The sequence below is a fragment of the Ranitomeya variabilis genome, chromosome 2 (genome assembly GCF_051348905.1).
Source record: "Ranitomeya variabilis isolate aRanVar5 chromosome 2, aRanVar5.hap1, whole genome shotgun sequence".
Classification (NCBI taxonomy): Eukaryota; Metazoa; Chordata; class Amphibia; order Anura; family Dendrobatidae; genus Ranitomeya; species Ranitomeya variabilis.
This window is the reverse complement of record NC_135233.1, coordinates 639,405,376-639,549,554: the sequence shown is the minus strand read 5'-3', so window position 1 is coordinate 639,549,554 and position 144,179 is coordinate 639,405,376. Positions and strand designations below refer to the sequence as shown.

General features: G+C 44.7%; 1 protein-coding gene across 2 annotated transcripts; it reads right to left on the bottom strand.

Annotated features, from left to right (window-relative positions):
• Positions 1-44,335: 44,335 nt before the first annotated feature.
• Positions 44,336-140,067, bottom strand: LOC143807495 (adenylosuccinate synthetase isozyme 2). 2 transcript variants are annotated; one of them, XM_077289108.1, is made up of 14 exons: positions 139,941-140,067; positions 139,676-139,863; positions 134,540-134,642; positions 128,056-128,124; positions 120,834-120,884; positions 117,715-117,781; positions 99,412-99,519; positions 96,890-96,971; positions 92,653-92,779; positions 67,409-67,563; positions 67,133-67,257; positions 66,948-67,045; positions 50,840-50,989; positions 44,336-44,821 (listed from the first exon to the last, which is right to left on the bottom strand). In XM_077289108.1, exons 2-14 carry the CDS (start codon positions 139,856-139,858, stop codon positions 44,769-44,771), a joined length of 1,371 nt encoding a protein of 456 aa, XP_077145223.1. In that variant the 5' UTR covers positions 139,859-139,863; positions 139,941-140,067; the 3' UTR covers positions 44,336-44,768. The 2 variants fall into 2 exon arrangements, with proteins under 2 accessions (XP_077145223.1, XP_077145224.1); XM_077289109.1 differs by having other exon boundaries at positions 139,945-139,966.
• Between the last annotated feature and the right edge of the window lie 4,112 nt (positions 140,068-144,179).

Sequence of the window (144,179 nt, the reverse complement as noted above, 5' to 3'; positions counted from 1 at the left end):
CAGATTGAACATTCAAAAGATCCTTTAAAGAGGATCTGAGTATGTTGAGCTCCGTTTGGGCCTTGGCTAGTTGTGATTTTTTATGAAGCTTTTCTACAGAGTTTATCTGATGGAGAATAGAAAGAACCTCCTTCGATCTCTGCTTCTTCAAATACGAACCCAGGGCTATGAATTCTCCTCTTAAGACAGTTTTGTGGGCCTCCCAGACCATTGGTATGGAAGGGCCAGAAGGTGAATTTTCTTTGAAATAAAGGCCAAGGATGGTTGTGAATCTGGACAGATGTGAGACGGAATCTAGAAGTGTTTCATTCAGTGTCCAAGTGAAAGAAGGCTTTGGCAGGGAACTAACAAAAATTTCCAGGAAAATCGGGGCGTGGTCAGATAAGGAAATAACATCTATGTCTGCTGATTTTACTGATTGTAGGTGAGAGGACTGGAGCAGCAAGTAATCTATTCTGTGATAGCTATTGTGAGGTGGCGAAAAGAAAGTGTAATCTTTTGATGTTGGAAATAGAGTTCTCCATGGATCAGTCAAATTTAAGGATTGGAGGCCCAGATGGAGGTTTCTCGAAGCTTTTTGTGAAATTGAAGATCTGCCCGATGAAGTATCCAATAAGGGGTCAAGTGAGACATTGAGGTCTCCCCCCACTATCAAGAGGCCCTCCTTAAACAGTCTGAGAGTATCTAATACCCTGCAGATCCATTTAATTTGATTATTATTAGGGGCATAAAGATTACAAAAGGTAACTTGTGTGTTGGCTAGAAGTCCTTTGACCATAATGTATCTCCCCTCTGGATCAGAAAGGGTTTCTTGAGGGCTAAACGGAACATTTTTATGTATTGCAATACTCACGCCCTTAGATGCTGAAATCCCTGTGGAATGGTACCAAGCAGGGAAGAGCGACCGCGACATGTCTGGGGTACGGCCCGTTTTAAAGTGGGTTTCCTGTAAAAATATAATATTAGAGTTTTTAGAGTGTAGGAATCTTATGATTTGGCTACGTTTATTTGGAGAACGTATGCCTTTAACGTTGTACGAAGCTACTTTTAAAGCAGCTAATTGTGGATCCTTACCCGCCATAGCTTGACAATGAAATAATTAGAGAGATAACAACACGTGTGTACCAAATTGGGGAATTCAACATAGGAACAGATATAACGATTAAACCAGTAAAGGTAAATAGGGGGAAAAAGGTTAATATATTAACAAAACTAATCCCATCCACTGCAGGGGCACGTAGCATCCTCCAAAGCAGATGGAACAGTCCCTTGTAGGCGCGCCGGTGAAGAGAAAAACAAAACAAAAAAAAAACAACATATCGTATATATGGAACCAGCAAGCCTTATTAAGGTGTATATGGAGATAGGTGTATACAATGAAGAGTAGCTTAACAATAGACTCATAGCTATAGGGGAAAACAAGAGAACAATGGCATGTGACTTGTAAAGTTCGCAAAAAGCGAGGATGCGAAGGACAAGATCAGGGTGGAGGCTTCCTCTTGTTTCCAGACTTCCCCTGTTTAGGTGACAGGGATCTCTTAGTCGGAGACCAGTCCCCTTGGTCTTTCAACGGAGGAAGCTTGGGAGGGGTGTACAAAAAGGTATCAAGGGGCAGCCAAGAAGGGACTTCAACTGCCGCGATTTGGAAAGTATCCCAGACTTTGGTAAGGTCATCAGGGTGGCGTACTGTGACTTGCTTTCCTCCACCCTGGATGGACAGTCCAAATGGGAATAACCACTTGTAAAGAATTTTATTAGATCGCAGGACCTCCAATAAAGGCTTCAGGATTCTCCTTTTTATGAGGGTGGAGGGAGCTAAGTCTTGATAAAGCTGTATAGGGGAGCCTTCATAGGATAGGGTTTTCTTTGCATCTCTGGCGGCGTTCAGGATTGCTGAAGAATCCAAGTAGCTCAGGAGGCCGCAAATCACGTCTCTCGGAGGATCTGAGGATCTGGGTTTGGGTTGGAGTGAGCGGTGCACTCTTTCTATTATCATCTGATCGCATCTTTCTTGCGGGAGTAACATAGCGAAGATTTCCCTAGTTGATTTTTCCAAAATTTCACCAGAGACGCTTTCCGGAATGCCTTTCATTCTAACATTTTTTCTGCGGCTCCGGTTTTCTTGGTCCTCCAGAAGTAATGAAGCGGAGTTTAATTGAGACCTGTGGAACTCCAAATGGTCTTTGACCACGTTAGAGTGGGTTATTATGGAGGATTGTGTGGTTTCTAGGGTCTCTACTCTATTGCCAATTTGCTGTATATCCATTCTAAGGCCCAAGACCTCTGCTATTAATGGCTTCATTGCCATGGATAGTGCTTTTTTGAGGAATGATTTTGATATTCCTCCAGAAGCAGATTGTGGAGCATCGCTCTCCGGTGCGCTATCACTAGAGTCAGAGTCATCTATGTGGTCCTCCATTGCGCTGTTAGAGTGAGAATTTTTATTAGCTGAACGAGCTGAAAGGGGTTTATGTTTCAGGAACACCTCCATTTTGTTTTGTTTGTCTTGCTGTGAGATATTAGTAGAGATTTTGCAGCGCTCTTTATTAGTTTTGACCATTATATCTGCTTTAAGCTCCTCTTATAAAAAATATCACCTGCGCGCCAGGTTGAGATTTAACTCATAATGTTTGTTAGGAGGCTCATCACAGCTTCATAGTGTATGGAGCATGAAAGAATGTCTGTATGCCGTCCGTGGCAGAGACTTCTGCTTATGGAGCAGATTTTGATAGCTGGATGCAGGACTGCAGGGAGTGTCAGGACACAGGTCAGGCTAATGGGTGAGCAAAAAGGCCGCGGGCTCTGAGGCCTCAGAAATAGTCTGCTTGTAGGTGATCTTCTCTGTTGTTTGTGTAACAGGCAGGGGGGGAGAGGGGGCAGTGGGGTTCTGGCAAGGGCAAGGGGAAATGGCCTCAGTCACAGGTGATCTCTTCTCTGAGGCACGGCAGCCTCACTTCTGCCCAGCGGTGTGCAGCGGGCCTCCCGTCTATCCACCCCCTCCGCCGACCAGACCCCCAAGATTCCACGCTCTCACCTTGATAACCGGCACACGTGTGGTGAGAATAGCGGTAGTCGGCAGCAGCTGCCGAGAGAATCCCAGTAACCGGTGAACCTTCCCTCTGCTGCGCTATAGCGGTCGCGGCCCTCTCTCACTTCCCGCGTTCACCGCGTTCTTGTATGGTCCGTAGTGCTGAGCGCGCTGCAAGATGGCGGCCGCTCCTGCAGGCTGGAGCTCCACCGCCGTTTCCACTGACCTCCAGGCTCTGCAAATCTTCTGCGGACGCCTCAGTCCCTTCTCCCGGCACTCCTGTGCCTGTTCTGGTCTAAGGGAAAGCAATTAGAAGGCGCTAGCCGTGTATTTTGTGGCCTGATTGCGGGAGCCGCTCCACAACACGTCTTCCCCACTCAGTGTTCAGGCCACCCGTTATTGCATTTTAATGCAGTGTCGCAGCGACCAAAAAAAACTTAATTCTGGCGTTTCAAATTTTCTCGCTACGCTGTTTAGCAATCAGGTTAATGCTTTTTTTTAATTGATAGATTGGGCGATTCTGAACGCGGCGATACCAAATATGTGTAGGTTTGATTTTTTTCTATTTTATTTAGGAAGGGGGCAAAAGGGAGGTGATTTTAAACTTTTATATTTTTTTTTTATTTTTGTCATATTTTTAAAAACATTTTTTTAACTTGTGCCATGCTTCAATAGCCTCCATGGGAGGCTAGAAGCTGGCACCACTGGATTGGCTCTGATACATAGCAGCGATCATCAGATCGCTGCTATGTAGCTGAAATGCAGGTTTGCTATGAGCGCCGACCACAGGGTGGCGCTCACAGCAGGCCGGCATCAGTAACCATAGAGATCTCAAGGACCTCTATGGTTACTGTCCTGACACATTGCCTACCTCTGATCATGTGACGGGGGTCGGCGATGCTCTCATTTCCGGCCACGAGGCTGGAAGCGGCATTTAACAGGTTAATAGTGGCGGGTGAATCGTGATTTCACCTGCCGCTATTGCGCACACATGTCAGCTATACAAAACAGCTGACATGTCGTGACTTTGATGTGGGCTCACCGCCGGAGCCCACATCAAAGGGGGAGACAAGACATGCGCAGTACTAGTACGGCGCATGTCGTGAAGGGGTTAAACTGTCCGATGGGGGCTAGTGATTGCCAGAAAAAAATACTAGAACCTAAACTTAAAAAAATACAAAAACCTGTGTAAAAAAAAAACTATTGTAGTTAAAATAACAAAGATAATGAGACAATAGTGTTGTAATTTGAGATCTTATGGAATTAATATTACCGTATTAGATCTTTTCTAATATTTAACCCATGCAGCACATGAGTCCCCAAAGCAAAGATCCACTTAGATTCTCTATTTAGAAGTTTCCTCTTATAATCCCGACCTCATTGGTTTGTAAACTTGTTCTATTCCTGGGAAACGGAAAGCTCTAAGTCTACGTTCACATTTGCGGTCATCGCCGCAGCGTCGGGCGCCGCAGCGTCGCCGCATGCATCATGCGCCCCTATATTTAACATAGGGGCGCATGGACATGTGTCGCACTTGCGTTTTGCGCCGCATGCGTCACTGCGGCGCCCGCGTCCGGGCGCAGAGGACGCAACAAGTTGCATTTTTGCTGCGTCCAAAATCAATGAAAAAAAGGACGCATGCGGCGCAAAACGTAGCGTTGTGCATGCGTTCACATTTGCGTTGTGCGTTGCGTCGCCAACGCTGCGGCGCACAACGCAAATGTGAACGTAGCCTAACATCTCCTTTATGAATATCGGAAAAATGTATTGATACAGTAGAGGTACCTATATCTGGGGGTTTCGTGCATGTGAAAGGTGTCTCTGATGCATTCCCTCAAAAGGACCGACATTTTTACAAATAGTCCACTCTCTCAAAAAAATAGCATAAGGCGTGACAATGAAATCTGTTATTTCAAAGATTAAGCCAGTTTTTGTGGAATGAAAATGTCTATATGAAGAGATCATGTCCACATTTATATGAAACATGATAGCCAAAAGCCATGAATTTTTTGAGTATTATGGTTATGTTTCTTTCACTATCACATGGACTGGGAAATATAATGGAATCTATAGTAGGTGCCTTTTGGGCAAAATGGATCATGAGTCAAATATTTTTTCATTATTTTTATGATGTCAATATACTGGTGATTCTATGTAGTTGAGAAAGTAATTGGATAATTGTTTGTTTATTTTTTTTGAGTTTTTTTTTCTATCTGTCCTGGAGAGTGTAATATACACTTGGCTCTGTTCAGTGACCATTTGGGATATTCTGTCTTGCAGTATGGAGGAAACTTCTTTTATGTTTAGATAAAATATTATCTGAACAGTTATGTTTTGATATTTCTTTTTATATGGTGGGGATGACAGGGATTCTGTCTTGGGTATGGAGTTACATGTCAACTCTGTGTTATTTAATATTACCAATTAAATTGTAGAATAAATTAATTAGATTATGATGAAACTGACCTGTGAATTTTACATTGAAAGGGTTGTTAGTCGGCTTCCTCCGACATCTGTCCCCATCCCAGTAACAAGTCTATACAACGACCATAAGATCTTATGTGAGGAGCTAATAGATTGTCCAAGAATAAGAATAACTCTTCCCATCTAGCCATGACCGTAATGGCAAATTAAGAATTTAGCTCCCATACAAAGTTCCTGTTTCTGTAAGAAAAAGCATTTGGTAAAGGAAAAATAGTTATGGTTTAGAAGACCTTCTACAGCCATTTCCACAACGTCCTTAGTTTTAATGTTATGTGGGCTGTATGTATATAAATGATGACAGACCTTGTAAGGCTACATAGTGTGATATGGAGGGATATAGCTCCACCACAACACATACTAGCCAACTGGACTACTGGGGCCGTTTAAAATATTCAAATATAGAGATCCCAAATTTTGTATCTCATAAAACTGGACAAATCCTGCATTAGCTGAAGGTAGTGGTCACCCTACCCTCCAAGGCTCTAGCTCAAGGAGCCTATGCCTACTACTATCGGTCTGAGAGTAGGTGGAAATATATTCTTATGAATCTATGAAAGCAAAATATATATTGGCATTATGTAATAGTCAACATATAGGTAATATGCTATAGTCTTATTGATGGCATCCATTGAAGACCCTCTTCTATTAAACTGGATAATTCACTTTGGAATAGTATAGTGGGATCATTGGATAATTCTGTGTACATAATAATGTTTTTATTTCTATAGCGCCAACTTATTCTGCAGCACTTTACAATTCATATGGGATATGTACAGATAATTTTAGACATTGCAGAGTAAAATAATTCAACGTATAGCAATAGGAATATGAGCCCTGCTCCCAAGCTTACAATCTATGTACAGTTATATGAAAAAGTTTGGGCACCCCTATTCATCTTAAGCTTAATGTTTTATAAAAATTGTTTTTTTTGCAACAGCTATTTGAGTTTCATATATCTAATAACTGTTGGACACAGTAATGTTTCTGCCTTGAAATGAGGTTTATTGTACTAACAGAAAATGTGCAATCTGCATTCAAACAGACAGGTGCATAAGTATGGGCACCTCACCAGAAAAGTGACATTAATATTTAGTAGATCCTCCTTTTGCAAAAATAACAGCCTCTAGTCTCTTCCTGTAGCTTTTAATGAGTTCCTGGATCCTGGATGAAGGTATTTTTGACCATTCCTCTTTACAAAACAATTCCAGTTCAGTTAAGTTTGATGGTCGCTGAGCTTGGACAGCCCTCTTCAAATGATCCCACAGATGTTCAATGATATTCATGTCTGGGGACTGGGATGGCTATTCCAGAACAGTGTAATTGTTCCTCTGCATGAATGCCTGAGTAGATTTGGAGCGGTGTTTTGGATCATTGTCTTGCTGAAAGATCCATCCCCTGCGTAATTTCAACTTTGTCACTGATTCATGAACATTATTGTCAAGAATCTGCTGATACTGAGAGGAATCCATGCGTCGCTCAACTTTAACAAGATTCCCGGTGCCGGCATTGGCCACACAGCCCCAAAGCATGATGGAACCGCCACCAAATTTTACTGTGGGTAGCAAGTGTTTTTCTTGGAATGCTGTGTTTTTTTGCTGCCATGCATAACGCCTTTTTGTATGACCAAACAACTCAATCTTTGTTTCATCAGTCCACAGGACCTTCTTCCAAAAAGAAATTGGCTTCTCCAAATGTGCTTTTGCATACCTCAGCCGACTCTGTTTGTGGCGTGCTTGCAGAAACGGCTTCTTTTGCATCACTCTCCCATACAGCTTCTCCTTGTGCAAAGTGCGTTGTATAGTTGACCGATGCACAGTGACACCATCTGCAGCAAGTTGATGCTGCAGCTCTCTGGAGGTGTTCTGAGGATTGTCCTTGACTGATCTCACCATTCTTCTTCTCTGCCTTTCTGATGTTTTTCTTGGCCTGCCTCTTCTGGCCTTAACAAGAACTGTACCTGTGTTCTTCCATTTCCTTACTATGTTCCTCACAGTGGAAATTGACAGATTAAATCTCTGAGACAGCTTTTTGTATCCTTCCCCTGAACAACTATGTTGAATAATCTTTGTTTTCAGATCATTTGACAGTTGTTTTGAGGAGCCCATGATGCCACTCTTCAGAGGAGATTCAAACAGGAGACCAACTTGCAAGTGGCCACTTTAAGTAGCTTTTCTCATGATTGCATACATCTGGCTATGAAGTTCAAAGCTCAATGAGGTTACAAAACCAAAAAAAGTGCTTTAGTAAGTCAGTAAAAAGTAGGTAGGAGTATTTAAAACAAGAAAATGATAAGGGTGCCCATACTTATGCACCTGTCAAATTTTGTTTGAATGCAGATTGCACATTTTCTGTTAGTACAATAAACCTCATTTCAAGGCAGAAACATTACTGTGTCCAACAGTTATTAGATATATGAAACTGAAATAGCTGTTGCAAAAAAAACTATTTTTATAAAACATTAAGCTTAAGATTAATGGGGGTGCCCAAACTTTTTCATATAACTGTATATGGCTGTATTTTACAAATGGAGTAGATTGATTTTATGGTATAGTCCAGATTTTAATGTCTCCTTTATCTGCTGGATGTATCAACAGATCAGGGTTGTTTTGTAGCTCCCTTAGATAAATTATAAAGTTACATGTCCGCTTGTTGACTTCCAATATGGTTTTGAAAACATTTATTTGTGGGAGAAAAGTCCAACCCTCAGGAAATAATTTGGGCCTAAGGAAAAATATAGCTGGATACGTAATTAGGTCTTTTGTCTTGTTTAGTTACTAGGAAAGACCTAAGAAATGTAGCACAAAGCTTAAAATGAGTGTGCGCTGTGCAGGGATACTTTACCCAGCTCCTTGCAGAAGAAACTCTGTTTAGCATGTATGCAAAAGCCTAAAGAGATGAACTGAAATGTGTTGGTATGCATGCAATATGTAGGCACATGTTCACACTGGCCACCAAACAGACAAAACCGAAGATAAAAATACAATGAGCAAATGAATAGCAATAGTTCATGAAAATAACATAGGGTACTTAGTTAACAATTTTGATTAAAAAAAAATGTAAACACCATCCCAGCACGTCAAGGTGACCCTGTTCGGGACGGTCCTGACCTCTAGTATTTAAAACCTTAACACATGTCACATGAAGTAGTTGTGGAGAAGGACCGAGACCCCGAATAATAGACACTCAGCCATGGGGCTCTATGTAAACGTTATGTCCAGCTCAAGGAAAAGGGAGGCCACACACTTAATTGCACAGTGTGCAAAAACGTAAAGAGATGAACTGGAATACAAGTTGGTATGCATGCAACGTGTTGGCGCATGCTTGGAAGGAAAACAAAGTCATTCTTCGGTGATAACTAATACTCTGTTATGGTGGCTAAGCGTAGAGAATCTATCAGTAGGGGTCCCTTAGGTATATCAGATTATGGGTGTTATAACTAAAGATGCAAGCACAAGTGGATGGGGAGTGCATCTGAGAGACTGTGTTGTCCAAGGTGTTTGGCCAGAACACGAGAAGAGAAATTTATCCTACATGAAAGAACTTCTGCGAAATTTCACACATAAGATCTCCAATTACAACACTATTGTATGATTATGTTTGTTCTTTTAACTGCAATACAGTTTTTACACAGATTTTTTTGTTACATTTAGTTGCCAGAAAAAATAATGGCAATCACTACTCCTGATTGGACAGCTTAACATGCCCACTAAATCCAGTGATGTCATTTAGATAAGTTAATATAAACATTACACTTAAACCATGAATATGGCTACACACCAAAACCCGTAGGTTTATTTAACCCTTTCGCAACTGTCGCCATACTAGTAGTAGTCTGCAGGAGGTGCGTTCGTGCCCAGAGCAGTACTAGTACGGCACCGTGATCGCGTGGACTCGCGCTTAGCACTGCTGCAATCATGTGCGAGTGTTAGCTGTATGTGACAGCTGTACCCTGCAGCCCCCACGATCAGTGCAAGCACCGATCGTGGGCATTTAACCCCTCTGATGCCGTTGTCTGTAGTGACAGTGGCATAGAGAAGGATCACAGGGAGGGGGCTCCCAGCGCACTTCCAACAGGACATTGCATCGCGATGTCCTGATGGTCTCCATGGAGACCCCTGGCACAAGATGGCTGTGGTGTCCTTCCCTGTCCTGTAGGTAAGGTGACTTGTGAGCTCCTGCCGGCATGCCTCCTTCCCTGCCTGTCAGATCCTGATCTGATACTCTGATGTCCCGAAGAATACAGCTGCCATACCAATTACCGCGGAACGGTATATTAAAAAAAGCGCAAAACTCGCTAGTGTGACGCCGGCCTCAGGCGCACATTTATCCATCGGAGTTTCCGTGTAAATCTCTGAAATACATGATTCAGGCTGAAGATTCCATCTAATGAGGCAGATGGAGGCACTGTGGACGCCATCTGACCTGTGATCCGGCAGTGTCCGTCTTTTTAGGATTGCATAAAAGTGCCGTCGGCCACAGTTTTGTTCACTTCTGAAAAGAAGGACACTGTGGAACAGAGGCCAGACAGAGTCCAGAGTAACTCTGCTGCTTCACTATAGTGAATGGAACCATCGGGGTGTCATCTGACTCACGTCACTCAGATTTAGATGGAAACCCCAATATAAGTGGTCAGCCTAGAGCGTCGGATAACTGATCCTAAATGTTTTTTACCCATTTCCCAGAGTGAAAATGTAAAACTTGGGGCTAATGCACAATCTCGGTTGTAAAAATGTAAATTATTTTTTCTTCACTGCCCAATGGTATAAAAGTTTGTGACACATGTGGTGTCAGTATAATCACTGCACCCCAGATGAATTCATTGAGAGGTTTAATTGGTAAAATGGGGTCACTTATGGGGGGTTCTGCTGTTCTGGCACCTCAGGGGATCTGCGAATGTAACATGGCACCCTCAACCAAATGCAGCAAAATCTGCACTGTTATATGGCGCTGCCTCCCTTCTGAGCTTTGCACTGTGCCTCAAAAGTAGTTTTCGACCACATATGAGGTATCGGTGAACTCAGGAGAAATTGCACAACAAAATTTGGGGTCCATTTTCTCCTTTTAGCCTTGTGAAAATACAAAACTTGTAGTGGGAAAAATGTGAATTTTTTTTTTTTATTATTATTTTCACGGCTTAACGCTATAAACTTCTGTGAAGCACCTGGGAGTTTAAGGTGCTCAATACACATCTAAATAAGGTGCCAAAGCGGTCTAGTTTTCAAAATGGTGTAATTTGTGGGGGGTTTCCACTGTTTAAACACATCAGGGGCTATTCAAACGCGACATGGCATCCGCTAATTATTCCATCAAATTTTGCATTCAAAAACTCAAATGGCTCCTTCCCTTCCAAGCGCTGCCGTGCACCCAAACTGTAGTATTCCCACACATATGGGGTATCGGCATACTCCGTGCACAACAAACTGTATGGAGAAACTTCTCCTGTTATCCTTATGAAAATGCAAAATATGGAGCTAAAAAGATTTATTTGGGAAAAATTTTATTTTTTTTTATTTATTTTTTTTATTTTCACAGCTTAACATTATAAATTTCTGTAAAGCACCTGTAGGTTCAAGGTGCTTAATACACATCTAGATAAGTTCCTTTGGGGGTCTAGTTTCCAAAATGGTGTCAATTGTGGGGGGTTTCTACTGTTTAGACTCATCAGGGGCTCTTCAGACATGACATGGCGTCCCTAATTCCATCAAATTTTGCATTCAAAAAGACAAATGGCGCTCCTTCCTTTCCAATCCCTGCCGTGCGCCCAAACGGTTGTTTTCTTCCACATATTGGGTAACCGCATACGCATGACAAATTGCACAACAAAATGTATGGTCTATTTTCTCCTGTTAACCTTGCAAAAGTTAAAAAAAAACTTAATTCTAAAGGAAAATTTTTGTGAAAGAATAGTAAATGTTTATTTTTTCCTTCTTGAATGGTTTTGAGTACCTGGAGGGGTGAAGATTTTAGAAAAATATGGTTTTGTAAAATTTGTGATGTAAAGTAGATATGTGGGAAATGTTATTTAATAACTATTTTGTGTGATATGACTCTCTGATTTAACCCCTTCCCGACATGCGCCGTACTAGTACTGCTCTGCGAGAACTGAGTTCCCGCAAACTGCAGTACTAGTATGGCGGCACGATCGCGCGGTCTCACAGTGAGCACCGCGGCGATCGAGTGCATGGCGGCACAATCGCGCGGTCTCACAGTGAGCACCGCGGCGATCGCGTGCGGGTGTCAGCTGTATGTGACAGCTGACACCCCGCAGCAATGCCCACGATCGGCGCTAGTGCCGATCGTGGCCATTTAACCCCTCTGATGCCGCTGTTAGTAGTGACAGCGACATAGGGGGCATCGCGCAGGGACGAGGGCTCCCTGCGCTCTCTCACCGGAACAACGCGATGTTCCGGTGTTCTGGAAGGAGTCCCCGGATCCAAAATGGCCACGGGGCTCTTTCCGGGTCATTCACTGAGGTGGCTTGCCGGCGCCTGCTCTGAGCGGGCGTCGGAAAGCCTCCTGCACTGCCTGTCAGATCGCTGATCTGACACAGTTCTATGCAAAGTGTCAGATCAGCGATCTGATGAAATATAGTGATGTCCCACCCTGGGACAATGTTATAAAGTAAAAAAAAAAATAGAATGTATAAAGAAAATCCCCAAATAAAGAAAAGAAAAATATTTTCCAATAAATCCATTTATTTATGTAAATAAAAAAAAAACAATAAAACATATCTGGTATTGCCGCGTCCGTAACGACCCGCTCTATAAAACAATCCCACTAGGTAACCCCTTCAGTGAACACTGCAAAAAAATAAATAAACGAGGCAAAAAACAATGCTTTATCATCATACTGCCGAACAAAAAGTGCAATAAAATGTGATCAAAAAGACGGATATAAATAACCATGGTACCTCTGAAAACGTCATCTTGTCCCGCAAAAAAAAGCCGCCATACAGCATCATCAGCAGAAAAATGAAAAAGTTATAGCTCTCAGAATAAAGCAATGCAAAAACAATTTTTTATATAAAATAGTTTTTATTGTGTAAAAGTGCCAAAACATAAAAAAATGATATAAATGAGGTATCGCTGTAATCGTACTAACCAGAAGAATAAAGCTGCTTTATCAATTTTACCACAGGTGGAACGGTATAAACGCCCCCCCCCTAAAAGAAATTCAGGAATTGCTGGTTTTTGTTCATTCTGCCTCCCAAAAATCGGAGTAAAAAGCGATAAAAAAAATGTCATGTGCCCGAAAATGGTACCAATAAAAAGTCAACTCGTTCCGCAAAAAACAAGACCTCACATGACTCTGTGGGCCAAAATACGGATAAATTATAGCTCTCAAAATGTGGTGATGCAAAAACTATTTTTTGCAATAAAAAGGGTCTTTTAGTGTGTGACGGCTGCCAATCATAAAAATCCGCCAAAAAAAGCTATAAAAGTAAATCAAATCCCCCTTCATCACCCGCTTAGTTAGGGAAAAATAATAAAATTTTAAAAAATGTATTTATTTCCTTTTTGCCATTAGGGTTAGGGTTAGGGCTAGGGTTAGGGTTGGGGCTAAAGTTAGAGTTTGGATTACATTTACGGTTGGGATTAGGGTTATGGTTGGGATTAGGGTTAGGGGTGTGTTTGGGTTAGGGTTTCAGTTAGAATTGGGGGGTTTACACTGTTTAGGCACATCAGGGGCTCTCCAAACGCGACATGGCGTCCGATCTCAATTCCAGCCAATTCCACGTTGAAAAAGTAAAACAGTGCTCCTTCCCTTCTGAGCTCTCCCGTGCGCCCAAACAGGGATTTACCCCAACATATGGGGTATCAGCGTACTCAGGACAAATTGGACAACAACTTTTGGGGTCCAATTTCTCCTGTTACCCTTGGGAAAATACAAAACCGGGGGCTAAAAAATAATTTTTGTGTAAAAAAAATAAAAATAAAATTATTTCCACAGTTCTGTGTTATAAACTGTAGTGAAACACTTGGGGGTTCAAAGTTCTCACAACACATCTAGATAAGTTCTTTGGGGGGTCTAGTTTCCAATATGAGGTCACTTGGTGGGTTTCTACTGTTTAGGTACATCAGGGGCTCTGCAAATGCAACGTGACGCCTGTAGACCAATGCATCTAAGTCTGCATTCCAAACGGCACTCTTTCCCTTCCGAGCTCTGCTATTCGCCCAAACAATGGTTTACCCCCACATATGGGGTATCAGCGTACTGAGGACAAATTGCACAACAACTTTTCGGGTCCAATTTCCCCTGTAACCTTTACAAAACTGGGGGCTAAAAAATCATTTTTGTGGAAAAAAAAAAGATTTTTTATTTTCATGGCTCTACGATATAAACTGTAGTGAAACATTTGGGGGTTCAAAGTTCTCACAACACATCTAGATAAGTTCCTTAGGGGGTCTACTTTCCAAAATGGTGTCACTTGTGGGGGGTTTCCACTGTTTAGGCACATTAGGGGCTCTCCATACGCAATATGGCGTCCTATCTCAATTCCATTTAATTTTGCATTGAAAAGTCAAACGGCGCTCTTTCCCTTCCGAGCTCTTCCATTCGCCCAAACAATGGTTTACCCCCACATATGGGGTATAAGCGTACTCAGGACAAATTGGACAACAACTTTTGGGGTCCAATTTCTCCTGTTACCCTTGGAAAAATACAAAACTGGGGGCTAAAAAATCATTTTTGTGGAAAAAATAGATTTTTTATTTTCAGGGCTCTGTTATAAACTGTAGTGAAACACTTGGGGGTTCAAAGTTCTCACAACACATCTAGAAAACTTCCTTAGGGGGTCTACTTTCCAAAATGGTGTCACTCGTAGGGGGTTTCCACTGTTTAGGCACATTAGGGGCTCTCCAAACACGACATGGCGCCCGATCTCAATTCCAGTCAATTTTGCATTGAAAAGTCAAACGGTGCTCTTTCCCTTCCAAGCTCTGCCATTCGCCCAAAGAATGGTTTACCCACACATATGGGGTATCAGCGTACTCAGGACAAATTGCACAACAACTTTTGGGGTCCAATTTCTCCTGTTACCCTCGGTAAAATAAAACAAATTGGAGCTGAAGTAAGTTTTTTGTGAAAAAAAATGTTAAATGTCCAATTTTTTTAAACATTCCAAAAATTCCTGTGAAACACCTAAAGGGTTAATAAACTTCTTGAATGTGGTTTTGAGCACCTTGAGGGGTGCAGTTTTTAGAATCACCATTTTTGGGGTATTTTCTATCATATAGACCCCTTAAAGTGACCTCAAATATGATGTGGTCCCTTAAAAAAAAATGGTGTTGTAAAGATGAGAAATTGCTGGCCAACTTTTAACCCTTATATATACCTAACAAAAAAAAGTTTTGGTTCCAAAATTGTGCTGATGTAAAGTAGACATGTGGGAATTGTTACTTATTAAGTATTTTGTATGACATATCTCTGTGATTTAAGGGCATAAAAATTCAAAGTTGGAAAATTGCAAAATTTTCCAAATTTTCACTAAATTTCCATTTTTTCACAAATGAACACAGGGTAATATCAAATAAATTTTACCACTATCATGAAGTACAATATGTCACGAGAAAACAGTGTCAGAATCATCAGGATGTCAGAATCATCAGGATCCGTTGAAGCGTTCCAGAGTTATAACCTCATAAAGGGACAGTGGTCAGAATTGTAAAAATTGGCCCCGGTCATTAACGTGTAAACCACCCTTTGGGGGTTAAGGGGTTAAAGGGCCGGGAGTGGTTTGTGGTCACCGGCATTTAGTGCCGGTTGTCAGCTGTTAAAATCAGCTGACACCCGGCGGCGATTGCACGCACACCACCCATGTATGTGGGAGATCGAAATTATGTAATAATCCACTCTTTGTCAAATTGGCCCAGGGCACATCTACGGATTATTAATCCATATGTCAGAAAGGGGTTAATGAGAAAAGACTGCCATCAGCTGGCCAGCCGAAATCAAGTGGAACCAAAGTGTGCTAGATGTTTTCCAGGGGGAAGTCCTTTGTGTGTTGAACCGAATCATGTGGCGCTCAGTAAGGACTTCCCTGATATAAAAGCCCTGCGTGCCCAACCATGAGGACATTTGGCGCCAAGGAAGAGATGGGGGTAGATGTGCTCCAGAGACACTGCTGAGACCAGCGTGACAGCATGACCAGCATAAGTATTAGGATAGGTGCTATCTTTTAAAATATACACTGCTCAAAAAAATAAAGGTAACACTAAAATCCCACATCCTAGATATGACTGAATGAAATATTCCAGCTGAAAATATTTATTCATTACATAGTGGAATGTGTTGAGAAGAATAAAACATAAAAACGATCAATGTAAATCAAAATTGATATCCCATGGAAGTCTGAATTTGGATACTCAAAATCAAAGTGTAAAATCAAATTACAGGCAGATCCAATTTCAGTGGAAATGCCTCAAGACAAGCAAGGAAATGATGCCCAGTAGTGATTATGGCCACCAAGTGCCTGTATGACTTCCCTACAATGCCTGGGCATGCTCCTGATGAGGCGGCGGATAGTCTCCTGAGGAACTCCTCCCAGACCTGGACTAAAAGCATTCGCCAACTCCTGGACAGTCTGTGGTGCAACATGATGTTGATGGATGGTGCGAGACATGATGTCCCAGATGTATTCAATCGGATTCAGGTCTGGGGAACAGGCGGGCCAGTCCATAGCTTCAATGCCTTCATCTTGCAGGAACTGCTGACACACTCCAGCCACATGAGGTCTGGCATTGTCCTGCATTAGGAGGAACCCAGGGCCAACCGCACCAGCATATGGTCTCACAAGAGGTCTGAGGATCTCATATTGGTACCTAATGGCAGTCAGGCTACCTCTGGCTAGCACATGGCTGTGCGGCCCTCCAAAGAAATGCCACCCCACACCATTACTGACCAACTACCAAACTGGTCATGCTGAAGGATGTAGCAGGCAGCAGATCGCTCTCCATGGCATCTCCAGACTCTGTCACGTCTGTCACATGTGCTCAGTGTGAACCTGCTTTCATCTGTGAAGAGCACAGGGTGCCCGGAGTGAATTTTCCAGTCCTGTTCTGTGGCAAATGCCAAGCATCCTGTTTCTAACCGTTTGTGCAGATACATGCACATTTGTGGCCTATGGCCCCCTCCACATCTCCTGGTGTACTGGCCTGTCTACTGGTAGCGCCTCCAGCCTCTGGACACTACGCTGACAGACACAGTAAACCTTCTTGCCACAGCTCGCATTGATGTGCCATCCTGGATGAGCTGCACTAACTAATCCACTTGTGTGGGTTATAGCGTCCATCTCATGCTACCACAAGTGTGAAAGCACAACCAACATTCAAAAGTGACCAAAGCATCAGCCAGAAAGCATTGGTACTGAGATGTGGTCTGTGGTCCCTACCTACAGAACCACTCCTTTATTGAGTGTGTCTTGATAATTACCAATAATTTCCATCTGTTGTCTATTCCATTTGCACAACAGCATGTGAAATTGATTGCCAGTGTTGCTTCCTAAGTGGACAGTTTGATTCCACAGAAGTTTGATTTACTTGGAGTATATTCTGTTGTTTGTGTTCCCTTTATTTTTTTTTTTATATTTGCAGCATTGCGAGTAAATAAAAATTGAAGACCTGGCCTCAGAAGAAGCTGGCTGCAAAATGCACTTCAGGGTGAGAGGACGCCGAGGTGACCTCCACCAGCAGAGCTTCTATTTGCCTTTTCACATACAGGTAGTGAAACAGCACAAAGCACTTTGTCACGGATAATATTAACCTGTCTCCTTCATGACAGAATACTGACACACATAAATTTTGTATGTATGTGTAATGAGCATATCGGCCAAGTCATTTTTTATTTACTCGCACTGCTGCAATTATATATTTTAAATGATAGCACCTATCCTAATACTTATGCTATAGCACCATTTTGAGACTTTTTTATTGCCTAAGTTACTATAATTATAATAAATTTAACACTCTAGTGTACATTTGTATATTATCCTTATCATCTAAATAACCTGCTGTTCTCTAAGGAATTGGAATTTAATATATACTTGTTAAATCATGCATATTCCATCCTATGCACTTTGAGTGAAATCTCTGAGTCCCCTATTGTGACATTTCTGCTTATTTTAAAAATTGGATTTTAATTGTTTAAATACAAAATATATTTTTATCATGGCTCTCTTCTCTATTCGACCTGTTATTTAGTTTGAATCTCGTTATACCTGCATTACAGTAGCCTGCTAACCAGGAAAAATGCATGGGGTTTATAGAGCCAGTTATTGGAGATACCAATCTTAAAACTTAATATTGACCTTTCAAAGGCAGGACAGAGAATGTAAAGCCAAACCATAATCTTCTCCAGAATAATAAAGGTACCTTCACACTAAACGATATCGCTAGCGATCCGTGACGTTGCAGCGTCCTGGATAGCGATATCGTTGTGTTTGACACGCAGCAGCGATCAGGATCCTGCTGTGCCATATTTGGTCGGAGAAGAAAGGCCAGAACTTTATTTCGTCGCTGGATCTTCCGTAGACATCGCTGGATCGGTGTGTGTGACATCCTGTGTAAGTGTCGGCCGTAAAGCAGAGAGGTGACGTCACCGCTCTGCTCTGTGGGAGATGCCGGAGATATTCGGCGCTGACACAGGATGCAGGAGGAGTGCAGGGAAGCGGACGCCGGGCACCGGAATGTGAGTATGTGTTTTTTTTTTTACGTTTACGCTGGTAACCAGGGTAAACATCGGGTTACTAAGCGTGGCCCTGTGCTTAGTAACCCCATGTTTACCCTGGTTACCAGGGGACCTCGGCATCGTTGGTCGCTGGAGAGCCGTCTGTGTGACAGCTCTCCAGCGACCACACAGCGACGCTGCAGCGATCGGCATCGTTGTCTATATCGCTGCAGCGTCGCTTAGTGTGAAGGTACCTTAAGACCTCCATTTCAAGACAGCTATTTCAAGGGTAAAGGGGCCATTCATGGGACAGGACTGGAAGCTTAGGTCAAAGGATATGTCTGAGCAGAACTCGGTGCTATTCCTCTAAGGCTGCCGTCACACTATCAGTATTTGGTCAGTATTTTACATCAGTATTTGTAAGCCAAAACCAGGAGTGGGTGATAAATGCAGAAGTGGTGCATATGTTTCTATTATACTTTTCCTCTATTTGTTCCACTCCTGGTTTTGGCTACAAATACTGATGTAAAATACTGAGCAAATACTGCTAGTGTGACGGCAGCCTAAAAGTGTATTCTCCAGCCAGGGCCGCAAATGCTCACATACTGCACCTTCACACTGAAACATTTCGGTTGTACTTATTTTTGCTGATTTCAGGCCGCTAAATGAATGTGATCAACAATATTGAAGTAATTCGATGCTTATTTCCTGACTGAGGAACAATAATGGGGACAAGAACAATCACTAGTAGATCAATTTGTCCCCATACAGTATCATGTTATGAGCAGCATATCTGCAGGTCACTTCGGGAGATATGCTGTTGAGAACAATGATTTCTGTTCTTGCATAAACAACCCAATCACTTGATGAAAAATCAGCATTTTGCTTGTTTAGTATAAGACACCCTATAGTCCTTCATACAGTATAATACACACCGTATAATGCTCCATACAGTAAAATGCACCCCATTGTCTTTCACATAGTATAATGTACATCCTATAAGTCACTCTATACAGTATAATACACACCGCATAGTGCTCCACATAGTATAATACACCCCATAGCCCTCCACATAGTATAATACACACTCCATAGTGCTCCATACAGTATAATACACCCACCCACCACATAGTATAATACACCCCATTATCCTCCATAAATCGTGCACCACAGTCCTCCATATTAAAATTTGCACACCCCATGGTCCTCCATATAGTATAATGTGCCCCAAAGTCCTCCATGTAGTATAATGTGCCCCATAGTCCTCCATATAGTATAATGCATTCCCCATAGTCCTCCATGTAGTATAATGCACCCCATAGTTCTTCATATAGTATAATGCATTCCCCATAGTCTTCGATACAGTATAATGCAGGTCCCATATAGTATAATGCACTGCCCATAGTCCGATAGAGTATGATGCACCCCAAAATAGTAGAATGCACCCTATAGTCCTTGATAGAGTATAATGCAGCCCCCCATAGATAATTCAGCCCCATATAGTATAATGCAAACCCCCATAGAATATAATGCAGCACTCATATAGTATAATGCAGCCCATAGAATATAATGCAGCCACCTCATAGAATATAACGCAGCCTCCAAAGAGTATAATGCAACCCCCATAGAATGTAATGCAACCCCCCATAGAATATAATGCTGCCCCACTAAAATATAATACAGCCCCCATAGAATATACTGCAGCCCCCCCATAGATCATAATGCACACAGGCTGCATCAGAGGAAGAGGGGGAGTGATGGGAGAGGGAGCATCATCTGACGCTCTCTCCTCCATTAATGCTTTCAACTGTATCGCCATTTATGATGCTGATACAGTTGAATGCGGGGGGCGGTGCCGGGGCCCCTGACTCACGGGCCCCATAGCAACCAGGTGGTGTGCTGCTATTAGCAGCCACCCACTGGCTGGGGACCCTTGGGGGAGTGGGGGGCACTAGGCAGCTTCCTAGTCTACATGTCCCTAACACCGGCCCAGCACCCAGCTCAAAGACACCAATACTGAATGAATGGTCATGATATTTCAATTGTCCTTCTAAAGATGGATGGGGATGCATCAACCCCTCTCTAACTAACCTATGGTGTTATTATGGACCTCACCTAATAATACGAGTGAAGGTCCTATTGGATGCCCTACCTCCTTACGAGGAACCATTGCTACAGCCTGTAGCCTCACCCTTATCTGTGCCCTTTATATGGTCCCCCACAAAGTCCTGTGGACTGAATTTTCCAAATTGCAGGGAGAGTGGCTGTGAGACTCACCCTGGTTCCCACATTGGGGCAAGCACAGCCTGTGCCACTTTAGGCTGACGTCTTGAGATGTGGACCATCCGGGCACCAGCCTTACACTTCATATCACCCCTAAATTGATAGGACACAGGTTCTTACCTTACACTTCAAGGAAGCATGGGTTCTGTCCCTGGGCAAACAGTAAGATCCATTTTCTGAACTTGAGCTGCGCGCTTCTTTGCCATTCTAGTTGGCATAGTTCTCTGCTGCCACTTAGTGGTGATTCAAAATAATTACAACTGGATAATTTTCTGACTAGAGACTTTTATCATGAATCTTTGGTGCTGCAGAGCCTCATAGCATACATATCAGCTGCTGTAGAACCTCATGATAAACACTTCAGCTGCAGCACAACCTCATACTAAACACATAAGGTGATGGAGAACCTTATAATACATTTAAACTGATGCAGAACTTCATAATACATAACTCATCTGCTGCAAAACCTCATGGTACCCACATCAGCTGCTGTAGAACCTCATAATACACATCAGTTGCTGGAGATCTTCAAAATACACGCTTCAGCGGCTGCAGATGTGTATTATGATCTTCTGCAGCAGCTGAAGTATGTAGTATGATGTTTTACAGCAACTGAGATGTATATTATGAGGTGTATAAAGAAGTTCTGTAGCAGCTGAGTTGTATTATGAGTTTCTACAGCAGCTGAGGTGCATTATGAGGTTCTGCAGCAGCTGAGGTGTATTATGAGGTTGTTCAGCAGCTGATGTGGGCATTATGAGGTTCTGAAGCAGCTGAGTTGTATTATAAGGTTCTGCAGCAGAGGTGTTTTATGATGTTCTGGAGCAGCTGAGATCGCTATTATGAGATTTGGCTGCAGCTGAGATCTGTATTATGAGGTTCTACAGCAGATGAAATGTATTATGAGGTTCTACAGCAGCCAAGTGGTACTATGAGGTTCTGCAGCTGCTGAGATCAGTTTCATGAGGTTCTGCAGCAGCTGACGTAGTAATTGTGGTGTTTCCAAACAGCTGAGGTGGGTAGCATGAGTTTCTGCAGCAGCTTGTATGCTATGAGTGTCAACAGTAGCTGATGTGTGTACTATCAGGTTCTGCAGCAGCTGTGGTGTATTATGATGTTCTGTATCATGTGATCATTGATGCAGGTCATGTGAATTTGTATCGCTGACTGTGTATGTCCTCCAAATTTCTTATGTGAACAAAAGAATCACAGTTTGTGGATCTTGAGTTTTCTCATTTCTACATTTTCTATGCCTTAACAAGGCGATTCCAGGCTAAGAACACTCTCAAGATGCAATTATTTTATTTTTATTATGAGGTTCTGCAGCAGCTCATGTGTGTCATGAGGTGCTGCAGCAGATAAGGTGTGTATTATGAATTTCTATACCATCTGATGTGGATACTATGATACCTCGTAAATACGAGGTTCTGCTGCAGAGGAGGTGTATTATGAGGTTCTGCAGTAGCTGAGCTATGTGTTGTGATGTTCTGCTGAGGCTGACATGTTTTATAAGGTCCTGCAGCAACTGGAGTGTGTATTATGAGGTTCTGTTGTAGCTGAGATTTATTATGAGCTTATACATCAGCCAAAGTGGATTATGAGGTTCTGCCATAGCTGAGGTAGGAATAATGAGGTTCTGCAGCAGCTGAGCTGTGTATCTTGAGGTTCTGCAGCAGCTGAGCTGAGCATCATGAGGTTCTGCAACAGCTGAGGTATATTTTACAATGTCCCACAGCAGATGAGGTGTGTAACAAGAGGTGCCGCAGATGTGGATTCCATGAGGTTCTGCAGCAGTTGATGTGGGTATTATAAGGTTTGCAGCACCTGAGTTGTATTTTGATGTTCTGCAGCAGCTGAGGTGTGTATTATGAGGTTCTGCAGAAGCTGAGGTGTATTAAGAGGTTGTGTGGTAGCTGGGCTGTGTATTTTGAGGTTCTGCTGAAGTTGACATGTTTTATGAGGTTTTGCAGCAGCTGAGATTTATTATGAGGTTATACAGTAGACAAAGTGGATTATGAGGTTCTGCCATAGTGGAGGTAGGAATGAGGTTAGGCAGCAGCTGCAGTGGGTATTACGAGGTTCTGCAGCAGCTGAGGTGTAGTACGAGGTTGTGCAGCCGCTGAGATGTATTTTGAGGTTCTGCAGCAGCTGCGGTGTGTATTCAGAGTCTGCAGCTGCTGAGGTGTATTTTGAAGTTCTGCAGCAGCTGAGGTGTATTATGAGATTCAGCAGCATGAGGTGTGTATTATGAGGCTCTGCAGCAGCTGAGATGTGTTTTATGAGGTTATACAACAGCCAAAGTGGATTATGAGGTTCTGCTGTAGCGGAGACAGGAATCATGAGATTTGGCAGCAGCTGAAGTATTGTGAGGTTCTGCAGCAGCTTAGGTGCAATAAGAGGTTCTGCAGCAGCAGCTGAGGTTTATTATGAGGTTCTATAGGAGCCAAAATGTATTATGAGGTTCTGCAGCAGCCGCGATGTATTTTGAGGTTCTGCAGCAGCTGAGGTGTGTATTATAAGGTTCTGCAGCAGCTGAGTAATAAAAGGTTATGCAGCAGCTTTGTTTTATTATGAGGTTCTGCAGAAGCAGAGGTGTATTATGAGGTCCTGCAGCAACTGAAGTATTATGAGGTTCTGCAGCAGCCGAGATGTATTTTTAGGTTCTGCAGCAGCTGAGGTGTGTATTATAAGGTTCTGCAGCAGCTGAGTATTAAAAGGTTATGCAGCAGCTTTGTTTTATTATGAGGTTCTGCAGAAGCAGAGGTGTATTATGAGGTCCTGCAGCAGCTGAGGTGTGTATTATAAGGTTCTGCAGCAGCTAAGGAGTATTAAAAGGTTATGCAGCAGCTTTGTTTTATTCTGAGGTTCTGCAGAAGCAGAGGTGTATTATGAGGTCCTGCAGCAACTAAGGTATTATGAGGTTCTGCAGCAACTGTGGTAGGAATTATGAGGTTTGGCAGTGCTGAGGTCTAGTATGAGGTTGTGCAACAGCTGAGATGTATTTTGAGGTTCTGCAGCAGCTGCTGAGGTGCATTTTGTGGTTTTGCAGCAGCTGAGGTGTATTATGAGATTTTGCAGCATGAGGTATGTATTATGAGGCTCTGCAGCAGCTGAGATGTGTATTATGAGGTTCTGAAGCAGCTGAGATGTGTATTATGAGGTTCTGCAGCTGCTGAGATTTATTATGAGGTTATACAGCAGCCAAAGTGAATTATGAGGTTCTGCCGTAGTGGAGGTAGGAATCATGAGATTTGGCAGCAGCTGAAGTGGGTATTATGAGGTTCTGCAGTAGCTGAGGTGTATTATGAGGTTCTGCAGATGCTGAGATAGGAATTATTAAATTTGGCAGCAGCTGAGGTGTGTATCATGAGGTACTACAGAAGCTGAGGTTTCTATTATGAGGTTGTAAAGCAAGTGAGGTGTATTATGAGGTTCTACAGCATCTGATCTGGATACTATGAGGTTCCGAAGCAGCTAAGGTGTGTGTTATGAGGTTCTGCAGCAGGTGAAGTGTATATTATGAGATTCTGCAGCAACTGAGGTAGGAATTATGAGGATTGTCAGCAGCTGAGGTGTATTTTGAGGATCTGCAGCAGTTAAAGAAGTTGTCCACTACAATATATATATTTTTTTCATAAATCTTGCTATTATGTGCCACTGAAAACATCCACTGTCTTTATTTTAGCAATATTACCTTTTATCATGCTGTAGCAGCACGTCTTCAGTGCTGGATCCAGCTCTCATGGGGTTAATCAACAACTTCCTTTCTCCTGAGTTATTGTGCTCTAATACTACAAGTCCCATGATGCATTGCACTGCCACTAAGCCCGAACTTACCACACCCACTCCAAAACACACCCAAACCCCTCCCTCCCCTCTATCTTCAGAAAGATTTGTGATGTCATTCTGTCCAACCTCCTTTTACATTTGTCCAACCCACACTCCATTACACACAGATAGATGGATAGATAGGCAGACAGATAGATAGACAGATATATTTTTGCTAGGTTCACTAAATGCTAAGGCTGTGTGCACACGTGGCGGATTTGATTGCAGATCCGCAGGGTTTTTTGCTGCACAGAATTGCATCAAATCCGCATTGTAGTGTTCAACCAATGTAAGTCTATGGGAGCCGCAGACTTGTTGTGCACATGCTGCAGAAAAAGCCGCACCAAAACGCAGCTTTTTTTTTCCGCTGCATGTCACTTCTTTTGTGCCGAACTGCAGCGTTCCTGCACCCTTAGACTTTCATTGAGTCGGGCACATCCGCAGCAAAACCGCAGATGTAAAAAAGATCTGCAGTTTAGATGCGGATGTGGGTCCGAGAAACGCTGCAGTTCGGGAGGAGGGAAGTGTGTGGGCGGTGACAGTGTGCATGTATGTGTGTGCGGGCGGGGGTCTGCGGGCTGTTCGGATGTGTGCAGAGCTGTTCGGATGTGTGCGGCGCTGTGCGGGACTGTTCAGGTGTGTGCGGGGTCTGCGGGCTGTTCGGATGTGTGCGGGACTGTTTGGATGTGTGCGGCGCTGTGCGGGACTGTTCGGGTGTGTGCGGGACTGTTCAGGTGTGTGCGGGGCTGTGCGGGGGGTCTTTTGGGGTGTGTGTGTGTGCAGGCATCATCCGATGGGACTACAAGTACGCAGCATCCAATCTGCAGCTAATTTGGATGTAATCCGGACAGTGGACACGCACCCTACACTATCCATACATCTATCAACAGATATATCTATCCACATATATCTATAGATATAGGAATAGATAGATGTATGCATCTATAGATCTATCTATATGTAGCTCTGTCTATCCATTTCATCTATCATCTATATGTCTATCTATCTGTGTAATTGAGTGTGGGTTGGACGAATGTAAAAGAGGAGGTTGGACAATAATGACATCACAAATCTTTTTTTTTGTTCAATAATACATCCTTATTTAGCTTTCAAAAACGCATACAAAAACGCACAAAAAATACGCAAAAACCGCACCAAAAAAATTAAAAAATGCATCAAAAGCGCCAAAAACTGCATCAAAACAGCAGCAAAAGCTGCATCAAAAACGCATCAAAGCCGCACAAAAAACTGCATCAAAAGCGCACCAACAACAGCATCAAAACCGCACCAAAAACTGCATCAAACCCGCACCAAAAACAACATCAAAACTGCACCAAAACTGCATCAAAACCGCACCAAAAACTGCATCAAAACCGCACCAAAACCGCACCAACAACAGCATCAGAACCGCACCAAAAACTGCATCAACACCACACTAAAAACTGCATCATAACCACACCAAAAATTGCATCAAAACCGCACCAAATACTGCATCATAACTGCACCAAAAACTGCATCAAAACCGCACCAAATACTGCATCAAAACTGCACCAAAAACTGCATAAAAAAGCATCAAAAACCTGAATCAAAACCACGCAAAAAACCACACCAAATACTGCAGCAAAAACTGAATCAAAACCGTGCAAAAACCGCACCAAGAACTGCATCAAAACCGCACCAAAAACTGCATCATAACCGCACCAAAAACTGCAGCAAAACCACACCAAATACTGCATCAAAACTTCACCAAAAACTGCATAAAAAAGTATCAAAAACCTGAATCAAAACCACGCAAAAAACGCACCAAATACTGCAGCAAAAACTGAATCAAAACCACGCAAAAACTGCACCAAATACCGCACCAAGAACTGCATCAAAACCGCACCAAAAACTGCATCAAAACTGCTCCAAATATTGCATCAAAAATGCAACAAAAACGCATAAAAATTGCATCAAAACCGCACCAAGAACTGCATCAAAACTGCAGCAAAAACTGCATCAAAACTGCACCAAAAACTGCATCATAACCGCACCAAAAACTGCATCATAACCGCACCAAAAACTGCATCAAATCCACACCAAATACAGCATCAAAACTGCACCAAAAACTGCATCAAAACTTCACCAAAAACTGCATAAAAAAGCATCAAAAACCTGAATCAAAACCATGCAAAAAACGCACCAAATACTGCAGCAAAAACTGAATCAAAACCGCGCAAAAACCGCACCAAGAACTGCATCAAAACCACACAAAAAACCTGCATCAAAACCACACAAAAAACATGAAAAAAATGCTTCAAAAACAGCTGCATTTTCTGCAAGGAGATGCAGATTTTGTGCAGAAAATTCTGCACCCAAATCTGCAACGTGTGCACACAGCATAAAACTGACCGGCCATTATGATTCTCCAGGTCTTTACGAGTTCATATGAGAAAATTAAGTCCCGGCACTCAAAAATGGTACTATTAAGACAAAAGTATCTTTATTGTAGAAATACGTTCCAAGAATTTTTTGCTGTAACGTTTCGGTCTTTACATTGACCTTCGTCAGACAGGGAACTACAAAGCGTATAAGCTCATATATGAAGTCCTATGATTAATTATGGGCAAGGAGAGGCCATCCATATTAAGGTCTGCTAATGAACATAATAATGGGATCCGACGCTTCCGCGTGCAGGGTGCAAAAAAATGGTGGATGGACGCCACCTAAATGGTAAAAAAAATTCAAAACTTTGCTAAAAAGAAATAAAATAATTGCGCCATTTTCCGATACCCGTAGCGTCTATAATTTCTGAGATATCGGGTCGGGTGACGGCTAATTTTTTGCGAGCCGAGCTGACGTTTTTAATGATACCACTTTTGTGCAGATACGTTCTTTTGATCGCCCATTATTGCATTTTAATGCAATGTCGCGGCGACCAAAAAAACAATTTTGGCTTTTGATTTTTTTCTCTCGCTATGCCGTTTAGCGATCATGTACATTTTTTGTTGTTGTATTGAAAACAGCTGACATGTTGCGGCTTTGAAGTGGGCTCACCGCCGAAGCCCACCTCAAAGCGGGGGATACTGCCATCTGACGTACTATTCAGTCAGCTGGCAGAAAGGGGTTAATGAACAATATGTTTCAGTTAAAAAAAACTAAAAAAGAAAAATGACGTGGGCTCTCGCGAAATTTTCTGCGCCAGAGGGGGAAAGCCTGCTATGAATATCAGCCCACAGCTGTCTGCGTAGCCTTTACTAGCTATTAAAATAGGGGGACCCCCCAAAAAATGACGTGTAGTCCCCCTATATTTCATAGCCAGAAAGGCTACAGACAGCTGCGGGCTGATATTCATAGCCTAGAGAGGGGCCATGGATATTGCTCCCCCTCCCGGCTACAAATACCAGTCTGCAGCCGCCCCAGAAATGGCCAGCACTTAGCCCCTCTCTTCCCACTCCCATGTAGCGGTGGGATATGGGGTAATAAGGGGTTAATGTCACCTTGCTCTTGTAAGGTGACATTAAGCCGGGTTAATAACGGAGAAGCGTCAATAGGACGCCTATGCATTATTAATCCAACACTAGTAAAGGGTTAATTAAACACACACATTAGGAAAAAAGTATTTTAATATTCTTCATTTCACCATACTTACCATACTTCAGCGCCTGCAAAAAATGTAAAATAATAAACCGTATACTACCTGTCAGCCGTAGTCCAATTAATAACGAGTGCCCCACGACGATCTCCCCTATAGAACAGTGACATCGGGTGATGTCACTGCTCTATAGGACCCTCAGTGACACACTGACAGGAGACAATGGCTCCTGCAGTGCATCACTGAGGTTACTATAGTTCACTGGTCTCACTTTATGGCAAAAAGCTGCATGGGAACTTTCTCACACAACAATGCCAAAAGTGAGACTAGGGACTATTTTCTCACAGGGGCGTAGGAATACATTGTGGGGAATACATTGTGGAAGGATACCTTCCATCATTGTATTCCTGGAGCCCCTGGAGAGCGGTCGCATCAGCTGATGCTCCTGCTCTCCACGGGAGATCATCGAGGGACACTCGTTTTAATTGGATTTCGGCGGATCAGAGTATATTGTTTATTATTTTAGTATTTTTTACAGGTGACACTGCTTCGGGGAATAACGTGACAAGTGATGGTGAGTATGTAATCTATGTTATATGTACTGTATGTCTATATGTATGTTGTATGTACTGTATGTATGTACTGTATGTGGCATGTCGCATGCTGCATGTCATCGCATGGTGCATGTTGTCACATGTTGCATGTTGTCGCATGTTGCATGTCGCCGCATGCTGCATGTCATCGCATGCTGCATGTCATAGCATGTTGCATGTTGTCACATGTAGCATGTTGCATGTCTCATGTCATCACATGATGCATGCTGCATGTCGCATGTTCTGTATGTGTGTTCTATGTTGTATGTATGTTCTGTGTTGTTTTTTTTTACATTCAACACATTAGCCGGATGATGGGACTACTACTGCCCCATCATTGGCTAATGTGTCACTCACTGTCACTGTAGCAGGCAGAGCCCGATGGGACTTGTAATCCCATCGGACGATGCCTGCACAGAGACACACACCAATGACCCCACCGCACAGCCCCGCAGACCCCCCCCCCCCCCGCACACTCCAGCTCCTTCGGCAGATTCACCGTGCAGACCCCTGCCATCGCCGCACCGGCCACCACCACACCAGCCGCCACAGCACCGGCCGCCGCCACTGCACCGGCCGCAGCTGCCACCGCACCGGCCTCACATCTCGGCACATGAGCGCGGCCGGCCAGCAGACCCCAGCAAACACCAGCACAGCCCCGCCCACCCCCAGCACAGCCCCGCCCACCCCCAGCACAGCCCCGCAGCCCAGTCACTCTTGAGTGACTGCTGTCTGTGGAGGCTGGGTCACGCCTGTTGCTGACGTCACATCAATTTCCAGTCTGAAAATTGACGTGACGTCGGCGGAAATTAGCGGTGGCTGCAGCCTGGGGGTCACGTGATCTGGACTCAGCCGCTGCCATAGCGCCGTTCACAGGCGAAAATGGCAACAGAAGGTATTTACACAATTCATAGGGGCCCCAGGGGGATACATTGGGGGGTTAACTGAAAGTAGTGGACAACCCCTTTAAGATGGATTTTGCAATTCTGCAGCAGCTGAGGTGTATAATGAGGTTCTGCAGGACCCTAGAGGTATGCATCATGATGTTCTGCAGCAACTGAGGTACGTGTTATGAGGTTCTGCAGCAGCTGAGGTGTATTATGACATTCTGCAGCAGCTGAAATGCATTTTGAGGTTCTGCAGCACCTGAGTTGTGTATTATGAGGTTTTGCAATAGCTGGTGTGTATTATGGGGTTCGGCAGCAGCTGAGGTATGTGTTATGAGGTTCTGAAGCTGCAGAGGTGTATTATGAGGTTCTGCGGCAGAGGAGGCGAGATATGCCTCCTTATCACAGTCCCCTGAGGAAGCCCACGTGGAACGCACGTTGGGGCTGCCAGCACAGACCATGGGTGGATACTATTGGTAAGACCTGTATTGCAACGTCTGTATCACAAACACTGATTACCGGTGTTCGCTCTACCCGTGACTCCTAATGGTAGCCTCAGAATTACTACTTATGTCCCATGAATGAGACATTTTACAGTCTCCTGTACATTTTACATGCTGCATTGCAGTCTCTCATATTGTTTATTGTTGGTATGTGTTCCTGTGTTTTGCATAGCTGAAATCCTCCCTTTCCATGAAGTTTGTGCCTTCTGTCTCCCTCTGCTGGGTGTCATGTCACTTCTTTCTTCTTCTCCCTGTGTCTCAGTCTCCATCTTGGCTTCATTAGAGGCACATGTGCTTTCAGCTTGTCTGAAGAAAGTCTTTTTAACCTGCTGCTGTTTGTATGCATTCAACAAGAATTCTTAAAGAAATCAAAGTCTCTTATGGATTCTTCATAACATGTGTGCCTGCAGCTGAGTTAAGCTATCTGTGACTGTCGCCAATTGTAAGTAAGGTGAAGAGATCCAGCATCTCACAGAGCCATATTTGCAGCCACAGGCCCCAGGGACAGAATACTACTACTGAGTTTGGACTTGCACATTGCCAGTTGTGGTTTTGGATATTTGAGGCACACTGTGTATGTACACCAGGATTGGGTAGGAATGATATGAAACACTAGCACTTTACATGTAATGCTGCTACCTTCACTGGTCTCCCGTCCATTTTTATACCTGTGGGTGTGTGCTTTTTGCACCTTTGTTCCACACTATCCATTTTTGTCATTTTCATTGTACTTGTGTTTATACACTGTTTTAAATTATGGGTTTAATAAAATTGGTTACTTTTTAGTCTGGACTTTCTCCTTTCTTTTTTGTGCTTATGTTATATATAGGAGAGTGTCCTACGGTATTTAGATCCTTTGCACCACTTGGTATATATAATACTGTTTTCTGTTCTATGGATCTTGTTTTCGAGTTATGAAATTCCACAGCAGATGAAATGTATTTTGAGGTTCTTCAGCAGCCGAGTTGTGTATTATGAGGTTTTGCAACAGCTGACGTGTGTTATGAGGTTCTGCAGCAGTTGATATACAGTGCCTACAAGTAGTATTCAACCCCCTGCAGATTTAGCAGGTTTACACATTTGGAATTAACTTGGCATTGTGACATTTGGACTGTAGATCAGCCTGGAAGTGTGAAATGCACTGCAGCAAAAAAGAATGTTATTTCTTTGTTTATTTTTTTTTTTAAATTGTGAAAAGTTTTTTCCGAGGGTCATTTATTATTCAACCCCTCAACCCACCAGAATTCTGTTTGGTTCCTCTAAAGTATTAAGAAGTAGTTCAGGCACAAAGAACAATGAGCTTCACATGTTTGGATTAATTATCTCTTTTTCCAGCCTTTTCTATTTAAGACCCTCCCGAAACTTGTGAACAGCACTCATACATGGTCAACATGGGAAAGACAAAGGAGCATTACAAGGCCATCAGAGACAAGATCGTGGAGGGTCACAAGGCTGGCAAGGGGTACAAAACCCTTTCCAAGGAGTTGGGCCTACCTGTCTCCACTGTTTGGAGCATCATCCGGAAGTGGAAGGCTTATGGAACTACTGTTAGCCTTCCACGGCCTGGACAGCCTTTGAAAGTTTCCTCCCGTGCTGAGGCCAGGCTTGTCCGAAGAGTCAAGGCTAACCCAAGGACAACAAGGAAGGAGCTCCGGGAAGATTCCATGGCAGTGGGGACATTGGTTTCAGTCAATACCATAAGTAACGTACTCCACCGCAATGGTCTCCGTTCCAGACGAGCCCGTAAGGTACCTTTACTTTCAAAGCGTCATGTCAAGGCTCGTCTACAGTTTGCTCATGATCACTTGGAGGACTCTGAGACTGACTGGTTCAAGGTTCTCTGGTCTGATGAGACCAAGATCGAGATCTTTGGTGCCAACCACACACGTGACGTTTGGAGACTGGATGGCACTGCATACGACCCCAAGAATACCATCCCTACAGTCAAGCATGGTGGTGGCAGCATCATGCTGTGGGGCTGTTTCTCAGCCAAGGGGCCTGGCCATCTGGTCCGCATCCATGGGAAGATGGATAGCACGGCCTACCTGGAGATTTTGGCCAAGAACCTCCGCTCCTCCATCAAGGATCTTAAGATGGGTCGTCATTTCATCTTCCAACAAGACAACGACCCAAAGCACACAGCCAAGGCCTGGTTTAAGAGGCAAAAAATCAAGGTGTTGCAGTGACCTAGTCAGTCTCCTGACCTTAACCCAATTGAAAACTTGTGGAAGGAGCTCAAGATTAAAGTCCACATGAGACACCCAAAGAACCTAGATAACTTGGAGAAGATCTGCATGGAGGAGTGGGCCAAGATAACTCCAGAGACCTGTGCCGGCCTGATCAGGTCTTATAAAAGACGATTATTAGCTGTAATTGCAAACAAAGGTTATTCCACAAAATATTAAACCTAGGGGTTGAATAATAATTGACCCACACTTTTATGTTTAAAATTTATAAAAATTTAACTGAGCAACAAAACTTTTTGGTTTGTAAGATTTATGCATCTGTTAATAAATCCTGCTCTAGTTTGAAGTCTCTAACTTATTTGCATCTTATTAAACCTGCAGGGGGTTGAATACTACTTGTAGGCACTGTATGTATTATGAGGTTATGAACAAATACAAAATAAGAGTATTGCCGCGCTAGAAGGCAGGTTGCAGCGTGGCTGCTGGAAAACAGACTAATGGGTCCTGAGCCCTGAAAGCCAGTCTATACCAATCTGGCGCAGCACTGAATGACGGACAGGTGACGTCACCGTTCAGCCAAGCCCCCCGCTCACCACGCTATTCCACAGGCCGAAGCTATCCGCTGTGCTTTCCAGCGTTTCTACAGGGATTTTTTCGGATTGGGAGGACGCTCCCTACCATCTGACTTCATTGGACATTGTGCTGTAAACGCCACTCCTGACTGATCATCAGCCACATGGTCACATCTTACGCTCTCCAGCCAGTCAATGTAAGTGCCTGCAATAGGAATTTCGTAGTGTTCATTCATTTTTCAGCAATATCGCTGCAAGCCATCATTCAGTGCGGCACCAGATTGGTAGGGACTGGCTTTCAGGGCTCAAGACTAGTGATGAGCGAATATACTCGTCACTCGAGATTTCTCGAGCATGCTCAGGGGTCCTCCGAGTATTTTTTAGTGCTCAGAGTTTGTTTTTAGCGCTGAACTGAAGCTGAATGATTTACATCTGTTAACCAACCTAAGTACATGTGGGGGTTGACAGGGAATCCCCACATGTACTTATGCTGGCTAACAGATGTAAATCATTCAGCTGCAGCGCGAAAAACAAAAACTCCGAGCACTAAAAAATACTCGGATGACCCCCGAGCATGCTTGAGAAATCTCAAGTAACGAGTATATTCGCTCATCACTACTCAAGACCCATTAGTCTTTTTTCTAGCAGCCACACTGCACTCTGCCTTCTAGTGCGGCAATCCACATATTGCAGAATTGCCGCAGAAATTTCCGCGGAAATTCCGCAACTCCTGCCGTGGGTATATCACATGTGGAATTGGTATGCGTATTCCCGCTAAACACTAGCGCTTTGCAAGTGTAATTACAGAATGCTAGCGTTTTCCAAGCGATCTGAAGCATGCTTGGAAAGGTGATTGACAGGTTAGTCACACTTGTCAAACATAGTGTTTGACAAGTGTGACTAACTTTTTACTATTGATGCTGCCTATGCAGCATCAATAGTGAAAGATCTAATGTTAAAAATAATTTAAAAAATGGTTATTCTCACCTTCCGACGGCCCCCGATCTCCTCCGCGGTTGCTTCAGTTCCCAGGGATGCTGTGTGTGCGAAGGACCTGGGATGACGTCACAGTACCGCGACATCATCGCAGGTCCTTCGCACACAGCATCCCTGGGAACGGAAGCTACCGCGTGCACCGCGCAGAGGTGGGAGGACTCCGGGGGCCATCAGAAAATGAGTATATCACTATTTTTTTATTTTAATTCTTTTTTTTTTAACAGTGATATGGTGCCCAGTCCGTGGAGGAGAGTCTCCTCTCCTCCACCCTGGGTAGCAACCGCACATGATCCGCTTAATTCCCGCATGGTGAGCATAGCCCCATGCGGGAAGCGGATCATTGCATTCCTATGTGTGCGGAATCCCCGCGATTCCGCAAATTAATGAACATGCTGCGTTTTTTTCCAGAATGGGTTTCCGCTTAGGAAAAAAACGCAGCATGTGCATGCAAAATGCAGATACCATTCTTTTAATAGGATGCTTAATGTATGCTTTTTTTTTTTTGCAGTTTTATAGCGTTTTTATAGCGAAAAATCCAGAACATGTGCACACAGCCTTATTTTGTATTTGTTCACTGTCTTCTAGGCAGATTCACACACTATCTGCCAGATTGCCTGCTGCTAGAGCTCCAGGCACATTCAGAGTAGCCCCAGTGTGATTCTTTGTTTGCAAAATTTTTATTATGAGGTTCTGCAGCAGCTGAGGTATGTATTGAGGTTCTGCAGCTGCTGAGGTGTATTATGATGTTCTGCAGCAGCCTAAATGTATCATCAGGTTGTGCAGCATCTGAGATTTATGAAGAGGTTCTACAGGAGCCAAAATGTATTATGAAGTTGTGCAGCAACTAAGGTGTATTATGAGTTTAAAAAAAAAAAAAAATTATATCTGGATTTCTAAAATGGGGAAAGGGGGCGATTTAAGTGGGTTATATTTTTTACAACTTCGTTCTAAGTCCTGTTAGAGGACTTAGAAAACCTACAAACATTTGTACACTTATACTATATGCAACACTGTAGTATTGCAGTAGATAATGAAAATCTAGTCTCCTATGGAGCTCAGTTTATGGCTAAGCTTCACAGAAAGACAAAGAGGACAGTGAAATGAATCTTCAGCAGACACCCACCTTTCATTACATACTGTTCCTCTGCAATTGCGTTCAGACTGATCGAAGCCAGTGTGCAGATGCCGGCTATGTAATATTATAACAAGCAAGATGTATCAGGTCCAGACACTTCAGAATCAATCTCTAGTAAGAATTATATATATATAGCCAAGAGAATCCTTTATAAAGTAATTTAAAACATAACCTTTAATACTACTATTATAAAAACATTTTATGGACAATAAACGTGATAAAGTGCAAACAGTGCATACCAGTGCTCAATAAAAAAATGGTTTTGTCTCACCAAATTAGTTGTTAGTTCTTGGCAGGAGCCTGTTAATGCTTGAAGGGGGAGAGGGAAGAAAGGTAATCACTATACTACCCCAGTCGCCTTGGCAGGAGCAACACAGGGGCACGACTGGGGTAGTATAGTGATTACCTAAGGCATTTCTCGTTTACCAGTACCTAATAATGCCAATCCTCATTTAGAATAAAGCCTTCATCTGTATGGGAACCTGGGAATCCTCTCTTAGATTAAAATCTATATCCCTGTGGAGGGGGTAGGATCCTGCCTTGATTAAAAACGCCTGTAGCTAAGAGGCGGAGTGCTCAGTCATAAGGCTACTGAATGACTCTAGTTTAGCACCTGTTCACATCTAGTCTAGGTTTGGATGTGATGGTCAGTTTTTGAAATTTGTATTCATTAGCCTTCTGACTAAAAACACCTGTAGCTAAGAGTACTCAATCCAGGCAGGTTCCTACCCCTCCACAGGGATATAGATTTTTGTCTAAGAGAGGGTTCCCATACAGATGAAGACTTTAGTCTACATGAGGATTGGCATTGTTAGGTCCTGGTAAATGAGAAATGCCTTATCGTGGCTACCAGGTACACATGAATCGGCCAATTTATGCGCTAAACTTTCTCAATTTTTCATATTTCTAGTGCAGTAATGCAACTCAATTTTCATATTTCATGTTTGCAAGTTTTGGCGCTATAGAGTGCTGCCTTCTCCATGGTGCTGTCATGGGGGAAGGAGAAACACCAAGGTTACTTACCGGTAGCTGTTTTTTCCGGAACCCATGACGGCACACCTGAGAGAGGGGATCCGCTCAGTCAGGACAGGGAACCCCTACTGAAAATAAAAGGGCGGTACCTCTCTGTCACTTAAGTTGGTTTTCAGAGCATGAGCGGTCGCCCTGGTTAGTACACATGGCAAATCCATCACATCATATAAACTGAAAACACCCAAACTATAGTGCACACCAAAGGGGTGATAAAGGGGGGGAATATACAGGTGCCGTCATGGGTTCCGGAAAAACCAGCTACCGGTAAGTAACCTTGGTGTTTTCCATTCCCCCATGATGGCACACCTGAGACTTTTGAAAAATGAATCCTTAGGGAGTGACCACCGCTTGAAGTACCCTTCTACCAAAGGTTAGTTAGCAGAGGAGGAAAGGTCCAGCCGGTAGTGTTTGAAAAAAGTTGAGGGTGAGGACCAGATAGCGGCCTTGCAAATTTGGTCAATCGATACCTCAGCCTTTTCTGCTCAGGAGGTAGCCACGGCTCTGGTGGAGTGAGCCTTGATGCCATCAGGAACCAGAGTGCCACTAGCAGAGTAGGATAGACTAATGGCCTCCCTGATCCATCTAGCAATGGTAATTTTAGCTACCCCGCACCCATTTTTACTACCCTGAAAGGCTATAAATAGGGTTTGTAGAAACAAAGAGAGAGGGGAGCGCACATGAATGGTATCAGCCGTGAAAAGAATGCAGAAAAGTCATAGACCTACTCACCGCATAGTTATGCTGGACAAGCATAACAATGTGGAATGGCTCAGAAGGATTCCTAGTCCTGTACGGCAGATGAACGGCAGCTCCCAGACCTCAACACGGAAAGCGCAGGGCAATGATGGATGGTTCAAGTCTGGAGATGTGCCGGCGTGCAGGAGACTCAGAGTACTGCGTCCCACGTGATCACTGACATGCCAGTCACGTGGTGGAAGGTCCTGGAGCAGTGAAGGGCAATTTGGCTTGTCAACTGCAGCTCCCACAAGGAGGGAGCAGCAATGCAAATTAAAAAAAATATAGCGGTCTGGATGGAACGCTAATGACAGAGGCCACCAGAGCACAGGTTAAGGGGTTTAAAATCTTTAATCACAACACGTTTCAACAGCCAATCGCTGTCTTCTTCAGGTGGCAGGTGTTTTTTTTTTATTGCCACCTGAAGAAGACAGCGATTGGCTGTTGAAACGCCTTGTGATTAAAGATTTTAAACCCCTTAACCTGTGCTCCGGTGGCCTCTGTCATCAGCGCTCCATCCAGACCGCTATATTTTTTTATTTGCATAAATAGGGTTTGGTCTTTCATCCACTGACTAGTCATGGTCATGTATTGTAACATAGATCTTCTTACATCTAACATATGGAACTTTTGTTCCCCAGGATTTCTAGGATTATTACAAAACGATGGTAATCTCCCAACGGTTCACCCAGGAAGTCAAGAAACTTTTTCCATGTCCTACCGTAGATTCTAGATGGTATAGGCTTTCTGCTTTTCAATAGGGTGGAGACTAACCCTGGTGAGAATCCCTAGCAACTCAGTAATGCCCTCTCAAATTCCAGGCTGCCAGATGGAAGCCCTTCACCGGAGAGTGGGTCACTGGTCCTTGGGTCCGGAACTTCTGGCAGAATCCATGCGTCTGTTAATGACATCTGCCTTAGAAGGGAGAACCATGTTCTTCTTGGCCAGAATGGAGCTATAAGTATTATTTTTGCTTGGTCTTCTCTGATCTTCCAGACTACTGTTGGATTCATCACTATTGGGGGGAGTGCGTAGGCCAGAGAGAACCTCCATGGTATTAGTAGGGCATCTACTGCAAAAGGATGTTCTCTTGGGTTTAGGAAGCAGAATTTTTTGACTTTTTTGTTGTGAGGTGGCAAATAAGTCTATTTCTGGTGTACCCCAGGCTTGTATTATTTGTTGGAACACCTCGGGGTTTAGGGATCATTCCCCCCGTCTCAGACCTCTGCGACTCAGGAAGTCTGCCTGTGTGTTTTCTACACCCCTTATGTGTAGTGCTGTGAGGGACGACAGGTGTTGTTCTGCCAACTGGAAAAGTAGATTTGACACCTCCATGAGGCCCCGGGACCTCGTCCCCCCTTGGTGATTGATATAAGCTACCACTGCTCGATTGTCATGATTCAAGTAGGGCGGCCCTGGAGCAAGGGGAGAAAATGTTTCAAGGCCTTTTCCACTGCCCATAGTTCTTTTTCGTTTGGGCCATGATTCCTTCCTTTCTTGCAAGGACCAGGTTCCTTGTACTGAATGAGACCTCAGATGAGCCCCCCAACCTATACCGCTTGCGTCGGTCGTGATGATGTCTTCGACCAGTTTCTTTCACTGGACCCCCATTGTGAGATGTTCCTTCACAGTCCACGAAATTAGGGAATCTCTTACACCCTAAGGGTACCGTCACATTAAGCGACGCTGCAGCGATAGTGACAACGATGCCGATCACTGCAGCGTCGCTGTTTGATCGCTGGAGAGCTGTCACACAGACCGCTCTCCAGCGACCAACGATGCCGAGGTCCCCGGGTAACCAGGGTACACATCGGGTTGCTAAGCGCAGGGCCGCGCTTAGTAACCCGATGTTTACCCTGGTTACCAGCGTAAAAGTAAAAAAAACAAACAGTACATACTCACCTGCGCGTCTCCCAGCGTCTGCTTCCTGACACTGACTGAGCTCCGGCCCTAACAGCACAGCGGTGACGTCACCGCTGTGCTTTCACTTTCACTTTAGAGCCGGATCTCAGTCAGAGCAGGAAGCAGACGCTGGAGGACGCGCAGGTGAGCATGTACTGTTTGTTTTTTTTACTTTTACGCTGGTAACCAGGGTAAACATCGGGTTACTAAGCGCGGCCCTGCGCTTAGTAACCCGATGTTTACCCTGGTTACCAGTGTAAAACATCGCTGGTATCGTTGCTTTTGGTGTCAAACACAACGATACACGGCGATCGGACGACCAAATAAAGTTCTGGACTTTATTCAGCGACCAGCGACATCACAGCAGGATCCTGATCGCTGCTGCGTGTCAAACTAAACGATATCGCTAGCGATGACGCTGCAACGTCACGGATCACTAGCGATATCGTTTAGTGTGACGGTACCTTAAGACAGATTTCCTTCCAAATGCCCTCTTAACAGTTTCTGAGCTGACAGAACTTCCCACTGCAGTTGTCTCAGGTGAAATTCTACCCATCCTATAGCCGGAATGCATGACGTTAACCCCTTACTGACCTCGGACGTACTATACCGTCCGAGGTCAGCTCCCCTGCTTTGATGCAGGGCTCCGCGGTGAGCCCGCATCAAAGCCGGGACATGTCAGCTGTTTTGAACAGCTGACATGTGCCCGCAATAGGCGCGGGCAGAATCGCGATCTGCCCGCGCCTATTAACTAGTTAAATGCCGCTGTCAAACGCAGACAGCGGCATTTAACTACCGCATCCGGCCGGGCGGCCGGATATGACGTCATCGCCGACCCCCGTCACATGATCGGGGGTCGGCGATGCTTCTGAATGGTAACCATAGAGGTCCTTGAGACCTCTATGGTTACTGATCGCCGGTGGCTGTGAGCGCCACCCTGTGGTCGGCGCTCACAGCACACCTGCAATTCTCCTACATAACAGCGATCTGATGATCGCTGTTATGTAGCAGAGCCGATCGGGCTGTGCCTGCTTCTAGCCTCCCATGGAGGCTATAGAAGCATGGCAAAAGTGAAAAAAAAAAGTTTTTAAAAATGTGAAAAAAATAAAAAAACCATAAAAGTTTAAATCACCCCCCTTTCGCCCTAATCAAAATAAATCAATAAAAAAAAATCAAACCTACACATATTTGGTATCACCGCGTTCAGAATCGCCCGATCTATCAATAAAAAAAAAGCATTAACCTGATCGCTAAATGGCGTAATGAGAAAAAAAAATCGAAACGCCAGAAATACTTTTTTTGGTCGCCGCGACATTGCATTAAAATGCAATAACGGGCGATCAAAAGAACGTATCTGCACCAAAATGCTATAATTAAAAACGCCAGCTCAGCACGCAAAAAATAAGCCCTCACCTGACCCCAGATCACGAAAAATGGAGACGCTACGAGTATCAGAAAATGGCGCAATTTTTTTTTTGCAAAGTTTGGAATTTTTCTTCACCACTTAGGTAAAACATAACCTAGACATGTGAGGTGTCTATGAACTCGTACTGACCTGGAGAATCATAATGGCAGGTCAGTTTTAGCATTTAGTGAACCTAGCAAAGTAGGCAAGCAAAAAACAAGTGTGGGATTGCACTTTTTTTGCAATTTCACTGCACTTGGAATTTTTTTCCCGTTTTCTAGTACACGACATGGTAAAACCAATGATGTCGTTCAAAAGTACAACTCGTCCCGCAAAAAATAAGCCCTCGCATGGCCAAATTGACGGAAAAATAAAAAAGTTATGGCTCTGTGAAGGAGGGGAGCGAAAAACGAAAAATCCCAAGGTCATGAAGGGGTTAATGACCCTAGTAGGGACATTGCTTTTCTCAGGATCATCGCTGACTGATGTATTGCTGTCTGATGTATTGCTGTACTGGTCAAATTCATTATTTTGGCCACTTTGTTCTCCAGAAGGAGGCAGAGCTGACGCTCAGAGTCCAGTATTAATCCTAGGAAGGACTGCACTTTTACTGGAACTAATTTTGATTTGGGGATATTTTGGGGATAACAGCGCTGTCACATCGCCCATAGGACCAGACCAGCGTGAGTGACAGCAGAAAATGGCGACTTTACAAAGGTATTTCAGCAGCATAGGTGGGTATTAAAGGCACACAAAGACACTAATGTAACGCCCAGCTCTGCCCCTATTTAACGCTCTTTTTAGCTCATCTTCAAAAAAACGGGGTGACAGGTTCCCTTTAAGGTCCCAATTTCTCCTATCTCCTGGTGGACGACCTCTGTTAAATCTCTGAAAGAAAGGTTTTTTGGGATCTCTAGAGCAGGGGTCCCCAACTCCAGTCCTCAAGGCCCACCAACAGGTCATGTTTTCAGGATTTCCTTAGTCTTGCCCAGGTGATAATTGCATCACCTGTGCAATACAAAGGAAATCCTGAAAACATGATCTGTTGGTGGGCCTTGAGGACTGGAGTTGGGGAACACTGCTCTAGAGAAACTTAGAAAGGCAGAGGAATTGACCGTCGCATGGCATGGAGCACAGTTTATGCTTAGACGGCAAATCCCCCCGGACAACCTTTAAACCATAGGGCTTGCCGCATTGGACAAGCCCGCTGCTCTAGCTGTTAATCTTGCAGAATCCGCAGAGGAATCTGCAAAAAAAAGCTGCTGCTCCTTGCACTAAGGATATGTTCGCAAGAATATCACTTCTAGGAACGTTATCCCTTAGCTGATCTATCTGCAGTAGCCAGACCATGAGAGCACGGGCCGTACATGTCCCAGCTATTGCTGGTTTCAAGCCTCCAGCCGAAGCTTCCCAGATGTGTCTCAAAAAAAACCTATCTGCTTTTTTGTCAAGCGGATCTTTTAGGACACCTGAATCTTCTAATGGAAGGGACAATTTTTTCAAAAGATTTGGCCACCGGACCGTCAATTTTAGGAATTTTTTCCCAGGATTCGGAGTCTTTTTCCTCAAAAGGATATCTTCTTTTTGATGAAGGCAAGGTACCCATTTTCTCGGGTTTTCTCCACTCTTTTTCGATCAATGCTTTGATTTTTGCATTGACCGGAAACGTAGGTTTCCTTTTTTCTTCTTACCCGCCAAACATGACATCCTCAAGTGACCTAGGTGTCTTCTCTTTAAGACCCATTGCAGACCTGACTGCTTTAACTAGGTTTTCTACATCCTCAGTTGGAAAACATGGTCGACCCCCTGAATCACTCTCTGAGGAATCTGAGGACTGGATAGAGGCGGAGGAGGTAGAGGGAGACCGGGATGATTTATGACTCTCCTGTCTCTGAGAGGAATCCGAATCCGTAGACACCTTGCAGCTTTTCCTCCCTGTTTTTTTAAGGGCCAGTTTTAAGGAGTCTTATCTCTGCCTGAATTATGGCTTTAAGGCTAGTGGCGAAATTAGGGGTCTCTTCCTGTACAGTTTTATTAATGCAGTCAGCGCAGAGGTCCTTCTGCCACTGAACTGCAAGCGGAACTTTACAAAGGGCACATTCTCGATTCTTTGTTTTGCTGCTAGACTTCCCCGACCCCTAGTGATCAAACAGAAAAAATGGACCCTGCTACCATAAGGGTGACATTCACGTAGATCACTCACCACCGCTGACAGTCAAGGGTACCGGTTTCGGAGGCTGGACAGATGCACGTGCAGCGTCCCTTCTGGACGCCGAAGAGTCTTGCCGGACAGGGCAACTGCTGCTCCTACCACTTGAGCGGCTGCTCCTGGTATGCTGGTGGCTCGGTAAGGCATCTGGCAAGAGCTCCTGATGCGGCGGCTGCTGCTGCTGCTCCTGTTGACCCGCTTCCATCATGAAGCTTTTGCGCATGAGCACGTCTTCTGTGGTCATCCCCCCTTTTATGGGGGATCCACTGCACTCCCCGCCTCCTCCGGTGCCCAATGGTGGCCCCTCCCCTCCTGCCGGAGTCTTTCCACCGGCCGGCGTTTTCTTCATCTTGGATCCGGAGACCACCCCCCGACATCACGCGGGCACGCCCATTCCCAGCGTGACATCAGATGGGCAACCCGGAAGCAGCCGCCGCACCTGGATGCCGGCAGAAAGAGGAGGGTGTCGTGGCAGCCACGGAAGGAGCCCGGCCATCCGACCGTGCTACACAGACGCCCGTTCGGACGCAAAGCCCCGTAGGACCCGCGGACGGCGCTTCCAGTACCCGAAGACCGACGCACAGGCTCTGCCTGTTCTTCTACGCCGGGACAGGTAATGGCTAAGTGGAAACTTCTCCGCCGTGTTCAGCACGAGGGTCCCTGTCAGGACAGGAAACCCAACTGAAGCGACAGAGGTACCGCCCTTTTATTTTCAGTAGGGTTTCCTGTCCGGACTGGGCGGATCCCCTCTCTCAGGTTTGTCGTCATGGGGGAAGGGAAAAACAAGCCTACAAATTGCTTAGGTTTCCAAGTGTGTGAAATGTAATGATACAGCAAGCACTAATCTCCTGGTTTAACTTTCTGTATTAGAAAATACTGGGAAATCAGAGCAAACAAATAATAAAAGATCTAAGGGTACCGTCACACATTGAAATTTTCATCGCTGCGACGGCACGATTCGTGACGTCGCAGCGTCGTATAATCATCGCTCCAGCGTCGTAGACTGCGGTCACACGTTGCAATCACGGCGCTGGAGCGATGCCGAAGTCCCCGGGTAACCAGGGTAAACATCGGGTAACTAAGCGCAGGGCCGCGCTTAGTAACCCGATGTTTACCCTGGTTACAAGCGTAAACGTAAAAAAACAAACCGTACATACTCACCCGTTGGTGTCCTTCAGGTCCCTTGCCATCTGCTTCCTGCTCTGAGTGCAGCCGTACAGTGAGAGCAGAGCACTTGTAACCAGGGTAAACATCGGGTTACTAAGCGCGGCCCTGCGCTTAGTTACCCGATGTTTACCCTGGTTACAAGCGAAGACATCGCTGGATCGGTGTCACACACAACGATCCAGCGATGTCAGCGGGTGATCAAGCGACGAAAGAAAGTTCCAAACGATCTGCTACGACGTACGATTCTCAGCTGGGTGTCTGATCGCAGTAGCGTGTCAGACACAGCGATATCGTAACGATATCGCTAGAACGTCACGAATCGTAACGTCGTAGCGATGGAAATTTCAATGTGTGACGGTACCCTTAGGGTGACCCACCTCTGAACAGGCAGTATGGCAGCACAGCAAAGCTGACATTGCTATGAGATGAGGAGAGCCAAGAAGGATTAGTAATGTGACACTCCTAAGCTCAACTGCACTTTCCAATTATGCAGGAAGTTAGACCAGGAGATCAGAGCAGTATCATTACAGCTCACACATTCAGAAACTTAGAATAAGGTGGGAATGAGCTCTTTTTCTGCTGTATTGCTGTCAACTTATGATTGGGCAACTCGTACAGCAGGAAGTACATGCCACAGATGAAAATCTGATAACACCCACTTAGACTTAAAAACTAACTCATTGGGTATCAAATACCTTTACTAATATTTCAGTAATGAAGAGGTGAAAGGAGGAAACAAAAACAAACACTCATATGTTTTATTCCGCTGTGCAGCCGCTGTTACATAATGTGTCTAGCCTGAAATGAAACGTGTGATGAAAAGTCCTCTGATTCACAGTGCGGTTGGGAAAGATAAAGAGTTACCCAAATCAGGAAGACAACATACTTAAGAATAGAACATTTTCATGTAAAAATAACATCATTTGTTACACCTGAATTTTTGAATAAGACAGGTCTAATTTTTAATTGTTTGTTTCGGAGCCCAATGCCATACTCTTGGAGCCAATTTCGTACATTTGGCTTGAGATTATAGCACTCATGTATCATTGAAATGGAGTTTATACAGAGATTGAGAATAAATTTTATCTTAAACTTCCTATTGACATGTTCTAAATCCTCACTGCACACTTGAATGGAACTGTAACAAGAGAAATAAAGAGGAAACAAAAATAAACATTTATTTTCTTTTTTACCCAGAAAGAAAAATGTGTCATGAAAAAACAAAACAAAACAAATCTCTGAATCATTGGTATAAATAGAAGCATTCCAAAAGGTATTAACACAAAGCAACATGTCAAATTAGAAAAATTTAGCCTGATCATAAAGATGAAAACTGAATCTGAAGGAAGGAGTCAGATATCAATAAATCTCTCAGTTTGAAATTTCTTCTTAAACTGAGTAGATAACAAAATTGACAAATTCTTCAGACAATTACAATAATATTTAATATTCCAATTACATTGTTCCAGAAAAAGTAGTAGCTGCTTTCTTTCTCCAACCTATGCCCATTCCTTTAGATCTGCATTGTTCAAGTCAGAATCTGCTATTGTAAAATAAAGACCCATTTAGGTGAAACGTGCATTTTCTTAGAAACATTGAATCATCGATTCTCTAGATTTCCCGACTCCAATCCATTTAACTGCGATTAAAGAAAAGGAAAAATTAAAACCTTCAAAAAAGGGCAAAGAAATATCAGAAGATGACGATTATTTTAGATACATTTTTTGTATACAATCAGTTGATTTGAAAAAAAAAAAATATATATATATATATATATATATATATATATATATATATATATATATATATATATATATATATATATATATATATATATATACACACACACACACACATACATACACACATACATACACACATACATACACACATATATACACACACACACAGTGGGGCAAAAAAGTATTTAGTCAGTCAGCAATAGTGCAAGTTCCACCACTTAAAAAGATGAGAGGCGTCTGTAATTTACATCATAGGTAGACCTCAACTATGGGAGACAAACTGAGAAAAAAAAATCCAGAAAATCACATTTTCTGTTTTTTTATCATTTTATTTGCATATTATGGTGGAAAATAAGTATTTGGTCAGAAAAAAAACAATCAAGATCTCTGGCTCTCACAGACCTGTAACTTCTTCTTTAAGAGTCTCCTCTTTCCTCCACTCATTACCTATAGTAATGGCACCTGTTTAAACTTGTTATCAGTATAAAAAGACACCTGTGCACACCCTCAAACAGTCTGACTCCAAACTCCACTATGGTGAAGACCAAAGAGCTGTCAAAGGACACCAGAAACAAAATTGTAGCCCTGCACCAGGCTGGGAAGACTGAATCTGCAATAGCCAACCAGCTTGGAGTGAAGAAATCAACTGTGGGAGCAATAATTAGAAAATGGAAGACATTCAAGACCACTGATAATCTCCCTCGATCTGGGGCTCCACGCAAAATCCCACCCCGTGGGGTCAGAATGATCACAAGAACGGTGAGCAAAAATCCCAGAACCACACGGGGGGACCTAGTGAATGAACTGCAGAGAGCTGGGACCAATGTAACAAGGCCTACCATAAGTAACACACTACGCCACCATGGACTCAGATCCTGCAGTGCCAGACGTGTCCCACTGCTTAAGCCAGTACATGTCCGGGCCCGTCTGAAGTTTGCTAGAGAGCATTTGGATGATCCAGAGGAGTTTTGGGAGAATGTCCTATGGTCTGATGAAACCAAACTGGAACTGTTTGGTAGAAACACAACTTGTCGTGTTTGGAGGAAAAAGAATACTGAGTTGCATCCATCCAACACCATACCTACTGTAAAGCATGGTGGTGGAAACATCATGCTTTGGGGCTGTTTCTCTGCAAAGGGGCCAGGACGACTGATCCGGGTACATGAAAGAATGAATGGGGCCATGTATCGTGAGATTTTGAGTGCAAACCTCCTTCCATCAGCAAGGGCATTGAAGATGAAACGTGGCTGGGTCTTTCAACATGACAATGATCCAAAGCACACCGCCAGGGCAACGAAGGAGTGGCTTCGTAAGAAGCATTTCAAGGTCCTGGAGTGGCCTAGCCAGTCTCCAGATCTCAACCCTATAGAAAACCTTTGGAGGGAGTTGAAAGTCCGTGTTGCCAAGCGAAAAGCCAAAAACATCACTGCTCTAGAGGAGATCTGCATGGAGGAATGGGCCAACATACCAACAACAGTGTGTGGCAACCTTGTGAAGACTTACAGAAAACGTTTGACCTCTGTCATTGCCAACAAAGGATATATTAAAAAGTATTGAGATGAAATTTTGTTTGACCAAATACTTATTTTCCACCATAATATGCAAATAAAATGATTAAAAAAAAAAACAGAAAATGTGATGTTCTGGATTTTTTTTTCTCAGTCTGTCTCCCATAGTTGAGGTCTACCTATGATGTAAATTACAGACGCCTCTCAACTTTTTAAGTGGTGGAACTTGCACTATTGCTGACTGACTAAATACTTTTTTGCCCCACTAATAAATATATATATATATATATATATATATATATATTACTGAAATCTCATTTTAACAAGGAAAAACAGTTCTAGGAAAAAATTACTGTCATTTGTGCATTTAACAAATTACTAAAACTAACATCATTCAACTTTCCATTGGCTAAATGATAAATGTCAGGACATTCTGGGTCCAGATGCTGTGAAAACTGTATCCAATCTTTGTACAGATGGGTTTGAATGGATTTGCAGTTGACCTTGAGCCCTGCTGCTCCATTCAACTAACAAATGCCCTTGCCTATGTGGAGTATGGGGTCTCCCAGTACCTCAAATGAGATGGCTTTCAGGCAAAGAATAGTTGCAAGCACTTCTATTATTTATTTAGTCAGAATGTGGGTTTTCCTTCTTCTGTGTCTTATCCTATAGAAATGCCATAACTGTGGGAGCAGGAATACTCCCTAAAGCCTTTCCTCCCAGAATAAGTATTTTATGTTTCAGATTTTCTGCACCTGCTAGGTAAATTAGGTGTCCCACTGCTGGAACCTGAACCGATCGGTAGATCAGAGAATTTTTATCATAAATGGAGAACAGTTATTCCACTAACAAACAGCGCAGAAGGTTGGATCCCCGACTGCAGCATCATTCATTCTCTATGGGGCTATTGAGCAGTGTGCGCAGTTTTTTCCGGCAACCCGATAGGAAATAAATGGAGTATAGGTCAGGAATCACACTGCCGATCTATTCTATAACCAGTATAAAAATTTCCCCATACTGCTGATCAGTGAAGATCCCAGCAGTTGGACCCCCAAGATCCAGCTATCACTTATCCTGAAGATAAGCGATAACATGTTTTAATTGATTACCCCTTTAAAAAGGAATCTGTCAGCAGGATCAACCCTCTTATGCCATCTACACTGCTCAAAAAAAATAAAGGGAACACTAAAATCCCACAACCTAGATATCACTGAATGAAATATTCCAGTTGTAAATATTTATTCATTAAATAGTGGAATGTATGGAGAACAATAAAACCTAAAAATTATCAAACGTAAATCCTAATATCCCACGGAGGTCTGGAGTTGGAATGATGCTCAAAATCAAAGTGGAAAATGAAGTTACAGGCTGATCCAACTTCAGTGGAAATGCCTCGATACAAGGAAATGATGCTCAGTAGTGTGTATAGCCTCCAAGTGCCTGTATGACCTCCCTACAACGCCTGGGCATGCTCCCGATGAAGCGGCGGATGGTCTCCTGAGGGATCTCCGGGATCTTCTCCTAGACCTGGACTAAAGCATCCGCCAACTCCTGGACAGTCTGTGGTGCAACGTGAGGTTGGTGGATGGTGCGAAACACGATGTCCCAGATGTGTTCAATGGGATTCAGGTCTGGGGAACGGGCGGGCCAGTCCATAGCTTCAATGCCTTCATCTTGCAGGAACTGCTGACACTCCAGCTACATGAGGTCTGGCATTGTCCTGCATTAGGAGGACCCCAGGGCCAACTGCACCAGCATATGGTCTCAAGGGATCTGAGGATCTCATCTCGGTACATAATGGCAGTCAGGCTACCTCTGGCTAGCACATGGAGGGCTGTGCGGTCCTCCAAAGAAATGCCACCCCACACCATTACTGACCCACTGCCAAATCGGTCATGCTGAAGGATGTTGCAGGCAGATCGCTCTCCACGGCGTCTCCAGACTGTCACGTCTGTCACATGTGCTCAGTGTGAACCTGCTTTCATCTGTGAAGAGCACAGGTAGCCAGTGGCGGATTTGCCAATCCTGGTGTTCTGTGGCAAATGCCAAGTGTCCTGCACGGTGTTGGGCTGTGAGCAAAACCCCCATCTCTGGATGTCGGGCACTCAGATCAACCTTATGAAGTCTGTTTCTAACAGTTTGTGCAGACATGCACATTTGTAGCCTGCTGGAGGTCATTTTGCAGGGCTCCTCCTTGCACAAAGGCTGAGGTAGCGGTCCTGCTGCTGGGTTGTTGCTCTCCTACGGCCCCCTCCACGTCTCTTGGTGTACTGGCCTGTCTCCTGGTAGCACCTCCAGCCTCTGGACACTATGCTGACAGACACAGCAAACATTCTTGCCACTGCTCGCATTGATGTGCCATCCTGGATGAGCTGCACTACCTGAGCCACTTGTGTGGGTTGTAGAGTCCATCTCATGCTATCACAAGCGTGAAAGCACAACCAACATTCAAAAGTGACCAAAACATCAGAAAGAAAGCATTGGTACTGAGATGTGGTCCGTGGTCCCTACCTGCAGAACCACTCCTTTGAGTGTGTCTTGATAATTGCCAATAATTTCCATCTGTTGTCTATTCCATTTGCACAACAGCATGTGAAATTGATTGTCAAACAGTGTTACTTCCTAAGTGGACAGTTTGATTTTGCAGAAGTTTGATTTACTTTGAGTTATATTCTGTTTAAGTGTTCCCTTTATTTTTTTTAGCAGTGTATATAGATATGTAGGTCCTAGGAAGCCGAGTAAAATGAAACCTTGATATCTGCAATCTAATATATTCCACAAAAATAATTTCTCAATATGTAAATGAGCCGTTTAGGACTATAGTCTGGTACTGATCTGCATGAGAAACCGCCTCCAGAGCTTATTTTAATTAAAAGGGAGCTTTAAGAATAATTTTATTCAGCTTTCTAAGACCTACATGCCCATATAGGTGGCTTAGAAGTGTTGATCCTACTGACAGATTCCGTTTAACTTAATTATTGTATAATGGTAATTTGCACAGTACCCACAAAATAAATGCAGTCCCACATATTACTTTATGTTAATAAACAACACTATAAACCTTAGGCTGGTTTCACACTTGCGTTTTGATCTGCAGCGTTTTTACCGAAAAAAAAGCATGCTTTTTTTCCCCTATGTTTAACATTAAAAACGCATGCGTTTTTTTTTTGTACGCGTTTTGCCGTGTTTAACGACGCATGCGGTTTTTTGCTGCATGCGTTCTTTTGCAGAAATGCAACATGTAGTAATTTTCAGAGGCGTTTTTTTGCCGCAAAAAAACGCATGCGTTCATTTGCGGCAAAAAATACATTGATGTCTATGGAAACGCATGCGTTTTTGCATACATGCGTTTGCTTGCGTTTTAAACGCATGCGTTTTTATAGAAAAAAACAAGAATACACCCTGATAAGCCACCCCCCACCATCAGGGTGATAAAGGGATCCTAACCCTTACCCTACCCCTAACCCTAGGGATCCAAACCCTACCCCTAACCCTACCCCTAACAATATGACAGTGAATACTCTCCGAGTTTATATTTTTAGTACTCTATAGCAATACCGTATATCTTGGGGTGTCCACATTGAGCAAAGCTTTTTATTAGAAGAATGTCCTGGTCTCCAGGTCAACATAATAGCCAATCCCTATGGATCCCTAGGGTTAGGGTTTGGATCCCTAGGGTTAGGGTTTGGATCCCTAGGGTTAGGGTTTGGATCCCTAGGGTTAGGGTTTGGATCCCTAGGGTTAGGGTTAAGGTTTGGATCCCTAGGGTTAGGGGTAGGGTTTGGATCCCTAGGGTTAGAATTAGGGTTTGGATCCCTAGGGTTAGGATCCCTTTATCACCTTGATGGTGGGGGGTGGCTTATCAGTGACCTGGTGACCAGGACATTCTTCTAATAAAAAGCTACCCCTAACCCTAGGGATCCAAACCCTAACCCTACCCCTAACACGAACCCTACCCCTAACCCTAAACCTAACCCTAGGGATCCTAACCCTAGCTAATTCTATTAATAGTGGGTTTTCTAGTTGATTTTGATGATTGGCAGCTGTCACACACTTCTCAGCCTGCGTTTCAAAAACGCAAACGCAGGAAAAAATGCATGTAAACGCGTCAAAACGCCGCGTTTTTTTCTGCATGCAAAAACGCATGTGTCTAAAAAACGCAGCGTTTGCACGCGTTTACATGCGTTTTTTCACCACATGCGTTTTTTTTTGTTTTGTTCTTTTACAAACGCTGCAGTTCAAAACGCAAGTGTGAAACCAGCCTTAGATAACAAAAATGTAAAACCAAAAGTTTGGGATTTAATGTACTCAATATGTTAGGTCAACTTCATAATTTACATAAAACCCAAGATGAGTCAACATAAGTTAGGACAACTGAAGCCAAAAAAGGACAAAATGTTAACTTACTTGGAATACCAAGTGATTCTTCTACAAAATGAACATATTTCTTTGCATTTGCAGGCAGGTCGTTGAATGTTCTTGCATTGGAAGTGTCGCTTTTCCATCCGGGAAGTGTTTCGTATTCAACCTCAACTCTATTCAACACTTCTTGATTTGCTGTAAAGTTGTGCACAAAAACCAAAAACATACTTAAGGGTCAATAGTCTGAAAGCCTCTTTTTTCCTAAAGGGAACAGGTCACCTTTTTTTTGCTCCATCAGCTAAAAATATCATTTAATTGCTTGTCAGGTATGCATTTTACATCTACATTTGAAACCCCCTGACACCCCATGCATCACCCATAAAAACTTTTTTTTTTTTTTAATTTGTCCCGTGCTGTATGTTAATCTATTCAGTCCGGTCCGATGGGCGTTGCCTCTGTTCCCTCATTCCACCCCTCCTCAGCTTGCTGTACACATTCTTTGCCGCGAATCTCGCAGAGCGCGTACAGATTTTGCGCGTGCGCATTGCAATGTGACCTCGCGCGTGCGCAGTATGCTTTGCCCAATTGCTGGCAAAGTTGAAAAGCCGTATGGCGCATGCACCAGTACTGCTTTTCGGCTTTGCCCGCAGTTTGGCAAGCATACTATAAAAGGCACATTGCAATGCGCACGTGCAAAATCTGTATGCGCTCTGCGAGATTCATGGCAACGCCCATCGGACCGGACTGAACAGATTAACATACAGCGTGGGACAAATTAAGGTTTTTATGGGTGATGGATGGGGTGTCAGGGGGTTTCAAATGTTGATGTGGAATGCATACCTGACAAGCAATTAAATTATTTTTTTAGCTGAGAGCAAAAAAGTGGTGACAGGTTCCCTTTAATGAAGTGGACCCTAAATAACACAGTAGTGAGACCACTGGGCACGTCTATACTGAGAGATTTTCCATCCAACTTTTGCTATTGTAGTTACATGGCTTGTAAATATAACATATGGCAAGATATTATCTCCCAAGTACATCTCACATTAAGTATATCCTATTCAAATGAGACGTTTCAAAAAGGAAATAAAAGACAAAGGGCATTTAGAAAACAACTGAGGGGTCAGCGCTAAGATTTTAACCCCTTTACTCCCAAGCCTGTTTTCACCTTCCTGACAAGGACAAATTTTAAATTCTGATGCATGTCACTCACTCTGGAACACCAACGAATTTCATCAATTCGGGACAACTCTAGAACGCTTCAAAGGTTCACAGTAATTTTATTAATTTAGAGATTGTTTTTCGGGACACCTTGTTCATGGTAAAATTAGGTCGATATTTTTTGCATTTATTGTTAAAAATAAGTTTTGGTAAAAAGTTTGAGAATGTCGCAATTTAAATTTTTATGCCCTTAACCCCTACACACCCCAAGGCTATTTCTATCTCCATTTGGACCAGTGTCACTATGTACTAGTAGCTCTGGAACACTTCAATGGATCCCACCAGAGACACAAAAATATTATTATATATAAGATTTCAGAATAATGCAATGAATACACAGGATTTTCTGGGTAAAATATATTTATTATCATTAAATTTTATTGCTCATAGAACTTCATACAATTGAATGAAATTATGAATAAAGATCATCAAAATACATAAGCCATTACACGAATATCTAACTGAATTTCAATAAATCATTGATCAAAAGAAGTACATCAACATCAATATATATGTTAACAATATCAACCCAAAATATTTTTGTACACCACATTTTTAGTGAATACCTTTTGACTACCTATAAGCAACTTTCCTTGTAACGGGGTAGGAAGAACTTGCACCTTGACGTTGGATCTCATTTTAACTCTTGAAAATGCAACGTAGAGTTGTCCATGACCAAAAACGGGCTGCGGTAGATATATGCCAACACTTTGTAGAGTTTGACCTTGTGACTTGTTTATTGTCATGGCAAAAGCTGGTTTAACTGGAAACTGTCGACGCCGAAGCCTAAATGGAAGACCGGTGTCTGAAGGACATAAATCAATGCATGGAATGAACACCATCTCCTTTTCCTGATCCAGTGATCACTCTTGCTTGAATGACGTTAGAATGGAGTCCAGTAACAATAAGGCGAGTTCCATTACATAGACCATTTTTTGTATTTAGATTCCACAGCAAGATTATGATTGATCCAACTTGGAGTTGTAGTCTGTGGGATGGCATTCCTGATGGCGTAAGACTATTTAAAAATTCAACTGGATAATGCTCTCGTTCATCTTCATTACCTACTGAATCATCACTTTTGTACAACTTATACTCTCCAGGCATTCTATCCATCACACGGGAATTTAGCAGAGCCACGTCATCATTCTTGGGACAGAGAATTGCATGAGAAGAGGCCCTCAACACTACTTTGGTCGTTCACATCAATTTCTATGCATTGTCCAAAAACATCACTTGGGATGCAGTCAGTGCACAACATGTCTTCTGGTATTTCAATAAGGTCTTCTCCAAGGTTGTATTCGTTGCCAAGTTCACCGTTACCAAGTTTAAGAAGCCAGTTGCTATACTCTGGGTCAGAAGATCGCATGTTGTTAATTAGTTGGCGTTTATTAAACTGTTTCCAAAGGTCAGCCATTTTTAAGCTGGACTCGATAACTTCTGTTTTTGTTCCATTTGGTATGACTGGAAGGCATTGCCTAAAATCTCCGCCAATGACAACAACTTTACCCCCGAACGGAATTTCATTTTTTTCAGCAACATTTTTAGTCATTACTTCACGTAGAAGTCTGTCAATTAAGCTCAAAGCGTAATTGGGTGCCATGGTGCACTCATCAAGTATGAAAAGATTTGCGTTCTTTAACAGTCTTCCTGCAAATGTGTCTTGTTTAATTCTGGAAACAGAGATTTCATTGACTGGAACTGGTATCCCAAAGAGTGAATGGATAGTGCGACCACCTCGTAAAAGGTTTGCTGCAATACCTGTTGTAGCCGATGGCAATACGACTTTTCCCAACCCTCTAACGTGATGCATTAAAACTTCATAGAGGTATGTTTTACCGCTCCCTCCTGGACTGTCAATAAAGAAACATTTTGGCCTTGCATCTCCTTGGTCTTCTATAGCGCTTACAATAGTGTCATATGCAATCCGTTGTTGTTCATTTAAGGAGTTTCTTTGTTGCCAACAATAATTCATAAGCTTCGTCATACTCTGGAACTTGTGGAACTTGAATCGCAGGTTGTGGCAAATTAAAGCCTGAAAACGTTTTTCCATGCAGTAGTAACACCTTTTGGACATCTTGCATGACATAAGATTCACAATTTTGACAATTTCCACTTCTGTTGTGATAATGTAAGCAGTAATCCTCGATTAGATGTTCTTTAAAATTTGCCCAAAGTTGAGCCGGATTTGTAGGTGGTCCAAATACACAGATGTAGGCAAACAATTCACGAAGTTGCTTAGGCATATGTAGGTTAACTGCATCTTCTAAAGTAAGTCTCCACACAGTATCATCCAATAGAAGTCCTAAAGCCAAAGCTGCAGCTTTAAATGTATCCTGCAATACTCCGTTAATGGTTTTCAAATCCTCATAACTTGTAGCTCCTTTGACATGCAGTAGTAACAGCCGAAGGCAATATCTTTATTGATCCTTGACATTAACAGTATACCATGCGTCCAATTTTTCTGCTAACTCCTCGTAGTCTTGAATTCCAAGTTTTATTCCAAACGTAATGCTCTGGAATCTCTCGGTACAAATACTGCCTTGTGTTTTAGTCACGTTGGTTCCGCAAAAACCATTCCATTAATGTTGACGTCGTGCTTAAAGTTTTTGAGACATCTTTTACTTCATATTCAAAGAAATAAAGCTGCTGTTGATTTGGTAAATGAATAGCTAAACATATAATGGCATGGGACTGAATGCATTGGAAACGCAAATATCCTCCAAGCAGCTTCTGGAGCACGGACGTATCTTGAGTCAACAATGATTCATCGTGATTGACTGTTTTCTGTTGTATTTCGATGTTAGCTTTGTAATGCCCCTTGTAGATTTATTTGAAATTATATTTTACACTTTTTATTGAAGCACAGATTTCTACGTTGATGTGACAGTTGTAGCGTTTTGACAAGTATGGGTTGTATGGGACTATCCATGAGATATTTATAATTTTTTTGTTGCAATGTTATCAATGTGTTGTAGCCGGTAGGATGGGTAGCCATCCAAGTCTTTAATAGTGTGCCGTTTCAACTCCTTTGGAAACCCTTTTGTACACTTTCCGTTTTCCATGCATGGACTTTTTGGATTTGCTACACCACATGGGCCATGAACCATATGAGAGACTACATTATACAGTTCAAGATACTTTTCTTGGTTAGGAATTTCAGCCCACACTAATGTCAATTTCTTCCTCCGTACGAAACTTGGAATCTGCGTCTAAGATAATTAGTATATGCGCATGTGGGAGACCTCGTTTCTGAAACTATGACGTGTACCTACGACTGTTCCAAAAAGCCCATTTTTGATGTCTTTCAAAAGGCTGCCGAGTTTCAGTCGAAATACGCGTGCGACTAAGTCCGGACTGTGTTCAACTTTTTGCCAGGGTTCTAGATTTTTAGTAATTTCCGGCCATTTAGGATTACAGGTCATTGTCACAAAAATGTCAGGTCTTCCATACTTCGTTATCAAGATGCAATGGCAATAGTAACACTGTTGCATGTTGCGGGGGCTACCTTCAAACGATGACGGGAGAATTACTGTTTTTCCAATTGGAATTCCTTTTTCAATTGATTGTTTTTGCAAATGTTCTAGAAGAACGCAGTAGTCTTCAACTTTAAGTTGTGTTTGGTTCACTCTTATGAAATTTAGAGGATTAGCTTCAATTTTAACATATGCGTCAACTACGTACTGTTGTGTCAGTTTCCCGTTTAAAATAGGATTGAAGTAATTTCGGACAGACAGAAGAAAACTGTAGTATTGCAGCTGTGTAATTCTTCTTGAAGTTCCTTGCTGGTTAAGGTTTTCATGCCACCATGCAAAATGCTAATTCGTTGTGTCTTAGGAACCAAAGGATTGTTTTTTGTCTGGCTTAAGATGGACTAATATCCCTTTGAAAAGGAGGCTCTCCATCATCGTTTTGAAAAACTGCGACCTCACTTACACGTGGTTTGTTGTAAAGTCGAGGATCCTGTTTAAGTTCTTGTTTAATGACAATAGAAGGCATTTCAGTACAATTTTGTATAGCCCTCTGTTCCTCCTCAGCTTCGACGTCTTTAAGCATGCGATATGTGGCAGCAAATGGGCTTATTTTTTGTAAATGTACAGCAATTTGGTTCATCAGTTCAACATCACACTTTTGGTTTCCTTTCAGGTTCATCCTTTGTTCTGTAACCTCATTTGTATCAATGATGTATAATTGTGCAAATTTTGGTGGTTGTCCTATTTCTGGGTGAAGTGTTCCAGTGCGGTGGTAGATCTGGCCGTGAATTTTAAAATAATATGGTCCAAATCCAGGGGGCGGTGCAATGTTGGCACCAAATGAAGCAAACGCATGAGAACTGTTGATGCTTCTGATATTTTCCATAAATTTTCTACTGTGTTGATGCGTTCCTTTCATCAACTGCTCAAACAGATCTGAGTAGTGAGGTCTCGGGAGCATAACTTTCCCTTTTTTGGCAGCATTGAGTAAACTGATTGTCAGATGGTTTTTCATCAATGAAATTCTGAGAGTCGCATTTAGAGCAAACTGCATTCATATTCCCACAGTAGTGATCAATAATTGTACTTTCATTGGCTGTTACGTAATGTGCAAGATGTTGAATATTGGCCTGAGCTTGCCTTAGTTGGTAGAGCATTCGTTTTTTTATGAATTTGGCGATCATGTTCCTGTCTTACGACGGTTTGTTGTAGTGTCTCCTGTTGGCGACGTTGTCTGAGATTCCACATCCTGGGCTTGTCTGGCGGCAGTTTGTTTTGATGTCTCCTCTCCCCGACATGGTCTGTGAGATTCCGCATCCTGGGCTTGTCTAGCGGCAATTTGTTGAAGTGTCTGTTGCTCTCGATGTTGTCGTTGCCTTGCTGCTGCTTTTCTCTGTCATCCTCATTGGCGTATTTTAGCTTACGACCCATTCTAAAGACAGAAAGCGTAAATCGTGATAGTGTACAGTAAAGAAGTATCTGTTCAGCGCGCTGTGACTGACAAAGTGTTCATTAAACGTGACTGAAATACGTGGTACTATGACTGACAGAAAATCATTAAACGTGACTTAACTACGTGGCACTGGGACTGACAGAAAATGTTCATTAAACGTGACTGAACTGTCACATTGTGACTGACAAAGTGTTCATTAAATTTGACTGAACTACATGGCACTGACTGATCTGACAGAACTTAATCAGTAAATGTGAGTGAACTACACTGTGTTCCAAATTATTATGCAAATAATATTTCCTCATATTTTCTCTAAATTACCTAGCTGAATTGCAGTTATTGTTATTTTCCAGTCATCTACTATTCTAGTATAATTGCAATGTTTTGGAACAAACGGCCTATGAAAACAGGATCTTTTTTAAAAAAAAAATTAAACACAAAATGCATGTTCCAAATTATTATGCACAGCAGAGTTTTCAACCTTTTTTTTTATTTTGAACAAAAAAAATGGTCAATTGTGAAGTTATAAGCACTATCAGCTTATTACAAAATGAAATCAAACAGTTTTCAAGTGAAAACTTTATTCTAGGTGATGTTACATTTGCACATAGGACCCCTTGTTCGAAAGAAGCTTCTAAATTCTCTCGTCCATTGAATTGGTCAGTTTTTGGATGGTTTCTGCTTCAATTGTTTTGCATGTGGACAGAATACCTTCCCAGAGCTGTTGCTTAGATGTGAACTGCCTCCCGCCATCATAGACACTCCTTTTGATGATGCTCCAGAGGTTCTCAATGGGGTTGAGGTCAGGGGAAGATGGTGGCCACACCATAAGTTTGTCCTCTTTTATGCCCATAGCAGCCAGAGATGCAGATGTGTTTTTTGCAGCATGAGACGGTGCATTATGATACATGAAAATGATCTTGCTGCGGAAAGCACGGTTCTTCCTCTTGAACCATGGCAGGAAGTGTTGTTTTAGAAACTCCACATAGATTACGGAGTTCATCTTTACCCCTTCAGGGATCATAAAGGGGCCGACAATCTCTCTCCCCATGATTCCAGCCCAAAACATTACTCCACCTCCTCCTTGTTGGTGCCTTAGCCGTGTTTTCATGGGGTATCCATCAACCAGCCATCCTCCACTCCATCCATCTGGACCATCGAGCGTTGCACGGCACTCATCGGTGAACAAAACAGTTTGGAAGTCAGTCTTCATGTATCGTTTGGCCCACTGGAGCCGTTTCTGCTTGTGTGCAATGGATAGAGGTGGTCGACAGGATGGCTTACGCACAGCTGCAAACCTCTGAAGGACCCTGCATCTTGTTGTTCTGGGGACGTTGGAGGCACCAGCAGCTTCAAAAACTTGTCTGCTGCTATGACAAGGCATTTTTGCAGCTGCTCTTTTAACCTTACGCAATTGCCTGTTGGAAAGAGTCCTCAATTTTTCCTTATCAGCACGCACATGTGTGTGCTGGGTATCAGCTACATACTTCTTGATTGTGCGATGATCACGATGAAGTGTCTTGGCAATGTTGATTGTAGTCATGAATTGACCTAAATACTCCACAATTTGCTGCTTCTCAGCAGTCGCCATCTTTTTTCTTTCCCATTTTGGCAAAAAATGTAGGCTACTTAATAATGTGGAACAGCCTTCTTAAGTAGTCTTGCCTTTATTTGGACACACCTGCCAAACTAATTTGCACAGGTATCTGCAATTGCTTTCAGTGATATAAAGAGCCCTGACACACATCACCATCAATGAGTTTAAATGACAAAAAAATTCTAACCTTATCACTCCTAAACTCTTTGTGCATAATAATTTGGAACACAGTGTAATGTCTCGCTGTGAGTGGGGGTTAAATTGCCGGCAGGCGCGACCAATTAGTGAAGCGTGATTCAAATCCCGCACCAATTCTCGGCTGGACTGGGCCTGTCCCACCTCCGGTGCGAATTGGCGCGGGATTTGAACCATGCTTCGCTGATTGGTCGCCGCCGGCATGCAGCAACCAATCAGACAGGCGCAGTCCAGCCTGAAGCATGGTTCAAATTCTGCGTCAATTCACGGCTGGACTACACCTGTCGCCGATTAGTTGCGGCCGGCCACAACCAATCACCGAAACGGTGTTTAAATCCTGGACCAATCAGCGTCAGGCGCAGACCGGCCGCGAATTGGTGTGGGGATTTGAACCACGCTTCGCTAATTGGTCGTGCCCGGCATGCCACGACCAATGAGAGACAGGCGCAGTCTGGCCTGAAGCGTGGTTCAAATCCCGCGCCTATTCGCGGCCGGACTACGCCTGTCGCTGATTAGTCGCGGCCGGCCGTGACCAATCAGCGAAACGATGTTTAAATCCCACGCCAATGTTGCTGATCGGGCACGACCAATCAGCAAAGCGGCATTTAAATCCCGTACCAATGTCGCTGATTGGGCGCGCGGTGCATTGCGGTCTCGCGAGATGACGCCGTAGTGGTCTCGCGAGACCGCCACGTCATCATCTCACCAGCCCGCAATGCATGGACCTGAGCGTCGCAAGGAGCGGGAAAGGCCTGGGCTGGATCCGGGGGCCGACAGAAGGTGAGTATATAATGATTTATTTTTTTTTATTATTTTTAACAGTTCTTTTTACTATTGATGCTGCATAGGCCATTTAACATTAGTTCTTTTTACTATTGATGCTGCATAGGCCATTTTGCCGCCGAACTGTGCCTGTCGCTGATTGGTCGTGGCTGTTTTACCGCGACTTGGGATTTCCGTGACAGACAGACAGACTGAAAGACGGAAGTGACCCTTAGACAATTATATAGTAGAGAAATATAAATATATATGTATATACATACATACACATACATACTACTGGCACTGTATGTGAAGGGGGATAAGTATCATTAAGATTGCTTTCTTCTGTCATCTAAAAAATGCCCATAATTTTCTCTCCAGCACGCTATGTGCTGAAGGGGTTAATCAACCACGAGAAAGACGGTTTTTAGGTAGATCAGAGATGATCAGGATGTCTACGCACCATATCTCCACCTCAAGGGTGTGGCTGGGAAGTTAACCCCTTAACGTCTGCTGATACAACTTTTAACAGCGGCAGGGGTCTTATAACAACGCTCCTTTTTAACAACGCTAAGAAATAAGTGTATAGGGGGGTAGTCGAGACCCTGGAGAACATGCTTCGCCCCCCAGTTACGTGATAGGGGGTTTATCACAGTGATCAAAATAATAATAATAAAAATAGTTCTATTTTTTTTCCTATCTTTGCGGTTAGGGTTCGTGTTGTGGGGTTGGGATTAAAAGTTAGGGGTGTGTTGGGGGTGGAGTTAGAATTAGGGGTTTTCCACTGTTTAGGCACATCAGGGAGTCTACAAATATGACATGGTGCCCGCCGTCAATTCCAACCAATTTTGCTTTCAAAAAGTCAAACAGTGCTCCCTCCCTTCTGAGTCTTCCATGCATCCAAAGAGTGGCTTTCCCCCACAAATGGGGTATCTGCGTACTCAGGAGAAAATGGTCTACAAAATTTGTTCTGCAATTTCTTGATACCCTTGTGAAAATAAAAAAATTTGGGTCTAAACTAAATTTTTTGTTAAAGTTAAATGTTAATTGTTTCCTTCCACATTGCTTTAGTTCTCGTGAAGCACCTGAATAGTTAATAAACTTCTTGAATGTGGTTTTGTGCACCTTAAGGAGTGCAGATTTTAGAATGGTGTCACTTTTGGGTATTTTCTGTCATAACGACCCCCTAAAGTCACTTCAAATGTGAGGTGGTCCTCAAAAAATGGTTTTGTAAATTTTGTTGGAAAAATGAGAAATCCCTCGAGAACTTTTAACCGTTATAATGTTCTAAAAGAACAGACAACATGCAATGTTGTGGCAACCCTAAAAAAAAAATAATAATTCTGGCGTTCATTCTGGATTCATTCTTTTTATAGCTTTATAGATCAGGTGATTCTAAATGCTGCAATACCAAATGTGTGGGTTTTTTCTTTTTATGGTTTTATTTTGAATGGGGCGAATGGTGATTTGAACAGTTTTTTTTTTGTTTTTTTTAATTTTAAAAAACTTTTTTCTTTTACTTATTGCATGCTTCAATAGTCTCCATGGGAGACTAGAAGCTGCAGTTGTCTGATCTCCTCTAATACAACAGGCGATGATCAGATCGCCTCTGTGTAGCAGAAATGCTGACTTGCCACTGGGTGGCGCTCTCAGCAATCCGGCAATGACAAACACAGGGGTCTCCTGCAGACCCCAGGTTGTCATGCCAACCCATCGGTGACCAACAGTCACGTGACACAGGCGCCGACAGGCGGGATTAGTGACGCTCTTCTGGCGCGATCACAGATGGACAGCGGTATTTAACAGGGGCACATGTCAGCTTTTCAAAACAGCTGACAAGTGCCGGGAAAGATGTGGGCTCCGGCGGTGCCCACATCAAAGGGAGGGACACGACATGCACGGTATATGTACGGCAAATGTCAAGAAGGGGTTAAAAATCACACATTTGATATGACTAATCATTCTGACCTGAGAAACGTTGCCAGATTTTTTACTGCACAATAAAAACATCCAAAAAGTAAAACCTCAAAAGTTGGAATCATTTTTTCCCCTGTGCATTTGGATTTTCTTACAGTTCATATGATATCCTGTGGCCATTCAATAGCAAAAACAAGCTTTCATATACTGTATGTGTGTTAAATTAAAAAAAAAAAACAAAAAAACGTGTATTTGAAGAGGACACAGGCCTACTTTACCGTCAGAAATAAAAAAAAACTCAGGGAATGGTCGGGGCGGAAACTGGTTTGAAAAAAACATGTTTAAAAAAAAATAAAAAAGGATTTTAGAACAAAGTAACATAGAACAGAACACATTTTACATTAAGTACTTGAAGCTTGACTCAGTGTGATGGACACTCAGGATTACAAGTGATATTTGCCCTTTAGGGCAGATTGGTTCAAGCGTTATACGCATTCCCTGTATTCCTATCTCCTATTCCTTGGCTGAACTTCATGGACTAAGGGTACCGTCACACAGTGCAATTTTCGTCGTTACGACGGCACGATCCGTGACGTTGCAGCGTCGTATGATTATCGCTCCAGCGTCGTAGACTGCGGTCACACTTTGCAATCACGGCGCTGGAGCGATGCTGATGTCCCCTGGTAACCAGGGTAAACATCGGGTAACTAAGCGCAGGGCCGCGCTTAGTAACCCGATGTTTACCCTGGTTACCAGCGTAAACGTTAAAAAAAACAAACAGTACATACTTACATTCCGGTGTCTGTCCCCGGCGTCTCAGCTTCTCTGCACTGTGTGAGCACCATAGCCGGAAAGCAGAGCGGTGACGTCACCGCTGTGCTTGCTTTCCGGCCGGCAGGCGCTCACACAGTGCAGAGAAGCTGAGACGCCGGAGGACAGACACCGGAATGTAAGTATGTACTGTTTGTTTTTTTAACGTTTACGCTGGTAACCAGGGTAAACATCGGGTTACTAAGCGCGGCCCTGCGCTTAGTTACCCGATGTTTACCCTGGTTACAAGCGAACACATCGCTGGATCGCTGTCACACACAATGATCCAGCGATGTCAGCGGGTGATCAAGCGACGAAAGAAAGTTCCAAACGATCTGCTATGACATACGATTCTCAGCGTGATGTCTGATCGCAGTAGCGTGTCAGACACAGCGATATCGTAACGATATCGCTAGAACGTCACGAATCGTGCCGTCGTAGCGATCAAAATTGCACTGTGTGACAGTACCCTTAAGCTTTTATTCAATTGTAATGTGCAAATTTGAAAGGTTATACATGTCTAAGTGCAGAATGAACCACAGAATATCATTTGGCCATATGTAAGCCCACTATTTATTCTCACCAGTCTCAAGTATTTCTTAGGTCTGCTGATGTCAAACTTGACATGAGTAGAGTAAAAGATGTATCGTATGTCTAATGTCAAATGCAGCCGAGTTAACAAAAATAGCCAAGTGTCAGTGGGTTAAAATGCAGTTGGTCGCATTGCCTTGACCCCTCGGAGCTCAGACTTCGGGAGAGTTGCTAGTTTGGAAACGATATGGGTACACACAGCCGTTACTGTCAGCTCCACATGAACACTCTGTCCAACAGTGAAGCGCCACCCATCAGCACTACATGCACTCTTTAAAAAAAAAACATAAAAGTTCTGTTTCCCAAGTCTTATAACAAAAAAGGTTCTACATTTGGCACTGTGATGATCATAACCTGTAGAATAACATTTACGATGAATGAGAAAAATCATACAAACAATAGCTGAATAGATGGCAACTAGATAAAAGGCCAAATATCTAATATATAAAGCTGAATGTGTGTGTGTGTGTATGTATGTATGTATGTATGTATGTCCGGGATTGGCATCTGAACCGTAGCAGCTACAGCCACAAAATTTTGCACAGTCACACGTCTGGACCCCGAGAGCGTCATAGGCTATGTTGTGAGGTGAAATTTTAACCCCGCGCTTTCCAATTCACCAAACAATTTTGCCCCTATCTACATAATGGGGAAAAAGTGAAAGGAAAAGTGTTGGAGGCGTCGCAGCTACAGGCACAAAATTTTGCACAGTCACACGTCTGGACCCTGAGAGCGTCAAAGCTATATTGTGAGGTGAAATTTTAACCCCGCGCTTTCCAATTCACCAAACAATTTTGCCCCTATCTACATAATGGGGAAAAAATGAAAGGAAAAGTGTTGGAGGCAAATTAACAGCTGCCAGATGTGAACAAGGGGGACTTAAAGAATGACAGCGATGGCACCAAAGAGTATATACTGTACAGTTGCTAAGGTGGGGCCCCAACATGGGATAATCACACCACCACGGGGATATGAACACACACACAAAATGCGCCACACACTACCACGTGCTCGAACACATATACCACCCTCAGTGCACATTTCACCACACATACACCAACCTCGCCACATAAAAGTAGAAACACAAAAGTCGCCGCTCAAAACTCGCCACGCGCAAAACTCTCCACATGCAAAACTCGCCACACGTGCAAAACTCGCCACACGCAAAACTTGCACACGCAGAAAAATTGCCACACGCAGAAAAATTGCCACATGCACAAAAGTTGCAACACATGCAAAAGTTGCCTCACACAAAACTTGCACATACTCAAAAGGCACCACACATAAAACTCGCCACGCGCAAAACTCGCCATGCGCAAAACTTGCACACAACTTGCTACACTAACCTGTCACATGCAACTCGACACACAAAAAGTTGCTACACGCATGTCGCCACACAAAACTCATCTCACAAAAGTCCCTACATGCATGTCGCCACACGCAACTCAACACACACAACTTGACACACGAAACTCGCCCTAAAACACACACAAGTCTGGTATCCTTCAAAAATAAAAATCTGATTAATAAGCAGACAAACTACAAGAGCAACAAATGTACCATATAGGAATCCGGCAGCTGTCAGTCACATGACCAGTCTATTATGTGTATGTGTGAGCTAATATATACTGCCAGGGGGTGGGCTTACTGTTGGCTGGGGATTTATCAGGCTGCCATTTTAGCTTACAAATACTGAGGTAAAAATACTGACCAAATAACGTGTGAACGAGGGCTAATACAGGAGGAGATGACATACAGCTATATACTATATACAGGAGATGACACACAGGTATATACTATTTACAGGGGAGATGACACACAGGTATATACTATATACAGGAGGAGATGACACACAGATATATACTATATACAGGAGAGATGACACACAGGTATATACTATATAGAGGAGGAGATGACATACAGGTACATACTACATACAGGAGGAGATGACATACAGGTATATACTATATACAGGAGGAGATGACACACAGGTATATACTATATACAGGAGCAGATTACCTACAGGTATATAGTATATACAGGAGGAGATGACACAGGTATATGCTATGTATAGGAGGAGATGACATACAGGTATATACTATATACAGGAGATGACACACAGATATATACTATATATAGGTGAGATGACACACAGGTATATACTATATACAGGAGATTACATACAGGTATATCTAATATATAAAGCTGAATGTGTGTATGTATGTATGTGTGTATGTCCGGGATTGGCATCTGTACCGTCGCAGCTACAGCCACAAAATTTTGCACAGTCACACGTCTGGACCCCGAGAGCGTCATAGGCTATGTTGTGAGGTGAAATTTTAACCCCGCGCGTTCCAATTCACCAAACAATTTTGCTCCTATCTACATAATGGGGAAAAAGTGAAGGGAAAAGTGTTGGAGGAAAATTGACAGCTGCCAGATGTGAACAATGAGGACTTAAAGAATGAGAGCGATGGCGACAAAGAGTATATACCGTACAGTTGCTAAGGTGGGGCCCCGACATGGGATACTCACCACACACGGGGATATGAACACAAACACAAAATGCGCCACACACTACCACGTGCTTGAACACATATACCACCCTCAGCACACATTTCACCACACACACACACCAACCTCGCCACATAAAAGTCGAAACACAAAAGTCACCACTCAAAACTCGCTACATGCAAAACTCGCCATATGCAAAACTAGGCTCACGCAAAACTCGCCACACGTGCAAAACTCACCTCATGGAAAACTCACCTCATGCAAAACTTGCACACACAGAAAAATTGCCACATGTACAAAAGTTGCACCACATGCAAAAGTTGCCTCACACAAAACTTGCACATACTCAAAATGCACCACACATAAAACTCGCCACGCGCAAAACTCGCCATGCACAAATCTTGCTGCACACAACTTGCTACACTAACCTGTCACATGCAACTCAACACACAAAATGTTGCTACACGCATGTCGCCACACAAAACTCATCTCACAAAAGTCGCTACATGCATGTCGCCACACGCAACTCAACACACACAACTTGACACATAAAACTCGCCCTAAAACACACACAAGTCTGGTATTGTCCTTCAAAAATAAAAATCTGATTAATAAGCAAACTACAAGAGCAACAAATGTACCATATAGGAAATACGGCAGCTGTCAGTCACATGACCTGTCTATTATGTGTATGTGTGAGCTAATATATACTGCCAGGGGGGAGGGCTTCCTGTTGGCTGGGGATTTATCAGGCTGCCAATAGCAACCAATCACAGCTCAGCTTCTATTTTGCTACAGTTAATTAACCTGAGCTCTGATTGGTTAATATAGGCAACAAAGACATTCTCAGTATAACAAAGCTAATATATGTTGTGAAATGCTTCTATTTGCTTAGTTTTTGCCTTTTAATAATTACATTTCTATCTATTTGTTTTGTGGTTTTTGTGTGCAGAATAAATTTTTGTTAACACATTCTATTTTGCTAACAGCAGTCATTAACCCGGGCGAAGCCGGGTAGTACAGCTAGTATACTATAAAAAGGAAGCAATGTAAGGAACATATACCACATTATAAACATGACTATTAATGGTTAAACATGCCAGGAAGCATAGGCAAATGCCAAAATCGCTTAAAGGGACTATCAGAACAATGTCCCCAATCTTCCCCAAATCTGTTGATATGGTGTCATTATCTTTCAGAAAGCAACATGAGATTCATCAAGACCACCAATTTTCTTGCCTGCCTTTACGAGGGTGCTCATAATTCCTGAAGAGGTCCATCAGACCCATGCTATCCGACCCATAAGCAGCACGAATCAGACATTGGCTGTGGTAAAGGTAGACTAAACTAATGTTTAAAGAGCTCAATGCTCCCCTGTGTTGGTAGAAAAACCACAGCAAAAATTATGATTTTTGGAAATCCTGGATTTCTTGTAAGTCACCTGCAGGTTTTCCCTGGTCTGCAAACTTTGAGGTTGTAGAAGTAAAGAAATTATCCAGCATCACTGTGGAACCCTAGTCTTCATTGGACAAACATATTGTGGACTCTGAAAAAAATTCTCCCAAAAAGTTCAGTTTAGCTCTACACATGACAGGCTTGATTCATGAATAGAAAGCTTACCTGGGAAGTGAGGTATCTTTACACCATCCAATTTGTAGGAAACACCTACTTTAATTTCTGAAAAAACATCCAAAATGTCGAGTTTTGTAAGCGCCAGCCTGTAATGTAGAAACCTTTATTATTCTAACATTCATAACATTTTGGCAAGCAATGTACAGGTAAAATAACACTATGTGCAAACTTACGCTGTGAATCCATTGATCATGTGAGCAAATCTGAGCAAAACCAAATCCAACCATCCACATCTCCTCCTCCTACCAGTAGTAACTCCAAACTCATGGCCTCGAGTCTGGAGAATATCTCCAATATCCTAATAAGAAAGACGTAAACAAGGGTATGTGAAACTTAAAATTCTGGCTGCCTTCCAAAAGTCAATTCGCTCTTAATAGTAAGAGACTCATTGGACAAGTATCTATTAGTGAATTGGTTATGCAAATAAATTCACTGTTTTGACAACTTACATTGCTTTGCTCTGTCGGAAAGGCACCAATACCAACTCGAGTAGTGTATGCTTTTACCACTCCATAAACATCTCCAATGCTTTGAGGTGGAATGCCAAGGCCCGTACAAACTCCTCCAACAGTGCAATTTGAAGAGGTCACAAATGGATAGGTACCTGCCAAGTATAATAAAAAGGACATCACATTTAAAAATCATTTTCCACTGCAAACTGTTCAGGTTTAAAATCTATAATGTATTTTCAGCTGGTAAAACCAAGAGGGTAGGGCAGCACGGTGGCTCAGTATTTAGCCTTGCGGCACTGGGGTCCTGGGTTCAAATCCCACCAAGGACAACATCTGCAAGGAGTTTGTATGCTCTCCCCGTATTTGCGTGGGTTTCCTCCAATACTCCAAACACATACAGAGGGAATTTAGATTGTGAGCCCCATCAGGGACAGTGCTGATAATGTATGTAAAAGCACTGTGGAATAAGATAGCGCTATGCAAGCAAAGCATAATAAATAAAATTGTCAAAGCCCAAATACTAAATGTATCTGATGATATATAGTACGTCGTCAAACTTTTTTTAATCATTAAAAAAAAACAAAAAAACCCACATTTAGATTTGTCCATTACACTAAATTACGGTGGGATACATTTAATCATAACCACTTTATAGTGAGTTGAGAGCAAGTACATCGCTGTCTCCAACAAAATAATGCCAATGCACTGACAATTGTCTGGCCTTCCAATTTAGCTAATCACAGCCTACACAACACCTAATAATATCCAATTAGTATAGCCGTGAAGCAAGATTAACACAGCACCAAGACATCAACTTCACACAGGGCAAGTAAATTATAAATAATTTTATCATCCAACAGAAGCAATAACACTACATATATGGGTAAACACCTAAAAACACAGGAACAAGGAGGGCTAACCAGATAAGAGCTTCATATTTAGTGGTATAATAATACAGACCACAATAAATCCATGTGACCAAACATTGTGCAAATGGTCATGTGCAAATGAGCAAGTAATAACAGTACTAGCAATATATAAGTGCAAATAACCAAGTAAGAACACTATAAACAGTGTATAAGTACAGAAAAATAATGGTATAATGAAGCGCTACTGGAAGCCCACCAACACCTGACGCGCATTTCGCACCGAAACGCTTCGTCTGGGGGATCGCTTACATTATGCATCCTATCATTTAGAATGCATTCCGCAATTTTTGTGCAGATGTTGCGTTTTTTTCCGCAAAAAAAACGCAATCCGCAAAAAGAATGAACTTGTTCATTCTTTTTGCGGATTTCCCATGATTTTGGAGTGTCAGGAGAAAAACGCAAAAAATCCGCGAATTTTCCTCAAAAAAAAAAAAAAAAAAAAAAAAACGCGTCAAAAAACGCATGCGCATTTCTGGCAGAAATTTCCGGATTTTTGTCAGGAAAATTTCTGCAAGAAATCCTGACGTGTGCACATACCCTAAATCTCTGCTCATGTAAGCTATGCTTGGCATTTCAATGGAGTCTCATTCAGCAACTTCACTTTCCCTGTCAATTACTAATCACAGTTAGGTGGACTGTTCCATAAAGGGACACTGTCAGCACAGGAGGATTGTTCAAACCAAGTCCTGCCACTCGGTGCTTTGCAGCAGGGCTAATCATTTAAATACACCTTCCACCTGCTTGTTTTCCTTCAATCTCCATGTGGATGTGACTCATTGCCCTCAGACCTAAATATGGCTCTCCGGGTAAGGAAGGTTGGGACCTCTGTTCTGCACGATGAAGATTATTGCAGTAATTTTTTATATCTTGCAGTGAAAGTCCTAGATATGGATTTCAAAGATTTACAGTAGGTTTGCAGATGTGGAAATTTTCTGTGAAGTATGAATGTACCTTCATGTTCACAAGGTACAGTAATGCTAAATGACACTTTACACGAAGTAAGTGAAATTCCAGAGCGTTGAAAGATGATATTCTTGTCACAAGAGTGATGGCTATCTATACAATTTTTTCCATGCAGACGGCTTTTAAAGATCTGCTCTATTACAAAACAGCTCAAATAACTTGCAGAATGAGCTTAAAGGGGTTATGCTACCCCCTCCGTGTCATACTGAACAGGACAGATTGGTGGAGGCACTGTGCTTTAAAGCCCCACTCCAGCGAATAGTGACCTACTGCCAGCTCCAGCGTTTCATGGAGCGAGCTGTGGGTCACTTTTCAATACAAGTCTATGAGACTCGTTCTGCCTCTCAGAGTTGCACTGAGAGCTAGTGACGCAACTTCTGACTTTCGGCCACTCAGAAGTAGCGTTCACAAGATTGCGTCGCAGGACCGGAGTTGTGCCAAAAACCAGTGAAGACGTCAGAGTGCAAATATATGAAGGGGGACAGGGGCTTACATTTAATGCGCCACTCCAGCGCTGAAGAAAAAAAGAAAAACAGCTTGAGTGGTGCTTAAAAGATGATATTGATATAATTAGCTTTCGACAATATTTTTTTTCTGTGCTTTGGGGAGTGTAGGTGATAAGCAAGAAGGTGACGGAGCTGAATCAGGTTGTATTCTCAAGTATGCTGTCTGCTCCAGGTACAAAGAAGTCGGCATTATCATCTAGGCCAATGCCTATGCAAAGCACAGCAGTCAATGACATACCCATCTCCACTGCTGCTCTCTACATAGGCATTTGTAAGAGCAAATGAGAATTGGCATGATGAATGTGCATTTCCCTGTTCAAATCAAATAGGAGGCAGATGTACGAAACCCTGCCACGGCCACTATCAGAAGACTGAGCAGCTCCGCAATCGAGCAGTTCCAGCCGGCGGCCGCTGCAGATGGCGAGAGCAGCTGATGGGCGGGGGTGCCGGATCCTGACCAGACATTTGTGACCTATCCTAAAGATAAGTCAATGAAAAAGAAGTGAACAACATCTTTTAAGGGCTCAGGCTCACAAGATAAATGTGAACCAAGCCTTTTTATGATTTTTGGGAAGCAGAATTAACAAAATTTAGAAATCAATTTTGCCATTCATCATGTGGTATATCACAACTTTGTTTTTCTAGTGGATAAATACAATGTTTTCCAGCCCAAAATTTTTAGAACTATAACTTTATTTTGCTGTCAACAGAGCTGTGCGATTGCTTGTCTTTGAGGAGCTGAAGCTTTTATGGATACAATTTTTTAATGGCTTTCTCTTCAAATTTTGTTTGACGACAGAATGAATAAACAAAGGATAATCCACAAATGTTCAGAAATGTCCGCTTTATGAAAATATAAAGTAACTTAGTTTGATTGCTAAACGTCACAATAAAAAAAAACATATATATGATAAACATGCCAGCAGTACGGCTTTTTTTTTTTGTTGCCACAACATTGCAATAAAATGCAATAACCGTCAATGAAAACATTGCATTTACCCAAAAATAGTGTCAATAAAAATGTCAACTCGGCGCGCAAAAAATAAGCCCTCACCCAGCCCCACATATAAAAAAAAAAAAAAAAAAAAATGAAAAAAATGTAGACGCTATGGGTCTAGGAAGATAGCGTGTTTTTTTTAATTTATAAAAAGTTGGATTTTGTTTTCACTGCTTAAAGAACATATACATATTTTGTATCTATGAACTAGTAATGACCTTGGGAATCATAATGGCAGGTCAGTTTTAGTATTCAGTAAACATGGTATTACAAGAAAAAAAAAACACACACATTTGCACTTTATTTGCAGTTTCCATGCATGTTGAAACCCCCCGCTTCCCAGTACATGTCAGGTAAAAACAGTGGTGTCTTGAATTTCAAAAGTAGAACTCGACCGAAGAAGAGGGGAGTCTGCAGAGAGGAGATGTGAAAAGTCATCATGGAGGCTGGACAAGATGGAGGTGAAAAGAACAAACAAGTCCAAATCCGTGAAGATGTCACCTATAAAAAGGTACCTGGATGTAAATGTTTACTTGTCCTGTATGATCCACAGTCTGATAATGACAGATAACTCCTAACATCTCTTTTCCATTGTTAGGCTGCGTGTCCACGTTCAGGATGGCCGGCGGTATCGTCGGAGCGGCGAAGCCGCTCGGCGCTAAGCCCCACCCCCTTCTGGGACGCGATGATGCCGGATGTGTTAACTGTACACATCCGGGATCATCGCACCCTCCCATAGGGCCCTGTGTTATGCCTTGCGGGGACGCAGCATCGCCGCAGGTAACACGGACATGCTGCGATCTGAAAAGACGCGCAGCATGTCCGGAGTCGCAGGGCCGCCGCGTGCGGGTTTCCACGCATAGTGGATATGGGATTTCAAAAAATCCCCTCCACTATGCTGGAACATCTGGACGCTGCGTGTTTGACGCTGCAGCTCTGCGCAGCGTCAAACAAGCAGCGTTTACTGACCGTTGACCCACACCCTTAAAGAACAAAGTGGGAGTTGTAGGTTCATGTGAAACAAGTGTATATGGGGATGACTTGAAATTACAATTGATTACTGTAACAAACGTGATGTAATCATGTACTGATTATTCTGGTAATTATTCATGTACTGGTATATTTACTGACAGTGGTTTTTGTGATGTATTCATGTACTGATGGCAATTCGAGTGACCTATTTATTTAAATCTGATGGTTCTGGTGCCGTATATGCTATTGACTAGATGGTGGCCCGATTCTAACGCATCGGGTATTCTAGAATATGTACGTATGTATATAGCAGCCACATAGTATATAGCACAGGCCACGTAGTATATTAGGAGCCATGTAGTATATAGCAGACAAATAGTACGTGGCCTGTGCTATATACCAAGTGGCTGCTATATACATACATATTGTAGAATAGCCGATGCGTTAATACAGGCCACGCAATATATAGCAGTGGCCACGCAGTATATAACACAGCCCAAACAGTATATGTCAGCCCACATACTATATAACACAGCCCACGCAGTATAGAGCAGCGACGTAGTATATAACACAGGCCACGTAATATATAGCACAGCCCACGCAGTAGAAAACACAGCCCACATAGTATCTAATACTGGCCACGTAGTATATAGCAGCCACGCAGTATATAACACAGCCCACGTAGTATACAGCAGTGTGGGCACCATATCCTTGTTTAAAAAAATAATTAAAATAAAAAATAGGTACAGTTAGGTCCATATATATTTGGACAGAGACAACATTTTTCTAATTTTGGTTATGGACATTACCACAATGAATTTTAAACAAAACAATTCAGATGCAGTTGAAGTTCAGACTTTCAGCTTTCATTTGAGGGTATCCACATTAAAATTGGATGAAGGGTTTACGAGTTTCAGCTCCTTAACATGTGCCACCCTGTTTTTAAAGGGACCAAAAGTAATTGGGCAGATTCAATAATTTTAAATAAAATGTTAATTTTTAGTACTTGGTTGAAAACCCTTTGTTGGCAATAACTGCCGGAAGTCTTGAACTCATGGACATCACCAGACGCTGTGTTTCCTCCTTTTTGATGCTCTGCCAGGCCTTCACTGCGGTGGTTTTCAGTTGCTGTTTGTTTGTGGGCCTTTCTGTCTGAAGTTTAGTCTTTAACAAGTGAAATGCATGCTCAATTGGGTTGAGATCAGGTGACTGACTTGGCCATTCAAGAATATTCCACTTCTTTGCTTTAATAAACTCCTGGGTTGCTTTGGCTTTATGTTTTGGGTCATTGTCCATCTGTAGTATGAAACGACGACCAATCGGTTTGGCTGCATTTGGCTGGATCTGAGCTCACAGTATGGCTCTGAATACCTCAGAATTCATTCGGCGGCTTCAGTCCTGTGTCACATCATCAATAAACACTAGTGACCCAGTGCCACTGGCAGCCATGCATGCCCAAGCCATCACACTGCCTCCACCATGTTTTACAGATGATGTGGTATGCTTTGGATCATGAGCTGTACCACGCCATCGCCATGCTTTTCTCTTTCCATCATTCTGGCAGAGGTTGATCTTGGTTTCATCTGTCCAAAGAATGTTCTTCCAGAACTGTCCTGGCTTTTTTAGATGTTTTTTAGCAAAGTCCAGTCTAGCCTTTTTATTCTTGATGCTTATGAGTGGCTTGCACCGTGCAGTGAACCCTCTGTATTTACTTTCATGCAGTCTTCTCTTTATGGTAGATTTGGATATTGATACGCCGACCTCCTGGAGAGTGTTGGTCACTTGGTTGGCTGTTGTGAAGGGGTTTCTCTTCAACATGGAGATTATTCTGCGATCATCCACCACTGTTGTCTTCCGTGGGCGCCCAGGTCTTTTTGCATTGATGAGTTCACCAGTGCTTTCTTTCTTTCTCAGGATGTACCAAACTGTAGATTTTGCCACTCCTAATATTGCAGCAATTTCTCGGATGGGTTTTTTCTGTTTTCGCAGCTTAAGGATGGCTTGTTTCACCTGCATGGAGAGCTCCTTTGACCACAAGGTTTACTTCACAGCAAAACCTTCCAAATTCAAGCACCACACCTCAAATCAACTCCAGACCTTTTATCTGCTTAATTGAGAATGACATAATGAAGGGATTGCCCACACCTGTCCATGAAATAGCCTTGGTGTTGATTGTCCAATTACTTTTGGTCCCTTTAAAAACAGGGTCGCACATGTTAAGGAGCTGAAACTCCTAAACCCTTCATCCAATTTTAATGTGGATATTCTCAAATGAAAGCTGAAAGTCTGAACTTCAACTGCATCTGAATTGTTTTGTTTAAAATTCATTGTGTTAATGTCTGTAACCAAAATTAGAAAAATGTCTGTCCAAATATATATGGACCTAACTGTATATACTCACCCGCCAGGATCCAGCGAAGCTCTGGCAATGCGCGCATGGCTGCCGCCATCTTCCGTTCCCAGGATGCATTGCGAAATTACCCACATGACTTAGCGGTCTCGCGAGACCGCTAAGTCTTCTGGGTAATTTCGCAATGCATCTCTGGGAACGGAAGATGGCGGGAGCCGCGCGCGCCTCGGCAGACTACAGAAGGTGAGACTAGCAGGTTTTTTGTTTTATCATTTTTAACATTACATCTTTTTACTATTGATGCTGCATAGGCAGCATCAATAGTAAAAAGTTGGGGACACAGGGTTGATAGCTATAACGGAGTGCGTTACCCGCGGCATAACACGGTCCTTTATCGCTGGCATTAACCCTGTGTTAGCGGTGACTGGAGGAGAGTATGCAGGCGCCGGGCACTGACTGCAGGGGAGTAGGGAGGGACCAATCGGACTGTGCCCGTCGCTGATTGTTCGCGGCAGCCGTTACGGAGAGATAGAGATAGAGATACACACACACATATACATAGCTCTGGTGTTCGATTTATGTCCCAGTGATGACTTTGCATTTGTATTCCAAGTACTAATTATCTTTCTGGTCATGAGTACAGGTCTAAAACCATCATCACTACATGAGCCATCAGTAGTACATGAATACAGCACTAGAAGAACCATCACTACATGAATACACTACCAGAACCACTATCCATACAAGGATATGGCACCAGAATCACTATCAGTTTTTTTTGCAAACTGTATTTGTTGTAGGACGGACGCAAAAACCACCATATGTATCCCTATATCTATAATAGGGTCTGTTCAGTTTCCAGTAGGGTATCCACCAAATAATGGAAACCTTAATTGAAACCGAACAGTTCCCATTATAGTTAAGTCATATTTGTTTCCATGTCTGTCCATGTGTGACATTTAAAATTAAAATATAGATCAAGGATTAATATTGTTATTTGTCCCTTACATTGTATAAATGGTACACAATGAATGATTCTATATCCAACTTTGAAATTGCATTCTCTGTTAAATCTCACCCCCTCACCCCCCCCCCCCCCCAAAGTACACCAGTTTTTTGCTCTTGCTGGTATTTTTTTGGTGAAAGGTAACAATTCCAGTGGAAGTGGTCATCAGAGCTTGTTACCTGGCCCATCAGAGGGGGACTGTGTTATGGGTTCTGTTGCCTTAGTCTCTGATCCATTCCTTTGCTTGGGGGCTGAGGGTTCATCAGTGAGGGAGAGGTTGGGGGTGGAGAGGGTGTCACGCCACTGGCTTCATTAGCCAAGGGCACCAAAGTGCCTTGTCCCAAATCTGGTGTACTGTTCTAAGTGTAGTTTGGTTTACAGAGAGTCTTTCACCAGTTTGAGCATGTTAAACTGGCCACATCTTGGAATATTGGCTGTAGAGTAAGGGTACCGTCACACAGTGAAATTTCCATCGCTGCGACGGCACGATTCGTGACGTCGCAGCGTCGTATGAATATCGCTCCAGCGTCGTAGACTGCGGTCACACTTTGCAATCACGGCGCTGGAGCGATGCCGAAGTCCCCGGGTAACCAGGGTAAACATCGGGTTACTAAGCGCAGGGCCGCGCTTAGTAACCCGATGTTTACCCTGGTTACCAGCGTTAACGTAAAAAAAAAAAACAGTACATACTCACATTCCGGTGTCTGTCCCCGGCGTTCTGCTTCTCTCCACTGTGTAAGCGCCATAGCCGGAAAGCAGAGCGGTGACGTCACCGCTGTGCTCGCTTTCCGGCCGGCAGGCGCTCACAGTGCAGAGAAGCTGAGACGCCGGAGGACAGACACCGGAATGTGAGTATGTACTGTTTGGTTTTTTTACGTTTACGCTTGTAACCAGGGTAAACATCGGGTTACTAAGCGCGGCCCTGCGCTTAGTTACCCGATGTTTACCCTGGTTACAAGCGAACACATCGCTGGATCGCTGTCACACACAACGATCCAGCGATGTCAGCGGGTGATCAAGCGACGAAAGAAAGTTCCAAACGATGTGCTACGACGTACGATTCTCAGCAGGGTCCCTGATCGCTGCTGCGTGTCAGACACTGCGATATCGTAACGATATCGCTAGAACGTCACGAATCGTACCGTCGTAGCGATGGAAATTTCACTGTGTGACGGTACCCTTAGATGTAGTTTTAATCTTTGAATTTCTCATCTCCACTGTCGGGATATTAGCTTGTAAAGTTTAGGCTATAATTTTTGATTAGCCCAATGGGCATCACAAGAGATTTTTCTTTGGGAGTGTGTACTTTTTCCCTTGCATGACGTTGACCATGAAAACCAAAAGGCATCATGCATGAGGGGAACCCAACTTCCCTCTTCACCAGAAAAGTCTAGAACAGGATTTTACTTGGCAAAACATGTAATGGCACACAGCCATGATCAATGCACTTACAGTAGTAGGATTACAAAATACATCTAACTGCAGCGCTCCTCTCACAATGCTGTCATCTCTGCCCCTCTCCTCACATCAATACTTTCCTAAGGGTTCGCTCGCATGAGTGTATAACACGGCCGAATACTATCTGATATTTTAGATAGCACTTGGAGCAATGTTATTCCATGGGGCAATGAAGATCTGCTATTTTTTTTCTCATGCTGATTCAGCAACAGCAAATGGCTCTGCAAATCAGATTATGCACACCAATACAAGTCTATGGGTGCATGTGAAACAAACTGCACCCTAATGTCATCTGAGTGCAGTATGACATCCGCTGACTCAATTTCTCCATTAAGTTTTCCATGTTCTCCACACCAGTGATCGATTCTCGCATGTGAGAGAATCGGATTATACCAAGATAACACCCGGCTCAAACTGTCAGAATTTGAGCAGTGTTTTTAGCATAATTGAGCAGATTCCCTCACATGAAAGGTTGAGTTGGAAAAAAAAAAAAAAAAAAAAAAAAGTGTCAGGATCACTAGTCCCCATCTGGCACACCCCAATAAATTTTGCAAAGCTGGCAGATTAGGGGGGAGAAAAGTGGGACAGTATAGGGGTAACATTGCTACAGCGAGACATATACTCAAATTCAGGGGAGCATCTGCTTGAGTAAAGTGGGAAAAATAGGAAAGCATAGAAGGCCAGACAGGTGCTGGTAAAGGGATGAACATTGGCACCAATAACAAATTTAGAGGTAGGTGGAAGGTCCTTTAAAATTATTTCACACTGTATTGATTTAGGCCATAAGTTTCAATCAGTTTCTTGAAAGACAGCATCTCTGAAATACTACCTGTACCACACCAAAGGCAGCAGGAGAGAAGGTTAGTGAATAAGTGGCTGAAGAATTGGTGTAGGCAGGAATGTTTTGGGTTCCTGGAGAATTGGACAAATTTCTCTTTTGGATACATGCTTTTTGCTGGGGATGGAATGCACTTCATTGGAGAAATTGTGGCTGTGCTATTAGAAATGAATGGCTGGAAGGTTGGAAGACTATTTAAACAAGGAACAAGAGGAGCAAAGCAATTACTGTACAGCTGGGGAACATAGCTCCAGGTCACTATCTACACTAAGTAATCCAAGTTGGAGTGCCATGGGGGAGAACACTAAAGGTACCTTCACACTGAACAACTTAACAAGGATAACGCTAGCGATCCGTGACATTGCAGCCTCCTGGATAGCGATATCGTTGTGTTTGACACGCAGCAGCGATCAGGATCCTGCTGTTACATCGTTGGTCGGAGCTAGAAGGCCAGCACCTTATTTCGTCGCTGGATCACCCGCTGACATCGCTGAATCGGCGTGTGACGCGGATTCAGCGATGTCTTCACTGGTAACCAGGGTAAACATCGGGTTACTAAGCGCAGGGCCACACTTAGTAACCCGATATTTACCCTGGTTACCATTGTAAATGTAAAAAAAACCAAACACTACATACTTACATTCCGGGGTCTGTCGCGTCCCCCGGCGTCCGCTTCCCTGCACTGTGTCAGCGCCGGCCGTAAAGCAGAGCACAGCGGTGACGTCACCGCTCTGTTTTAGGGCCGGCGCTTACACAGTGCAGGGAAGCGGATGCCGGGGGACGCGACAGACACCGGAATGTAAGTATGTAGTGTTTGTTTTTTTTTTCATTTACACTGGTAACTAGGGTAAACATCGGGTTACTAAGCGCGGCCCTGCGCTTAGTAACCCGATGTTTACCCTGGTTACCCGGGGACTTCGGCATTGTTGGTCGCTGGAGAGCTGTCTGTGTGACAGCTCTCCAGCGACCACACAATGACGAAACAGCGACGCTGCAGCGATCGGCATCGTTGTCTATATCGCTGCAGCGTCGCTTAATGTGACGGTACCTTAAGAAAGAGTAGAGATACAGAAACATACATAAAGTGCATGAATACTAAATGTCAGACGTATCACCAACAAGATGGAGAAATGATATTGAATAATAATTCAAGAAAATTATAACTTTGTGGGAACAACAGACATGGTTGGATGAGAGCTATGACTGGGCTGTTAAGTTAAAGGGCTATGGTCTGCCCTACAAATAAGCAAGATAATATAATAAAAAAATAACTATTGAAGTTTAATGTAGATACATGCAAGATTATGCACTTGGGCAGAAGAAAGTCTTAGTTACTTACCGGTAACATGATTTTTTTGAACCCATGACAGCACCATGAGAAAGGGGATCCGTCCTCCAAGGACAGGAAATCTACAGGCTAAAAAGGTGGCACCTCTCCCCCGCATCAGTTGGATCACAAAGCATGAGAATACGTCCAATGATTGAATAAATTAAATTAAAACAACACAACCAACACCACAAACTTGAGGTGTGGAATCACAACCCAATCAAAAGAAGTGCTCACCCACACGTGATGGGAGGGAATAGAACAGTGCTGTCATGGGTTCCGAAAAATTCAGTTACTGTAAGTAACTAAGACTTTATTGATCACCTATGGCAGCACCACAAGAGAATTACAAAGAAAATGAGAATTCAGGGAGAGACCACAGCCTGAGCACCCTTCTCCCAAAGCAGACATTAGAAGACGCACCCATAACCAATCTAAATTGCCTAAATAAAGTGGAAGGAGAGGACCAGTTTACAGCCTTACAAATCTCTGGACAAGTCCGATCTATCCGCCCAGGGGGTTGCCACAGCCCGTGTGGTCTGAGCCTTTAAACCTCCTTGGACCGCTCAGCTCTGCCACCTGCTGAGGTTGCAAAAGAAATGGCCTCCCTAATCTACCTAGCAATTGTGGGTTTTGAGGCTTTAAGCCCCTACCTGGAACACTGGAAGCACGCGATCAATGGAAGCACGCGATCAATGAATTATACTGTCTCCAGTTTTCTGTAGCAGACAGGTATCTGACTGCACATCTTTTAACATCCAAAGTAAAACATTTTTCCTCTGGATTCCTTGGATTAGAACAAAAAGGAAGGAAGGATGACATCTTGTACTCTATGGAATCAGGACACTACTTTGGGAAGGTAGGAAGGTTCTAGCTTAAAGATTACACTGTCATCTAGAATAAGAGTAAAATGTGCACCTGTAGAAAGACTTAAAACAGGGCTGTTTTAAGTGAAATAATCTTAAGGGTATGTGCACACGTCAGGATTTCTTGCAGAAATTTTCCTGACAAAATCCGGACATTTCTGCCAGAAATCCGCATGCGGTTTTTTTTTCACTTTTTTTTTGCAAAATTAATGCGTTTTTTTCCTGACACTCCAATTTCATGGGAAATTGCACTGCACTGGACAAGGAAGGTAAGGGATCAGTGCCTGACTTGGCCGACCAGTCCTGAGAAAAAAAAACTACTCCATATTTCGTTCCGACTCTGGTACGCCTGCACAAGGTTCCCCCATCAAGAACAAGAAACCAACTGATGCGAGAGGGAGGTGCCACCTTTTTAGCCTGTAGGTTTCCTGTCCTTGGTGGACAGATCCCCACTCATGTTGCGGTCATCGGTGATCGATAAATATGTAGGATTATGTACCAAATCATACTACTAGGGTGAATGGGTGGGCCGCAAAATCAACTTCATCAACCAATGCAATGCAGCTGCTGTGAAGGCTATTAAACAATGGGATGCATTAAAAGAGGCATAGATTTTTATGACAAGAACATTGTTTGGCCTCTATACAAGTCACTAGTGCGGCCATACTTAGAATGCTGTGCAGTTTTGGGCAGCTGTGTATACTACATAGCTGTAGTAGAACGGGTGCAGAGAAGAGCATCTAAGTTTACTAAGGCAATGAGTGAACTGCAACAACAAGACAGGTCATTAGTAGTGTTGAGCATTCCGATACCGCAAGTATCGGGTATCGGCCGATACTTGCGGTATCGGAATTCCGATACCGGGATTCCGATACTTGCCGCGTATCGGATACCGGAATCGGAAGTTCCAAGATTCAAAATGCAGAAATTCAGCCAATGAGAATGATTCCAAGTGTGGGCACATCCTGTTTAGCATGGAGGGCATGAAACTACTGGCAAGGCTGTGATTGGCTGCTGAAATGATGTCATGATGCAGTTTAAAAGTCGCTGGCGCCATTTTGCGATCACTCTGCTGTGAATTCAGTTAGTGACAGGACGCTGTTTGCTGACTGAGGGACAGTTTAGAGATAGCGATTTGCTTCTTTGTGCTTTCCAAAGGCTAATTTAGCAACCGCTGTGTTCACCTACTATTCACCTTGCTTTTGCCTTGTAGCGCTGTTTTCACAGCGATCTGCAAGGTCTGTGTGTGTGTGTGTGTGTGTGTGAGTGCAGCCCACTCTCTAGTCTGAGTGCAGCCACATAGGCCATCCATAGCTGGTTGTATTCAGTTCAGGGAGGGTGGTTCATTGCCTCATACTGTTCTTTTTTTTTTTTTTCAAGTAGTGTAGTCTGCTGCTAATTTATTCAAAAAAATCCTATTAGTGTCTTTCCACCCGTCTCCAGCTAACTTGTGGAAAAACACTACATAGGATAACGTAGAGGAGGGTTTTTGGGCCTTGCAGCGCCGTTTACGGCTGTCTGCACGGTCTCCGTGTGACTGCAGCTCGCCCTGTAGTCTGTGAGCAGCCATAGTCTGGTTGTCTCCAGCTCAGGGTTGTTCACTGCGTCATACCGCCAAATCAATTTTCATTTTGTTTTAAGTAGTGCAGGCTGCTGCACATTTTTTCAAAAAAATCCTATTAGTGTCTTTCCACCCGTCTCCAGCTAACTTGTGGAAAAACACTACATAGGATAACGTAGAGGAGGGTTTTTGGGCCTTGCAGCGCCGTTTACGTCTGTCTGCACGGTCTCCGTGTGACTGCAGCTCTATCCGTTGTCAGTTCAGCCCCAAAAAAATAAATAAATAATAAAGTTCACCAAACACACCAGTTACACCACTTTACATTTGTGTAGGCCACATTAGCTCATATTAAAGTCTAGTCCACACTTTAGAAAATTAGTGTTTCTTATACCTGTTAGGAGGAGTTGCTCAGGAATAAGCACACAAAACAGTTAGTACTTTTCTGCTTATCTTTATCAGTCAACCAAGATGAAGAAGGCAGTGAGTAAGGCACGTGGGCGTGGGCGCGGAGCAGGGAGGGGACGTGGGGATTCTGTGCCTGCTGCGGGCACCGGTGACTCATCAGCACCCACTTTCACCAGGCAACAGTCATTCATGCGCAGCTTTGTGTCAGAGCGCCGTACACCGCTGCTGCGTGAAGACCAAATTGAAGCCGTTGTCGGATGGATGGCAGCTAATGCATCAACTTCAATTAGTGCCACATCCTCTCAGACACAGAGCACTGGAGAGCAGCCATCTGTCTCTTCACCACCTGCCAAATTGCCCAGGCAGACAGAGAGCCCAGGACAGGAGCCGTCTCTACTTCTGTTCTCTGAATCTCTTGGCTTGGAAACAGGGGGCCAGCCAAGCAGCATTGGAGAAATGGAAGAAGAGGCAGGGTGCAGTGATGCCCAACAGCTTTTTCTCTCTTCCTCTGAAGAGGCGGGTGGGCCAGTGGCTCCGGTCACCACATCGCAGGCCGCATCAGCTGATGATGACACTCAGGTGCCACTTACTGGTGCGTGCTCTGCTGCTGAGACTACCCAGGAGGAGCAGTTGGGGGCAGAGGGTAGTGTAGATGATGAGGTCCTTGACCCATCTTGGTGTGAGGGACAGGAAGGTGGTGGGAGCAGCTCTGAGGAAGAGATTCCCCGTACGGCCCAAAGAGGGAGAGGGAGGGGGAAGACTGCGGATCCTGCAGCCTCCGCTTTGGCACCCGTTAGGAGCATGTCTCTTCCAAAAGCCAAAAAGGGCGCTCCCAAGACTTGCAGTGCCTGGTCCTTTTTTGACACAGTTGCAGATGACATTTGCTATGTCAGATGCAAGGTGTGTCATCAAAAAGTCAAAAGAGGTCGAAATGTCAGCAACCTCAATACCTCCAACATGTGGAAACATGTGCGCAACAGGCACCCGGCGGAGTTAGAAAAACACACTGAAGAGCTAGGCCAACCAACAGCGGCAGCTACCACCTCTTCAGCTCGTGTTGCCTCTTCCTCTAGCTCACACGCAGCTGGTTCGGCTTCCTCCCAGGATCGCCGTGGAAGAACCTCTGGCCCTGTTGTCCAGAGACCCGCTGTAATTCCACCCGCAGCACCACTTTCCCAGTCATCCACACACTCCCAGCCCAGTCTACAGCCATCGGTAGTACAGGCATGGGAGAAAAGGCGGCCTTTCTCGTCAAACCACCCACAAGCACAGGCTCTGACTGCAGGCATTGCCAAACTTCTGTCACTGGAAATGCTGTCATTCAGGCTGGTGGAGACTGACAGCTTCCGTGACTTGATGTCATTGGCAGTCCCACAGTACAATGTGCCCAGCCGCTTTTACTTCAGCAGGCAAGCCGTCCCTGCCCTGCACAAGCATGTGGAGGGACACATAAAACACGCGCTACTGAACGCCGTCAGTAGCAAGGTCCACCTCACCACCGATGCGTGGACCAGTCAACATGGACAGGGGCGATACCTTTCCCTCACTGCCCATTGGGTTAATGTCGTTGAGCCGGGTACAGACCGTGCGAGTGGCGCAGGACGTGTCCTGCCCACTCCAAGGATTGCAGGAATCCATTCTGTACGCATTGACTCCTCCTCTTACACCAGTTCCTCAGAATCATCGCTGCAGGAGCCGTCACAGTCCACCTCCACATGGACCCGTGATGAACGTGTACCTGTTACGACCGACATGAGCACAGCCGTGGCCAAACGTCAACAGGCCGTCTTGAAATTAATTTTTTTGGGGAATCGTAGCCACACAGCGCAGGAGCTCTGGAATGCCATCAAGCAGGAGAGCGATGTGTGGTTTGTGCCAGCGAATCTCCAGCCAGGCATGGTAGTGTGTGATAATGGCCGAAATCTGGTGGCAGCTCTGGGCCTCGGCAACCTCACTCACATCCCATGTCTGGCACATGTGCTCAATTTGGTCGTGCAGAGCTTTTTGAGGGACTATCCGGATCTTGATGCACTGCTGCACAAGGTCCGCCTAGAGTGTGCTCACTTGCGGCGTTCCAGCACGGCAAAAGCGCGCATTGCGGCTCTGCAGCGCCGACACCGCCTGCCGGAACATCGCATCATATGTGACCTACCTACCAGGTGGAATTCCACGTTACATATGTTGGAGCGGTTGTGTGAGCAGCAGCAAGCTGTAATGGAGTACCAGCTGCTTCAGGCGCAAAGAAGTCGCACTCAGCGCCGTACAGACTTCACAACCACAGAGTGGGCCACTATGAATGACGTCTGCCAGGTTTTGCGTCCCTTTGATTATTCCACGCGGATGGCGAGTGCAGATGATGCACTAGTCAGCATGACTGTCCCCCTTATCTGCCTGCTTGAAAAATCACTGCAAGCGCTAAGGGATGATGTTGTGGAAGAGGTGGAGGATGAGGATTCACCATTTCCATCATCTTCTGGACAGTCAGCGCCACGTGGTTCCTCACAAACGCGTAGGCAGGGGACAGTTTGTGAGGAGGATGAGGAGGAGTCAATGGAGGAGGAAGACATCCGTCCAGAGGAGGGAGTTACACAATTGTCCAGTACTCAGTGTGTACAGCGAGGGTGGGGTGATGACGAGCAGGCAGAGATCACGCCTCCAGCAGGGGACAGCGTTTCTTGGGCAGTTGGCAGTCTGCAGCACATGGTGGATTACATGCTGCAGTGCCTGAGAAACGACCGCCGCATCGCCCACATTCTCAACATGTCTGATTATTGGGTGTTCACCCTCCTCGATCCTCGCTACCGGGACAACGTAGAAAGCCTCATCACACCGTTGAACCGGGAGCGAAAAATGCGGGAGTACCAAGACACACTGGTCAATTCCATCATCTTCTCCATTCCAACTGAGAGAAGTGCTGCTAGTGCATTCCAAAGCAGCTCAGTGCGTCCAGGCAGTGGTGGAGGCTCTGCACAAAGAGGGAGCAGAAGCAGTGCCTCTGCCCAAGGCAAGACCAGTATGGCCCAACTGTGGCACAGTTTTCTGTGCCCGCCACAAAAGTCTACACCATCACAGACGGCTCCAGTCAGCAGGAGGCAACGGTTCCGTCAGATGGTGACAGACTACATGTCTTTCCCTCTTGCTGTACTCCCAGACGGCTCTTCCCCTTTCAAGTTTTGGGTCTCAAAGCTGGATACATGGCCAGAGCTAAGCCAGTATGCATTGGAGGTGCTGTCTTGCCCTGCGGCCAGTGTATTATCGGAACGTGTCTTTAGTGCTGCAGGTGGTGTACTAACTGACCGTCGCATGCGACTATCCTCCGATAACGTTGACCGGCTTACTTTCCTGAAAATGAACAAGGCCTGGATCTCGCAGGAATTTGCCACTCCTCCTCCTGATTAAATAATTAGGTCACTGTATACGTTATCCAGGTCTCCTGTTGTGTTCATCTTTCTACCACCCGAACTTAAATTCCTGGGCTCCAACACCGCCAGTTGAGGCTCAGAAGTGCCGTCTGCACAGTCAAAACATACGACCCAGTGTTATTGGGCTTCAGTAACGTCAGCTGATCCCCAGCTGTGTAGCCGGCAATGTGTCATGCGACCGCCACGCTGACACAACAACTGAAATGTAAGGGAATCTGTCCCCCCCCCCCCCCCCCCAAGGCGTTTGTTACTGAAAGAGCCTCCTTGTGCAGCAGTAATGCTGCACAAGGAAAAGGTAGCTATTTTGGTTTAGCTCCTTGCACACGCAGAACTTAACACTTATAAAATGTGTCCACTGATACCGTAAAACCGTCCCGGAGGTGGGACTTTCCTTCGTAATATGACGCAGCACAGCCGTCATTCCTCCCCCCCCGGCGCCGCGCCCCGGCTCCTCAGCGTTGTTTGATTCCGTCCCGGAGCCTGCGCTGTTATGTTATCCCGTGGCCAGGCACACTTAGCGCTGCCCGTCTTCTGGCATCATTTGGTGTCAGGATGGCTGCGCCTGTGCGGCCGCGCTGGCCGAGGGCCCGCCTCGCAGTGTCTTCTGATTTAATCCCACTGGGGGCCTGGGATCCATGGACATGCGCAGTGCATATCTGAACCTCCACCTCTCACTCATCTCCCTACGGCTTCTTCAGACTGTTCGGTGTCAGCTGGTCCCTAATAGCATGCCACGGCCGTGACACCGCACAGTCTTAAGAAGCCGTAGGGAGGGGAGTGAGAGGCGAGGATATGCACTGCGCATGGATCCCAGGCCCCCAGTGGGATAAAATCAGAAGACACTGCGAGGCGGGCTCTCGGCCAGCGCGGCCGCACAGGCGCAGCCAGCCTGACACCAAATGATGTCAGAAGATGGGCAGCGCTAAGTGTGCCTGGCCAAGGGATAACATAACAGCGCAGGCTCCGGGACGGAATCAAACTACGCTGAGGAGCCGGGGCGCGGCGCCCGGGGGGGAGGAATGACGGCTGTGCTGCGTCATATTACGAAGGAAAGTCCCACCTCCGGGACGGTTTCACGGTTTCAGGGGACACATTTTATAAGTGTTGAGTTCTGTGTTTGCAAGGAGCATGATGAAAAGAGCCACCTTTTCCTTTTGCATCTTTTGTGCTGCACAAGCTGGCTCTTTCAGCTACAAACGCCTTGGGGGGGGGTTAAAGGTTCCCTTTCGACTTTCTCAGGCTTCTGCCTACATTGTGTTCCTCTGCTTTTCCACCTGTCCCTGGGCTCCAACACCGCTAGTTGCCGTCCAGAAGTGCTGTCCGCACAGTCCCGACAGTCCCTCCTCTGTTATTGGGGTTCAGTAACGTCAGCTGTTCCCCTGCTGTGTGTGTGGCAATCCCTCCTACCTCCTCCACCTCCTCCTCCTCCACCTGTCCCTGGGCTCCAACACCGCTAGTTGCCGTCCAGAAGTGCTGTCCGCACAGTCCCGACAGTCGCTCCTCTGTTATTGGGGTTCAGTAACGTCAGCTGTTCCCCTGCTGTGTGTGTGGCAATCCCTCCTACCTCCTCCACCTCCTCCTCCTCCACCTGTCCCTGGGCTCCAACACCGCTAGTTGCCGTCCAGAAGTGCTGTCCGCACAGTCCCGACAGTCCCTCCTCTGTTATTGGGGTTCAGTAACGTCAGCTGTTCCCCTGCTGTGTGTGTGGCAATCCCTCCTACCTCCTCCACCTCCACCTGTCCCTGGGCTCCAACACCGCTAGTTGCCGTCCAGAAGTGCTGTCCGCACAGTCCCGACAGTCCCTCCTCTGTTATTGGGGTTCAGTAACGTCAGCTGTTCCCCTGCTGTGTGTGTGGCAATCCCTCCTACCTCCTCCACCTCCTCCACCTGTCCCTGGGCTCCAACACCGCTAGTTGTTGCCTGGTAGTGCTGTCCGCACAGTCCCGACAGTCCCTCCTCTGTTATTGGGGTTCAGTAACGTCAGCTGTTCCCCTGCTGTGTGTGTGGCAATCCCTCCTACCTCCTCCACCTCCTCCTCCTCCTCCACCTGTCCCTGGGCTCCAACACCGCTAGTTGCCGTCCAGAAATGCTGTCCGCACAGTCCCGACAGTCGCTCCTCTGTTATTGGGGTTCAGTAACGTCAGCTGTTCCCCTGCTGTGTGTGTGGCAATCCCTCCTACCTCCTCCACCTCCTCCTCCTCCACCTGTCCCTGGGCTCCAACACCGCTAGTTGCCGTCCAGAAGTGCTGTCCGCACAGTCCCGACAGTCCCTCCTCTGTTATTGGGGTTCAGTAACGTCAGCTGTTCCCCTGCTGTGTGTGTGGCAATCCCTCCTACCTCCTCCTCCTCCACCTGTCCCTGGGCTCCAACACCGCTAGTTGCCGTCCAGAAGTGCTGTCCGCACAGTCCCGACAGTCGCTCCTCTGTTATTGGGGTTCAGTAACGTCAGCTGTTCCCCTGCTGTGTATACGGCAACGTGTACTGCGACCGCCACGCAGGCACAACAAGTTAAATTTAAAGGAACCTGTCCCCCCCCCCCAGGCGTTTGTTACTGAAGGAGCCACCTTGTGCAGCAGTAATGATGCAAAGGGAAAAAGTGCCTCTTTTCGTGGTGCTCCTTGCACATGCTGAACCCAACACTTATGAAAAGTGTCCCCTCCTACCGTGATACCGTCCGGTCGGTGGAACTTTCCTTTGTGATGTGACGCAGCACAGCCGTCATTCTTACCCCCTTGGCGCCGTGCGCCGCCTCCTCAGCGTTGTTTGAATCAGTCCCGGAGCCTGCGCTGTTAGGTTAGCCCTTGGCCATGCACACATTTTGCGCTGCCCGTCTTCTGACATCATTTGGTGTCAGGCTGGCTGCGCCTGTGCGGCCGCGCTGGCCGAGATCCCGCCTCGTACTGTCTTCTGATTTCATCCCACTGGGGGCCTGAGATCCATGGACATGCGCAGTGCATATCTGAACCTCCACCTCTCACTCATCTCCCTACGGCTTCTTCAAACTGTGCGGTGTCAGCTGGTCCCTAATAGCATGCCACGGCCGTGACACCGCACAGTCTGAAGAAGCCGTAGGGAGGGGAGTGAGAGGCGAGGATATGCACTGCGCATGGCCACGGATCTCAGGCCCACAGTGGGATGAAATCAGAAGACAGTACGAGGCGGGATCTCGGCCAGCGCGGCGGCACAGGCGCAGCCAGCCTGACACCAAATGATGTCAGAAGACGGGCAGCGCAAAATGTGTGCATGGCCAAGGGCTAACCTAACAGCGCAGGCTCCGGGACTGATTCAAACAACACTGAGGAGGCGGCGCACGGCGCCAAGGGGGTAAGAATGACGGCTGTGCTGCGTCACATCACAAAGGAAAGTTCCACCTACCGGACGGTATCACGGTAGGAGGGGACACTTTTCATAAGTGTTAGGTTCAGCATGTGCAAGGACCATAATTAAAAGAGCTAAGTTTACCTTTTCCAGCATTAGTGCTCTACACGATGGCTCTTTCAGCTACAAACGCCTGGGGGGGGGTTAAAGTTTCCCTTTCAACTTGCTCCAGTGCAGGCTTCGGCCTACACTCTGCTCCCTCTCCTCCTCCTGCTGACCCTGGGCTCCAACACCGCCAGTTAGGGCCCGGTACTGCTAGCTGCACAGAGAAAAACACCAGCCAATGTGTCAGTGGGGTTCAGCACCGCCAGCTGTTCCCCTGCTGTGTAGCCGGCATCGTGTCCTGCAAAAGCCACGCAGACACAAGAACTGAAATTGAAGGAAACCTGTCCCCCCTCCCCCAGGTGTTTCTACGTTTTACAGCCACCTTGTACGACAGTAATGCTGCATGTGTGCAAGGTGGCTCAGAAACGTATTCTCCTTGCCCATGGGGAACTGAACACGTCTAAAATGAGTCCTCTGCGACCATTAAAACGTCCCTCAGGTGTGATTTTCCTTTGTATTGACACGCAACAAGCTCCTTGGTAGCGCTGCCCGTCTTCTGGCATCATTGTTTGGCTGCCTGCGCCTCTGCGGCCGCCCTGACCCACACAACGCCCCTCGGTGTCTTATTTATTGGGACTGCGAGGGTGTGATTGATGGGCATGAACGGTGCATTTCTTCGCCTGTCCCTCATCTCCTTCCGCCTTCTTCGGACTGTGCGGCTTCATGGCCGTGGCATGCGATAAGGGATCAGCTGACGCCGCATAGTCTGAAGCGGGTGTAAGAAACCAAGCGAGAGGCGAACATATGTACTGCACCAGGCCATGAATCCCAGCCCCGCAGTGTTTTAACAATGTTAAGACACTGCGGGGCTGGGATTCATGGTCATCGCAAACTGCAACGGCCGACATTACATGATGTCAGAGGATGGGCAGCGCTAACAGCGCAAGGCCAAGGGATAACACGACAGCGCAGACTCCTGTGCAACAAATAACGATGCTCAGGAGGCCGCGCCAAGCACCAAGGTGGCATTTTTGCCAGCTGTGCTGCGTCTCTTTACGAAGGGAACTCACGCCTCAAAATCAGTTTGACTGTGTAAGGGCCTAAATGTTATACGTGTTCCTTTCAGCGTGTGCAAGGAGCAAAATTAAAAGAGCAACCTTTGACTTTTGCAGCATTACTGCTGCATAAGCTGTGGCTCTTCTAGTTTGTAACCCCTGAGGGGGGGTTAAAGGTTACCTTTGAAATCGGTTCAAGTAGGCTTCGGCCTACACTCTGCTCCACCGGCAGAGCCCGGGCTCCAACAACGCTAGTTGCTGTCCGGAAGTGCTGGCTGCACAGAGCCAAACACCTCGCCAATGTGTCAGTGGGGTTCAGCACCGCCAGCTGTTCCCCTGCTGTGTAGCCGGCAACGTGTCCTGCGACCGCCACGCAGGCACAACAGACCCAAAGCTGCCGCCAGTGCAGGCTTCGGCCTACACTCCCCTCCCCCTTGCTCCTCCTCCTGCTCCTCCTCCTGCTGACCCCGGGCTCTAACACCGCCAGTTGGGGCCCGGTACTGCTAGCTGCACAGAGAAAAACACCAGCCAATGTGTCAGTGGGGTTCAGCACCGCCAGCTGTTCCCCTGCTGTGCAGCCGGCATCGTGTCCTGCAAAAGCCACGCAGACACTTGCTCTTGTACCTTCTGCTCCCCATCCTGGTTCCAGTACCGTCAGCTGGTTCTGGGCAGAGCCTTTGGCTTAGGTGCCTCCCTCTGGGTATCCGAGTTCCACCAACGTCAGGTGGTCCTTGGTAGTGCTTTCAGGCACGGGTACCTCCTGCTTAGTAACCGGGTTCCAGTAACGTCAGCTGGTCCTCGGTAGTTCCATTGGCTCTTGGACCTTCGGCTACCCATCCGGGTTCCAGCACCGTCAGCTGGTTCTCGGCAGTGTCTTTTGCTCTTGTACCTTCTGCTCCCCATCCTGGTTCCAGTACCGTCAGCTGGTTCCGGGCAGAGCCTTTGGCTTAGGTGCCTCCCTCTGGGTATCCGAGTTCCACCAACGTCAGGTGGTCCTTGGTAGTGCTTTCAGGCACGGGTACCTCCTGCTTAGTAACCGGGTTCCAGTAACGTCAGCTGGTCCTCGGTAGTTCCATTGGCTCTTGGACCTTCGGGTAGCCATCCGAGTTCCAGTTCCATCAGCTGGTTCTCGGCATTTTCTCAGCCTTCTTGTACCTTCTGCTACATTTCCAAGTTCAAGAGACTAAACACGATGACCCGGAAGACCACCCCTAAGATGACGACGACACCAGAGACGACAACCACCGTGATGACGACGACCCTGGAGACGATGACCCTGAAGACCACCCCGATCACGACGACCCAGGAGACGACGACCCTGGAGACGACGACCCTGGAGACGACGACCCTGGAGACGACGACCCTGGAGACGACGACCCTGGAGACGACGACCCTGGAGACGACGACCCTGGAGACGACGACCCTGGAGACGACGACGACCTGGAAGACCGAGAAGCAGAAGAACAAGAGGCTGCAGAACAAAGAGCAGAAGAACATTAAGCATAACAATAAATATCAGAGCAAAAGATATTATCTAAATTATAAGCAGAAGAAGACTAAGCAGTGTATGGGGGTGAGTCCGTTCCTCCTCGTGGTGCCCCTGGATAAAGCCTGATGCTGCAGGCCAAACTGAACGCGGACAAATGTAACTCTTTTGTGACAGGCAGAACGGAAGGTGTAATCTTCAAACTTTTATAGATAACTACGGGAATGCCTGTCACAAATAAGAATATGATGAAGAAGTAGAAAATGATGAAGATAATAGTAAAATAAAAAGAATATGAACAATGTAACCAAAAAAAATAATAGGTAGAAGATGAAGAAGAAGATGAATAAGGTGAAGAAGTTGATGTCAAAGAAGCTGATGATGAGGATAAGAAGAAAGTGTGGGAGAAGTAAAAAAGAAGGTGAAGGGCGTGGAAGTAGTGAAACATCAATATCTGACAAAATAAAAAAAAAATTAACATAGTCAAAATCTTTCTACCGCCGAACGTCATAAAAAAAACCAAAATCCTGCTATTCTATTACATTGGGCTAAACCTCTGTGCCTTTAATGTCTCCGCCACGTCCCCCAATACATCCTACATTATTCTTAGTTGTTTTCCTTCATGTAGAATGAACCTACAAGTTTATAAAGGGTTTATTTTAATTCCGATATTTTCGTCCCATTGACTTGCATTGGGATCGGGTATCGGTATCGGATTAGATCCGATATTTTGACGGTATCGGCCGATACTTTCCGATACCGGAAAGTATCGCTCAACACTAGTCATTAGACTTGGGGTTATTCAGTTTTGAAAAACAAGGCTTAAAGGCGATTTTATTTCAATATTCATAGATTTCTGTACTGTTCTTTCAAAAATTCACAATCCTCTTTACACCTAGGCTTGTAATGATGAAAAAGTGACATCCTCTACGTCTACAGGAAAAAAAGGTTTTAATAATCACAGACGCAGATTCTTTACTGTAAGCGAAGTGAGACTATGGAACTCTGCCATATGATGACATAATGGTCAATTCACTAAAAAAAAAAAAAAAAAAAAAAAAAACACAGTCAAGGAGGGCCCAGATACCCTTCTTGAACAAACTATATACTGTGATGGGATGTTGCTCCATGGAACTTGTACAACTGTCATGCGTGGAGCAGGGAATTTATTCCCCTAATATGGGGTAAATACTCAAGTGGTTCTTACTGTATTATGGATCAACATGTTTGAACATAATAGAATGGTGTATTTTTTCAACCTTAAACCCATGAAGGAAAAATCTTGGACTTCTGCTTTCGGACATGTTCACAAGTTGCCCTTTTGCTGCGTTTTTTAAATGCAAATTTTAAGCTATGTTTTACAGTACCAGCAAAGCACAAGATTTCATAAATCTCATGCAAACTGCAGCATGTTAATTCTTTCAGCGTATTTGCAGCGTTTTTTCACCCATAGAAAGAAATATGTGCAAAAACACCGCAAACAATGCAAGTATAATTTTTTGCTGAATTTCTGGTGTAAAATAAACAATGCAAGTTAAATCATGCTTTTTTTTTTTTTGGAGGTACTAAACTTTATCAACCTTGCACAAGAGACAACAAAAACGCAGCAATAAAAATGCAGCAAAAATGCAGAAAAATGCAATGTGTGAACATAACCTAACAATATAAACTACTCACCAAAGTCAATATCCAGGAGTGCTGCATTCGCGCCTTCCACCAAAATTTTCTTTGGAGTGCTGTGAATCGCTTCATGTAGAAAGTAAACACCATCCTTCACCATGGGTCTTACTTTTTCAGCATAGTCCTTATAGAATTTAAAAAAAAAAAGTTAAGCTAGTTTTTACAATGTGTCTATGGTACAACAAATACATCTATAGTGCCAATACTGTCCTGTTTGCATTTGTCAAGGTGCTGTGATTAGGCATGCTTTTGCACCGTACTAAAGCATTACCTGTAACAGTGATGTTGAACGTTTTTACACAAAGTGCCCAAACTGCAACCCAAAACGCACTTATTTATCATATAGTGCTAAAAAGGCAAATTAAGGCTGCTTTCACACAAGCGTCGGCCCGACGTACCAACGCATACTGTGAAGAAAATGCCCGACGTTGGCAGCGGAAGCTGTCTTAAGACGCTTCCGCTGCTTCATTGTAAGGTCCGGGGAGGAGGGGGCGGAGTTTCGGCCATGTTACATGTAACGTTTTTTGAGGTGGCGGTCCGCCAAAACACGACGCAACCGTCGCACGACGGTTGCGACGTGTGGCACTGCCTCGCAATGCGTCGCTAATGTTAGTCTATGGGGGAAAAATGCATCCTGCAGACAACTTTGCAGGATGCGTTTTTTCTCATAAACGACGCATTGCGACGTACAGCCAACAACGCTAGTGTGAAAGTAGCCTAACCCGAATACTGAGGTCTTCGTTTACAAAAAAAAAAAAAAATCATACATAAACATCTTTTGTCTTAAAAGACAACATAGCTCTGACCCCGTCAGCTCCCAGACGTCCCCCCCACCCTTTGCTCCCCGTCTAATCAGAACTATAACTTTGTTATTCTTTTTTTATTTTTTGTCAATAAGGCTACTTTCACACTAGCGTTAACTGCATTCCGTCACAATGCGTCGTTTTGCCGAAAAAACGCATCCTGCAAAGGTGTTTTTTCGCCATTGATTAACATGAAGCGACGCATTGTGACGGATTGACACACGTCGCACCCGTCGTGCGACGAATGCGTCGTGCAGTGGCGGACCGTCGGGAGCAAAAAACGCTACATGTAACGTTTTTTGCTCACGACGGTCCGCTTTTTCCGACCGCGCATGCGCGGCCGGAACTCCGCCAGAACTCCGCCCCCACCTCCCCGCACCTCACAATGGGGCAGCGGATGCGCTGGAAAAATGCATCCGCTGCCCCCGTTGTGCGGCGGGGACAACGCTAGCGTCGGGGACCTCGGCCCGACGCACTGCGACGGGCCGAGCCCGACGCTAGTGTGAAAGAAGCCTAAGGCCGTGTGAGGGCTTATTTTTTGCAGGACAAGTTGTACTTTTGAATGACACCATTGATTTTACCATATTGTGCGGTGAACTTTGCAATAGTGCAATTCCACAATTTTTTTTTTTTTCCTTTACCATGTTCAGTAATTGCTAAAACTGACCTGCCATTATAATTCTCCTGGTCACTACAAGTTTGCAGATACAAACGATGTATGTTTTTTTTTATTTAAGTAGTTTCACCCCTTAACGACTACCGAGACGCCTTTTAACAGCAGCAATTTAGGGTACTTATGCCTCAGGGCCACTTTTTAACGGTTCTGAGAAATAAATGTATAGATATAGAAATATCAGACTTTCTCCGGGGGTCTCTGTTACCTGGGGGGGTTGCCAAGACCCAGAGAACATGATTTTTATTGACACCAGTGTTGCGATCGCCATTATTAACGGCGACCGCAAAAAAAAAAAAAAAATCCGATTTCCCATTTAACCTCTTCATCACCAGGAGTATTTTCGTTTTTCACTCCCCTTCTTCCCAGAGCCATAACTTTTTTATTTTCCATTAATATGGCCATGTGAGGACTTCTTTTTTGCAGGATGAGCTGTATTTTTAAATGACACTATTGGTTTTAGCATGTCATGTACTAGAAAACAGGAAAAAAATTCCAAGTGCGGTGAAATTGCAAAAAAAAGTGCAAACCCATATTTTTTGTTTGGCTTTTTTGCTAGGTTCACTAAATGATAAAACTGACCTACCACTATGATTCTCCAGGTCATTACGAGTTCATAGACACCAAACATGTCTAGGTTATTTTTTTATCTAAGTGGTGAAAAAAAAATTGCGCCATTTTCCGATACCCATTTTTCATGATCTCAGGTTGGGTGAGGGCTTATTTTTGCGTGCTGAGCTGACATTTATAATGATACCATTTTGGTGCAGATACGTTCCTGCATAGGCGTGAAGAAAACTACATGTTTCATACTTCTGCATCTCTACAGTAAAACTGGTGGAACATACCATATATACTCGAGTATAAGCCGAGATTTTCAGCCCAAAAAAAGGGGCTGAAAGTGGGTGAGGGGGAGCGACGCCTGTCAAATACTCACCTACTCCTGGCGCTCCTGACGCGGTCCCCGCATGTCCCACAGTGTTCGGCGCGGCAGCTTCAAGTTCTTCCCCTCTTCAGTGGTCACGTGGTACCGCTCATTAAAGTTATGAATATGGACTCCACGCCCATAGGGGTGGAGGCGCATATTCATTACTGTAATGAGCGGTACCATGTGACCGCTCACTACAGGAAGAAGCTGCCGCGCCATACACCGTGGGACATGCAGGGACCGCGTCAGGAGCGCCGGGAGTAGGAGAGTATATTTACCTTCCCTCGTCCCACCGAAGCTCCGTCTTCAGCGTCCTCTGCAGTGACTGTTCAGGTCAGAGGGCGTGATGACGTAATAGTTTGTGCACCGCCCTCTGCCCTGAACAGTCAGTGCGGAGAGACGGGACGCTGAGGAGCAGCAACGAAAGGTGTCTTTTTTTTAGTGCAGCAGCAGCATTACATTACATGTGGCACAATGTTATATGGAGCGTCTATGGGGCCATAAAGAACTGCTTGGAGCAATATATGGGGCTATAACTGCATGGAGCATTATATGGAGCATCTATGGGGCCATAACTGCATGGAGCATTATATGGGGCATCTATGGGTCCATAACTGCATGGAGCATTATATGGAGCATTATATGGGGCCATAACTGCATGGAGCATTATATGGGGCATCTTATGGGGCCATAAAGAACTGCATGGAACATTATATGGGGCATATTTGTATATGGAGCATCTTATGGGGCCATAATGAACTGTATGGAGCATTATATGGGGCTCCTGATTCAATATGGATATTCAAAAACACTTATGATGTGTCAATTAATTTTACTTTTATTGGTATCTATTTTTATTTTTGACATTTACCGGTAGCTACTGCATTTTCCACCCTAGGCTTATACTCGAGTCATTAAGTTTTCCCAGTTTTTTGTGGCAAAATTAGGGGGGGGGGGGGGGGGGGGAGGTCGGCTTATACTCGAGTATATATGGTATGTATTTCCATCAGTCAGGCTTTGGGCCAGCAGCTGATGTCCAGCGTGCTGGGGTAAAATTACAGAAGTCTTAAAAAATAATAGGTCAACACTGTAAAGATTGAGTAATCGTATAAACTTTATGCCTTTGTCAAGAAAAGTTTAAAAACTGCTGTAATGCTTATAATTTTATTTCTATAACCATAGACACTGACTAAAAGATTAAAGGGAATCTGTCACCCCATTTTAGGCCTATAAGTTAAGGCCACTGCCATCAGGGGCTTATCTACAGCATTCTGTAATGCTGTAGATAAGCTCCCTGATGTAACCTGAAAGAAAAACAAGTTAGATTATACTCACCCAGGGGCGGTTCCGGTGCGGTCCGGTCGGATAAGAGTCGCGGTCCGGGTCCTCCCATCTTCATACGATGATGTCCTCTTTGCTTCCTGTCATGGCTCCGTCGCAGGCGTACTTTGTCTGCCCTGTTGAGGGCAGCTTAAAGTACTGCAGTGCGCAGGCGCCGGGAAAGGTCAGAGAGGCCCAGCACCTGCGCACTGCAGTACTTTGCTCTACCCTCATCAGGGCAGATAAAGTACGCCTGCGCCGGAGCCACGTCAGGAAGCAAAGAAGAGGGTGCCATTTATGAAGATGGGAGGCGCTGGACGCAGACCGCGACACCAATCGGACCGGAGCACAACGGGACTGCCCCTGGGTGAGTAATCTAACTTGTTTTTCTTATCCTTCAGGTTACATAGTGGGCTTATCTACAGCATTACCCTTGTTGCATTTCATTGTACTTATAAACATATGGTATTAGACATAATTAACAAGCTATATCAGAGAAAACTGAAATACCTTAAGCTTTTTAAGTTCTCCTTCAATGTTGATTTCTAATGAAGGGTACATAGATTTGTACTGCTTAGCCAGAAATTCAAATCTATCAAAAGGCGAGAAAAAACAAAAAACACCTCATTACCAAAAACTTCCAAAAAAATATTTAAAAAAGGGAACATGACAGGTGATGCATGTATGATCTCAGCCATGTATGTTTGTCTCTGAAATGCCAGCAGCTTCTTTCCGCCCAGTGACAGTGACTGCCAAGTCTCTGCCATGGTTAGTGTCAGCAGGCGGGGACCTGCCTCTATTACTAAGCCGTGGGCTTGATGTCACCGGACAATACAAAGGTGACATCAAACCCACAAATATGAACCCCACTTGCCACAGCTACAGCCCAAGTGGGAAGAGCCGGGCAAAGCACCAGAATTGGCGCATCTAATAGATGTGCCTTTTCTGGGCAGCTGCGGGCTACTATTTTTTAGGAGGTGGCAATACCTATTGCCCACTACCAGCCTGAGAATACTAGCCCCCAACTGTCTGCTTTAGCAAGGTTGGTTGACAAAAATTGGGGGGACCCCACACTTTTTTAATTTAAATAATTGAAAAAACAGCGTGGGGACCCCACTATTCTTGATAACCAACCTTGCTGAAGCTGACAGCTGAGGGTTGCAGCCCCGAGCTGCGAGTTTTGCCTGGTTAGCAAAAATACAGGGGAACCCACGCCTTTTTTATTATTTATTTACAGCACAGGAGCGGCAGATGAGTACTCCCATCTGCCGCTCCTGCGCTTGCTGTTATTAGTGGCAGCTGATTTTAGGTGAATTCCCATCAGCTGACACAAGTGACCCGCTGTCATTTGAAAGTGTGGGAACCGTGGCTCTTTGACTGGCAGGGACGATTTCCCCACTGATCAGAAGTGGTGTTTGGGCAGCCGAACCCCAACAGTAACACGGACTTCCTGGTGAAGTCTGTGTTCGGTGTCCATGCCTGAACAGTAGGTGTTCGGTATGGACAACGAACTTCGGTATGGACAACGAACTTTACTGTTCGGGTTTGCCCATCTCTAGTTAAGATCTATAGGCCGCACACTGATCTGCTGAGAATCTGCCTTCAGAGTTTATGGTAAAATAAAGCAGGAGTGACATGGAACTAACAAGTAGAGTGAATTTTGTTTTCTTAAAAATACACTTGGTGAAGCTCTCCGAGCTTCAATTATTGCAACTATATTTACACCCTGTCAGCCTGTGAGCTGGAAGCGGAGAAGAAACTACAGATGTGTCAGGTATAAATCACACACAGAACTGCAGTGTGATCAGGAGACCAGAAGGCGGCCATTACATATCCACTGGTAACAATGGAAACCATTACAAAATCACACTAGTAAAATCCCCTTTAATTTAGGACAAGCTCTGGAGGCAGATTCTCGTGCAGATCAGTGTCCCCCCATAGATCTTAATAGCTCATTTACATATAAGAAAAATGTGGATTTCTCTGAAAGAATTCACCTGTTTGTATTCATCAAGGTATCATTTTATTAAGCTTCTTATGACCAACAGGCCCACACTGACGGCTTAGGAGGGTTGATCCTACTGAGCGATTCCCTTTAACTATTACAACTGCAAGAGGTTATTGACTAATCACATAAATGGCAGTGTTAAGTCAGTCAAAAGCAAGAGAAGATTTCTAACATCTCATTACTAAGGCTCATAGGGAAAATAATAACTATAAGCTGAAATACTTATTTTGAGTTGTGAAGATTTGCTTGGGGTTATTCAGCTTGGAACTTTTGAGACTAAAAAGTCTAGTTTTCAACAAGTTTAACCGCTTCAGGGTTCTTTTTTGTGTTTTTTTTTTTTTAAACCTTTAGTCAAATGTTTCTATAGTTACTTAACTACAAGTATAAGCATCTTATAAGGTTTTAAACTTGTATTAACATACACTTATTTTATGTAAAGATTCAATATTGATGGTGTTGACCTTAGTTTTTCAAAACTTCTGCAATTCTCCACGGCTTGCTTCATATCGTGGCAGACTGCAGAAGTCTTGAAAAACAAGAAAGTTAGAACTGTAAATTTTGAGTCTTTACATGAATTTTTATTAACCAAATGCATCAAGCTTAACTTCTGAAAGGTTTAGAATTGTACTACAGTAACCACAGAAACATTGCACTAACAAAGGTTTTAAAAAAAAAAAAAAAAAAAACACACTAAGGGAGCAAAACTTTGAAAACTAAATTTTGCGCTGGTAACAAATTTTGCCAACAGCTGTAAATACATTAGGGTGCAGATCCGTTTTTTCATAGCAGTGCAGAAAGTCATGTAAGTTAGCCCCTTTAGCATATAATACTGGTATTGCGAGTCATGCAAAATAGCATTCCATGAAATTCAGATAATTGTGGAGCTTTCTATACCCATGATCGCTAACATATTTTCCTTTTTTTTTCTTCTTTTTTAAGTGCTGATTTCCATTTGCTGGATTTCTTACAGGTTACAGCTTTGTGAGACAGGCTCATGAAATATGGTCCAACATGCAGTACAAACCTTTTCGAAAATTCACTAAAATCTGAAACAAGATCACACATTCTAAGGCCACTTCTGGCAGCTTTTGAAGAATAAACTGGTCCAATTCCTTTCTTTGTGGTTCCCAAACTGTAATAAATAAAATTTATAATAAGAGTTTGTAATGCCTTTGTTTATAAACACATTGACCTGTAATTTTCTTTGAAGAGAACCAGTCACCAGTTTTTTAGTGTCTCGACAAACACCTTTTTCCGCCGTGATACCTTTCACAAATGAATCCGGGCTAGCCTCATATAAATACAGTGTGGGACCAAATCAAATTGTATTTTTATGGTGCACATGGGGAATCAGGACACACTGCATATGCAATAAGCATTGAATAAATCCATCTTCTAAATACAGTGGAGCATAAAAGTATTTAGTCAGTCAGCAATAGTGCAAGTTCCACCACTTAAAAAGATGAGAGGCGTCTGTAATTTACATCATAGGTAGACCTCAACAATGGGAGACAAACTGAGAAAAAAAAAAATCCAGAAAATCATATTGTCTGTTTTTATCATTTTATTTGCATATTATGGTGGAAAATAAGTATTTGGTCAGAAACAAAATTTCATCTCAATACTTTGTAATCTATCCTTTGTTGGCAATGACAGAGGTCAAACGTTTTCTGTAAGTCTTCACAAGGTTGCCACACACTGTTGTTGGTATGTTGGCCCATTCCTCCATGCAGATCTCCTCTAGAGCAGTGATGTTTTTGGCTTTTTGCTTGGCAACACGGACTTTCAACTCCCTCCAAAGGTTTTCTATAGGGTTGAGATCTGGAGACTGGCTAGGCCACTCCAGGACCTTGAAATGCTTCTTACGAAGCCACTCCTTTGTTGCCCTGGCGGTGTGCTTTGGATCATTGTCATGTTGAAAGACCCAGCCACGTTTCATCTTCAATGCCCTTGCTGATGGAAGGAGATTTGCACTCAAAATCTCACGATACATGGCCCCATTCATTCTTTCATGTACCCGGATCAGTCGTCCTGGCCCCTTTGCAGAGAAACAGCCCCAAAGCATGATGTTTCCACCACCATGCTTTACAGTAGGTATGGTGTTTGATGGATGCAACTCAGTATTCTTTTTCCTCCAAACACGACAAGTTGTGTTTCTACCAAACAGTTCCAGTTTGGTTTCATCAGACCATAGGACATTCTCCCAAAACTCCTCTGGATCATCCAAATGCTCTCTAGCAAACTTCAGACGGGCCCGGACATGTACTGGCTTAAGCAGTGGGACACGTCTGGCACTGCAGGATCTGAGTCCATGGTGGCGTAGTGTGTTACTTATGATAGGCCTTGTTACATTGGTCCCAGCTCTCTGCAGTTCATTCACTAGGTCCCCCCGCGTGGTTCTGGGATTTTTGCTCACCGTTCTTGTGATCATTCTGACCCCACGGGGTGGGATTTTGCGTGGAGCCCCAGATCAAGGGAGATTATCAGTGGTCTTGTATGTCTTCCATTTTCTAATTATTGCTCCCACTGTTGATTTCTTCACTCCAAGCTGGTTGGCTATTGCAGATTCAGTCTTCCCAGCCTGGTGCAGGGCTACAATTTTGTTTCTAGTGTCCTTTGACAGCTCTTTGATCTTCACCATAGTGGAGTTTGGAGTCAGACTGTTTGAGGGTGTGCACAGGTGTCTTTTTATACTGATAACAAGTTTAAACAGGTGCCATTACTACAGGTAATGAGTGGAGGAAAGAGGAGACTCTTAAAGAAGAAGTTACAGGTCTGTGAGAGCCAGAAATCTTGATTGTTTGTTTCTGACCAAATACTTATTTTCCACCATAAAATGCAAATAAAAAGATAAAAAAACAGACAATGTGATTTTCTGGATTTTTTTTTCTCAGTTTGTCTCCCACAGTTGAGGTCTACCTATGATGTAAATTACAGACGCCTCTCATCTTTTTAAGTGGTGGAACTTGCACTATTGCTGACTGACTAAATACTTTTTTGCCCCACTGTACATATATTTCTAAATGAGCAATTGACATGGAATTCTCACCAAATGTCGGTGACAAGACAACCCATCCAACACACGTAGGCAAAAGAGAAAAAAAAAAAATCAAACCATATATGATGTCCATAAATTTAGTTGCGTAATAATGAGAGGTTATACAGGGAAAAAGTATTGAACACACTTACTGAAACGTAACACTTTGTACAAAAGCCTTTGTTGGTGGTAACAGGTTCAAGACACCTCCTGTACGAAGAAACTAGTTGCATGTATTGCTCAGGTGAGATTTTGGCCCGTTATTCCACACAAACACTTCAAATCCTGAAGGTTCTGTGGTTCTCCTAAACACAATGAGCTTTAGTTCTTTTCATAATTTTTCTATTGGATTCGGGTCAGGTGATAAACAAAATAAAGCTGCTAGAATGCCCGAGCCAATTGACAGCTTTCTTGGCTGTATGTTTGTGATCATTGTCTTGCTGAAATGCATATCAATGGGATCACCATGAAAGAATATTTACTTTATTAATACACACAGCAAGGTGAGACAAACATTAAAAACATTTAAAACCAAACGGCATACACAGAGCCAGTAGGCTATGTGCAACCCCCCATACAAAATGGAACCAAATACCCACAAGCACCTTACAACAAGTTTATCTTACACACATATATATATATATATATATATATATATTTTAACCATAGAAAAAGTACAAAAATATAAATATATGCACAGAATAATACACAAAAAAGAGCTATCTGCGCTGTGTTCAGAGTTTAAGGTTTTTTTTATGTGAAAGACCCAGATAAATGCCTGTTAGAAATCGATCGCTGTATAGGGGGAATCATTAATTAAATGAATGTCAGCATTAAAATAATCACTATACGAAGTGTTGGGAATGTACAATGAAAAAGGGGGGTAGGGGGGGAGAAAAGGTTAAAAAATATGTAAAAATAAATGCTGCTCCCACTGTAAAATACAGTAGTGGTGCACTTACGTGGCCCAGACGAGGATAGCGATATCCAAAAGGTGCCGTGTGCTGCCTTCAGCTGTATCGAGTGAAGCTGTAGTGGTTGCGCACGATTCTCCACAGCCCCGGATGAGCTATCTGCGGATGATGTAACCCAGAAGGGGGTAACGGGACCAAATGGGGGCCGTGTGCTGCCTTCAGCTGTGTCAGGTAAGGCTGTCGTAATTGCGCACGATCCTCCACAGCCCCGTGCGCTTCCGTTGTCAGAAGGGGGTGATGTCCAATAGATACCTTGTGTTGCCTTTCAGATAGCGGGCTGCAGGCACTGCCCCGGCCGGTGGCAGAAGATCCTGCGCTCGCACGTAGAATAGGTTAGTATTGCTGGGCTGAGCCGCTAGGTACTCTGCTACTGCAGGACCTAACGTGACGTCACGGTCACGTGATTATTCACGTGACAGGCTAAGGAAAACTTATGGGACCAATTCCAGAATAATACACATATATCTGCTACCAATTATACTGTATGAGTGTATAAACACCAATAACAGTTTCGACACCTGCTAAACATCCCTTAATACCCAATATGGCAACAGGGGGAAAAGTATACCCTCGACAAGATGTATAATAATAAATACCCGTTCACCATAGGCAATGTTTCCACAAATATCGTGCAGATTATATCAAGTAGTACAGATCAAATATCAAACCCTCACCCCTGGCATGTCTGCCAGGCATTACCATACAGGGATGGAGGTTGCAAGATGGTGAAACGTATCATCAAAGACCAGGGAACCTAGCAAGTACCGCAGTCCAAAATCCCAAAATCGGGGAAGGACTAAGCATAAGTGCAGCAGTAAAAGAATATGCCACATTTCCCCTGATGAAGACGCTCGTGTAGCGTCAATACGCGTGGGGCTTCTTCTCCCCCCAGCACAAGCACCTTATCTTTTACTGCTGCACTTATGCTTAGTCCTTCCCTGATTTTGGGATTTTGGACTGCGGTACTTGCTAGGTTCCCTGGTCTTTGATGATACGTTTCACTATCTTGCAACCTCCATCCTTGTCTAGGGTATACTTTTCCCCCTGTTGCCATATTGGGTATTAAGGGATGTTTAGCAGGTGTCGAAACTGTTATTGGTGTTTATACACACATACAGTATAATTGGTAGCAGATATATGTGTATTATTCTGTGCATATATTTATATTTTTGTACTTTTTCTATGGTTAACACACTTTATATATATGTGTAAGATAAACTTGTTGTAAGGTGCTTGTGGGTATTTGGTTCCATTTTGTCTGGGGGGCTGCACATAGCCAACTAGCTCTGTGTATGCCGTTTGGTTTTAAATGTTTTTAATGTTTGTCTCACCTTGCTGTGTGTATTAATAAAGTAAATATTCTTTCATGGTGATCCCATTGATATGCATAGCTTTTTTCTTGTTCAGACTCAATTGCTTTTTATATGCATGTGGTTGATCCCTGACTAAAATTGTTTCTGTGGTGCCCGCCCGGTGAAATGTTAAACCTTGTTTCACCTGCATTATCCTGGTAGATGGTAGCAGATTTTTATCAAGAATGTCTCGGTACATTTGTCCATTTCACCTTTCCTTCAATCACATGAAGTTTGCCAGTGACGTATGCTGAAAAACAAACTGCACAACATGATGTTCCCATATACAAACTTCACTGTTGGTATCTTGGGGTGCCTTTTGGCCCCCAATCATGGTGTGTATTATGGCATGCAAAGAGTTCAATTTTGGTTTCATCGGAGCATATTCTGCCAGAGGGTTGTGTAACTATTGCTGAGCAAATTTAAAAGGCGGTTGAACATGCTTTTTGTTAAGCATGGTGAGTGGCATACAGGGCATAGAGATTGAGTGCATTACTTTTTGTTTTCTTTGAAACAATTGTACCTGCTGACTCCATGTATTTATGTAGCTCTCCACATGTGGTCATTGGCTTTTGGACAATTCATCTGATAATTCTTTTCCCTTCTCTGTCCAAAATCTTGTGAGGAGCCTGTTAGTGGTCTGTTTATGGTGAAATTATGTTCTTTCCACTTCTAGATTATGGCCAACAGTGCTCACTGGAACCTTGAGTAGTTTAGAAATTCTTCTGTAGCCAATGCCATCAGTATATTTTGGAATAACAATGTTGCAAAGGTCTTGCGAAAGCTTACTCGTTTTACCCATCTTGAGAGGTTTCTTGTGTGACACTTTGGTAATGAGACACCCTTTTATAGGCCATCAGCTGAACCAGATGATATCCATTACTAAGTGGCAGGATTGCTTTATAATTACTCAGATTTCAGCTGCTGTCTTGACTTTCCTTGGCAATTTGCACCTCTTTCTTCATGTGTTCAATAATTTTTCCCTGTGTCATTTCTCATTATTACACCATTTATCAATTTATGGACTTCTATGGTTTGATTTCGTTGACTGTGGATTGGATGGGTTGTTATTGACATCTGGTGGGAATTTCATGCCAATAGCACCTTAAGAAATATAATTACTTAGAAAATTTGTAAGTGTTCAATACTTATTTCACATGCTGTATATGAGGCATGCTCACCTATTAGTAGTCCTGTGGATCCAGCCCAGGCTGCTCCAGAAGTCTACACCTGACTAGGAAGGGATGACTGCTCTGTTCAGAAGTAATGGAGAGATACTGCAGTCAGGTGTCTAGAACAGTGCATCATCGAATGGTTCTCCGAAGACACGCTTTTCTTAAAATTTGTTACAGGAGTCAAATACATATCAGAGAACCATGTTATAATGCACAGTTTTAGTCAACTGGCCTGCTGCAGCCAATCACAGACTTCAGCACCCTGTATATTCTGAACAGCGCAGACATCTCTTTCAGAACCAGCCAGACCTCTAGAGTGACCTGGGCTACATCCACAGGCTTCTGCTAGGAGAGTAGCCAGTCTCTGTTTTTTTTCCTTAGAAAATACAAATATCCCTTAAAATTAGCAGTTCGTGACAGTTAGAAGGCCAGGTAGAGGGAAGAGTGCCAGGGAGGCTAGTCCTGATCTGGCACACCCCAATAAGTTTGCTAAGTTGGCAGATGAGGGGGGTGCCAGTACAGGGGTAGCACTGCTGCAGCCAGGCATGTCCTCTGAAAGCCGGAGGAGTGACTGCTACAGTAAGGAGGGAAATAGGAGAGCAGGGCAGGCCAGATAGGTGCTGGTAGTGGGGGACTCTATTAGGGGAACAGATAGGGCAATCTGTCACAAAGACAGGGATCGTCGGACGGTGTGCTGCCTACCTGGCGCTCGAGTCCGACACATCGCTGATCGGGTGGACAGATTACTGGGAGCGGCTGGTGAGGACCCAGCGGTCATGGTGCACATTGGCACAAATGACAAAGTTAGAGGTAGGTGGAAGGTCCTTAAAGATGATTTCAGGGAATTAGGCTGCAAGCTGAAAGCAAGGACCTCCAACGTGGTATTTTCCGAAATACTGCCTGTACCACGTGCCACGTCAGAGAGGCAACGGGAGATTAGGGAGGTTAATAAGTGGCTCAAGAATTGGTGTAGGAAGGAGGGGTTTGGGTTCCTGCAGAACTGGGCCGACTTCTCAGTTGGCTACAGGCTCTACGCTAGGGACGGGCTGCACCTCAATTGGGAAGGTGCAGCTGTGCTGGGGGAGAGAATGGCTAGAAGGTTGGAGGAGTGTTTAAACTAGGGATTGGGGAGAGGGTATTCATTTTATAGGAGGGTGAAGATGGAGATGCAGGTAGAGACCTGGGCACAAGCAGAAGTTGGGGGTGGCGGTGGCATGGGGGGAGGGGGTGGCATGGGGGGTGGGGTTAGAACAGTTAGTAATTTAAGAAATAATAGAGGTACAGAGAGATACATAAAATGTATGTATACTAATGCCAGAAGCCTTGCCAACAAAATGGACGAATTAGAATTAATGGTGTTGGAGCATAATTATGACATGGTGGGAAAATCTGAAACGTGGCTGGATGAGAGCCATGACTGGGCTGTTAACTTGCAGGGTTAGGGTATGTGCACACGATGCAGATTTAGTGCAGAATTGGTGCAGATCTGCAGCAGATTTTTCTGCAGCAGAAACGCTGCAGAACTGCACTGTGATTTACAGTACAATGTAAATCAATGTGAAAAAAAAGCTGTGCACATGCTGCAGAAAAATCTGCGAAGAAACGCTGCAGATTTCAAAGTGCAGGTCAATTTTGTGCAGTTCTGCAGTGTTTCTGCACCCCTCCATTATAGAAATAAAATCTGCACTAAAAACGCACCTGCGGATTCTGCCAGGAGATGCAGATTTAGTGCACAAAATTCTGCACCACATTTCCTACGTGTGCACATAGCCTTATAGTCTGTTCAGAAATGACCAAATGGATAGGCGAGGGGGAGGGGTGTGTCTATATGTAAAATCACCCTTAAAACCCATCCTGCATGAGAATATAGGTGAATCTAACGGTATGTTTCCACGTGCAGGAAGTGTTTGACGCTGTGCAGAGCCGCAGCGTCAAACATGCAGCGTCCAGATGTTACAGCATAGTGGAGGGGATTTTATCAAATCCCGTCTCCAATATGCGTCGTAACACGCACCCGGAGGCCCTGCGATTCCGGACATGCTGCGCGTCTTTAGATCCCAGCACGTCCGTATACCTTGCGGCGCTGCAAGGTATATCACAGGGCACTATGTGTGGGGTGCGATGATGCAGGATGAGTGCAATGAACACATCCGGCATCATCGCGTCACAGAAGGGGGTGGGGCTTAGGGCAGAGTGGGTTTGCGGCTCCGTCCAAACCGCCGGCCAGCCTGAAAGTGGACACGTACCCTAATGAAAATGTAGAGTCCCTGTGGGTGGAGATAAGGGGAGGGGGAAAAAATAATAAATTACTGATAGGGATTTGTTATAAGTCTCCAAAAATAATGAAAGCAACAGAGAATATCCTCAAAGCAAATAGATGAAGCAGCGACTCAAGGAGAAGTCATTATTATGGGGGACTTCAACTACCCTGAAATAGATTAGGGAACAGAAACCTGCAGTTCCAGTAAAGGTAATCGGTTTTTGACAACTATGAGAGACAATTACCTTTCACAACTGGTTCAGGACCCAACAAGAAGGGGGCACTGCTAGACCTAATATTAACCAACAGGCCAGACCGCATAGCAAATATAAGAGTTGGGGGTCACTTGGGGAATAGTGATCACAAAATAATAAGTTTTCATGTATCCTTTAACCCCTTCACCCCCGGAGCTTTTTCCGTTTTCGTTTTTCGCTCCCCTCCTTCCCAGAGCCATAACTTTTTTATTTTTCTGTCAATTTGGCCATGTGAGGGCTTATTTTTTGCAGGACGAGTTGTACTTTTGAACGACATCATTGGTTTTACCATGTCGTGTACTAGAAAACGGGAAACAAATTCCAAGTGCAGTGAAATTGCAAAAAAAGTGCAATCCCACACTTGTTTTTTGCTTGCCTATTTTGCTAGGTTCACTAAATGCTAAAACTAACCTGCCATTATGATTCTCCAGATCACTACGAGTTCATAGACACCTAACATGACTAGGTTCTTTTTTACCTAAGTGGTGAAAAAAAATTCCAAACTTTGCAAAAAAATAAATAAATAAAATTGCGCCATTTTCCGATACCCGTAGCGTCTCCATTTTTCGTGATCTGGGGTCGGGTGAGGGCTTATTTTTTGCGTGCCGAGCTGGCATTTTTAATGATAGCATTTTGGTGCAGATACGTTCTTTTGATCGCCCGTTATTGCATTTTAATGCAATGTTGTGGCGACCAAAAAAACGTAAATCTGGCGTTTCGATTTTTTTTTTCATTACGCCGTTTAGCGATCAGGTTAATGCTTTTTTTTTTTATTGATAGATCGGGCGATTCTGAACGCGGCGATACCAAATATGTGTAGGTTGGGTTTTTTTTTTATTGATTTATTTTGATTGGGGCGAAAGGGGGGTGATTTAAACTTTTATATTTTTTTCACATTTTTTTTACTTTTTTTTTTAACTTTTACCATGCTTCTATAGCCTCCATGGGAGGCTAGAAGCAGGCACAGCCCGATCGGCTCTGCTACATAACAGCGATCATCAGATCGCTGTTATGTAGCTAAAATGCAGGTGTGCTGTGAGCGCCGACCACAGGGGGGCGCTCACAGCCACCGGCGATCAGTAACCATAGAGGTCTCCAGGACCTCTATGGTTACAATGTACAAGCATCGCCGACCTCCGATCATGTGACGGGGGTCGGCGATGCGCTCATATCCGGCCGCACGGCCGGATGCGGTAGTTAAATGCCGCTGTCTGAGTTTGACAGCGGCATTTAACTAGTTAATAGCGGCGGGTGATCGCGATTTCACCCGCCGCTATTGCGCGCACATGTCAGCTGTAAAAAACAGCTGACATGTCGCGACTTTGATGTGCGCTCACCGCCGGAGCGCACATCAAAGCGGGGGTCCCGACATGTGACGTATTATTCCGTCACATGTCGGGAAGGGGTTAATAAGATGTGTAGTAGAGGGGTAACAAGGACACTAAACTTCAGGAGGGCAAATTTCCAACGGATGAGAGAGGATCTTAGTGCAATTAACTGGGACTATATCCTGAGACACAAAAATACACAAAGAAAATGGGAGACGTTTATTAGCATCCTGGATAGGACCTGTGCACAGTATATACCGTATGGGAATAAACATACTAGAAATAGGAGGAAACCAATATGGCTAAATAGAGCTGTAAGGGGCGCAATAAGTGACAAAAAGAAAGCATTTAGAGAATTAAAGGAAGTAGGTAGTGATGAGGCATTAAATAAATACAGAAAATTAAATAAATTCTGTAAAAAGCAAATCAAGGCAGCAAAGATTGAGACAGAGAGACTCATTGCCAGAGAGAGGAAATATTATTTAACTACATAAATAGTAAGAAACTAAAAAATGAAAGTGTTGGCCCCCTTAAAAATAGTCTGGGTGAAATGGTGGATGAGGATGAGGAAAAAGCCAATATGCTAAATGACTTTTTTTCATCAGTATTTACACAAGAAAATCCCATGGCAGACAATATGATCAGTGATAACAAAAATTCCCCATGAAGTGTCACCTGCTTAACCCAGCAGGAAGTACGGCGGCGTCTAAAAATCACTAAAATTGACAAGTCTCCAGGCCCGGATGGGATACACCCCCGAGTACTGCAGGAATTAAGTACAGTCATTAATAGACCATTATTTTTAATCTTTAAAGACTCCATAATAACAGGGTCTGTACCACAGGACTGGCGTATAGCAAATGTGGTGCCAATATTCAAAAAGGGGACAAAAACTGAACTCGGTAATTATAGGCCAGTAAGCTTAACCTCTACTGTGGGTAAAATCCTGGAGGGCATTCTAAGGGATGCTATGCTGGAGTATCTGAGGAGGAATAACCTCATGTCCCAGTATCAGCACGGGTTTACTAGGGACCGTTCATGTCAGACTAATTTGATCAGCTTCTATGAAGAGGTAAGTTCCGGACTGGACCAAGGGAACCCAGTGGACGTAGTGTATATGGACTTTTCAAAAGCTTTTGATACGGAGCCACACAAAAGGTTGTTACATAAAATGAGAATAATGGGGATAGGGGAAAATATGTGTAAGTGGGTTAAGAGCTGGCTCAGGGATAGGAAACAAAGGGTGGTTATTAATGGAGCACACTCGGACTGGGTCGCGGTTAGAAGTGGGGTACCACAGGGGTCAGTATTGGGCCCTCTTCTTTTTAACATTTATTAATGACCTTGTAGGGGGCATTCAGAGTAGAATTTCAGTATTTGCAGATGACACTAAACTCTGCAGGGTAATCAATACAGAGGAGGACAATTTTATATTACAGGATGATTTATGTAAAGTAGAAGCTTGGGCTGATAAATGGCAAATGAGCTTTAATGGGGATAAATGTAAGGTCATGCACTTGGGTAGAAGTAATAAGATGTATAACTATGTGCTTAATTCTAAAACTCTGGGCAAAACCGTCAATGAAAAAGACCTGGGTGTATGGGTGGATGACAAACTCATATTCAGTGGCCAGTGTCAGGCAGCTGCTACAAAGGCAAATAAAATAATGGGATGCATTAAAAGAGGCATAGATGCTCATGAGGAGAACATAATTTTACCTCTATACAAGTCACTAGTTCGACCACACTTAGAATACTGTGTACAGTTCTGGTCTCCGGTGTATAAGAAAGACATAGCTGAACTAGAGCAGAGCAGAGAAGAGCGACCAAGGTTATTAGAGGACTGGGGGGTCTGCAATACTAGGATAGATTATTACACTTGGGGCTATTTAGTTTGGAAAAACGAATGCTAAGGAGTGATCTTATTTTAATGTATAAATATATGAGGGGACAGTACAAAGACCTTTCTGATGATCTTTTTAATCATAGACCTGAGACAGGGACAAGGGGGCATCCTCTACGTCTGGAGGAAAGAAGGTTTAAGCATAACAGACGCGGATTCTTTACTGTAAGAGCAGTGAGACTATGGAACTCTCTGCCTGTATGATGTTGTAATGAGTGATTCATTACTGAAATTTAAGAGGGGACTGGATGCCTTTCTTGAAAGAGGGATTTTTGTGTACTCACCGTAAAATCCTTTTCTCCGAGCCAATCATTGGGGGACACAGACCGTGGGTGTTATGCTGCTTGCCACTAGGAGGACACTAAGTGATACAAAGAAAGTTAGCTCCTCCCCTGCAGTATACACCCTCCTGCTGGCTCCCAGCTAACCAGTTCGGTGCAAAAAGCAGTAGGAGATCAGTAACAACATATCAGCTTACAGTATATATATATATATATATATATATATATATATATATATATATATATATATATATATATATATATATATATATATATATATATATATATATATCTATATATCTATATATATATCTATATATATATATATATATCTATATATATATATATATCTATCATATCGGATTATAAAAACAAGCCTAAGCCAATACCAGGGTGGGAGCTGAGTCCCCCAATGATTGGCTCGGAGAAAAGGATTTTACGGTGAGTACACAAAAATCCCTCTTTCTCCTTCGCCTCATTGGGGGACACAGACCGTGGGACGTACCAAAGCAGTCCCTGGGTGGTGACAATGTCAGATCAGGCCCTGTGTAACTGCTACTTACAAGTGCGCCACCGCGGCCTGCATAGTCCACCTGCCCAGACTCCCATCTGTGGAAGTCTGGGAATTATAATGGTTCAAGAATGCATGCGGACTGGACGAATCCGCAAGCTTGCAGGCGTGTCTTGTCGACGCCTGGTGCCTAGAAACCACGATAGAGAGGGAGAAAGGCTGACATCTAACACGGAAGGACTCCTGGATGGTGAAAGGAATACACCAGGCTAAATGGCCGATGAAGACGGCTAAACCCTTCCTGTAAACGTCAGGAAGCCTTTCCTCTTACCGTCAGGAAGCCCAAGATACAGTGTCCAACCTTCGGAAGGACGCCGTCCTCGAGACGCACCTACTCAGAACACTCGCTTTGTTCGGAATATAGGGAACTCATTCCATTTTGTGGACTGGTGCCAAAAGAGATGAGGGAAGATCTATGCCCTCATAACAGTGGTAATACAATACCACCTTGGTAACAAGGGACGGGAAAGGCCTGAGGACAACCTTGCCTTGAAGGAAATGAGGGAAAAAAGTCTGAAAAGACCCTTTAGTACCGAAGACTCGTCAGGATGAGGATATCGCCGAGAAAAAAGTGCGACCTTCCCTAATAAAATAGATCCCAATGATCTAACGGTATGCGACAGGGAAGAACTACATGAGAAAACTTCCTGTGAGGTGGTCCCTTCTTGCAGTTTTGTTGCAGAAAGGCAGAAAGCTACCAGCTCCGCAAGCAAACTGACGTAGTCAGTGCGGATTTCCGAGGATCACTGGGGCCCCTTCAGCTTCTGAAAAGCTTTCGGAAGTGGTGAACAGGGGGTTGTGGAAACTGGTAGCACGGAATAACCAGAGCATGCAGTGCGATGGCTCTTGGATCTCGAGGCCGAACGACAACTCGAGTACACAGGCGATCAGTCAGGACGCCATCCGAACTACGACTGGAGAGCTTCAGTGAAGGCAGGTCTGAAAGAAGACTTCCGGGTGAAGTTCCCACTCACTTGAGGCGAAACCCTGACGGTTGAATATGTTCGCAGCCCAGAGTTCTACTCCTGGGATATGTACTGCCAAGATCACCGAGTGATAGATCTCGGCCCATGTGAGAATGTGAGGTACCTTGGCCATGGTGCTTGGACGTGGGTACCCGCTAGATGATTGACGTATGGCACAGCCGTGGCGTTGTCCAATTGAATTCAGATGGGTTGACCCGCTATAAGGTAGTGGACCTACTGTAGGACTACTTTTCGGATCTCCAGAGCAATGATCGGGAGAAGAGGACTGGCATTGGAAGTTAATAGTAACCATGAAACCGGGAGGAAGGCCCTGGATGAAGAAGGAGCTCAGAGGCTATATAGTCTGAAAGTCTGCTTGACTTGTTGAAAACTAATGGAGCGAAGGAAAACGGCTTCCATTGTCGTCTCCATTTTTCCTCAGAACCCTCCCAGCAAATCGAATTAAATGAGGGGATGAGTGAGCAAGTGCGCGAGCTCCCTGTTGAAGGACCATGACCTTGTCTGAAGGGAGATTTACCATCCTTCTGGAAGAGTACCGGATCATCCTACAAAGGATATCTGCTGGGATGGAAATGAGAAGTTGTGTAAGTCTAGCCACCAGCCCAGGTGAGAGGGTATCGCAAGTGATATAGATGACGTAGCGTAGTCCTGAAAGGGCGGGTAAACAGTCGGCCAAACAGGGCAGGACGACCACGCCTCCAGGTGTAAGAGGAACATGACAGCCGCCATGACCCTTGCGAACACTCTGGGTGCGGTAGCAAGGCCGATGGACAAGGTCGTGACTTAAATGCTGTTCACGAATGGAAAAGCAAAGGAATTTTTGAAGAAGGTAAGCATCCCGAATGTCGATGGATGCCAGAAACTGCACCTTTTTCTGTTGAAGTAATGGCTGAGCGAAGGAACTCCATTCGAAGAGGAAGAACCTTGTGAAAGGTTGTTAGAAGTATGAGGTCCGGGATCGGTCCTACTTTTCGTTCCCCTTTTAGGAACCGAGATCCCTTAGATCTAAACTGTCCTGGACAACCCTCTCACTGTTGGTCGGGGCTGTAGGAATGTACGATCCTTCGTTAGTCTCCCACTCAAAAATTTGATTGACCAGCTGTACTGTCTTCAGGAAAGGAGTACTGGTGTGAATCAAAGTAGTTAAGGTCTTCCGGCAGGAGACCGTTGCTCTACCAATCCATGCGGCGGCTAGGAAGGGTAGAGGGCTGGACTCGTAGCCGCAAGAGGGAACAAACCAGATTTGCTATTTGACAAATCGTGGCATTTTTAATTGATGACATATCGGGCAGGGATACTGGTAGGTAAACCCCAGGAGATTGTACCCGGTTAATCTGACAAGTGGCAGAATGCGCGGCTGCTTCCAGCAGGTCATTGCAGAGTTAAAAATTAGGAACCCTCGATCCACCATCCTCTTAATAGGAAAGTGGAGAGGGAACAACCGCCTTCTTGCCTCTTCTGTAAAATCGTGGTGATGCAGAGGGGTGGTGCTCAGACGCCCAAAAAGGGTGCCTCTGTACATCCACAGAGTTCAGGTGGACAGGACAGGTTGTCTGTCGTTAGGCCTGGATGCAGAAAAGGATACCTGGAGGAGACCTCCATGTGTCCGTCTGTTGATGGTGTGGGGAGATCGGCGCCCTTTAAAGGGCCTGTCGCCCTTAAAAATCAGACCAGGCATGGCGTCCCACGTAGAGGGTTCTGCCCAGTGAATCGCATATCCGGACTGGATGGCAAATGCTCTACGAGGGAGTGTAGACTGAGGGAACTAGTTACACTGGGATGAACTGGGATCAGCGGCTGAGGGCTTCTCATTTATGACCAGCGTCGGATTGGTCACGTGCCTTTTAGACCAGGGAATACTGGTCACGTGCCTTTTAGACCAGGGAATACTGGTCACGTGCCTTTTAGACCAGGGAATACTGGTCACGTGCCTTTTAGACCAGGGAATACTGGTCACGTGCCTTTTAGACCAGGGAATACTGGTCACGTGCCTTTTAGACCAGGGAATACTGGTCACGTGCCTTTTAGACCAGGGAATACTGGTCACGTGCCTTTTAGACCAGGGAATACTGGTCACGTGCCTTTAAGACCAGGGAATACTGGTCACGTGCCTTTAAGACCAGGGAATGCTGGTCACGTGCCTCGTGCCTTTAAGACCAGGAATACTGGACATGCGGGTTTAGTAAAATCTCGCAGCGAGCGAGAAGCGCCAATTCAGGGGGCGGAGTCACAGGCGCGACGTGGGCAGAGCCTCGAGACTTCCATGAATAGGCCCAAGCCGGGGCAAATTTCTGCACCTGGCGCCAGCGTAGAAGTGAGGGGCGTTGCTCAAGAAAATTGAGCGCTTCCGTGGCAGGCGAAAAACGCCAGGAAAAAACGGCAGAGCCGCCGTAGGGCGCCACAGTGCGCTTCCGGGGTGCAGCCTACACATCGGCCGAAGCCAGGAGCTATATATTTTTTTTTTTTTTAAGCCGGCTGGAGCGTTACCTCAGGGGAGGTGGGCCACAGGGAAGCCTGAGACTACCTGTGAATATCCCACTGCAGAAGCCCATCGCTGGTAAGATACACTCACCATCGGTGCGCGTCCCGGCATAGAGCCGCCGCGGATGTCGGGTATTGCAGCGTGGACGGTGCAGGGATAGGAGGGATAAACCTCAATCCATCATCCCTTTTGTTAGGGAGGTGGAGAGGAACCGTCCGACTCCTTGTGCCATCCGCTTTCACAGTGGTGGGACAGTGGGAGCTGCCCGGACGCCATAGAGAGGGGCCTCTGTACATACATGGAGTTCAGCCCCCATGTGGACAGGGCCAGATGTCCGGCATGAGGCCTAGGCTCCAGGAGAGGATACATGGAGGAGACACTCCATGTGGTCGCCTGCTGCTGGTGTGGTGAGGTCGGGACCGTGAAGGCACCGTCGTCCCTGAAGTGAGCTGGGCAGGGCTCCGGCAGTTGGTGGGGATTTGAACTGCGGCCTAGTCCGGCTGAAGAAGCCGGGGTATGGAACCTGCCGGAGGAGCGCGTCGGCGGGCCGCGACGTAGTGCCGAATGATTGGCGGTGGCGTACCAGCCAGCGGCACCTCCAGGACCGCACCTTCCACGCAGGCAGCGTGAGGAAGGATGGCCCCCGAGATCTGCAGGGCGCCTCTCGTCACAGACGAGAAGCGCCGATATAGGGGTTACGGCCGTGCGAGGGATCTGCCCACTGCGGCCTACTCCGGCTGAAAAGCCGGGGACTAAATTTCCGGCCTGCCGGCGATGCGCGGCGGCCGCAACGGAGCGAGGCTAACCGCCGCAGTCCCCCGACCGCCGGCGCCTCTCCCCAGGGACTCTGCCGCAAGTACCGCCGGCGCCTGCCCCATAGAGGCCACTGCGGCCTAGTCCGGCTGAAAAAACCGGGGACTAAATTTCTGGCCTGCCCGGCGGTGTGCGGCGGCGCGGCCGCAAAGCGATCCGTAGCGCAGGAGGGAACTCCTGATGTACTCACAGTCTAATGCAGGTCCCCCTGTGCCTGCGCGCTTCATCCATCCTCTGTAATCCCTTTGTGCAACGCCATGTAATGTGGGCCTTGTATGTCGGGCCCCCGGAGAGGGACATTAGAGCCAGGCTCTATGTGCTCGCCGTCTTGCAGGGGGAAGGGAGATCGGGACCAAAGATGGAAAACCGTCGCCCCAGTAAAAATTGGCGTGCTCCAGCGTCGCAGGAGAGGGACGGGGAGGTATACTCGCCGTGCTCGCCTGTTGCTGGTTCGGGGGAGAGCGGACCTTATAAAAAAGGGAACCGTCGCCCCCTTCACTCCGTTGAATAAAAAATAAAAATTTACAGAAAAATTAAAATTAAAATAAAAAAGTTGGGGTCTGAAAACAGACCCAAGTGCCTCCTACAGACACTAAGCAAGAACTGGTTAGCTGGGAGCCAGCAGGAGGGTGTATACTGCAGGGGAGGAGCAAACTTTCTTTGTATCACTTAGTGTCCTCCTAGTGGCAGCAGCATACACCCACGGTCTGTGTCCCCCAATGAGGCGTAGGAGAAAAAAGTATAATGTTACAGGTTATATATACACTAGATTCCTGGTTAGGGTGTTGATCCAGGGAACTAGTCTGATTGCCGTATGTGGAGTCGGGAAGGAATTTTTTTCCTCACCAATGTGGAGCTTACTCTTTGCCACATGGGTTTTTTTTGCCTTCCTCTGGATCAACATGTTAGGGCATGTTAGGTTAGGCTATGGGTTGAACTAGATGGACTTAAAGTCTTCCTTCAACCTTAATAACTATGTTACTATGTAAATAATTCTGCATCTGACAACTCAGTTAACCCCTTTGTGACATTGGCTAGAATAGTACGCCCATGTCAGACTCCCCCCGTTTGGGGCGGGCTTTGGCACCGAGCCAGCACCTTTCTGGGCACATGACAACTGATCTATACAGCTGACATGTGCCCGCAACAGCTGCGGGTGGAATCGCAATCCACCCGCTGTGTTAACTAGTTAAATGCCACTGTCAAATCTCTGACAGCAGCTGTTAACTCGTGCTTACCGGCAGAGAGACGCTAATCCCGCCCATAGATGATCGCAGATCACCGATGGGTCGGCATGACTACCAGAGGTCTGCAGCAGACCTCTATGGTTGTCATTGCCAGATGGCTATGAGCGCCGCCCCGTGGTCGGTGTTCATATCAAGTGAGCATTTCTGCTACACACAGGTGATCTGAACATCGCCTGTGTGTAGCAGAGGCAATCAAAGTATTGCAGCCTCTAGTCTCCCATGGAGACTATTGACATAAAAAAAATAAAAGTTTTTAAATTGTAGTTATGTCCCATCTTTTTTCTGTAATATTTTTTAAGTGCACATTTGTTATCACCACAGCCATACGACCCAAGTTCTAAAAGAAATAAAAAAATAAAAACAAACATGTTCAAAAGGTGTATAGTAAAAAAAAAAAAAAATGGTATCACTAAAAAGGTCACTGTCCTTCAAAGAATGCGGCCCCCCAAATTCTATTTTTATGCGGCCCATATACTCAGCCGAGCTGGAGACCCAGATATAGATGTACAACACTTTAGTAAGTTGACAAGTAAAATTAGAGCTAAAGTATGCTTTAGCATTTCTCAAAACATCATTCCTCCTTTGTAAAATAAGTATGGCAAGAGAAGACTACAATGAGCATCCACAGCACACTGTACAAATAAACTGTTTATAGTGTCCTTACTTCTTTCCAGCTTGTTCTTGTCTCTGCTGTTCTTGGATGCCATCAGCAGCTTGGTGAAAGTCAAAAACTATTTAAAAAAAAAAAAAAAACGAACATTACGTACAGAGGAAGTATATAAATAAATTAATTGCCTAAATCTTATTGTATAGTTGGGGACTTAAGTGAATGGTTATTCAATATACACTCATCAAGACTGAAAATGTTACACCATGAAGGAAAAAGTTGTGGAATTATTTAACGCCTTCCCATCTGATTGTAGATAAATGTCAGCGCTAGCAGGGCTTTGTGCAGCCTTTGTGTCTATGGTTTTGTGCTGACCAGACCCCCACGTACCTTATTACGAGAGAATTCCGGCACACAACATGGTTCAGGCCCTAATGACGTCAGCGTCATGCCAGCCAATGAGACAAATCACTGGGAAAGTTTGTTGTAGCAAACAACTTGCCTGGACGATCTGTCTCATAAAACGCTGTTTCTCCTCTGTTCACCTGTCAGTGAGAGATCAGAGGAGAGACAATATCATATGTCGCTGGCAACAGCTGTGTCAGTCAGCGATCTTGTTATAAAGTTAAAAAGAAAAAAAAAAAAAAAAAAAAAAGAAGGTTAGGGTTGGGCTTGTTTTCAATTGTTTTACCAATAAAGTTGATCAGTCACATCAATATATATAAAATGGCCCGTCCGTTTTATAGTAGAGGAGGCGTATGCCCTTTTATTTTCTGACGGTAAAGAAAGCGCAATATCAGAAGCGATGTGGATTTTGAGGGCATTAGGAGCGGAGACAGTGATCACTCAGAAATGAGCAGTGATTCTGGTCCATCCTCACACACAGGGACCAGTACAACTAGTGGGGAAAATAGCGCTTCTGGAGAAATGTCTCCAAATCAGGGAACAATGCCCAGTAAGAGCAGTGAGACTATGGAACTCTCCGCCTTATGATGTTGTAATGAGTGATTCACTACTTAAAATTTAAGAGGGGACTGGATACCTTTCTGTAAAAGTATAATGTTACAGGGTATATATATTAGATTCCTTGATAGGGCGTGGATCCAGGGAACTAGTCTGATTGCCGTATGTGGAGTCGGGAAGGAATTCTTTTCCCCTGTGTGGAGCTTACTCTTTGCCACATGGGGTTTTTGCCTTCCTCTGGATCAACATGTTAGGTTAGGCTATGGGTTGGACTAGATGGACTTAAAGTCTTCCTTCAACCTTAACTATGTTACTAGCGCTATCCCTAGTGCTCGTGAATTGGCAGACACCAATGTTCAAGGGGCTTTGCCTCTTGATGCAGCATTTCCCAGATGGGAGGCTTCGGATTCGGCTACTCCATTCATTCCTGATTTTAATGCCATTCCTGGTATAAATGTGGAAGAGGAAAATTTTGAAAAAATTATTTTTTTTAATTTATGACAGACAGCTTGCTAGAGCATATTGTCCTACAAACAAATGTATATGTCCCAATTCATCAGCCAGAATCCACGATCCTATTATGCTAGATCAAATTTATGGACACCAACTAATGTCCCAATTTTTTTTTTTTTTTTTAAAGGACTTCTAGTCAGAGTAGGGCTTGTTAGATAAGAGAAAAAAAAACAAAAAACAATCTTTCAGTATTACTGGTACAACCGCCCTGTTCAAGCCACCCCTGCTGTTCTTCCTAGGACCTGTTATGAAATGCTCATTTTGGCATTTTAACGTCAATAGTAGTGTTGAGCATTCCGATACCGCAAGTATCGGGTATCGGAATCCTGATACCGAGTTCCGATACTATTGTGGTATCGGAATCGGAAGTTCCCAGTGTGTGGTTCCCAGGGTCTGGAGGAGAGGAGACTCCTTCAGGCCCTGGGATCCATATTCATGTAAAAAATAAAGAATTAAAATAAAAAATATGGATATACTCACCCGTCCGGTGGCCCCTGGACCTTACCGATTGTAACCGGCAGCCTCCGTTCCTAAGAATGAGGAGTTTAGGACCCTCGATGACGTCGCGACCTGTGATTGGTCGCGTGAGCGGTCACATGAGCGGCACGCGACCAATCACAAGCCGCAACGTCATCGAGGGTCCTGACAAAGGCAGTATGTTGGCAATTATTACACCAGCATACCCTTATTTAAAAGTCTGGTTGAACAAAACAGGGGCGCTTGTGGGACCAATCGCAAAAACAGTCAGGGGTTTCCACAATTATTGGTCAACGAAAAGTTCCAAAAGGGTCTATCAGGGGCTGTGTACAATGGAAAGCTGCTTGCCCTCAGTATAAGGATAAGAAAAATAATATTAACCCGAGCTCGATCCACACGGATGCCACAAGGGCCACTGCAGAACAGGGATCCACTGTTACATAGCAAAAACCTGTGTCAGTCATTGACTACACCAAATACATGGGGGAGGTGGACCTTCCAGACCAGATTCTACAGCCATACCAAGTATCAAGAAAATCATATATCTGTTATAAAAAGTTAGTCAGTTATTTGTTTTAGGTGGCCACATATACCGTATTCTTCGGACTATTAGACACACTTTTTTCCTCCCAAAATTTGGAGGAAATGAAGGGTGCGTCTTATTGTCCACATGTACCTGCTATGGCTTTGGATGGGGAGGTGGGGGAAGAGGTAGTGGCGGAGCAGCAAGTTGAAGGAGGCAGGAGACGGCTGCCGCAGCTAACAGCTGTGCCCGCTAATTAGAATGCAGCGTTTTGTACACAGTGAAAATATGCTGCATTCAAAGTGCTGCCATTTCCTGATCTTGGGTACGTACCCGAAGAGTGGAAGAGAAATGCACAGTGTGCAGCAGATGAAGATTCCCTCCTCCTGTCGACTAACATGGGTGGTGGCTAGACGTAGTGCCTTGGACTAATGTAGAGCATTTACAACAGTTTTAGACGCAACCTACATTTCTTATTGTGGAAATCTTCTAACCTGGAGACTCTTTAAAAATAAAACTTTTATGCTGGGTTGCTATCTAATGCTCAACCCCTTTTATATGATTTCCTAGTGCTTGGTAAGTGAAAGGGACTGTCAGCACAAAATAGAAATAGAGAATGATCTACACATGTTTGTTTACGGCATCTATCATCACTTCTAGTACATGAAGATCTTCCAAACTTCCAAGAGCGATAACGTACCAATGTGTGCTCGATCAGAGATAGTTAGCCTGTTTTCCCAGCCAGCCAATCCTGAAGGAAACAAGAATATAATACAATTATGAAGTACATTCACCAATAGATCCATGTGGAATATACAAAATGTTGTTATCCTTTATAAAGCACAGAAGAATTGAAAAAAAAAAAAAAAAAAAGTCATCCATCCAGACATACATGTTACTTACTTTTGAAAGCCGCTGGGTACGGAGCCGCACGGCTGACTAGTTGTACAGGCGGATCCCAGGTGGCTTCTAACTGCTAAGCTATTGACAAGCCTCTGCCTATGTGCATGTGGCTTTGGCAGCATGTATCAGCTGACAGGTTCCTTTTTAAAGCACACCTGTCACCCCCAAAATCGATGGTGAGGTAAGCTCACCGTCATCAGGGGCTTATCTACAGCATTCTGGAATGCTGTAGATAAGCCCCCGATGTTACCTGAAAGAGGAGAAAAAGACGTTAGATTATACTCACCCAGGGGCGGTCCCACTCCGATGGGTGTCTCAGGTCCGGTACAGCGCCTCCCATCTTCATTCCATGATGTCCTCTTCTGGTCTTCACGCTGCGGCTCCTGCGCAGGCGTACTTTCTCTGCCCTGTTGAAGGCAGAGCAAAGTACTGCAGTGCGCAGGCGCCGGTAAGGTCAGAGAGGCCCTGAGCACTGCAGTACTTTGCTCTGCCCTTAACAGGGCAGACAAAGTACGCCTGCGCAGGAGCTGCGGCGCGGAGACCAGAAGAGGACGTCATGGAATGAAGATAGGAGGCGCCAGAGCGGACCTGAGACGCCCATTTGACAGGACCGCAGCGGGACCGCCCCTGGGTGAGTATAATATAACCTCTTTTTCTCTTCTTTCAGGTAACATCAGGGGCTTATCTACAGCATTCCAGAATGCTGTAGATAAGCCCCTGATGACAGTGAGCTTACCTCACCAGCGATTTTGGGGGTGACAGGTTCCCTTTAACCAATTTATCAATTGATAGCAACATTTCAAAACACCTGGGTTAGGGTCAAGTCTACCACATGTGTAAAAAGAAAAGGAGATGTTACAGTTTGGGAAGTGAGAAAAATCAATTAAGGGGAGGAATGTTATCAGACCAGAATGGGCTGTCAGACTCTAGCTTCTCAACAGTCTTGGGCTTTTGTTGTCAGATTTCTTCTTTTTTATTATGCACCAAGTGTTTTTTTTTCTCTTTCATTTTTACTGGTGAAAGGTCTGGCCTGCAGTCGGCCGGTTTATCACCTGAGCTCTTCTTCTGTGAAGTCATGCTGTGGTGATGGGTGCAGTATGTGTTTAGCATCATCCTGCTGAAATATGCAAGATTTTCCCTGAAACAGACATCTGGATGGGAGCACGAATTGTTCGAAAACTTCTGCATAATCAGCAATGACAGTGACTTTCCAGAGGTGTAAGCTGCTCATGCCATAGGCACGAATGCAGCCGTTTAGAAGTGAGTATGTCACAATGTATTCTCAAGCCCATGTAGGGATTTGTACAGTTCGCATTGTCACTTGGGCACATGGATTTCTCCACAGTCTCAGAATCTTTTGATGACATTCTTTGCTATAGATCAAGGGTGGCCAAACTTTTTTCCTGCCAAGGGCCATTTGGATATTTACACCATCCTTCGGTGGCAGTACAAATTAGGTGCCGACTCTGCTCAAAGTACGTCCTGACGCTGGCATTGGCATCAGGGTGCAGTCTTTCATGACATGCACCTCAGCTTATCCAAGTGCTCACATTGCAAGAAGAAATTAATGGACTAGCGGCTGAGGCACTGCGGTCTTCGGGAATGTGCCTGGAGCCAGACAAAAGGTAAATGGCCCAGAGTCCGAGATTCCCCATACCTGATGTTGCTGGTCGGATGCTCAAAGACTTTGCAATTTTACATTGAGGAATATTTTTCTGAAATTATTCCAAAATGTTAGGCTTGATTCACACTAGCGTTCGGCAGGGCTGCGGATGAAAGCCTTCTTCCTCCGTTAAGCCCCGCCCACTGCCGCACCTCTTCCGCATGCGTCCCCTATCTTTAACATTGGGTGCGCAGGCCATGCGGATGTATGCGGATGCCTCCGCATGCCTCGTTTTGACGCTGCGCCAAGTCAAACAACATGTTGCATTTTGTCGGCGTAGCATCAATTACAACGCATGCGGAGGCATTCCGCATACATCTGCATGGCTTGCATACCTAATGTTAACCCCTTTCTGCCAGCTGACGGAATAGTACATCAGCTGGCAGATCCCCTGCTTTGAGGTGGGCTCCGGCGGTGAGCCCACCTCAAAGCCGTGACATGTCAGCTGTTTTGTACAGCTGACATGTGCGCACAATGAGCGCGAGCGGAATCGCGATCCGCCCGCGCCCATTAACTAGTTAAATGCCGCCGTCAAACGCTGACAGCGGCATTTAACTAGCGCTCCCGGCCGCGCGGCTGGAGGTGCTCGCATCGATGACCCCCGTCACATGATCGGGGGTCATCGGTGCATTGCCATAACAACCAGAGGTCTCCTTGAGACCTCTATGGTTGTTGATGGCCGATTGCTTTGAGCGCCACCCTGTGGTCGGCATTCAAAGCACACCTGCATTTCTGCTACATAGAGGTGATCTGTGCTTCACCTCTATGTAGCAGAGCCGATCGTGTAGTGCATGCTTCTAGCCTCCTATGAAGGCTATTGAAGCATGCCAAAATAAAAAAAATAAAAATAAAAAAAGTGTTTACAAATATAAAAAGTTCAAATCACCCCCCTTTCGCCCCAATCAAAATAAAACAATTTAAAATATATAAATATATATATATATATATATATATATATATATATATATATATATATATATATATATATATATATATTTTCAAACCTACACATTTGGTATTGCCGCGTTCAGAATCGCCTGATCTATCAATGAAAACAAAGGATTAACCTGATCGCTAAATGGCGTAGCGATTAAAAAAAATCAAAACGCCAAAATTACGTTTTTTTGGTTGCCGCGACATTGCATTAAAATGCAATAACTGGTGATCAAAAGAACGTATCTGCACCAAAATGGTATCATTAAAAACGTCAGCTCGACACGCAAAAAATAAGCCCTCATTCGACCCAGATCATGAAAAATGGAGACGCTAGGGGTATCGGAAAATGGCGCAATTTTTTTTTTTTTTTTTTTTTTTTTTTTTTTTAAGCAAACTTTGGAATTTTTTTTTACCACTTAGATAAAAGAGAACCTATACATGTTTGGTGTCTATGAACTCGTAATGACCTGGAGAATCATAATGGCAGGTTAGTTTTAGCATTTGGTGAACCTAGCAAAAAAGCCAAACAAAACAAGTGTGAGACTGCACTTTTTTTGCAATTTCATCACACTTGGAATTTTTTTCCCCTCCCGTTTTCTGTTACACGGCATGGTAAAACCAATGGTATCGTTCAAAAGTACATCTCGTCCCGCAAAAAATAAGCCCTCACATGGCCATATTGACGGAAAAATAAAAAAATAAAAAAAGAGTTATGGCTCTGGGAAGGAGGGGAGCGAAAAACGCTTGAGCCTTGAGCGAGCTGAGAGCCAGGCCTGAGTCCAGACAGGTCTGTAGGAACTCTAAAATGGTGGGAATAGAGAAGACAAGGGGGGAGATGTCCACGAACTTTGCACCAAGCAAAAAAGGTCTTCCAGGTACGGTGATAAATGCGTACCGACACAGGCTTACGAGCACTGCTCACTGTGGACACGACCTGTTGTGAAAAAAACAGCCTGGGTCAGAATCCAGGATTCAACGGCCAAGCCGTTAAACACAGGGCTGGGTGAGTTCTGGTGGTAAATCAGCCCCTGGGAGAGCAGATCTGGACAATCCAGCAGTCGCCACGGTACGTCGGTGACGAGGCACACCAACTCTGCGAACCGTGCCCGGCGTGGCCAATCCGGAGAGACCAGGATCACTGGAACCCTTTCCAGCTTGATCTTTCTGATGACTCTCGAAAGAAACATCAGCAGTGGAAAAAAACGTACAGAAGACAGAACTGTTACAACGAAAGAACCAGAGCTTCCAGAGCTGGATCTCGCGACCGAGCTATGAACCTGGAGACTTTGGTGTTCAGTCTGGACGCCATCAAACCCACATCCGGGGTCCCCAAACGGAGACAGATCTGTTGGAAAACATCCGGATGAAGTTCACACTCCCCAGAGGCGAGAGCCTGGCAGCTGAGGAAGTCTGCCGCCCAGTTTTCCATGCCTGGTATATGCACTGCTGAAATTACTGAGTGGTTCCTCTCTGCCCATCAAAGAATGTGAGATACCTCGCACATGGCCATCCTGCTGCGGTTATCCCCTTGATGGTTGATGTATGCCACAGCCGTGGTGTTGTTCGATTGAATTTGGATGGGGTGACCCGCTAGGAGATAATGAAACTGCAGTAGTGCTAGCCATATCGCTCGGATTTCCAGGACATTGATTGGAAGTTTGGATACCCGAGATGACCAGCGGCCCTTAACAGTGTGGTGACGAAAAACTGCTCCCCAGCCCAGGAGACTGGCATCGGTAGTCACCACTAGCCAACTGAACCATTAGAAAGGACTTTCCCTGGTTGAGGGAAGAACAATGTCCACCATCTGAGTCTGCCTGACCCGCAGGGATAGGCGGCACCGGCAGTCGAGGGAGAACGTGTTCCTGTCCCAAGCCGCTAGAAGAGCATGCTGTAGAGGATGGAGGTGCACCTGTGCAAAAGGAACCGCTTTCAATGCTGCCACCATTTTGCCTAGAACCCTCATCGCAAAGCGGTTGGAATGAGGGCGCGGGGGGGGCGATGGATGACTGAGAAAGTGAGTGGGCTCCTTGCTGAAGGGCTAGGACCTTGTCTTGAAGGAGAATCACCAACCCTCGGGAGGTGTCCAGGGTCATGCCTAAAAAGGATATCTGCTGAGCTGGAACGGGGGAAGACTTGGCTAAGTTTATCGGCCAACCCAGATAAGAAAGTGTATCGCAAGTGATACGAACGTACTCTGTGCAGTCGTGGAAAGACAGACCCTTGACCAGGAGGTCGTCCAGATAGGGTAGTACGACCATGCCCCGAGAGTGCAGGATGGACAGGATAGCCGCCATGACCTTTGTGAAGACCCTGGGAGCGGTAGCAAGGTCAAAGGGCGAGGCCACGAACTGAAAATGCTGTTCGTAAATGGCGAAACGCAGTAAATTTTGGTGTGGGGGGGGAAATCAGAATGTGCAGGTAAGCATGTCTAACATCGATGGGTGCTAGAAACTCCCCTTTTTCCATTTTTATACAGATGGCCTTCAGCATCTGCAGCTCGCTCCACTATAGTTTATAAGAGTTGTGAAAAATCAGGCAGTAAGCACAAGCACACAACCTATTGTAGAGAGCCATGTCCATGTACAGTTGTGCTCAGAAGTTTTGATACCCCAACAGAATTTTTGCTTTCTTGGCCTTTTTTCAGAGAACATGAATGATAAACACCAAAACTTTTTCTCCACTCATGGTTAGTGGCTGGTGAAGTCATTTATTGTCATACTGTGTTTTCTCTTTTTAAAAAACAATGACAACCCAAAACATCCAAATGACGCTGATCAAAAGTTCACATACCCCATTTCTTAATACCATGTATTGCTCCCTCTAACATCAATGACAGCTTGAAGTCTTTTGTGGTAGTTGTGGATGAGGTTCTTTACTTTCTCAGATGATAACGCTGCCCATTCTTCTTGGCAACCATGAGTGGAGACTGTATGACTTCTTCAGGGAACGTTCACATAGATTTTTTTATGAGGAGTTAGAAGCGTATTTTACTGCAAAATCATCAATTAAAAATTGCTTCAAATACTCTGAATAAGCTTCCTATTGGTTTAATTGGAAAATGTTAAAAATAACCAGTACTGTGTGCACCACAGGAGCTTTTCCCATTATAATCAGTCAGAAACCTATTTGTTGTGGGTTTAGGAGCAGAATCTATTTCTAAACTCTTGTCAAAAAAATTTGAAGGTACCATGAAAGTGCTGATGCATGTCATTTCTGCCTCCTATGGGACATTAGACTTAACCCAAGGTCAGACATGAGGGCATAATCCACCAGGTGGAGACAGATTTTCCTACCTAGCATGCCTCTTAGTGGCTTGGTGTTTACCAATGAGCTGTGTTCTCCATTGTTGCCAATGAGAAAAGAATATAAAATGTGTAACAATTTTAGGCTCTGTCCACTTCTGGATTGTGGCATCCAATTCTGACCAACTTACAATGGAGCCTGTGATGAGGGCATATTTCTTACCAAGAAGTGCATGCTATGATACAAAAATTATGCTTTGTAGATAAGGGCATTATACACACACACACACACAAATATAATTAAACTAACGCAAATCAAAAGCAGAACAAATATTTGCTGGATAGATATTAAGGCTGTGCGCACACGTTGCGGTTTTTACCGCGGAACCGCAGCGATTTTGATGCTGCGGGTCCGCAGCAGTTTCCATTGCGTTTACAGTTACATGTAAACCTATGGAAACCGCAATCCGCTGTGCACATGCGGTGGGAAAAACCACGCAGAAACGCAGCGGTTTACATTCCGCAGCATGTCACTTTTGTGCAGAATCGCGGCGATTCTGCACACATAGGAAAGCATTGATCCGCTTACTTCCCGCATGGGGCTATGCCCACGATGCGGGAAGTAAGCGGATCATGTGCAGATGGTACCCGGGGTGGAGGAGAGGAGACTCTCCTCCTGGCTTTGGGAACCATATTTGTTAAAAAAAAAAAAAAAAAAAAAAAAGAAGAATTAAAATAATAAATAATGATATACTCACCTCTCAGCGCTGCACGCAGCCGTCCAGTCACAGGGTTGCTGTGCGAGCAGGACCTGCGATGACATCGCGGTCACATGACCGTGACGTCACGAAGGTCCTTCTCGCACAGCATCTTTGGAACCGGACCGCTGCATGCAGCGCCGAGGAGATCGGGACGTCAGAGGGTGAGTATATAACCATTTTTAAATTATTTTTAACATCTACTATTGATGCTGCATATGCAGCAATATGCAGCATCAATAGTAGAGTAAACCCGCAGCGGAAACCGCAAGACAAACCGTGATAAATCTGCAGGGATAACCGCAGCGGTTTGGCCCTGCAGATTTATCAAATCTGCTGCGGGAGAACCCGCAGAGGACCCTCCCTATGTGTGCACATAGCCTTAAAAGGAAAAAAAAAAAAAACACGTTTATTTACCTTGCCCTTTCTTCAGATTTTTTTCAGCTTCCTCAAATAAACCAGGTAGATGAATAACAACTCCATTACCTAAAAATTTTAAAAAAAAACAAAAAAAAAAAACATAGAATTATGTCACAGCTCCACCTTGACCACTAACTTAGTGTCGGAAGACACTATCCTTATCCCTCTCGGGGTTGATGTGATCGGGAAAGAAAAAATAAAGGGGGGGGGTCCACTTTAACCAAGGTACCAAATTGTATCTATTTAGATGTTTGCCTATCCCTGTGACTGCAGGAGACCTACAAAGATTAGAATGGTTGTTCATTAAACCCTTAATTACCGCCAATACGCATTAAAATGGTGGCCACTAAGGGGCTTTATTCCCTTGTCATCATTTTAAAACAGCAGTCGGGCATAAGGGTATAACGTCTCTCCCAGAGTCTGAAAATCTCCAGGGGTTTCTGAGACCCTGGAGAACACAAATCATGGCCGGATTTCTGATCCTCCTTCACCGGTATTCAATGAAAGTGAGAGGTGTAGTGAGCATCTTAAACCCAGTAGTGATTCACAGAATTTTAGAACATTCAAGAAATTAATTTTTCTTGGGGGATAAAAAATGTAAATTGCTTTAGGCACAAATTTTGAATTTTCACAGGAGCAGCTGGAGAAACTAGACTCTACAATTAGTTATGCAGGCTCTACTGCTCAAGTAGGTCCTCTATATGTTGTTGGCATCAACGGTTTGGGCACATGACAAAGAGCGGAATGGGAGGAGCATTATTTGACTTTTGGAGCACAATTTTTGCTACCATAGACTACAGACGCCATGTGACATTTGGAAAGTCTCAGATGCCAAAGCAGAAGCGACCCCCCACTTGACCCTATTTTTTAACTACACCTCTAGACAAATTCATCTAAAAGGTGTAATAAGCATTTTAAACCCACAGATTATACACGGAATTTTATAACAGTGGACAGAGAATGAAAAAGAAAAATTTTTCTGCTAAAATGTTGATTTTAAGGGGTTAAGGGCTGATGAGCGAAAACAGACCCCATAATTTGTCGTGCAATTTCTCCCAAGTACACAGATATACCTTATGTAAAGGAATACTACTTTTGAGACAGTGCAAAGCTCAGAAGTGTCATGTCACATTGGCAGAGCCCCTTGAGGTGCCAGAACAGGAACCCCCATAAGTGACTATCAGAAACTATACCCCTCAATAACTCAATTTCGAGTGCAGTGAGCATATTGACACCAAGTGTGTTTCACAGAATTTTATAACATTGAGCTGTGCAAAAAAAAAAAAAAAAAAAAAAACTACCACATACTTCAGTCACAGTTTTTACATTTTCACAAAGGGAAATTTCATAACTAGCCATAGAGACATTTTATCCAATTTCTTCTGAACATGACAATACTCCATATGAAGTTATACTATTTCGACACACTGCGGGGCTCGACAGAGAAGGCGAGCAATCTGTCTTTTCAAGCACAGCTTTTCCTAGAATAGCTTGCAGACTCCACTTGTCCCCAAGTGCCAGAACAGCAGAAACATCAAATTGCTCACCGGAACAATCACCGCTTAACCATCATATAGTTTTACATTAAAGCAATATTGGATTTAGCAGCATATTAAGCAGTTATATTGTAGACAAACATTGGACACAGCGTATCCTCCACACTACATATCGTATGCCACATAGCTGGGTAACTCACATAAAAGCCATTCGGTATTCAGTAATAACACGGACACAAGATAATTGTGCTACTCTCTGGGTAACACGCTATTTAAGTGGTTATTAATTAATGATGTAAGATACTTCTGTCGCTCTCTTGATAGGAGAGTCTGCAATATAACTGAATAATATGCTGCTATATCCAAGATTGCTTTTAATTAAAGCTATGTGATGATAAGTGCCGATTGTTACAGTGAGTAATTTGGGTGAGAACACTGCGCTACAGTGGCTGGGATACGTCACTAATATTGCGACACCGCTATGCTGTGCTTTTGGCCAGTCATATAGCACTACGTCACTGATTATTAGAAGCAATACTGGCAGATTAGGGGCAAATGTTTTTTTTTATTTATTTATTTTTTTTAAACTTTTCACTTGTAATACCCTCATTTATTTTGATAATTTGTATCCATCAAGTTGTATGGCCTCTTAGAGAGGGTTATGCAATGGGGTTCTCCCCTTCTGTTTTCTTTTTGGGGGAGCCACTGCGCTTTTACAGAAACTTTGTGCTACCACTAACAGACACCCCCTGTTATTTTAGTTAGCAGATGACAGACTTGAGTAGGGGACGTTATCTTTGTGGGCTGATTTGAAACTTTTATTGGTACCATTTTAAAAAGGTATAACATTTTGGATTACCGTATATACTCGTGTATAAGCCGAGATTTTCAGCCCAAAAAAATGGGCTGAAAGTGCCCCTTTCGGCTTATACTCGAGTCATGGAAGGCGGGGGGGGGGGGTTTAGTCGGCAGGTGAGGGGGAGCGACGCCTGTCATATACTCCCCTGCTCCCGGCGCTCCTGACGCGGTCCCTGCGTGTCCCACGGTGTTCGGGAGCTGCAGCTTCTTCCCCTGTTCAGCTGTCACTGGTACCGCTCATTAAAGTAATGAATATGGACTCCACTCCCATAGAGGTGGAGCCACATATTCATTACTGTAATGAGCGGTGGCACGTGACCACTCACTACAGGAAGAAGCTGCCGCTCCCGGATACCGTGGGACATGCAGGGACCGCGTCAGGAGCGCTGGGAGCAGGTGAGTATGTCATTCACCTTTCCGCGTTCCACCGCCGCCTCGTCTTCTGCGTCCTCTGCAGTGACTGTGCAGGTCAGAGGGCGCGATGACGTATTACTAAGCACGCCGCCCTCTGCCTGAACAGTCAGTGCGGAGAGACGGGACGCTGAGGAGCAGCGGGCAGCGACGAGAGGCGAGTATGTCATTTTTTTTTTTTTTTAGTGCAGCAGCAGCATTACATGTGGCACAATGCTATATGGAGCATCTATGGGGCCATAATGAACTGCATGGAGCATTATATAGAGCATTATATGGGGCCATAATGAACTGTATGGAGCATCTTATGGGGCCATAATGAACTTTATGGAGCATTATATGGGGCTCCTGATTCAATATGGATATTCAAAAACACAACCTGATGTCTCAATTTTACTTTTATTGGTATTTATTTTTATTATTTACCGGTAGCTGCTGCATTTTCCACCCTAGGCTTATACTCGAGTCAATAAGTTTACCCAGTTTGTTGTTGCAAAATTGGGGGGGGGAGGTGGGGAGTCTGCTTATATTCGGGTTGGCTTATACTCGAGTATATACAGTACTTTAAGGGTAAGTTCACACAGGGCGTTTTTGCTGTTTTTTATGCAAATTTTCAGCAGCTTTTTACAGTACCGGCAAAGCCTATGAGATTTCAGAAATCTCACACACACATTGGGTTTTTGTGTGATGAGTAGTTTGTGTTTTGCAGCATTTTTTTGACATAGGGCATGTCACTTCTTTCAGCGTTTTTCCACCCATTGACTTGAATGGATGGTGAAAAAACACTGCAAATACGCTAGGTTGACTTTTCTTGCAGCGTATTTGCTGCAGAAAAGTCATGGACAGCCGGATGTGATGTCACACTCAGCTCTGCTACATCTAGATGGCAGGCTGCATGATGTGTCCATACAGCCTGTCATCCAGCAGAGTGGACCCGATCCCCATTCACTTGAAGACAGAAGACAGTGGGGAGCGCTCAGCGGTGATCGGAGGTGTAAACTTCACCTCTGATCACTGGCGTTAGCTGATGGGACTCCTGCTCCCATCATCTGACACCTACAGCCAGTAATTACAGTGAGGGCAGGAGCAGCGGATGGAGTTTATCTGCCGCTCCTGCACTATAAATAATTAAAAAAAAAAATTAAAAAAAAATTATGGCGTGGGGTCCCCCCTAATTTTGATAACCAGCCAGACAAAACTAACAGCTGGGGGCTGCAACCCCCAGCTGTCAGCAAGGCTAGTTATCAAGAATAGAGGGTCCTCACGCTTTTTTTTTTTATTTAAATAATTAAAAACAGCGTGGGTATCCCCCCATTTTTGACAACCAGCCTTGCTAAAGCTCACAGCTGGGGGCTGGTATTCTCAGGCTGGTAAGGGGCCATTGATATAGGCCCCCAGCCTAAAAATAGCAGCCCGCAGCTGCCCAGAAAACACGCATCTATAATCATAGAGTAGCAACAACATGCTGGTGGTGAAATACAAGGAAAGGTGGGATGTGTTGTAGTTAAGTAAATGACATGATGATAGTGGCACCCTCTACACTATACGAGGGAGGTGTGTGTGTGTGTGTGTGTGTGTGTGTGTGTGTGTGTGTGTGTGTGTGTGTGTGTGTGTGTGTGTGTGTGTGTGTGTGTGTGTGTACGTACCTCAGACATACCGCACGAAAGTAATTCTAGCAAAATCTACTCGCCAGCATTTCAATCCTTTCTATTAGCGCTCGGCAGTGCGCCCCAACAGCATATGGAGTATTACCGTATTTTTCCGACTATAAGACGCACTTTTTTCCTCCAAATTTGGGAGGAAAGTGTGGGTGCGTCTTATAGTACGGATATAGCATGTGGGGAGGGGGGGCAGCAGCGAGTGGGATCGCAATGATATCCCACTTCAGGATGTCCCCGCTGCCGGAATCAGCTGCTGGGGAAACCACATGGCCCCGCAGATTAAGTGCAGTGAATATTCATTAGCGGCTCCCCGCCCACCGATCAGCTGAGCGGTGAGCAGCAAATGAATACTGCACTTAAGCAGCGACACAGTTTCCCCAGCACTGATTCTGGGGAGAATCTGTGTGTCCGGGGGAGGAGGCAGCAGCAGCAGGGGCCAGGAGATCGCTGCATACCTGCCTGTGCTGGACGCTGAGCTGTCTGTGGTGCACAAGGAGGACCTGTGTGATGTCAGAAGTGGGCGGGCTGGAGCATCACATGGCAGCTCAGAGCCCTCCCTCTTCTGACATCATCATAGGTCCTTCAGACTCCCACCTAGAATCTGCAGTTTCCTCTTATGTCCTGCGCGTGTGCTGTGGAAAGGCAACAAGAGAGAGGGCTCTGTGTGCAGCCATGGGATGCTCCAGCTTTTACCTCACCACAGGCTGGCTCCCACAATTAAGAGGTTAGTCTTTACAAAACACAATAAAGCACTCTGCCACTCCTTTGGTGAACTATAACTCCCAGCATGTCATAGGATCTGCAGGGCATGCTGGGAGTTATAGTTCTCCCATGGGATTTTAAAGCAGCACTCCAGTGCTATTTTGCAGTGCTGGAGTGGTGCTTTCACTATAAGCCCTGTGCCCCCATTCTTATACTCACCCTCCAGTGTCTTCATATAGTATACAGACACCACACTGGTCCTGCAGCTTCCAACATAATAACGTACTATTATATATAATAACACCACATATAATAGTATGTTATTTATGTTATTAAATATTTTACCACATTTTTTTTGCTTCAAATATTTTTTTTCCTATTTTCCACCTCTAAATCCTGGGTGCGCCTTATAGTCCGGTGCGTCCTATAGTCTGAAAAATACGGTAGCTTACTCAGGAGAAAATTGACCCCAAAATTTGTTTTGAAATTTCTCCAACTACCCTTGTGAAAATAAAACATTTGGGGCTAAAGCAAAAATTTGTGGGAATTGTTTTTTAATTTTCACAGTTACTGTTGTAAAATTCTGTGAAGCATTTGTGGGTTCAAGGTGCACACCACACTTTTAGATAAATTCCTTGAGGGGTCTAGTTTCCAAAATGAGGTCACTTGTGGGGGGCGGTTCCACTGTTTAGGCACATCAGGGGCTCTGAAAACACTACATGGTGTCCGCTATCAATTCCAGCCAGGTTTTGCTTTCCAAAAGTCAAATGATGCTCCTTCCCTTCCGAGCCCTGTCGTATGCCCAAAGATTAGTTCTCCACCACATAAGGGGCATCTGTGTACTCTGGAGAAATTGCACAAAAAAGAAAATGTATGGTTCAATTTATCCTGTTACCCTTGTGAAAAGGCAAAATTTGGGGCTAAAGCAACATTTTTATCCCATAACTTTCCAAACGCTATCCCCTATCCAATGGATAGTGGAAAAATTCTTAATTAGATAGCAGTGCTTCTCAAACCTTGAGGCTGACCAAGTTAGTGAGGCACAACTGGCAACGCAATCTTCATAAAAGTGGATAAATGCTGCACAGATCTATTATGGCTACAAAAACTTTTAGTTTAACAATATAACTTATTTTGTACTTATTTTATTGTTTTACTAGATTTGAGAGGCACATTTGAAAGATATGTTTAACTTAGTAATGACTTCCTCTACAGATTTCGATGCTCAGACATTATCTTGGCCAATCAAGTGAAGCCCCAAGTACAAAAAGTTTGAACAGTGCTGATGTAGAAGCCTCTCCTTCACAAAAAAATAAATAAATTAAAAAAAAAAAAAAAGACTCCCAAACTTACCTATGAAGGCAGTAACTTTTGGGTTAATGATCCCACTTGGCAGAAGATGAAAGTCGTACTCAACAGAATCCACCACAACTGTGTGGCCTGCATTGTTTCCACCCTACATGGAAAGAGAATTCAAATATTTAACATATGATTTTAGGAGATAAAGCGGTGGTCCACTACAATGTATAATTCGGCCACTGATTTCAAACTTTTAAATAAGTTTTTGCAATTAACTTCTGTTGCTATGTGTGCCTGTGAATGGCGCTATCGCTTCTCGCTCAGTCTGCATCACCGAGCCTCACTGTAGCCGCCACTGACCTCCCGTTCCGAAATCCCTTCATTCACCTTTAATATGTGATCCTGCAATTACATTAGTAATACAGCACTGCTGTGTGTGGTAGACCACCAGCCTCACCCCTAGCAAGCTATGTTTGGCTATGGTGCATATCAAGCCTCTGGTTACAGCACCCACAATCATACAGAGTGGGTGCTTTCCTACTTTCAATGCGCTGCTCTCGCTATTAACAGCGGCATACAAATTGTTTAACTGCTTGGGTCAGCAAGAACGTCGTCCTAGCAGTTACAGCAGTGGTCTGGCTGTTAACACCGGCACAGAAGCGTGCAGTCAGCATGGCTCGTATAGCCGTCATGGAGCACAATATGATATGACGACAACTGTCATATACGTCCAGATAGCATAGTGGGGTTAAGCATCAAGTGATAGATTTGGATTATTTCTATTGGTGCGCAAAAAGGAAACAGAATAACTTACCAATGAGGAACAAATGTTTGTGCACACAGCGCAGAACAGCAAGGGATTTTATGACTGCAGCACCAGCTTTGTGGTTGAGTATATTGGAATATATGCATGCTTTATTCTTGCGTAAAAAGTAACATGTTACACAAGACATTACATAATTATAAGCTCAACAGTCCTGAAAACAACAAACATGCCAGAGGTTGGGGGTGGATGGGAGTATGGGAGTTGTAGAAAGGAAAGCATAGGGAGTTCTGCTGTAATGTTAATAGGATGTGTATTGCAAGGGTACAGCCAACAGATAAATAGTGTAATGTTCCTTTGTCAACGGGAGTTAAAATTAAAGTACCGTACCTACAATTTTGATACTGATTCCAGACGTTAAGCTTTGAAATATGAACCATTTGTTAAAGTGTTGGAAGATTTTTTTGTTTTATTTCTGGTACGAGACAAATCGTTTTTTAATGTGAACATAAGGTTCAGCTCATTGGTCCCATCTAGTAAGGAAGAGGGATATGTAGCCTTCCAGTGTCTTGCAATAGTGATTTTGGCAGCATTTATAAAATGAGGGATTGTCGAGCTTTTAAAAGAAAATCTGCCAGTAGGATCAGACCATATAGGAAAGGTAAATGGCTAGCAGTCAACTCAGATTGGTATAACGGTGCTAGTGAAAGGAGCCAATGGTCTCGTAGACAATAGTTCATGTAATCACTGCACACGTACAAGTTGAAAGATAGGCTTCAAGTAAGGGTTTATTTATAGTGATTGGTGAAGCGACAGGCAAATTACGTTTCGGCCAGTTAGTGGCCTTGATCACATAGTCGCCCTTTTAGCGGTGCATCATAGGTCAAAAGCAGTAATGTCCCTGTAGTGTGGTTGTTGAGGTCGATCATACATTTAAGATACACCCCCAATCATACAGGTTGATCCTGTGTAGAGGAAAGCAATCTGAGTTCTGGGTCCTGTACACACACATGTAGGGTTACACACAGGGATCTGTTCCCAAATGCTGCCTGAAGTTGGTCACATACAATCAATTGTGGTGTGGAGCAGTTGCTATTCGTTGGTGGCACAATGGTAGGTGCTGACACATCAGTGGAGTGCTCCACACCACAACTGATTGTATGTGACCAACCTGTATGCCTGTCGCTTCACCAATCACTATAAATAAACCCTCACTTGAAGCATATCTTTCAACTTGTACGTGTGCAGTGATAGATATAGATATGTCAATCTCAATTAAGCAGATAAAAGGCCTGGAGTTGATTTGAGGTGTGGTGCTTGCATTCGGAAGGTTTTGCTGTGAAGTAAACATGCGGTCAAAGGAGCTCTCCATGCAGGTGAAACAAGCCATCCTTAAGCTGCGAAAACAGAAAAAACCCATCCGAGAAATTGCTACAATATTAGGAGTGGCAAAATCTACAGTTTGGTACATCCTGAGAAAGAAAAAGCACTGGTGAACTCATCAATGCAAAAAGACCTGGGCGCCCACGGAAGACAACAGTGGTGGATGATCGCAGAATAATCTCCATGGTGAAGAGAAACCCCTTCACAACAGCCAACCAAGTGACCAACACTCTCCAGGAGGTCGGCGTATCAATATCCAAATCTACCATAAAGAGAAGACTGCATGAAAGTAAATACAGAGGGTTCACTGCACGGTGCAAGCCACTCATAAGCATCAAGAATAAAAAGGCTAGACTGGACTTTGCTAAAAAACATCTAAAAAAGCCAGCACAGTTCTGGAAGAACATTCTTTGGACAGATGAAACCAAGATCAACCTCTACCAGAATGATGGAAAGAGAAAAGTATGGCGAAGGCGTGGTACAGCTCATGATCCAAAGCATACCACATCATCTGTAAAACACGGCGGAGGCAGTGTGATGGCTTGGGCATGCATGGCTGCCAGTGGCACTGAGTCACTAGTGTTTATTGATGATGTGACACCGGACAGAAGCAGCCGAATGAATTCTGAGGTATTCAGAGCCATACTGTGTGCTCAGATCCAGCCACATGCAGCCAAACTGATTGGTCGTCGTTTCATACTACAGATGGACAATGACCCAAAACATAAAGCCAAAGCAACCCAGGAGTTTATTAAAGCAAAGAAGTGGAATATTCTTGAATGGCCAAGTCAGTCATCTGATCTCAACCCAATTGAGCATGCATTTCACTTGTTAGAGACTAAACTTCAGACAGAAAGGCCCACAAACAAACAGCAACTGAAAACCACCGCAGTGAAGGCCTGGCAGAGCATCAAAAAGGAGGAAACACAGCGTCTGGTGATGTCCATGAGTTCAAGACTTCAGGCAGTCATTGCCAACAAAGGGTTTTCAACCAAGTACTAGAAATGAACATTTTATTTAAAATTATTTAATCAGTCCAATTACTTTTGGTCCCTTTAAAAAACAGGGTGGGACATGTTAAGGAGCTGAAACTCCTAAACCCTTCATCCAATTTTAATGTGGATACTCTCAAATGAAAGCTGAAAGTCTGAACTTCAACTGCATCTGAATTGTTTTGTTTAAAATTCATTGTGGTAATGTCTATAACCAAAATTAGAAAAATGTTGTCTGTGTCCAAATATATATGGACCCAACTGTACACACACACACACACACACACACACACACACACTTCTCAGCTGAGCTTTGCCTCAGGGTTTCTGTTGGAATCCCCAATACACAGGACTCGGACGGAGCCATTCAACCTTATCTAGTCACCAAGGACAAAGCGATTTCATCCATGTTATGGCAGCAAGACGCAAAAAGCTACCGGAACAAACTTTTAGCTCGGCAGGGTCAGTTATGACCCAAGTACAGTTTTGCAGAGCGGCAGCTGTGCAGGTCTGATAAATGCAGAAGTGGGGAGCTGCGTCGTGGGCATGCCTTACTGGCGCAAGGTGGCTCGATTCTGCAGGTGGAGCAGCAACTGCAACCTTAAGACAATGCAGCACCTCAAGCTGGAAGAAAATGACATTGTCAATACAGTGATATTTAAGGGGTTGTCCACTACCTGATGGTCAGCATCTCTTGCATTAAATAGTCCCCCGTGTAAGAAAAATACCGTAATCCCCTCTCGCACCATTCCAACAATTTGTGGGGTCACAAGGTCTGGTGCCCGCCCACTGCTTCCAAGTGTCTGGGAAACAAGAGGCCGCAGCCCAGTAGTGGCCACAGAGCTCACGTGGCATTACAACATCACTCACGCCCTGGCACTGCTGGAACAGTACAGGCCAGGGAGACTGTATTATCCTACAAGGGGCTATTTCATATAACAAGGGACTGACCAGGTGGTAACGAAGACTTTCACTGCCATCCTCCATTACTTAAGACTGGCAGAACGGACGCGAGCACCCCTTGCTGGACCCAGGCACACGAGAACAGACGCCAGCGCCCCTTGCTGGACCCATAAGTTCATAGAAAACAGCCGCACACAAATACTTGGAGTTTTAAATGCAAAAGGGAGAGTAATTTATTGTATTCACCACAGAAGTATAGAAATGTTGAGGTAACGTTTTGGCCCCGTGGTGGGCCTTTGTCAAACCTCCCTGCGGGTCCGGGCTGTAGGAGTCACATCACCACAGGGACTCCTACAGCCTGGACCCACAGTGAGGTTTGACAAAGGCCCACCATGGGGCCGAAACGTTACCTCAACATTTCTATACTTCTGTGGTGAATACAATAAATCACTCTCCCTTTTGCATTTAAAACTCCAAGTATTTGTGTGCGGCTGTTTTCTATGAACTTATTGGTCAACTGGATAGCATCCAGGTTCAGCCTGCACCTGTCCCTATTAAGTAAGGGTGCATGTCATTTCCACTATTAGTTACCTTGCTGGACGCAGGCATGGCAGAACAGACGCCAGCGCTCCTTGCTGGACGCAGGCGCGGCAGAACAGACGCCAGCGCCCCTTGCTGGACCCCTTGTGCGGCAGAACAGACGCCAGCGCCCCTTGCTGGACCCAGGCGCGGCAGAACGGATGCTAGCGCCCCTTGCTGGACGCAGGCACACCACAAACAAACACTTTATTTCACTCTCCAGGAATGACCTCAGGTTGGAAATAATCCTGACACAAAACCCCGCCCGGAAATTAACAGTAGACGTGCGGCCATGACAGCATGAATCAGTCATTCGTCCTTGTGCGGCAGAAAGTAGGAAGTCAGGGCTGGGGCAGAGAAGGGACATGGCTGCGGTCTTTCCTGCGGTAGTAGGCCGGCGCAGAGGCGCATTCACACCGCCGCAGGCTCCGGGGTTGCGCCTCTCCCGTCCATTTGGCGCGTAGCAGTGCAGGCCCCCACGTGTGCAGCGCGCCATGCAGCCTGTCAGTCCCACACTGCGCCCTCATGTCACGGCGCCATCACACGGCTCCCTCCCGGCCCACAGCTCACCTGGCAGCGGCACACGATGTCTGCGTCCTGGGCCAGCAAATCCACCACTTTGCCCTTCCCTTCATCGCCCCACTGGGCTCCCAGCACCACGGTCACTTTGTTCTGCAGAGGATGATGGGGGACAGCCGGGCTTTCTCCGTTAGACATGATGGCTGCTTGCGTCGCTCCGCTACCCGAAGACATGACACCTTTAAATCATAGGAGGAGAAACCTCTAGCAGCACGAGCCGGGCGAAGTGGAATGTCTGCGGCTTTTCGTAACTTACCCACCAGCTAGGAAGGGAGACGAGACGAAACTAACCCCTTGTGTGCCGCCTGCCTGTTACGGCGGGATTTGGCTTTAGACAGCGCCATCTGGCGGTACTCAGAGAAAGCGACAGCAGGAGATGCAAGTAGCAGTCGGCACTGCGCCCCTGCTTGTATAGCCAGCCTGACACTCGGTACCGTGCACACAGCTGCTTCCCAGGGTATATGTGCACACAGCGGCTTCTCAGGGTATATGTGCACCCAGCGGCTTCTCAGGGTATATGTGCACACAGCTGCTTCCCAGGGTATATGTGCACACAGCGGCTTCCCAGGGTATATGTGCACACAGCGGCTTCCCAGGGTATATGTGCACACAGCTGCTTCTCAGGGTATATGTGCACCCAGCGGCTTCCCAGGGTATATGTGCACACTGCGGCTTCTCGGGGTATATGTGCACACAGCTGCTTCCCAGGGTATATGTGCACCCAGCGGATTCTCAGGGTATATGTGCACACAGCTGCTTCCCAGGGTATATGTGCACACAGCGGCTTCTCAGGGTATATGTGCACACAGCGGCTTCCCAGGGTATATGTGCACACAGCGGCTTCCCAGGGTATATGTGCACACAGCGGCTTCCCAGGGTATATGTGCACACTGCGGCTTCCCAGGGTATATGTGCACACAGCTGCTTCCCAGGGTATATGTGCACCCAGCGGCTTCCCAGGGTATATGTGCACACAGCGGCTTCCCAGGGTATATGTGCACACAGCGGCTTCCCAGGGTATATGTGCACACAGCGGCTTCCCAGGGTATATGTGCACACTGCGGCTTCCCAGGGTATATGTGCACACAGCTGCTTCCCAGGGTATATGTGCACCCAGCGGCTTCTCAGGGTATATGTGCACACAGCTGCTTCCCAGGGTATATGTGCACACAGCGGCTTCTCAGGGTATATGTGCACACAGCTGCTTCCCAGGGTATATGTGCACCCAGCGGCTTCTCAGGGTATATGTGCACACAGCTGCTTCCCAGGGTATATGTGCACACAGCGGCTTCCCAGGGTATATGTGCACACAGCGGCTTCTCAGGGTATATGTGCACACAGCGGCTTCTCAGGGTATATGTGCACCCAGCTGCTTCCCAGGGTATATGTGCACACAGCGGCTTCCCAGGGTATATGTGCACACAGCGGCTTCCCAGGGTATATGTGCACACAGCGGCTTCCCAGGGTATATGTGCACACTGCGGCTTCCCAGGGTATATGTGCACACAGCGGCATCTCAGGGTATATGTGCACACTGCGGCTTCCCAGGGTATATGTGCACACAGCGGCTTCCCAGGGTATATGTGCACACAGCGGCATCTCAGGGTATATGTGCACACAGCGGCATCTCAGGGTATACAGGTCCTTCTCAAAAAATTAGCATATAGTGTTAAATTTCATTATTTACCATAATGTAATGATTACAATTAAACTTTCATATATTATAGATTCATTATCCACCAACTGAAATTTGTCAGGTCTTTTATTGTTTTAATACTGATGATTTTGGCCTACAACTCCTGATAACCCAAAAAACCTGTCTCAATAAATTAGCATATCAAGAAAAGGTTCTCTAAACGACCTATTACCCTAATCTTCTGAATCAACTAATTAACTCTAAACACATGCAAAAGATACCTGAGGCTTTTAAAAACTCCCTGCCTGGTTCATTACTCAAAACCCCCATCATGGGTAAGACTAGCGACCTGACAGATGTCAAGAAGGCCATCATTGACACCCTCAAGCAAGAGGGTAAGACCCAGAAAGAAATTTCTCAACAAATAGGCTGTTCCCAGAGTGCTGTATCAAGGCACCTCAATGGTAAGTCTGTTGGAAGGAAACAATGTGGCAGAAAACGCTGTACAACGAGAAGAGGTGACCGGACCCTGAGGAAGATTGTGGAGAAGGACCGATTCCAGACCTTGGGGAACCTGAGGAAGCAGTGGACTGAGTCTGGTGTGGAAACATCCAGAGCCACCGTGCACAGGCGTGTGCAGGAAATGGGCTACAGGTGCCGCATTCCCCAGGTAAAGCCACTTTTGAACCATAAACAGCGGCAGAAGCGCCTGACCTGGGCTACAGAGAAGCAGCACTGGACTGTTGCTAAGTGGTCCCAAGTACTTTTTTCTGATGAAAGCAAATTTTGCATGTCATTCGGAAATCAAGGTGCCAGAGTCTGGAGGAAGACTGGGGAGAAGGAAATGCCAAAATGCCTGAAGTCCAGTGTCAAGTACCCAGTCAGTGATGGTGTGGGGTGCCATGTCAGCTGCTGGTGTTGGTCCACTGTGTTTCATCAAGGGCAGGGTCAATGCAGCTAGCTATCAGGAGATTTTGGAGCACTTCATGCTTCCTGGCACCTGCTCACAGTGCCAAAACCACTGGTAAATGGTTTACTGACCATGGTATTACTGTGCTCAATTGGCCTGCCAACTCTCCTGACCTGAACCCCATAGAGAATCTGTGGGATATTGTGAAGAGAAAGTTGAGAGACGCAAGACCCAACACTCTGGATGAGCTTAAGGCCGCTATTGAAGCATCCTGGGCCTCCATAACATCTCAGCAGTGTCACAGGCTGATTGCCTCCATGCCACGCCGCATTGAAGCAGTCATTTCTGCCAAAGGATTCCCGACCAAGTATTGAGTGCATAAATGAACATTATTATTTGATGGTTTTTTTGTTTGTTATTAAAAAACACTTTTATTTGATTGGACGGTTGAAATATGCTAATTTATTGAGACAGGTTTTTTGGGTTATCAGGAGCTGTAGGCCAAAATCATCAGTATTAAAACAATAAAAGACCTGACAAATTTCAGTTGGTGGATAATGAATCTATAATATATGAAAGTTTAATTGTAATCATTACATTATGGTAAATAATGAAATTTAACACTATATGCTAATTTTTTGAGAAGGACCTGTATGTGCACACAGCGGCTTCCCAGGGTATATGTGCACCCAGCTGCTTCCCAGGGTATATGTGCACACTGCAGCTTCCCAGGGTATATGTGCACACTGCGGCTTCCCAGGGTATATGTGCACACAGCGGCTTCCCAGGGTATATGTGCATACTGCGGCTTCCCAGGGTATATGTGCACATAGCGGCTTCCCAGGGTATATGTGCACACTGCGGCTTCTCGGGGTATATGTGCACACAGCGGCTTCCCAGGGTATATATGCACCCAGCGGCTTCTCAGGGTATATGTGCACACAGCGGCTTCTCAGGGTATATGTGCACACAGCGGCTTCCCAGGGTATATGTGCACACAGCGGCTTCTCAGGGTGTATGTGCACACAGCGGCTTCCCAGGGTATATGTGCACACAGCAGCTTCTCAGGGTATATGTGCACACAGCGGCTTCCCAGGGTATATGTGCACACAGCGGCTTCTCAGGGTATATGTGCACACAGCGGCTTCCCAGGGTATATGTGCACACAGCGGCTTCCCAGGGTATATATGCACACAGCGGCTTCCCAGGGTATATATGCACACAGCGGCTTCTCAGGGTATATGTGCACACAGCGGCTTCCCAGGGTATATGTGCACACAGCGGCTTCCCAGGGTATATGTGCACCCAGCGGCTTCCCAGGGTATATGTGCACACAGCGGCTTCCCAGGGTATATGTGCACCCAGCGGCTTCTCAGGGTATATGTGCACACAGCTGCTTCCTAGGGTATATGTGCACACAGCTGCTTCCCAGGGTATATGTGCACACAGCTGCTTCCTAGGGTATATGTGCACACAGCGGCTTCTCAGGGTATATGTGCACACAGCGGCTTCTCAGGGTATATGTGCACACAGCGGCTTCACAGGGTATATGTGCACACTGCGGCTTCCCAGGGTATATGTGCACACTGCGGCTTCTCAGGGTATATGTGCACCCAGCGGCTTCCCAGGGTATATGTGCACACAGTGGCTTCTCAGGGTATATGTGCACCCAGCGGCTTCTCAGGGTATATGTGCACACAGCTGCTTCCTAGGGTATATGTGCACACAGCTGCTTCCCAGGGTATATGTGCACACAGCGGCTTCTCAGGGTATATGTGCACACAGCGGCTTCTCAGGGTATATGTGCACACAGCGGCTTCCCAGGGTATATGTGCACACAGCGGCTTCTCAGGGTATATATGCACACAGCGGCTTCTCAGGGTATATGTGCACACAGCGGCTTCCCAGGGTATATGTGCACACAGCGGCTTCCCAGGGTATATATGCAC

Excerpts from the sequence above, each read along its gene's own strand:
- LOC143807495 (XM_077289108.1), bottom strand. The coding sequence starts at position 139,858 with ATGTCTTCGGGTAGCGGAGCGACGCAAGCAGCCATCATGTCTAACGGA. Across the intron at positions 92,780-96,889 it reads GAGAACTTAAAAAGCTTAAG|GACTATGCTGAAAAAGTAAG; the intron begins GTATTTCAGTTT and ends AAATTCTATAAG. Across the intron at positions 67,046-67,132 it reads ATGATCAATGGATTCACAGC|GCTGGCGCTTACAAAACTCG; the intron begins GTAAGTTTGCAC and ends TCTACATTACAG.